General features: G+C 35.1%; 9 protein-coding genes, 3 long non-coding RNA genes and 2 pseudogenes across 18 annotated transcripts; 6 read left to right on the forward strand and 8 right to left on the reverse strand.

The window, feature by feature from the left end:
• The first annotated feature begins 6,949 nt into the window (after window positions 1–6,949).
• On the forward strand, window positions 6,950–7,449 carry LOC120122708 (peamaclein-like). The gene is made up of 2 exons (XM_039141825.1): window positions 6,950–7,085; window positions 7,254–7,449. Exons 1-2 carry the CDS (start codon window positions 6,950–6,952, stop codon window positions 7,436–7,438), a joined length of 321 nt encoding a protein of 106 aa, XP_038997756.1. The 3' UTR covers window positions 7,439–7,449.
• Window positions 7,450–7,761: 312 nt separating this feature from the next.
• LOC120122457 lies at window positions 7,762–11,753 on the reverse strand. Of its 6 annotated transcripts, none has more exons than XM_039141599.1 (7): window positions 10,817–11,419; window positions 10,234–10,538; window positions 10,094–10,145; window positions 9,527–9,947; window positions 8,805–9,064; window positions 8,428–8,609; window positions 7,762–8,109 (listed from the first exon to the last, which is right to left on the reverse strand). In XM_039141599.1, exons 1-7 carry the CDS (start codon window positions 11,236–11,238, stop codon window positions 8,003–8,005), a joined length of 1,749 nt encoding a protein of 582 aa, XP_038997530.1. In that variant the 5' UTR covers window positions 11,239–11,419; the 3' UTR covers window positions 7,762–8,002. The 6 variants fall into 6 exon arrangements, with proteins under 6 accessions (XP_038997530.1, XP_038997528.1, XP_038997526.1 ...); XM_039141595.1 differs by adding an exon at window positions 11,578–11,753 and having other exon boundaries at window positions 7,767–8,609; window positions 10,817–11,287; XM_039141598.1 differs by having other exon boundaries at window positions 7,767–8,101; window positions 8,261–8,609; window positions 10,817–11,418.
• A 3,808-nt stretch (window positions 11,754–15,561) lies between these two features.
• On the reverse strand, window positions 15,562–17,115 carry LOC120122811. Its single transcript, XR_005516112.1, has 3 exons — window positions 16,902–17,115; window positions 15,838–15,922; window positions 15,562–15,697 (listed from the first exon to the last, which is right to left on the reverse strand). It is a non-coding gene; the product is annotated as an uncharacterized LOC120122811 (long non-coding RNA).
• A 161-nt stretch (window positions 17,116–17,276) lies between these two features.
• LOC120122738 (U-box domain-containing protein 4-like) lies at window positions 17,277–19,501 on the reverse strand. The gene is given in 3 exon segments (XM_039141848.1): window positions 17,277–18,558; window positions 18,561–19,238; window positions 19,480–19,501. Coding segments are annotated over 3 exon segments (1,326 nt in total). The 3' UTR covers window positions 17,277–17,932.
• Window positions 19,502–19,609: 108 nt separating this feature from the next.
• Window positions 19,610–40,660, reverse strand: LOC120122460. Its single transcript, XR_005516083.1, has 3 exons — window positions 40,549–40,660; window positions 20,178–20,461; window positions 19,610–19,717 (listed from the first exon to the last, which is right to left on the reverse strand). It is a non-coding gene; the product is annotated as an uncharacterized LOC120122460 (long non-coding RNA).
• Window positions 40,661–40,696: 36 nt separating this feature from the next.
• On the forward strand, window positions 40,697–43,975 carry LOC120122739 (annotated as a pseudogene).
• Window positions 43,976–46,587: 2,612 nt separating this feature from the next.
• On the reverse strand, window positions 46,588–49,663 carry LOC120122459 (metal transporter Nramp3-like). The gene is made up of 4 exons (XM_039141600.1): window positions 49,013–49,663; window positions 48,627–48,763; window positions 47,855–48,507; window positions 46,588–47,133 (listed from the first exon to the last, which is right to left on the reverse strand). Exons 1-4 carry the CDS (start codon window positions 49,534–49,536, stop codon window positions 46,915–46,917), a joined length of 1,533 nt encoding a protein of 510 aa, XP_038997531.1. The 5' UTR covers window positions 49,537–49,663; the 3' UTR covers window positions 46,588–46,914.
• A 7,555-nt stretch (window positions 49,664–57,218) lies between these two features.
• On the forward strand, window positions 57,219–57,737 carry LOC120122704. The gene is made up of 3 exons (XR_005516105.1): window positions 57,219–57,293; window positions 57,442–57,446; window positions 57,634–57,737. It is a non-coding gene; the product is annotated as an uncharacterized LOC120122704 (long non-coding RNA).
• Window positions 57,738–58,631: 894 nt separating this feature from the next.
• On the reverse strand, window positions 58,632–70,154 carry LOC120122740 (WD40 repeat-containing protein HOS15-like). The gene is made up of 12 exons (XM_039141849.1): window positions 69,904–70,154; window positions 69,586–69,685; window positions 69,442–69,470; window positions 68,651–68,801; window positions 61,677–61,740; window positions 61,193–61,351; window positions 60,983–61,104; window positions 60,177–60,251; window positions 59,890–59,943; window positions 59,715–59,788; window positions 59,084–59,158; window positions 58,632–58,866 (listed from the first exon to the last, which is right to left on the reverse strand). The coding sequence occupies exons 1-12, from the start codon at window positions 70,152–70,154 to the stop codon at window positions 58,647–58,649; spliced, it is 1,374 nt and encodes a 457-aa protein (XP_038997780.1). The 3' UTR covers window positions 58,632–58,646.
• Window positions 62,836–85,425, forward strand: LOC120122652 (microtubule-associated protein RP/EB family member 1C-like). Its single transcript, XM_039141771.1, has 8 exons — window positions 62,836–62,840; window positions 63,076–63,082; window positions 83,200–83,317; window positions 83,416–83,571; window positions 83,652–83,758; window positions 84,415–84,640; window positions 84,725–84,838; window positions 84,942–85,425. Exons 3-8 carry the CDS (start codon window positions 83,210–83,212, stop codon window positions 85,218–85,220), a joined length of 990 nt encoding a protein of 329 aa, XP_038997702.1. The 5' UTR covers window positions 62,836–62,840; window positions 63,076–63,082; window positions 83,200–83,209; the 3' UTR covers window positions 85,221–85,425.
• Window positions 85,426–128,767: 43,342 nt separating this feature from the next.
• LOC120122462 lies at window positions 128,768–130,381 on the reverse strand (annotated as a pseudogene).
• Window positions 130,382–133,048: 2,667 nt separating this feature from the next.
• On the forward strand, window positions 133,049–135,834 carry LOC120122461 (F-box protein SKIP2-like). 2 transcript variants are annotated; one of them, XR_005516084.1, is made up of 4 exons: window positions 133,049–134,618; window positions 135,181–135,251; window positions 135,421–135,551; window positions 135,672–135,834. XR_005516084.1 is itself a non-coding variant. In XM_039141602.1 (2 exons), the coding sequence occupies exons 1-2, from the start codon at window positions 133,151–133,153 to the stop codon at window positions 135,198–135,200; spliced, it is 1,488 nt and encodes a 495-aa protein (XP_038997533.1). In that variant the 5' UTR covers window positions 133,049–133,150; the 3' UTR covers window positions 135,201–135,311. The 2 variants fall into 2 exon arrangements, 1 of the variants encoding a protein (XP_038997533.1); XM_039141602.1 differs by lacking the exons at window positions 135,421–135,551; window positions 135,672–135,834 and having other exon boundaries at window positions 135,181–135,311.
• A 1,629-nt stretch (window positions 135,835–137,463) lies between these two features.
• Window positions 137,464–139,535, forward strand: LOC120122695 (protein RER1A-like). The gene is made up of 4 exons (XM_039141817.1): window positions 137,464–137,889; window positions 138,812–138,992; window positions 139,108–139,173; window positions 139,298–139,535. Exons 1-3 carry the CDS (start codon window positions 137,534–137,536, stop codon window positions 139,162–139,164), a joined length of 594 nt encoding a protein of 197 aa, XP_038997748.1. The 5' UTR covers window positions 137,464–137,533; the 3' UTR covers window positions 139,165–139,173; window positions 139,298–139,535.
• Window positions 139,536–139,624: 89 nt separating this feature from the next.
• LOC120122694 (beta-1,4-xylosyltransferase IRX14-like) lies at window positions 139,625–141,982 on the reverse strand. The gene is made up of 3 exons (XM_039141816.1): window positions 141,146–141,982; window positions 140,510–141,049; window positions 139,625–140,195 (listed from the first exon to the last, which is right to left on the reverse strand). The coding sequence occupies exons 1-3, from the start codon at window positions 141,880–141,882 to the stop codon at window positions 139,979–139,981; spliced, it is 1,494 nt and encodes a 497-aa protein (XP_038997747.1). The 5' UTR covers window positions 141,883–141,982; the 3' UTR covers window positions 139,625–139,978.
• Between the last annotated feature and the right edge of the window lie 2,197 nt (window positions 141,983–144,179).

A 144,179-nucleotide genomic window follows, 5' to 3' on the forward strand; every position in this document is an offset into this window, starting at 1 on the left:
AAATCTTTGTGTTTATTATTTTTTTTATTAAAAAAAGTCTATTTTACCAACTACATTGTAAATTTACCTCTTACTTTAAAATTATTGAATTTCGTAGTTATTGTACATACCCTCTATATGGAATAGCCATTCAGTCCTACACATGATGACAATTATAATGACATTTGGAATAATGCAGACAACGATCTTCATATATCGTAAGTATCAACATGACTCTTACTGTGTATAAGAAACATGTACAACAACCTACTGCTAACTTTTCTCATCTCATACATAATTACATCAACATACAAAAGTATAAATCGTATACAAAATTATAAATGTTATACAAAATTAACTCTACATTTACATCATCGCTTACTTTTGTTATTCTTGTGTCTCATGGCAGCTTTTGTTATCTCATGTCTTCGTTGATTTTGATTGTGGCTTACGAGATTGTTTAATATTCGCGATCGAATTCAATCCACATTATCACATACATGCCGCAATCATATCTATAACAAAATTTTAAAATCACACATGTCAATTATGAAACCTGCATAAATTAAGTTTTTTATTTATGATAACATCTCATACCCATTCAATTGTTCATTCTTCTTATGCTCCACAAATTTGAAATTTTTCAAGGGGAACTTTCCTAGAGATCCACATTCTTCTACCCAATTGATTTTCTTATTATAACTATCTAATATTTTCATCTGCATTAAAAAATATGAAGTTATGATCCAAACAAAATATGCATTATAATTTACATAATGTCCTTTCATACATACCAATCTCTTAGCATCATTCACTCTCTGTTTAGCTGCTTCAGATGTAAACAAACTATCATATAATGTTGCAACACGATATACCATATCCAACACCAAAAGATACCAATGTGAATTATGATAGTTTATTGTGATCATGATCTGCAACAAATTTTACACCCAATTTGACAAAATTCAACATTCTATATCCGAAAACATAATTTGCAATTCGTATGGTGTCTTACCTTCTCACAGTCGGTGAATTTCACATAGTTACCCAAAATGGGACTCCAAAAGGTAGTAATACTCTCAACACTTACTTTGTTGATGGCATCCAACGCCTGTTGCTGCACTTACGCGACAATCATTATTAATATACCGTTTATAACACTACTTTTCAACATTTATTAATTTAACTCACCGCTAAGTGGAATGGAAGGTAGCTAATCCTCCGGAGTGACTTTTTCGAATCATAGCATATTGTCCAGGCGAGCAAATCAATAACCTAACAAAATTAATTACACAATCAGAACATATTCAATAGGTTTTAACATTTTGTACTTTCTACGTACCACACCGCCAACCCATTTCGTAGGCTTCAACGTTGCAACGTCGCATATATTAGCGAATTGATTTCCCATTGAGATTACAAAATATTTGTATGAATCATTAGGATTAACATCTTGTCATGAAATATTTAAATATCACTCACAAAGCAATATATTTCACTTACCCCGATTCTAACCCACTATTCCATAAATAATCACAAATTCCAGCTTCGATGTCATCAATTCCGCTCGGAATATCCGTTTTTTCAACCTACAATTTTGCATACAAATTTTTTTCACAACAACATGATAAAGATCAAATTTAGTTTTCTTTTATTCAATTTACCTTATGCTTCTTCTTCTGTGATGCAGGACATTCCGAATCCAAATTTGCATCTATAACACTCTCCGGTGTATAGATCACATCGACATCATTCCTCCTCATTTCCTCCATCTTTTCTTCTTCCTCCCTCTTTTCTTCTTCATATTTTTTCAGTTCATCGTATTTTTGCTCTACATAGCTCTTCATCTCTTTTATTTCACCCTTCAATTTTTCCCCTTCATCTAAGTATTCATCAACCACCCCCTTCACCCTCGTAAGTTCACTCCTCAATTCTACAACCTCCTTCACCACTCCAACAATTTTTTCACCCCTCACCATCTTAAGTTCACCCCTAAACACCTCAACTTCTTTCACCACTCCATCTATTTTTCCTTCCACTTCCACCTTATGCCTCTCAAGTGTCTGTTCGACTCTCTCAAGTTTCTCTTTGACTCTTGATTGTCTTTACATGATATCAAATTGGATTTTTTTTATATCAGCCAATTCAGACATCAAAATGTTGAATTTACTCCGTTTTCCCTCATCGTCATCCCCCAATACAACCATTTCTTCTTCCTTCTCCTCTGCCTCCACTACATCCTTGCCAATAACCTTCAAAATTAAATTACAATATTAAGACATTAATTATATTATTAATATTATTTAATTACATTTATTACCCTTTCTTGTTTCCTTGGTCTATCCAACTTCAACTTCGCCATCACTCTAACCACCTCTTCCTTCCCCCATGCACGGATGCGTGCCACTCCGGTTCTTTCATAAGCCGACACTGCCTCACAGCCCGACCAAAAATCGAATAGTGCAACTTACATTTATAATAAAATTTATAATTTTATATAATAACTATATTTTCATTTTATATAAAAAACAAAAACATTCTTCAACTCTTTTACCTCTAAGATTGCTATGCACCCTTTGAGGTATCTCTGGCTGCCCTTTTTAAAGGTGATTATTGATTCAATCAATCTCGAATGGACATATTCAGCCTAATTAAATTCACCCTTCAAGCCTTCATCTCAAATGAGCTTCATATAGTCCTTGTTCGTTGACGTATCACCCGTTGGACAAAGAAAGATCCCGACAAGGTACAATAGAACTCGGGCCTTCAGCTCACCCTCCCCCCCCCCGTAAGATCTACTTTTGATTTCCTCTTCAAGTTCAACATATGTCACCTTTTGCTTCAAACCATATTTGGAGGCAAGTGCTTTCCAGTCCTTACTCTTAGAGACTTCTACAACACTTTTGCCTTCATTTCCTACCCCCAAGACGGCTGCAACACAAAGGATCCTGAGAGGAAATGAAAAATCACCATATTTAGCAATACATTATTTGACATCAAATTGTGCCATCAAACCATCAAAGATCGACATAATTCCCTCCGAATAGGTCGATCCCTTACTCCTACCAACGATCTAAACCCTATTTCTCCCAATACATTCAACTGACCCTTCTCCTTAAGGTGTATAATTAATGAATTCACCCTTTTAATGTTGCACCTTGTCGACACTTCCTACATTTTTTAACAATATATAATGTTATAGTTCTTATATATTTTGTATCAACGTATTTACAAGTTTAATGAATACCTTCTTTTCATGTGTTTTCCTCTATTCTTTGTATTCTTCATTATCCATCTTTGACTGTGCGATGTAAGGTTCCTTCTCAGCATCACTCATCGAATTCCATTTCTCCAACACATCATTTCTCACATAATATTAAGCATAAACGTTTTTTAATCAATACATTAACGCTAAATAATACTCAATGTCAATTTCAATTTATATATCGAACCGTTGTGTTCGCCACCTTCCTTCATCCTTTTGCATTCGGTCATACTGTCAACATTTAAAATTTGTCATCAATTTAAAGTTCTTATATACTTTAATCCAATTATCATTTCAACAATAATAACAAAAAGACATTGATACTTACTAGAAGTACATATATCCACCCTTTGGTTGCTTTCGAGTCTCAGCCTCAATTTCAAAGTCATCTGCGCCACCAACAATATTTCCACCCATTGACTCCATTTTTCCTTCATATATCAGTTTACGCAAATCAAATCAAATACTTGTTACATATACTTTATTCAATATACAAATATAGATAACTACTCTTGTGGTAAAACAGTTTTCTTCAAAAGAATTTGAATGTCCACTACAAAATGTGTTGGCACATTTATACAACCTAAAATATCATTTTCTACCTATATTATTATATACAAGTATCCATATTTATTTTCTACCTATAATATTATATAATCGGTCACAAATCCTTCTTGGCTTTAATTCGAAATCCCCAAACCAAATCTAAAAACCTTAATCCCTATTTCCTTCACACGGTTGAGAACACTCAATACTCCAAGTATCGGCACATTTATACAACCTATAATATCATTTTCTATCTATAATATTTAATAAAAGTATCGATATTTATATTTTATCTAGAATATCACTTTCTACCTGTAATCGGTCTCAAATGCTTCTTTACTTTGAAAACCCCAAACAACACATAAAACTCTATTTCCAATTACTGTAATAATAAAAAACTAGAGTTTCTACAACGTACTTTTCGATTCGACTGCAGCAACAAACAAACAAACTTCGGTTTAGAAACGCCTTCTGAAATCCAGCAACAATTACGTTTCGATTTCAAAAACTCGTCCGTTCTATCTATTTTTCAGAGGATATTTAACTATGCCTTTTATATTTTCACCGGATATGTAATTTCTATTTAATCGATACAACTACAAAAGTGTCGATACTTTTATGTCATGTGTCGATACTTTCGAAAAGTATCGACACTTTCGATAGAATAATTACCTATATCTTTGAAAGTATCGATATTTTATTATGCGTACTTATTAAAGTATCGACACTTTCAAAATATCCGGTAGCGCTTTATCGGTTTTGTCACTTATAGACCTGTTTTATCATATTTTTACCTTTTATATCGTTATAGATTGATACATTTTTATAAAGTATCGACACTTTATAGGCGCTAAAACTACTTCTCCTTTAAATTCACAATGTGTCAATACTTATATTAAAATATCGACACTTTCAATATATCCGGTATCTCTTTACCGGTTTTATCTTCTCCTGACCGATTTTGTCATATTTTTACATGTTATATCGTTGTGGATTGATACATATTTATAAAGAATCGACACTTTATAGGCGCTAAAACTGCTTCTCCTTTAAATTCACTATGTGTCGATACTTATATTCAAGTATCGACACTTGCAATATATCCGGTAGCGCTTTACCGGTTTTGTCTTTTCGTGACCGGTTTTGTCATATTTTTTCCTATTATATTGATGTGGATCGATATATTTTTATAAAGTATCGACATAAATCAACAAGCTAAGTTTGTCGTTTGTCAAATTTTTTAATATTTCTTCATGATTTAGACCTACTACATTATTATTACTCAACATTTCCGATAACGCTAAACCAAATTTATTAAATATCTTTTAATGTATCTAGTAACGTCGTATATTAGCTCATCCCCAAGTGTGTTCCGTTGGAAGGAAGCTTATGGATTTATTAAGTTAAGGAAGGTGAAGGTGAAGCTTTGTAACAAAATAAAATCGCTTTTTTTCCTTCTTTCTAATGGGATCTTTCTAGATTTCCCATCAAGCTGTCGACAAGAGAATAGGAAAGAACAAAAAAATGCTAAATTACATGATAGGTCATTATATTATAAATATATTTAAGGTAAACTACACATTTAATACCGTAACTATTATTTTTGTTCAGTTTTGATCACTACCTGTTAGTTCCAATAACCAGACCCATTTCTTGGTTTCTGATTGCGTCAGGATCCATTTAAAATGGCAAGTATAGAGAATACACCACAAAAAATTCATTGGAAATTCATAAATTCTTATTCTTATATAATATAGTAAGAAAGAAAAAGAAGGGAACTTTAGAAAGTCATTAAATAATAAAATACACGATTTTGTTTCTGGAGGACATAATGTTCAATTCCTATATATAAGAATAAGAATAAGAATTTATGAATTTAGAAAGTCATTAAAATAATAAAATACACGATCTTATTAAATCTATTAAAAAATTAAAAAATTTCATCAAATTCCTATATATTTTTAAAAATTTAATTCACTTCTAAATTTAGTATCAAGATCTATCACCATGACAAATGTCATAGAAATTAACGACGAGAGTAGAGAGGAGTAGCTAGGGTTAATATCATTTAGGAAAGAGCTAAATTGATGATTTTAAAAAAAAAAAGAATTTAGGTGTATCACGTCGCCAAGAAAATAAAAATTAATGACTAAATTAATAATATAAATGATTAAAGCATAACTTTTAAAAGTTCAGTGATGACAATTGAACAAAACCAAAACCAAAATGACATTCAATGGTGATTTACTTTTTAGTTTATTAATAATAAAAATTAAATATCTATGTTCTATATAGAAGTAGAAAACAATTCAGTGATGTCAACTTGTATATTATCCTAAATAATACTTAAATGATGTGAAATCTATGGTATTTTTTCTCTCTTTCAGTCATTTAGTAATAGAAAATTTTAAAATATAATTTGTTAATATAAGATTAAAAAATGATAGAAATGAGTTACAATAAAAAAAAAATATTAAGACCAAAACTTTTTAGATTAAACAGAATAATATTTTTTGTTATAATCAAAAATGTTTCATTATTCATAATATTTTCGATTGTAAACCTTAAATCTTTCGCAATGTAACTTTTTAATTATAACTTAAATTGTTATAAATTTGTATAATTTTTAAGTTAAACAATATAAGATTTTAAGTTAAAAATCAGCTTAAACTAATCTTAAATTAAACAATCGTACAACAGAACTACCCTTCACCAATACTATATGTAGAAAACGTTGCTTGCAAGCCTGGCTAAGAATTCAATTAACCTAGATTTTCGGGTTAAACAACTTTCTAAAAATTCTAAAAAGGAAGAACCCACCCTAGATTAACCGAGTTTTGAATATTCTTATTTGAAGAGATCCAAGAATAAAGCTGTACTTGTAACGAGGTCGGTTCATGGATATTTCGAGTCAACAAGGTTAATTTATCTTAAACACACATTAATATAATTTGCAGTGTTAATTTTATCAATTTTTAAATAAAAATCTTTCTAGTTAGCTGTTTATACGTCCTTTTTATTATCTTCAACTTATTTTTTTCCACATGAATCACAGCTATAAATACCTTTGCAAAACCTCACAAAGTCCATCAGAACTCAACAGTCCTACCACAGTCACCTTCACTCTCGACCCTCTGGCCAGTGACCTTTCTCACAAAGATGAAGCTTTTACTTGCAACTTCGTTGTTTGTGCTACTCTTCTTTACATCATCATTTGTCCAACTCTCATTTGCCAAACCCGGAGCACCTGCACCCGCCACCGTCCCTCCGCCATCTCGTTCACCACCTCCTCTTAGTAATGTTTTTTTTTATTATTAATTAAACTACTGATTTTTTTATCATTCATGCATTTGAGATTAACATTGTTATCATTTGTGTGTTATATATAAGCATATGTTTAATATAGGGTATCCTTGATTTGTTTTCATAGGTGTAACGGGATTTTTCTTTTATTTGCTAGTAGATTTCTGTGATAGAAAGTGTGCGGAGAGATGTGCAAAGGCAGGAGTGAAAGACCGGTGCTTGAAGTATTGTGGGATATGCTGCCACGACTGTAAGTGTGTTCCTTCAGGGACCTTCGGGAACAAGTCTGAATGTCCTTGCTATCGAGACAAGTTGAACTCTAAGGGCCACCCTAAATGCCCTTAATATTCCCCTTCCAATTTAGACTTCAGTTTGTTCCTATCTTATCACTCTCTGTCCACTGAGATCCACCCACCAATTATATGTAAAACAATAAGAATGTGTGTGTATGAAATAAAGTGTACTCCGTAAAACAAATTGCATTGCATCTTATTTCCCAACAACTATAATAAAAAGATTCTCCCCTTTTTCTTGTGAAAATTTTTTATTGGTAGATTACTGGATTGTACAGTTATATAAATGATCTTCACTCTTCAAATCTAAACGTGAAATTCCAAATCATAAGCCATAACAACATATTGATTGAGGCTTGGGATGAGTAGATCGCCCATAAAGAAAGTGATATCAACATACAGAAAGTCAAACTTTGAATACGGCACAGCAGCGAAACAGCACGAGTATGTTCCGATCATGATATGTACTGCCCTTGAAATATGAAAGAAGAGGTTAAGAGAATGGACACTTAGCATGTACATAGAGATGAAACTAGGGCTGGAAAGTCTAGCAATGCTCTTCCAGAAGTTTTCTTTGAACATGTACGGATACCATATACCAACTTAGAAGATTTAGCTACCCTGAGGATTTCAGGCTCCACCAACCGGTGCCTGATTTCCGTTTCCCCCTCTTCCTTTTGTAATTAGGGACCTTGGACTTGGATGACGAAGATACATCTGCATCTGGTCGAACAGAAGAGTTTGTCGGGAGGTCATCTCCAGGAGCAAGAACAGTACGCTTTTTGGTAGGCATTGGCAGCTCTTTGGTGTCTGACTTTTGTTTCCCCCACTTCCTTTTGTTATTAGGAACCTTGGACTTGGACGTAGAAGATACCTTCGCATCTGGTTGAGCAGAAGCGTTTGCTGGGAGGTCATCTCCAGGAGCAAGAAGAGTAGGCTTTTCGGTTGGCATCAGTGGCTCCCCGGTGCCTGATTTTCGTCTCCCCATCTTCCTTTTGTTTTTAGGGATCTTGGACTCGGACATCGAAGGTACCTTCACATCTGGTTGAACAGAAGGGTTTGCAGGTAGGTCATCTCCCGGAGCAATAACAGTAGGTTTTTCAGTCGGTATCAGTGGCTCATTGGTGCCTGATTTTCGTTTCCCCATTTTCCTCTTGTTATTAGGGATGTTGGTCTCGGACATCAAAGATACCTTCTCATCTGGTTGAACAGAAGGGTTTGCGGAGAGGTCATCTCCAGGAGCAAGAACAGTAGGCTTTTCAGTTGGCATCTGGGGATCCTCAGTGCCTGATTTTCCTTTCTCCATATCCCTTCTGTTATTACTAATCTCGGACTCAGACGTCAAAGATACCTTCACATCTGGTTGAACAGAAGGGTTGGCAAGGAGGTCATCTCCAGTAGCAAGAACAGTAGGATTTTCGGTTGGCATCGGCGGATCCTCAGTGCCTGATTTCCGTTTCTCCATATTCCTTCTGTTAGTACTGATCTCGGACTCAGACATCAAAGATACCTTCACATCTGGTTGAACTGAAGGGTTGGCAAGGAGGTCATCTGGAGAAAGAACAGTAGGCTTTTCGGTTGGCATCGGCAGCTCCTCTGCCGGTTGAGTTAAACCACTTTGAAAATTATACAACTCTTCCTTGGCAGCCTGGTAATGTATCAAAATATCATCCTCAGTCTGCAAATATAATGAAGAATTGTTGCATTACAAATGAAAACGAGATTGTTGAATATGCATATTTGGAATCTAATACTAGTTAATATTCACATCATCATGTATAAAACAATCAAAACCAAATCCTGATAACAAAAACCGAGGACAATATAATAATGTGAATGTTAACTGAACAAAAAAAAGTAGGAATTACATGAGGCAGGTAAAAGCTAGGAAGATTTTTTTCTAGTTTTGTATTATATGTGCAAATGAAAAACCCTTTTTTCCTAGCCAACGGTATTAGCAGAAGCAAAGAATGAAACCCAAAATTAAATTACAAGTACAATACTTTGTTATCTTCTGCTACAGCCGTAAGCAAAGCAAATGATAAAAATGTAAAAATTAAAGATGTCAATAAATGTTACAGAAAAGATGGAAGAAAAAAACTTAAATGATCAAGAACAATATATAAAAAAAAGAGCTCACATTGTCATAAGAAACTGCAGCAAGATTCTGTTCAGTTCCCTCAATCACATCAGGAAAAGGTGCAACCTCTCCATGACTTGAAACTGCACTACTTCCAGGCACAAATAGATCTCCCATGTTACCACCCTGAGATGTAACTGGGATTCGCTCTCCACTCCCAACTGGAGAAGAGCGACTTCTAGAACCATATAAAGTGTTGCATGGCATAACTGAACTCAATACATTAATGGAAGAGAACTTTTGAGGACTTCCATTAACCACACTGTCAACTCGGGTCTTTAACGTGTGAACTTGTGATTGAATCAGATCAATCTTTCCAAGGATCTTTTCTAACCAAATATCACCGTCTCTGAATTCAAGACCCGACAATCCATCACTAATTCCAATGTCTTCATTGCTATTGACCGTTTTGTTTCCTAAAATAATCAAGAAAATGGACCAAAATACCCATTAGAGAGAGTCAATTTTTGGAAACACAATCACAACAGCTATTTGGTTGACCTTGCTCTATGACACCTATGAGCTACACAGTAACCAAAACCGAGTCAAATGTAATTCTTACCAAACTTACCATTATCACCATCTTGAGCAGAAGTAGCAACAACAAATTTCTTACTGTCTGGGAGCAAAGAGAATGTACTTATCAGATTAGGATTTAAAAAATGCTTAATCCATAAAGAATGATGATGAAATTTATAGTTTCATACCATAATATGAGAAAATGTTATGATTTGACATATAAGATGCTAAATCAGCAGTATCTTCAACTCGCTTTCTTTTCCTCCTCTTCATTACTTTCTTTCTTTGAATTTGAAAAGGTTGTGACTTCACATTAAGTCCCTCAAATGTGAGCTTTTCATATTCAAAGTTCTTTCTCTGATCATATTCTGCAAGTTGTTGATCATACTTCAATGTCTGAGATTTAAATTCCTTAAGTTGCAATTCTAACCATTTACACCGCCACATAATGGGACGAACAAACCTCCTCCAATGATCTGTCAACTTTCTCTTCCTGGAAAATTTAGGAAAAGAAAGAAAACTGAATAATGCAACATGTATTTGGGCATCAAACTGGAATACACATCACAAATGGAAACAGAGTTTTCTTTTTTACAATTGCCAGCCAAAAAAAGTGTAAAGAATAATTCTATCAGCAAGAGTCAATATAATTTTATGTGCATTTATGGTGGTCATTTTTAGAAGCCAGTAAATTAAAATAAAATTTCATTAATTATCAATAAACTAACACAAACAAAATAGTTTGAGGCTTTGAGCTACCAAAAAAAGTACCTTAATAGGAACAACCCATCAAACATTGATCCCAATGGACTCCCACTGCGTAATGCCGAATCAACTTCAACATCACTTATTGCTGAGTCATTCTCAGCCCCAGATATAGTGCCACCAAAAGAACTCGAATTCTCAGTGTCATCCTGACATTCAGCGATAGTCAAGCTATCCATGTCAGAATTTGTACATTCAGTTATGTTAATCTCCATATCCGCAGCTCCTTTGGGTATCGTCCCTTCTCCTACACCATTCAGAGTTTCCTCACCAGAGTTGTGGTCATCACAATTACTCACAGAATGCATAAACTTATCTTTCGAATCTTGAGACAAGCTTCCATTTCCATTACCATTTGAAACCATTTCCATCATTGTATTGGACTCGTCTTTTGGCTCCAATCCAGAGCCTATACTACTAATCATCATAAAGACTTCCAATTCACTAATAAGTCAACTTAATTAAAAAAAACACTCCCTGCAAAATTGAAATCAAATTTAACATTACCATTTCATCTAAGCAAATTGAATTTTCAAAAGAAAGAGACTACAAGTAAATGGCTCATATCTTTATATTCATATACAGATTAATCAAAGCTGCAGAACATAAAAAGCTAAAAAAAAAACCCAAAAGAACGAATTTTCCAACTAACGACAAGTTAGAGCACAAGATTATCATAAAGGGAATAAGGAATTTACGCATCGAAATACACATAAATCGCAAAACCCTAAAACCCTAAAACAGGGAGCAGAGAAGAGGTAAAGAACCTAGCATTCAAGTCTATTAACACCTGGGCTTGGATTGGTGGAGTGTTAACGCCACCGTTGACAATTTTTCGTATGATTTTCTGGAATTTGTTTGATGGCTACAAAGTTGAAATTCTAGAAAAGAAAATAAAAAGAGGAGAATTTGCGAAGGCGTGGTTCAGAAAAAGATCGGTGGAGTGTAGCAGATGTTCGCTGTATAGTTGTGTCGCCAGTAGAAAAGAATAATAAAAGCAGATATTAAAAAAGGTAAATTATAAATTTACTCACTAAATTTTACTCTCCATCTTATTTTATCTCCTATACTTTTAATTGTTTTCAATTTAATCACTAAGCTTTATACATTGATTTTTTAGTCACTCAATTATTAACTTTTCTAACGATGTTATGATATGGAAACCAATATCAAAAGGACGTAGATTTGGATCTCATAGAAAATCAAATTAAAACCAAAACGACGTAGTTTTGGTCAAAATAAAAAAAAAATTCCATTCGTTTTCTGCTCTTTCCTTCTCTCTTCTTCTTGTCCCCCCTCTTCAATTCTCTCCTCAACTTTAGTGAACCCAGATTTCGACTACCACGTCGACCGCTATTCTGACCACTGTTAGACACCTTTATCGGTGACCAATGTCAAAGTACTGGCTTCACCTCAATACCAACCTTCGTAGATGAGTGATGACAAAACCAGAATCAAGAATTCCTTGATATTTTCATGTTTTTTGCGCTGCTTCAATTTACTTCTTCAGTGGCATCCTCTTCCAAACAACTTTCATGGTATCTTGAATAATTAGGTTTTCATTCTTAAGGTTTGACGACTGACTTATCTTTCTTTATTTTTCCAGGTAACTGATTTTCTTGGAATCAATTCATAGTTAATAACTTCAAGATATTGTTATGGTCCATGTCTTCCATTGCAGATGCTGAAATCAAGCTTGAAGTGCACAAATCATGAATTAGTGTCGCGCATTTATAATGAGCCCTATATTGAAACCAGCATTTTGGTTTTTCTTTCCACGTACTATGCCATTGAGCAGCAATGGTACCTTTTGAAGCCATTTAGTTCATCCTTTAAGGTTCACATTTTACATCGTAGTGTTGACATTGAACAGGCTCTCATGACTATGAAAATCTGGAAATCTCATCATAATGTACACCTTTTAACCCTCACTATGACTCCTTGAATATTATTGGTTGAGCATACAAGACATTGATTATGCATATGCATCTTTTAGCCTGCAAAATGTATCATTCAGTTGCTTTTTCATTAAACTGGAAAGGTTGTCCAAAAGATATTATCATTTGCAATCATACGAGAAAGTTAATTTGATGGTTTGATGTTTGTTAATGAAGTTTAGATTTTTGCTTCCATCAATAGCATCTACCTTCGTGACTTTCTTCTTCAAGTTTTATATTTAATTTGTGTTGTGCTTACGAATGTTTCAAAAAATAAATTATTTTCCACAGATAAGGTTTGGGTTTCTAACTTTTTTTAACAATTTGGATGCTTTATTATATTTAGCTCATTCTTTTTACCTAAACGTTTTAGGCTGAGCAACGGAGAGGTAGAATTGGTCGTACTTGTGATGGTCATGTATATTGGTTGGTTATACAATCATTTTCTTTAGCGATCTTGAGGATTTTGAGTGTCCGACTATATTGAAATTGTCATTGAGACAACAAATGCTTCAGATATGTTGTGCTAAATTCAGATACGGTCATTGGTCTCGCACAAATGTGATCGACGTGTTGGCCGGAATCTGACTTCATTGAGATGAGGAGAGAGAAGGGAAAGAAGAAGAAAAGGAAAAAGGAAAAAAATAAAACTATTTTTCTATTTAAACTAAAATTGTGTCGTTTTGGTCTAAATTTGATTTTTTATAAGAACCAAAACTATGTCGTTTACATGTTGATTGTCACATCATAATACCAACAGAAAGTTAATGACTGAGTGACAAAAAAAATAATGTATAAAATTTCGTGATTACATTAAAAAAGTCAAAAATACACCAAGTAATATAAGAGAGAAAATAAAGTTAAATAAATTTATAGTTTACCCTAAAAAATGAAAAAGATTGGTTATTTTGGACCTAGTACCTATATAGTTCATTTTATGTTTATGAGGGCCTTAATTTTATGTTCGTGAGTCCCTATCCTAATTTTTTAGGATAAACTACATATTTAGTATCTAAATTATTACTTTTATTTTATTTTGACACTTAAATTTTATTTTTTTTAAACTTTAACTAACGTTTAGTTTAAATTTCGATTTAGTACTCACTATTAAAAAATTAACAGACCTACTAACATGACATTTTTTTTATTTTTCAATGATGACATGACATTATCATATGGTGACACATTAACGTCACCGTTAAGGTTTTAACGGTGGGTACCAAATTGAAATTTAAATTAAATATTAGGTATGATTTTAAAAAACAATAAAGTTTGAGTACCAAAACGGAATAAAAGTAATAGCTTAAGTACTAAATATGTAGTTTACCTTTTATTTTATACCAAAATAAGAATATATATATATATAAATAAAAATTTTAATATATTAAAAAATTAATTAAACATGCCATGTCATAAACACTTAAACTTTGTCGTTTTGTAGAGCAGCAAATAGATTTTGATAGCTTGAAGAATATATTTCGACATAAATTCCACAACTTCGTTTCTTCTAAACAAAAGATGAGCAAATAGGAATATAGTTGTTGGGTAGTAGAGAGGCGCCGCTTAAGTTAAATTCTCTCTAATTTTTTAGGGTTGCTAGCTTGTTCCACTTTTTCACCTTCATTAGCAAGCCTAATCCAGCCCTCAATCTTCTTTATCTTTTTATATTTTAATTTTCAATAAATCTATTTTTATAGTACGTTTCATTTTTTTATCACTAGTTTGATTGTTATTTTCATTTAACTTTATCAGGATTAAATTTAATATTGTTCCATCGATCGAGTTGACTCGCTTATTTATTATCTTGTTGTTTTTTTTATTTTAGACGTGGTTTGCACTCGATTTCGATTTGTGATTGTTGGTAATCTTTCAATAGTTTCATCCCTTGTGGTTCAATATAATTCGATCTGTTCGTTTCAATCTTTTGTTCAAGTTTTTTGATGGATTGTTAATTTTTTTTCCTTGTATGGTCTTTACGTGATCTAAATACACACATAGCTGATATAAATAAAGTGAATCTTTATAAGCGTCAAAAACATAAGCAATGGAGCAAAAATTATTAGCTGCTTTTATCCCACCTCAAAGTGCATGAAAATCCCTTTCCAACAATCAATTTCACCCCACATATATAAAACTGGACTCTCAATCCAATCCCCTCTATCTCCCCCACAAAAAACGTTATCAAGTAGCAAAACTTCACATGCAATATTTGCAACATCAGATGTACAAGTCGTAGAGACTCGAAACCTTATCAACCATTCCAGCTGCTGGGTCCATTAAATCGACAAGGTATCTTACAGCAGCATCATGCACAATTTGAGCCTTGTTTTCATGAAATATTGATAGATTAAACAAGGTTGTCGCTGCATCTTTCTTCCCCCTTGGAGTACCATTCCCCAGCAAATCAACCAGAGGGCAGAGGCCTGATTGCACCAGACCTTCCGATCTTGACTTTGATATAATCGATGACCAGAAGGCTAAAGAGAGTGGCAGCCGAGTTTTCTTTAGCTTCAGGACTTCCTGTCTCAAGCACATGAATCAGAGGATCAATTGCATTTGCATTAGCAATAGCTGTTTTGTTGTTATCATTGATTAATAAGTTAAGAATTGCCGCAACAGCATTTTCTCGAGTTTTTGTATTAGGTGAAGGAAGTAAATCAAAGAACTTGAGAAAGCTTTCAGCTTATTACTGCAGTTCTTGAAACACTAATATCACCACGATTCTATCGGCACAAAAGCGAATTAAGAAAAGACTAATAAATTCATTTGCAGAGTTTGAAGGTAAATAAAAAGTGAAATAGGAAAGTAAGGACAGAGTACATACCTTTTCCTTGTAAATCCTAAGAGCAAAATTCTCTCTCAAGAGCTGATCCTTGGCAAATCATGTCGTTCCATAAAACTGAAGAAAACCTTTTTCACATCCTTATCATAGCCTATGAAGTTACACCACCTTGATAACAAAAAAACACACTCTTGAAATCTCAATTTTACTAACTAGAAATCCATATACAGAAAAGCAAAACTTTAAATCAAGACTCAATTAACGTAACATATTAAGAAAAACTCTAAACCTTCAATCATAATATTTACCTCCACAACACCCACTGAAGTTACAGTATGCTTCCTTTCAAAGCTTATCATGCTCAGCCTCCATCAAATTGAAATAAAGGTAAACCTAACAATAAAAAACACAACCATCTCTTTAACATTGAGCATAACATGATCCCCACCTACAGTTCAACCCTAAGAAGAGAGACATCTGACTAATAACAAGCCAAATCCTTCTTTAGAAGATTAGAGAAAAATAAATGAAGGCCAACAAATAACTGAAATTAAGAGTTCATTATTTGGATATATTTTCAATTTTTTAGTAATCACTTGCATCCTTACTAAAACAGAAAAAATTTGTCTACCTTTTCGACAAGGAAAAAAGATACAATTGAAACAAAAGCAACCAGATAAGACTACATGGATGTAGAGCCTTTCCATACGAATTACTAGTCCATCAACCTCATTGTTATTTATGGATGTGCAGCAAACCAAAGGATATAGAAAGGCCTCAACAAAAATTACAAAAACAAATATAAAATTTCCCCACAACCACATTCAAATTCCACATGCTACTGGATGAAAACTAGCAAAGATATAAAGAAACCTCTAAATTTACCAAAATCTGTCCGTCTCTACATGATTTATCATGTCACTTATATGGCCAACATGGTTTGATGTAGAAACTTTATCCAAGAAAGCTATTTCTGCTCCTCTTCAAACCAAAGGTGATTAGTGGTGTGCTTTCATTAGAGCAAAGTGTTGTCAAACAAGATTTCATTGTATCTTGGCTATTCGATACACCCCTTCAGCATACTTGGTGTGGAGGAAAAAAAAAAGCTGCTAAAGCTAAGTGAAGTCTAGAGCAGGCCTTGAACACTTTATTTATTTATTTTTTCTAGATATGTTCCCTATCTTTTACCCACACAATTAAAAAATAATTAAAAAATCCACTTATGTCATTCAAAACAATACTATTAAACAACATGGTTAATTAGATCAAATGGGTTGTTTAATTATTTCGAATATGAGCAACATGAAATAAGAAAATATAGCCAAAATTTTCAGGAATGCAAGGAAATGACAGCAAAGGAAATAAGAGGCACCTCAATCAAGATCTTTCAGCAATTTTAACGGGCCAGTGATCTACAAGGAAACCAAAAACAGAGGCTTTGAAACTAAGTCTTTAAACAAGAAACCAAATGCATATATCAAATTTTAAGAGAATAAAACACAGCAGTAAACAGATTCCACAGTAAAAAAAGAATGGAAAAGGTAAACAGAAAGAAACGAAGAGACGGTACCTGAATGCAGCTTTGAATTCTGGGTGTTATTTTTGGTTTCTTAATCTTAGTAAGAAGAAAAATAAACAAAACCCAGATTTCACTATCTTAATGCTTGGTCTTAATAAAAAAATTATTCAAGTAATCTTTTTTATTTGGTGATTTTAGTTAAATCTATTATTTTATGATTTGCTTAGAGTGGGACATTTGGAATCTGTTTATGAATGAATGTTTTAGCTGGAATTTGGGGATTTCTTCAGCGGTAGCCGCCCAAAGGAGCTTGTTTAGCAGAATTGCTTCTAGTTACTCGTGAAGTTAAATATAAACTTCATGTCAAATTGATTACTTATCATGTCAAATTGTGAAGGGTTAATTGTTTTTCACTGAATATCAGTAAGTACATATATTAAGAAAGGATTTTGACAACTGATAAGTAGTTTAAAAAAATGTTAATGGACTTGGTTAAGCAAATGGAACGAAGATTATTCACTCATTCCACCCCCAAGCTCGCTGCAAAGTTCAAACTCCAGATAAAGAGTCACGTGTAGGAAAATCTCTTTCCAACATTCACAATTTCCCCATATTCAAGGAGAGAGAAAAAAAGAGGAGTATTTCACAAGTGGACTCTCAATTAAATCCTCCACAAGTTATCCCTGTAATTTCAAGCAGCAAAACTTCACCTGCATGATTTACAACATCAAATATACATATAACAAACTGTATAGGCCCAAAACCTTGAATGGTAATGACGGTTGTTTTCCGGACTTTCATCCTGTTCCAGCATATCCATGTCTAATGTTTCGAAGGTGGCTAATAAGTGCTTGTGCCTGCAACAAACATCGGCTTTATGATGTTTACTTTTCCGAAGTTGAAGGAAGTGAATTAAAAAAAAATTGTACTTTCTCTTTAGCTCTCGGGGTTCCGCAGTTGGACAATTCCACTAATAATGGAAAAGCTCCTTGCAGAACCAAATTGCAAAACCTAGGACTGCATATGCAGAGATGTAAAAGAGCACCAGCAGCATTTTCTTTTCCTCTGGCTGAACCCATTTCAACAACCTCAACCAGAATGGGAATCCCACAGTGTTTTTCAATTGCAGTCCTCCCTTCAGGAATTGTAGCAAGCTTTGCCAAAACAAATACTGCCTTATCAACCATTCCAGCTGTTGGGAGCATCAAATCCACAAGGTATCTTACAGCACCAGCCTGCACAATTCGGGCCTTATTTTCATGAAATATTGACAGATTAAACAAGGCTGTCACTGCATCTTTCTTTCCCCTCGGAGTACCATTCCCCAGCAAATCAACCAAAGGCCGGATTGCCCCAGACCTTCCAATCTTGACTTTGTTATCCTCGATGGCCGAAAGGCTGAAGAGAGTGGCAGCTGTGTTTTCTTTAGCAACAGGACTTCCAATCTCAAGAACATGAATCAGAGGAAAAATTGCATTTGCATTAGCAATGGCTGTTTTGTTGCTATCAATATTTGAAAGTTAAGAAGTGCTGTAACAGCATTTTCCTGAGTCTTTGTATCTGGTGAATGAAGTAAATCAACTAACAAGCTAATTACCCCAAAGTTCGTTATTATAATCCGATTATCCCTACTCTGCTTGGAAAGAAACCTGAGTTGAGCTGTGGCCTCCCTTTGAGTATCAATTGATGTACTCTTCAAGTCCTCAACCAACTTTTTAACCTCGGATTCACAACGTGTATAGGGCGCATTTAGACTCATGAACTTAATTGGATCAGGCAACTTCACATTGTTTGACTCACACCAGTTTGCAATTAGTGCCTTCACAGTGTAATTAGGTATAAGGTTGGTATGAGTCAACTTCTGTCGTGTCTTGGGGCACATAGTGAGCCCAAGATCAATCCATTTTTTGATGAAAGCGTGCTCATAGGTTTTTCTTGATGCCACAATCACTGGCTCAGTCATTAGCTCTAGCGAAAGGGGGCAGATGAAATTCGAAGGTATGAGAACAGGGCTGCTGGTCTGAGACTGTTTTATTAAGATAATGCGATGATGCATGCGAGTTACAAGAGCAATAAGTTTATCAATATACTCGACTTCTGCAGTTTTATCAGCTTGATCAGCATTCTCCTTCAACTTTTCAAGGGCCACAGCCTCTATCAAAATCTCCTGATTTGAATTCAAGCTCAACTCTCAACAATTATCACTAATATTTCTGCCCTTGGTACAGAGTTATCCAATTGAACCTTTATGGCTTCCTCAATAACGGACGATGTTTGTTCATCTCCCACATGCTTAATTTTCTGCAAGTGGTGTTGTAATCAATCATAACAAGTGTTAGACATCCTGAAATGGGGATACCACTTCAAATTGAATCAAAAGGATATCTATATTTTCTCACAGCTAAAACTTTATAGGTTAGATGTCATTAACCCTCCAAAACATGACTTCTCATCTCAATAAATTCCTTTGGTAGCCATAGAAAGAATATGATAGTTATACTTCAAAAAAAATTACAGGCTTTAATTAACTTCAATGATTTTGGGTAGTAAATTACCTCAAGGTAAGATGAACTCAATTCATAAGGAAGATGTTGATTGGAAGACTTGATATGGAATATGTCCAAGCTAGAATTCCGAATCTTTGATATTAATGACTCAACTTGCAGAACCTAGACATAAAATGGAAGAGAAGGTGGTTACCCAAGCCTCCAAGGTATTGGTTAATAGTTGCTTATAAGAAAACTCAATTCTTCTATGATATTGTTATCTAGAATACACACATCAGAGCAATTCTCACCTGAATATGATCAAACATTCAAGAATCAGGAAATAGGGCACAAACTTATCCCAAAAGCTACAGTTTCTAATAATTACTCTTATGAGAAACATGATGAAATTATGTCTGTCCAAATGAGTAGAACATACGTCTGATTAGTTATTGTACAAACAATAATCAACAAGAAGCATCACGAAAGGAAATACTAATGATGCCGAGAGTAACTGATCAAAGCTTCATCATATTGGGTGCATTCCAATGCCAAAAAGGTTAGTTTAGGTGCTTTTCTTAGCTACAACTACAACAAAATTGCAAAATAAAGTAGCAAACTGAAAATATAATTGGTAACTTACAAAGTAAACTTTACTCAAAAGGGGTTGCTAGCTTTCAAATTGCTCTCACAGTTCTTCTACAGAGAGACATGTTTCTTCAAATGCCTTGGTAAGCACTTCATCAGAAGTAATTTTAGAATCAAAGATTTCTTCAAGAATTATGGGCTTCAACAACTTTAATATCTCTTCTATTCTCTGGTAGTACTTCTGAACTGGTTCTCAGTTAATGTTCTCAAGAGAGGACAAATTGAAAAATAAAGAAATGTTTCTAAGAAGTTTTTCTAACAAAGACATTCCCGTATGATCTGCTTCAAAAAAAATATCAAGGAAGACCACAAGTGAGAAAGAGCAGCAGCGGGTGGAAAACTGAAATAATTATAGGTAACTACCATGCACAACATGAAACATATGAAACTATGATTTATTTGTCCAAAAGATATAATCAATTCATCGGGATTTAGTCACTTGTGAAATATAAAACAAATAAACTAATGTTACTGCTTTGAGGTGACAAGATTTAGGCAAAAATTTCATAAAGTATAAGGTTTTAAAAACTTTTGGAATCATTATGGTTTTCACCAACTCCAGCATGTCAGGAACTTCAAGGTAAAAATACCCTCTTAAAGTTCATGATACTATCCACCGACCATGTTAGCCAAGATTTTATCTAGGTTTATCATTTTATCTTCCCATTCTTGATTTTGTTTCAGAATTGGAGGGCAGGGGAGTCAGTTGTTTCCATGTAAAGGCCACCCTCCTATATGTGATGTGATCATGTCTAGCACCAACTTTCTTCATGACACACTCACATCATTGAAGATTCATCATGCTCAATATAAGGGAGTTATACCTTACTTTATATTATATTTACTCATTTATGCACTATATATTATTATGAGCATACATTTACATCTTAAACTATGCTTGAATAATCATATGTTATCATTCACTTGCAACTATATGATTTTCATGCATAACATATGTTTTCACATTTTTACTTAGCTTTATATTATGTTTACATATGTTTTAGATTCATTTATTATGTTTGCATATCATTTAGATATCATGGCAGCATGTATTCATTCATTCATTCATTAACTCATATCATGTTATTCTAGCTCATGTTATGTTTACATTAGCTCACTAACTTTAAATCCATGATTCTTTAGCTCATTTGCATGCATGCATCTATTTTCTAGCTCATATATGTTTTATTAAAGCTCATGAACGTCCTATGCCTTTTATCTAGCTTATATACATGTTATCTTAGCTTCTAGATGATCATTCATAGCTTATATCACTCAAACACCTCACGACAGCATGCATTTTACCTTAAATGAGCTCACACATTGCTTACTTGGTTTGTTTGTTAATTCCTATAGGTGAAACACAAAGCAAGGCATATTATGGTAGCTTGGTTAGCTAAAAGGATAAACATAGCAGCTCACACTAGCTCTTGAACGTTATGGCAGCTCATTTCATCACTTAAGGAGCTTTAACTTAGCTGGAGGAGCTAGCATGTAGCTGAACCTAGTTGGAGGAGAGCTTTGGACCAAATTGTTGAAAAGTGGACTAAAGGTAGTTGGAAGTAGCTGGGAGAGTAGCTGAGGAGCTGAGAAGACCAAAGCTAACTAGCTTGAGTTCATCAAGCTATAACTCACCTAGTTAGCTACCAAGACACTCACCTAGCTTACCTTGAAGCTAGTTCATCTCTAGGCTGCCCATGGACTTCAAGACATCATCATATGGTTGCAACCTCACCAAAGCCTTGCAAGAAGACCCATGTGCATTCAAGTAGGCTGCCATGTGCATCATTCAAGCACGTGCACTCCATGTGACATCAAATTGGCGCCAAAACACCAAGGGATGCTTCCTATTCGGCCAAAGACTCTTTCCTCTTCATTTTGGCGCCCAAATAACTTCCAAAGGCATTCAAAACATCCTTAGGCCGAACCAACACCTTACCATTCGGCCAAGAGCATGTATCTTCATTAAAATCATGTATTTTCATTTAAAAATCATGTATTTTCAAAGGGGTTTCATCCATAGCCGAACCATCATGTATCTATTCAACCTAAACCCTTTGAAAAACTATAAATATGCTAGTGCATTTCATTTGTAATGATCTCATCTCTTATATAAAATATACTCTTGTGAGTTATTTCTCTTCAAAGTTCTTTGTGAACTTTATCGATTAAGCAAGTATAATTTCTTATACTTGTGGCGTCATTCTTTCCAACTTGATTCCTAAATTCCTAGATTATTATCTAGTGGGTTGAAGACACTATCACCACCCCTCAAACAAGTTTGTGAAGACCGGGATTGTGCTCGTTAGCATTATTTCATCTTTGGCGAGTTTGAGATACAAATCAAAGCCATCTCCATTTCATCATTGCCACCATCAACAACATCCATTAATACCATCAATTCCGCAGCCATCTCTACCCTTTCTTTATTTCATTTCATTCTTATTATTTATTTTCATTACGTATATTACTATCCCCTTTATTAATTCCATTATTAATCATTCTTTTCTTATCTTATTTTACAGCCCAAACTTATAAATTCAAGGACATCAGTACTTGTCAATCCTAGATCGGGACACAATAAGGCTATCTACTCTATTCATCAAAGCGTGTAGATTCGCCTTACATCAAGCGGTAATTAGAGCATAGTTGGATTGACAACAAAAGTGTCATTGGTGTGCAAAGCAAAAAAGAAAAACAGAAGAAAAGGCTCTTACATCAAATTTGGAGTGCAAAAAGGAAAGAAAAAGACAAAAATAAGAATAAAAAAAAAATTCAAAAGAGAAAGCAAGCCAAGGAAAAGTGCTCTACCATTACAAGAACATCAAAGAGGCCATCTACACTATGAGTTCTTGAGAAAGGTTGCAGTAAGTGTTGTTTCTTGAATTGTAAGTCACCTCTTCCTTTTTCTATCCTTTCATTTTCCTTGTCTTCAACCATTTCTTTCTTTTAATACCTTTGAATCCTTTCTTCTACCTTTCCATTTTTTTTTCTACTCTTTGTACCCTAACCTATTTGCAGCCGACTGTCACGAAATTGGGCCTTTTCCCCACACTTTGGGCTATTTTGGCTATGTTGGGCCACATTTGGTCTTGGAGGTTGATAGAATAGTGTAGATTATTCTAGAACACTCAAGACTTGTACATATTCTAGAAGCATTCTAGAGTCTTCCATGTTAGGTAGGAAATAATGGAGAATTCTAGAGAATCTCTCCCTACCGTAGGATCAAATCAATCTCCACTGTCCATTGAGGAGGTGGGATGCTATAAATAGGTGTAGAATCCTCATTTGTAAATCATCCAAGAGTTGTAAGCATTTAAGCATTCAACAAGCTTTCTCTCTAAGTTCTTTCCTTTCTTCTTTGTTTCCTTGCCAATCCTTTCTCTAGCACGAGTTCGAGTGAGGCTGACTTAGCTATCGCGAGGGGCGAAAAGGAGCTAAGGCCGCACGAGGCTTATTGAGCGATTAAGTCCGTGACAGTTGGTATCAGAGCCAGGTTAGGCGTCAATATCGTGCACGTGTATTGTAGGAATGGCCGGAAATTCGAACGAGTCGACTGTTGCTGAGGAACGTGGAAGAGAAGCTGCACCCAACAACAAGAATAAGAAGAGGGACCAAAGTAAGGCTCGCGAGAGCGCTTCCATAGAACCGATGGTGGCAGAGTTTGGCGAGAAGCTGGAGAGGGTCCAGCACGACTTCAAGACGTTGGAGGATCATGTCTTGGAGCAAGTTGACACACTCAAAGGAAATGCCGAAGAGACCAACAACGAGGTGGAAGCTCGGTTCATACAACTAGAGGATATGATCCAAGCCGTCCGTGAAAGCATCGAGGGGATGCGGGAGGACTTGACGCTCTGCAAGAGAGCCGCCGTTAGCGGGGGTGCTAACCATGTCTCCACCCCGAGGGTCGAGTGCCCCAAGCCGCAAGGGTTTAACGGGACAAGGGACGCCAAGGAAGTCGAAAACTACCTATGGCGGCTGGAGCAATACTTTGAGGGAATCGGCCTTAACGACGAGGCCGCCAAGGTAAAGACCGCTGCCTTATATCTTTCCGATACTGCTATGTTATGGTGGCGTAGGAAACATGCCGACATTGAGCGAGGAGCTTGTCGGGTAGATACGTGGGATGAGTTCAAGAAAGAACTCAAGAAGCACTTCTATCCTGAGAATGTGGTCTACGAGGCTCGCAAGAAATTGCGGGAGTTGAAGCAACGGGGTATTATGCGGGACTATGTGAAAGAATTCACAACCCTTATGCTTCAAATTCCCAATATGTCCGAAGAAGATCTCTTGTTCTACTTCATTGACGGACTACAAGGATGGGCCAAGCAAGAGATGCACCGTCGGGACATTAAAACGGTTGATGAGGCCATTGCCATCGCCGAGTCACTCGTCGACTTCCAACCCTGCTCCCACACCAATGCAACGAAAAATAAAGATAAGTATCCAGCCAAAGGTGGGGGAGAACGGCGGGAGAATTACCAAGGCAACCGAGACCGAGATCACCGAAGGCCACAAGCTAAAGAGGGAGATCGTGATCGACGTCCGGGGCGAAGGGACTATGAAGAGAAGAAAAAGGCCTTCGTTCCCAAAGGAGGATGTTTCTTGTGTAAAGGACCGCATCCGATGAGTAGCTGTCCCAAACTTGGTTCATTGTCTGCCATCGTCGATCGTCAAGACACAGAGTCTCAAGCCGAGATGGGGTCACTCCAAGTTCTAAACGCCTTGAAGGCCAAGCCATTGACACCAACATCGAGTAATGGGCTCATGTATGTAGAAGTGGTGATCAACGAGAAGCCGACAAGAGCCATGGTGGACACAGGAGCTACCCACAATTTCGTGTCTAAAGACGAAGCCAACCGTTTGGGCCTAAAGTACACTGGGAGCACAGGATGGCTCAAGACGGTAAACACACAAGCTGTACCACTCCATGGCGTGGCACGAGGGGTCGAGCTACGCTTAGGCACTTGGAAGGGCCAAGTGAACTTTTCTGTCATTCCCATGGATGACTTTAAGGTCGTTTTGGGGTTAGACTTTCTCCGACAGGTAACCGCTATCCCTATGCCCTCCTTTAGTTCTGTTTGCATCTTGGAGAAAGGGTCTCCTTGCATGATCCCCACGGTCGAGGCACCGAAAGAGCAAGGTCGAGATGCCACACAACTCTCGGCCATACAACTTGGTAAAGGCATCAAGAAAGGGGACATTACTTATTTGGCCATGCTAAAGGAAGATGACGAGATCGAGAAAACGGATGACCTACCATTGATCATCCGTGAAGTCTTAGAGGAGAACAAGGACGTGATGCCGCCCGAGTTACCAAATAAACTTCCACCGAGGCGTGAGGTGGATCACAAGATCGAGTTGGAACCCGGTGCCAAGCCGCCTGCCCTGGCACCCTACCGAATGGCCCCACCCGAACTTGAGGAACTTCGAAAGCAACTCAAGGAGCTAGTCGATATGGGAATGATTCGACCTTCGAAGGCACCGTATGGCGCACCGGTACTCTTCCAAAAGAAGCACGATGGGTCATTGCGCATGTGCGTCGATTATCGAGCACTTAACAAGGTAACCATTAAAAATCGCTACCCGATCCCTTTGATTGCCGATTTATTTGACAGACTTGGAGGAGCCAAGGTGTACACAAAGATGGACTTGCAAAAGGGCTACTACCAAGTTCGAATAGCAGAAGGCGACGAGCCAAAGACCGCATGCATCACCCGATACGGATCGTACGAGTGGTTAGTCATGCCCTTTGGTCTAACCAATGCACCGGCGACGTTTTGCACGCTCATGAACAAGCTCTTCCAACCGTACTTGGACCAGTTCATGGTGGTGTACTTGGACGATATCGTGGTATACAGTAACTCCATCAGAGAACATGTAGACCACTTGAGGATTGTGTTCAAGATACTTCGAGAAAACGAGCTGTACGTCAAGAAGGAAAAGTGCACGTTTGCCACCGAGGAGGTACACTTCCTTGGGCATGTAATCGGCCACGGGAAGCTATTAATGGACAGGAACAAAATCAAGGCCATAACCGAGTGGGAACCGCCGACCAAGGTAAGTGAGATGAGGTCCTTCCTTGGTCTAGTAAATTATTATCGCCGGTTTATACAGGGTTACTCGGCGCGAGCATCACCATTAACGGACCTACTCAAGAAGGGGAAGGCATGGGAGTGGTCCGAACAATGTCAAAAGGCCTTTGAGAACCTGAAGGCAGCAGTTAGCCAAGAACCTGTCTTGGCCTTACCCGACTTTACCATGCCGTTCGAGGTGCATACCGATGCATCCGACTTCGCTATCGGGGGAGTATTAATGCAAGAGGGACATCCGATAGCATTTGAGAGCCGCAAGCTGAATGACACCGAGAGGCGGTACACAGTGCAAGAGAAGGAGATGACAGCCATCATCCATTGCTTGCGGGTATGGAGACATTACTTACTCGGTGCGCACTTCACCATCAAGACCGACAACGTGGCGACGAGTTACTTTCAGACCCAGAAGAAGCTATCACCAAAACAAGCTAGGTGGCAAGACTTCCTAGCCGAGTTCGACTACACGTTGGAATATAAGCCGGGCAAAGCCAACGTTGTAGCCGATGCCTTAAGTCGAAAGGCGGAGCTCGCCGCGATCTCTTTAGCCAAGGGAACCGTGTTGGAACGCATCAAGGAGGGCCTTGAGCAAGATCCAATGGCAAGAGAATTAGTAAAGCTGGCTAGCGATGGCAAAACCCAACGGTTTTGGGTAGAGGACGGTCTACTCTACACCAAGGGACGACGAATCTATGTTCCAAAGTGGGATAATTTAAGGCGAGATCTTGTCAAAGAGTGTCACGACACCAAGTGGGCTGGTCATCCGGGTCAAAAGCGCACTATGGCATTGCTAGAGACGGCTTACTTTTGGCCCCATATGAAGGATAGCGTGGAGCTTTACGTGAAGACTTGTCTTGTGTGCCAACAAGACAAAGTGGAGAACCGACAGCCGACGGGATTACTGGAACCTTTACCAGTTCCCCAAAGACCTTGGGATGCGATCACCTTAGATTTCATTAGTGCATTACCCAAGTCCGAGGGATACGGTTCGATCATGGTCGTCGTGGACCGATTTTCTAAGTATGGGACTTTCATACCATGCCCCAAGGATTGCACTGCGGAGGAGGCCGCGCGAGCATTCTTCAAGAATGTCGTAAAGTATTGGGGCCTACCAAGGAGCATCATCAGTGATCGAGACCCTCGATTTACCGGACGCCTTTGGACGGAATTGTTCAAGCTCCTTGGCACCGAGTTAAATTTCTCCACAAGCTTTCACCCTCAAACTGATGGGCAAACCGAACGGGTGAACTCCTTGTTGGAGTGTTATTTGCGGCACTTTGTGAGTGCTAACCAGCGAGATTGGGCTAAATTGCTAGACGTCGCCCAATTCTCTTATAACTTGCAGCGAAGTGAAGCCACAGGCCGGAGTCCGTTCGAGCTTGCGACCGGACAACAACCGCTCACGCCGCACACATTGACAATGCCACTTGACGAGGGTAAGAGTCCCGGGGCCGCCAAGATGGCTAAGTCATGGGAGGAGAACGCCGACATCGCCCGCGCATGTCTAGAGAAAGCACGAAAGAAGATGAAGAAATGGGCGGACGAGAAGAGGCGACATCGAGAGTTCTCCGTTGGAGACCTAGTCTTTGTGAAGCTTTTGCCACAACAATTCAAAGCCCTCCGAAGCGTTCACAAAGGACTAATACGGAGATACGAGGGACCATTCCAAGTACTTGCCAAGGTGGGAAAAGTGTCTTATCGCTTAGACTTGCCAAGTACACTTAAGATTCATCCGGTCTTCCATGTAAGTATGCTCAAGCCATATCATGCCGACAAGGAAGACCCAAGCCGAGGGTATTCGCATCGAGCACCTCCCGTAGTAACCAAGTCTTATGACAAAGAGGTGGAAACGGTGCTCACAAGCAGGACGGTCCGCAAGAGAGGAGTCCCACCGCGTACCGAGTATTTAATCAAGTGGAAAGGGCTACCAGAGTCCGAGGCAACATGGGAGCTAGCTGAAGACTTGTGGCAGTTCGAAGAACATCTCAAAGCGTACGAGGCGACGAGGACGACGCCAGAATAGGTGGGGGAGAATGTCACGAAATTGGGCCTTTTCCCCACACTTTGGGCTATTTTGGCTATGTTGGGCCACATTTGGTCTTGGAGGTTGATAGAATAGTGTAGATTATTCTAGAACACTCAAGACTTGTACATATTCTAGAAGCATTCTAGAGTCTTCCATGTTAGGTAGGAAATAATGGAGAATTCTAGAGAATCTCTCCCTACCGTAGGATCAAATCAATCTCCACTGTCCATTGAGGAGGTGGGATGCTATAAATAGGTGTAGAATCCTCATTTGTAAATCATCCAAGAGTTGTAAGCATTCAAGCATTCAACAAGCTTTCTCTCTAAGTTCTTTCCTTTCTTCTTTGTTTCCTTGCCAATCCTTTCTCTAGCACGAGTTCGAGTGAGGCTGACTTAGCTATCGCGAGGGGCGAAAAGGAGCTAAGGCCGCACGAGGCTTATTGAGCGATTAAGTCCGTGACACGACGCACACAAGGAAAGAATTAACTTGTTATAATCTTGAGTAAGTTCCTCAAAGGACTTAACAAGAGAAATTGAGTGCAAAAAGGCTATTGAGAGAGTGAGATCAGAAGGAGAATTGTTAAAAGACAAACTATATTCCCGAGAGTAAACACGAATGTTTAGTGGAGTGATCTCTTAATTTTCTTTGGAGTGAAGATTGTGAGGCTTTGAGAGCGTGCTGGTTAGGTTTTAATTTTATTCTTTCTTTCTACTAACAATGTCTTATGATCTTTCATCATTCCAAACATTGGAGAATGAACAGCAAAGAACAAACACATTTCACACTCGTTGCCATGTAAATGGTAAAGTGTGTCTTGTATTTATTGACAGAGGAAGTTGTACAAACATTGCAAGTACATACATGGTGAACAAATTGGGGCTTGCAACGATTAAACATTCCAGCCCATATGAATTGCAATGGTTGAACAATGAGGAAGAGATGAAGGTCACTGAACAAGTACTTGTGCCATTTTCAATCGGAAGATACAAAGACGAGATTCTATGTGATGTGGTGCCTATGAGTACGAGTCATTTATTTTGGGGTAGGCCATGGCAATTTGACAAACGGACTGTCCATGATGGATTCACAAATCGGTACTCAATCATCCATAATGAAAGAAAATTCATTTTGACTCCATTATCTCCTAGCCGAGTGAGTGAAGATCAAACTCATTTGAAAATGAGAATTGAAGCAATGAAAAGGCAACTTAAAAATAATGCAACTGAAGGAGAACATTTGGAGGAAGATTCAAATGAAGAAAAGCTTTTTGAAGTTGAACAAAAGAGAATTGATGTAGAAAATGTTGGAGTTGAAAATGAGAATAATGAATTTGGAGAAAAAGAGGAGAGTGAAGAACAACTTTTATCTAACCTTTCTTCTCCTATCATTCCTTTTGTTTTGCAGGACCATTCAAGGGACATATCTTTTCAAGGAGATAAATCAAGAATCATGGCTTTTGGAGGACTAAAAGATGTGACTTTTGGTGATCCACAAAACATGTCTCTTGATATTTCAAAAGAAGTGTCACTTGAAATGCCAAGAGTAACAGCCGTTGACATTCCAAATACACTACACATATTGAAGGGATTTCAACAACCAATGGAGTTCTTCCTCATTAAGCAACCAACTCCCATTAAACATCCACTTGGTTTGATTTTTCCATTCATTTTGTTTATAATTTCTCATATTCTAACTTTGATTTAATTTGCAGGAAATCAATTCATATACATGGGATTATCCTACCCAACATTGATGCATCAAGCATGAAGGATGATTCAAAGGACACAACTTGTCATATGGAGGAACCAAGAGGCATGATCCATGGAAGCTTAAGAGAATTATCTTTTCAAGTGCCAAAAGCTATAACTTTTTATTCAATGGACATGACTTTTGAAGAACCAAACAATATGTCTTTTGGGTACCAAGAGATATGATCATTAAAGATAATATGTCTTCAAAGGACATGACTCTTGACCATCCAACAAACATAGAAAGGGAGTACTTCTTTCACTTATTTATCATTAATCATTCTCTTACTTATGAGATTCCTTTCCTTTTTCAGGTCATGGACATTCAAGGAACTTATTCAAGGGATGTGATTTTTGATAAAGATCAGTTCATAAAGATGACCGATGAATGGGTGAACGATTTGGAGAAGTCACCATTCGATTTGAGGACAAATCGTCCAAAAGAAGGGGAGGATGATGTGATCATGTCTAGCACCAACTTTCTTCATTACACACTCACATCATTGAAGATTCATCATGCTCAATATAAGGGAGTTATACCTTACTTTATATTATATTTACTCATTTATGCACTATATATTATTATGAGCATACATTTACATCTTAAACTATGCTTGAATAATCATATGTTATCATTCACTTTCAACTATATGATTTTCATGCATAACATATGTTTTCACATCTTTACTTAGTTTTATATTATGTTTACATATGTTTTAGATTCATTTATTATGTTTGCATATCATTTAGATATCATGGCAACATGTATTCATTCATTCATTAACTCATGTCATGTTATTCTAGCTCATGTTATGTTTACATTAGCTCACTAACTTTAAATCCATGATTCTTTAGCTCATTTGCATGCATGCATCTATTTTCTAGCTCATATATGTTTTATTAAAGCTCATGAACGTCCTATGCCTTTTATCTAGCTTATATACATGTTATCTTAGCTTCTAGATGATCATTCATAGCTTATATCACTCAAACACCTCACGACAACATGCATTTTACCTTAAATGAGCTCACACATTGCTTACTTGGTTTGTTTGTTAATTCCTATAGGTGAAACACAAAGCAAGGCATATTATGGTAGCTTGGTTAGCTAAAAGGATAAACATAGCAGCTCACACTAGCTCTTGAACGTTATGGCAGCTCATTTCATCACTTAAGGAGCTTTAACTTAGCTGGAGGAGCTAGCATGTAGCTGAACCTAGTTGGAGAGCTTTGGACCAAATTGTTGAAAAGTGGACTAAAGGTAGTTGAAAGTAGCTGGGAGAGTAGCTGAGGAGCTGAGAAGACCAAAGCTAACTAGCTTGAGTTCATCAAGCTATAACTCACCTAGTTAGCTACCAAGACACTCACCTAGCTTACCTTGAAGCTAGTTCATCTCTAGGCTGCCCATGGACTTCAAGACATCATCATATGGTTGCAACCTCACCAAAGCCTTGCAAGAAGACCCGTGTGCATTCAAGTAGGCTGCCATGTGCATCATTCAAGCATGTGAACTCCATGTGACATCAAATTGGCGCCAAAACACCAAGGGATGCTTCATATTCGGCCAAAGACTCTTTCCTCTTCATTTTGGCGCCCAAATAACTTCCAAAGGCATTCAAAACATCCTTAGGCCGAACCAACACCTTACCATTCGGCCAAGAGCATGTATTTTCATTAAAATCATGCATTTTCATTTTAAAATCATGTATTTTCAAAGGGGTTTCATCCATAGCCGAACCATCATGTATCTATTCGACCTAAACCCTTTGAAAAACTATAAATAGGCTAGTGCATTTCATTTGTAATGATCTCATCTCTTATATAAAATATACCCTTGTGAGTTATTTCTCTTCAAAGTTCTTTGTGAACTTTATCGATTAAGCAAGTATAATTTTTTATACTTGTGGCGTCATTCTTTTCAACTTGATTCCTAAATTCCTAGATTATTACCTAGTGGGTTGAAGACACTATTACCACCCCTCAAACAAGTTTGTGAAGATCGGGATTGTGCTCGTTAGCATTATTTCATCTTTGGCGAGTTTGAGATACAAATCAACACCATCTCCATTTCATCATTGCCACCATCAACAACATCCATTAATACCATCAATTCCGCAGCCATCTCTATCCTTTCTTTATTTCATTTCATTCTTATTATTTATTTTCATTACTTATATTATTATCCCCTTTATTAATTCCATTATTAATCATTCTTTTCTTATCTTATTTTGCAGCCCAAACTTATAAATTCAAGGACATCAGTACTTGTCAATCCTAGATCGGGACACAATAAGGCTATCTACTCTATTCATCAAAGCGTGTAGATTCGCCTTACATCAATATGTCTATTCATTTTCAGAAAAGGAGAGGAAAGAAAATGCAAAGAGACATCTCAGTATCATCATTGAGCATATAAGAAAGGAAAGAAAGGGTAGAGAAACAAAAGAAAGAGTGAAAGGAAATGAGACTCAATAAACCTCCAATAAAAATCTGCATATATTTGTTCAAGTATAAATCATGGAATGAAAGAATTGGAGAATGCTTTTAGCCAATTATCACTGATTGACAATGTATTAGGATGGATCCCTCTCAATGAATTGCACTGGATGTGATTAAGCTCTTACCAGATTTACTAGTAGACTGTAATTTGGGAGACATTGGATGGTTGCTTCTCTTTTTTTTTTTTGATAGAATAAGGCCTCATTAAAACCCCCCCTTCTTATCCTCCATGTTACAAACATAACATGAAGGACATTAAAAGGAGGGAAAGAGTGCCTCTAACTTTTATTAATAGGAACAATAATACACCTCCACATCTCTACAACAACAACTTCTTACACAACAAAACAACCATAATTCTGAAAGCATAAAACACCCTAATACACTTTTAATAGTAACAACCAAGACAACACCTTAACAGTTACACAACTAAAATCAGCCTATGCCAGCTTTGGCTAATTCATCAGCTTCCCAATTAGCTGCTCTCGAGATATGCCTTGTGATAATACCCTTCATCTCCACAGTAGAAGCTATATCCGTTACCAAGGATTGAAACAAAGTAGAACTAAGGATCGGATTATTAATCCACTTCAGAGCATTTGAAGAGTCTGATTCCAAAATAAACCTCTGTTTTGAATAGAAATCAGTTTCAACTTCCTCAATAAGAATCAACCCTCTTTTAATAGCCAAAAGCTCCGCGAGCAGAGGAGGACCTCCCCCAACCTTCTCTGAAAAAGACCCAAGCACCAACCCGCTGCCATCCCTAATCAAGCCACCTATACCACCCTTATCCCAATCTTTAACCATTACACCATCAACGTTTACTTTTAAAAACCCTTCCGGAGGAGGACTCCACCTGGAAGAAGGAAGATTCTTCTTATGCGAATTGCCCAGTTGATCTGCAAGTTTTAAATCACCCATCAAAGAATCGAAATGAAAGTGAACATCCTTAACTGATGTTTCAAACCAAGAAACAGTTCTGAAACGTGTAATGAAGAACAACAACACTGGATCAACCTTCCCATTCTGAAAAATCACTTCATTCCTACATTTCCAAACAGACCACAATACTGCTCTTGGAATAAACTTCCATATGTGAGATCGTGGCACTAGATCATCCCAGGCCATAAAGAAATCCATCAACGAACCAGGAACCACAAAGAAAACATTCCATAAATTTAAAAACTTAGCCCACAAGGCCCATACCACTTCGCAGTGAAGAAACAAATGAGCGACCGACTCATTAAACTTCCTGCACATAGGGCAGACAGAGTCTTCAACCCCAGTTACTCCTCTCTTCAGCAGTTCCTCTTTCACCGCTACTCTATGATGAACAAGTTGCCAAACGAAAGATTCCACACGAGGTGGAGCTATTCCTTTCCAAATATATCTTTCCCAATTGCTTTCTAATTCAACATTACCTTTTCTATCAAAATAAGCATTCACACATGATTTTGCTGTAAACAATTCCTCTCCATTTCCCAACCAAATCCAACAATCTTCCTCAATTAGGGACAAAGAAGAGTTGTTCAACAGAGAAATAATTTGCAGCCACTGTTCAACCTCCCAATCTACCAAATTCCTTCTCGTTTGAATATCTCACCCGCATCAGAATGCAATCTGAATTCTGCAACCTTACCCTCTTTATTATTCGAAAGAGCAAATAACCTTGGAAACCTATCTTTAAGAGGAACCGAACCCAACCAAACATCATGCCAAAACTTAACTGTTTCTCCATTTCCTGCTCTAACACACAAATTTCTCCTAAAACAGTCCCCAAATGCATCACATGAGAAGAAATTCTTAACAATTCCTCTCCAAATCCAAGAAGTACGAGCTGTCCAAGAATTCCGAATCATCAAAGAATTAGGATCCAAATTGTAGACACAGCATAAAACAGATTTCCACCAAGAGTTTTTCTCTGCAGCAAATTTCCACACCCATTTCTCCAAAAGAGCCCTGTTTAATAACAACAGATTCGGGATCCCTAAACCCCCCAACTTCTTAGGCTTACACACCAAATCCCACTTAATCCAATGAATGTTCTTTTTCTCTGATGCTCCCCCCCATAAAAACGATGCCATGATAGAGTTTAATTTGTTGAGAACGCTACTAGGGATTCGAAAAATAGAAAGGTAGTATATTGGAAGAGAGCACAAAACAGATTTGACCAAGACAGCCCTTCCAGCCAGAGATAAAGACTTGGCCTTCCAACCAGCCAAACTCTTATAAAATTTTTGAACTACCGATTCCCACATGGAAAAGGAATTCCTCTTGGCCCCCAATAGAAGACCTAAATACTCCGACGGAAAACTCCCTTTACACACCCTATTTCCTTTGCCCATGAAACTAACTCCTCTCCCACGTTAATTCCAAAAATTCTACTCTTGGACAAATTCAACTTCAAACCCACCAGCAGTTCATAAATTAGAAGCACCCTCCTAATATTCACCAAGTCCTAGAAGCCTTACTAAAAATTATTAAGTCATCCGCGAATTACAAATGAGATAGCATGAAAGAACGATAATTAAAGCCTAATTGAAAACCCGAGAAAAGCCCCTTGTTCACTGCTTTCACCAACATTAAATGTAGCAATTCCCCTCCCAAATTAAACAACAAAGGGGATAACGAGCAGCCCTGCCTTAGACCTCTAGTAATGTTGATTTTCTCCGTAGGAGTGCCATTTACCAAGACTGAAATAGAAGCTGTTGAAACACATTTATACATCCAAGAACTCCATCTAGCTCCAAATCCCATTTTACTCATTATTTTCAACAAAATCTTCCAATCAACCGAATCAAAAGCTCTTTTGAAGTCCACCTTAAAGACAACTCCCTTCAATCCTTTTTTCCTCCAGCAATCAATGCCTTCATTTGCTATAAACGCACAATCTAAAATATGTCTCCCCGGAATAAATGCGAATTGTGATGGACTAATAACATCATTAATACACAAGCTTAACCTTCTAGCTAGAACTTTTGAAAGAATTTTGTAGAAACCCCCAACAAGACTAATAGGCCTAAAATCTTCAAGCCCCTCCGAATTGTCCCTCTTTGGAATAAGAGAGAGGAAAGAGTGGTTTGTTTCTATGTCCCATTTCTTACCCTCATAAAATTCCTTAAAAAACAGCAGCAAAACTTCCTTCAGATTTGGCCAAAACTTCTTAAAAAAGCCTAAATTCAGTCAATCAGGACCAGGTGCTTTGTTACTATCCGAATTAGCGATTACACCCCAAATTTCCTCTTCGGAGAAAGGCTTCTCGAGGGCCATACTCTGCTATTCCGAATGCTTTAAAAAATCCAAGTCCAGTTCTTCAACTTCCAATGTATTATCTTGGTTTAACAACCCCTTGAAAAAGTGAACCACCGAATCTTTAATTAGATTTGGATCTGAAATGTCTTCATTATCAACTTTGATGGATTTGATGTTATTTCTCCTCCCTCTACCTCTTGCACACTGATGGAAAAATCTGGTGTTTTTATCCCCATTCAAATTCCACTTCAATCTTGACTTTTGAAACCAAATCAGTTCGTCTTTTTTATACAAGTCCCACAGCTATTTCTTTGCTACCACTAGGTTCTTCATAGACACCAGGGAGAGACCTTGCTGCAAATTAAGTTCCATCACCTGAATTTCTTTTTCCAACCTATTTATTTTCCCAGGAATCTCAAGATAGCCCTTCCCAGACCATTTCTTCACTGCTCCTTGCACTCCTTTTAGTACACTAGAGATTGGTTGCCTATTCTCCACATCACAAAGCTTGACAAGTTCTCCTTCCATCATCTTACAAAACTCATCCTCTTCCAAGACATAATTAAACAATTTGAAAGGTTTAGGGCCCCAATTCCAGCCCCTATTTTCCAGCAAGATGTTGTTATGGTCAGAAACAGACCTTTCAAGGAGTCTTTGAGAGATCATAGGAAACAAAGATAAAAAAATTTGGTCCACTAGGAATCGATCTAGCCGCTCATAAGTTGGGATATCTCTATTGTTGCACCATGTAAATCTGCCTCCAACCATAGGCAAATCCAGAAGATTAGCTTTGCTCACAAAATCTTTGAAAGCAAACATTGTAGCTAAGTTAACTGCACCTCCGATCTTCTCTTCCTGTGACATTACCACATTGAAATCTCCTCCTAGACACATTGGACAGTCTATATTCTCTAAGAATGATAACAGCTCCCCAAAAAATGCCTCCTTTTCTGAATCAACACTAGGACCATACACATTTATGAACCAACATGCTCCTTGTGCCTCATCAATAATACCTTTAACTGCTACATATCTCCTATGGATGACCTCCTCTATAACCTTACACTCTACCTCATTCCACAAAGTAATCAAACCTCCAGCAGAACCTTCAGATGCTGAAATTACCGATGCTGTCAACAAATTACCTCCCATTTTCCTCACAACCGACGGGGTCAACACTTCCTTTTTCGATTCCTGAATGAAAAAAATTAAAGGCTTTATCTTATCAACAATCCTCCTTACAGCTCTAGCCTTTATCCTCCTACCCAAACCTCTAACATTCCAAGTCAATAAATTCCAACTAATCATCTATATCCTATCAAAACCTTGTAAACCATCACCCCTTAATTTCCCCCATATACTCCTATCTCCTTAATCAGTGGAATTGCTCTGTTCATAAAAGCTTTTTTTCCCCCTCTAAATGTGACCCCCAACAATTTACTAACATTCCAGCTCTTTAATGCCTCTGTCCCCTCCTCCTCCTCATTGCTATTTACATAATCCAAACTTGTACCTAAACAGCTCCTAGTTCCCCTTGACCTAGATCTTGAATAAACATGTTTGTATATGCCCCTTCTCAATTTACTCCCATATACAGTCCCCGAATTCCTTTTGGAGGTCAGGGAAACAGATCCCACTTGCACAGAAGTTTGCCCTTGCATAACATTATTTTCTGTTATTTCGAAACAGTCACCCTTGCTTAGACTCTCCTCCTCTTGCTCCAGCCCACTCCTGAAATTTAAAACCGGGCCCCTAATAGGCCCATTTTCGCAGTCAACTATATCATGCTCTCTAAGGACATCTCCCTAACTTTTCTCATTTTCTCTCCCCTCATTAATTTCTTCTGACTTATCCCGCTGTGTAGAGACATCACCTACTTCTGTCACTTCTTTGCACAAGTCAATTGTATTTTCCCTTCCTATGTTTAAATTCAAACCTCCCTCGGTAGTTGTGTTTTTGCCATGTTGAGAACTTCTAACCCCATACTCAATCCTATTTTTGGTTACTGACAACTCCTGAACTGCCTCCTGCTCTTCTTGCCGAATCTGTACGTCTTCATTGTTCCATTCCGAAGAGCTTTCCTCCCATGGATTCTCTGCAGCTTCTTCTATCTCCATATCTGATAATTCTGGGAAAAATTCCTCAGCACCATCAACTTTAATTTTAATCATGAATTTTCTCCCATACGTAGTGATGATGGTTTGATTTGGAATGTCAAAAGGACTCTCAACCCTTAGTAGCAACTGCGCCACTCTGCAATCCACTCTATGCGCAGTTTGATCTTGGATTTTTACAACCTTACCCCATTTGGATGCTAAGCTAGTAAAGAACGGGACCGACCAACAATTTAATGGGACACCAATTATTGAAATCGCACAATAAGCTAATGGGTACCCCCCTCCTCTACCACCGGCTCCAATATATCAAACCAGAACGTTAAAGCTTCCCATTTTTCTTCCATTGCAATTCTTCTCTCATCAACCGACTGAAACACCACCAGACACGCATTCTTCGCACATCCCCACCTTATCACCTTAACTTTGAAGCCCTCATTTCGTAAGGCTTTCTGCACAAATTCTACTTCAAAAATATCTTTGCAAATGCCAGTAAGTGAAGATTTCAACCATAATCTCTCTTCCATCGGAATAAAGACATCCAAAGATTTCTTCTCTTCCTGTGTATTCTTTTGACTGTTTACTTGATGACCTCCTGAAACTTTTTTCACCCCAACCACAATGTCTCTATAAGTTTTTCCATCATTGAACTTGTTCATTCGTTCCATTTTCTCATTCACTTGCGCTGAAGAAGCCATTCGACTGCCCTTCCACTCTCCTTTTTCTACCCTTTTGAAGCCCTCCTCAGTATTCCCTTGACGATTCTTCATCCCAGCTAACTTGTCATATTTAGCTACTGAAACAGAAATTATCTTCCCATCAATCCTGACATTGTTCATTTTCTCCACCGCATTGCACAGATCCTTCTTGCTAGAAAAATGGACAAATGCAAACGTACAATCCTTGTATTTTGGTCTGTTATTAATAAAAGGAATAAACACCCTAATAACTTTTCCATGATAACTAAAAAGTTCCCCTAATGTTCTTCTGCTCACTCTTCTACTAAGATAATCAACGAACGCAGACCAAGTACCCCCTCCATGAACCTCTCCGTCTTTGCCTTCAGAATATCTGCTCTCTCGCTCTCTCCATCGCTTAATATATGGCAATACACTTGGGCACACCAAAGATTTTAGACTAGGTTTCACTAGAATCTAGATATGAACTCAATCCAACTGATCCTAACACGGATGCTATATGACCCGTTCCATGCTTAGAAGGCTTATTGCAAGAGGACTATTGAATTGTAATGTCACTCTCTTTGGATGGTTGCTTCTAGAATTTAGAAAGCTATTTGAATCCTTTGGCAAGCCAGAAGTTGCACGCACAAGAAGTGGATCGGGCTAATTCATACTCGACTTCATCAGATCAGGCAACTTCACATTGTTTGACTCACACCAGTTTGTAATTAGTGCCTTAACAGTGTAATTAGGTATAAGATTGGGATGAGTCAACTTCTGTCGTGTCTTGGAGCACATAGTGAGCCCAAGATCAATCCATTTTTTGATGAAAGCATGCTCATAGGTTTTTCTTGATGCCACAATCACTGGCTCAGTCATTAGCTCTAGCGAAATGGGGCAGATGAAATCAGAAGGTATGAGAACAGGGCTGCTGGTCTGAGACTGTTTTACTAAGACAATGCGATGATGCATGCGAGTTACAAGAGTAATAAGTTTATCAATATACTAAACTTCTGCAGTTTTATCAGCTTGATCAGCATACTCCTTCAACTTTTCAAGGGCCACAGCCTCTATCAGAATCTCCTGATTTGAATTCAAGCTCAATCTCTCAGCAATTATCACTAATATTTCTGCCCTTGGTCCAGAGTTATCCAATCGATCCTTTATGGCTTCCTCAATGATGGACGATGTTTGTTCATCTCCCACTTGCTTAATTTTCTTCAAGTAGTGTTGTGATCAATCATACCAATTGACATCCTGAAATGGGGATACCTCTTCAAATCAAATCAAAATGATATCTATATTTTCTCACAGCCTAAAACTTTATAGGTTAGATGTCATTGACCCTCCAAAACATGACTTCTCATCTCAATAAATTCCTTTGGTTGCCATAGAAAGAATATGATAGTTATACTTCAAAAAACAATTACAGGCTTTCATTAACTTCAATGATTTTGGGTAGTAAATTACCTCAAGGGAAGATGAACTCAATTCATAAGGAAGATGTTGATTGGAAGACTTAAAATGGAATATGTCCAAGCTAGAATTCTGAATCTTTGATATTAATGACTCAACTTGCAGAAACTAGACATAAAATGGAAGAGAATGTGGTTACCCAAGCCTCCAAGGTATTGGCTAATAATTGCTTATAAGAAAATTCAATTCTTCTATGATATTGTTATCTAGGATACACACATCAGAGCAATTCTGTCATGATCATGAGATATTCATTAATCGGAGAAGACGGAGGAGAAGACGGAGGAGAATTAGGGAAATTGGAAATAGGGTTAGGGATTTCAATTAAGGGGAGGGGTGTTGCCAGCAGTGAAGGAAGTCACGCCAACAGCACCAACAACACCTGCAAGGGAATCTAACTGTTTGGACAACTGTATTGCCAGCTGGTAAATGGGTTGTTACAATGTAAATATATAAGCAATGTACTAGGTAAGGCTTACGGTATGATTGGAATGAATGAAAACTCAGTCTTCTTGAAATCCCTTTCTCCTCTCCTTTAATCTCCCTTCCTCTATTTCCTTCGATTGTTCTTCTTCTTTCGTAGGGTCATAACAATTGGTATACAGAGCCACAACTCCTGACAAAGCAATGGCTTCATACTCTATTTTTTCTACGATTCAACAACAGATTGAAGACTTATCAAAGTTAGTGAAGCAAGATCAGTACTTGGAGACAAGGATTGCAATGAATAAGGATTGTTTGGAGCACATTTTACAGTTGTTGACTAGTAAAGAGTGTGAGCAAAAACATGATGATTCTCAGGTGTTCGATAAATTGTCAACATCAAAGATTCAAATTACTGCTTCTTCTCGTGGATCTGGAAAACATTCTCAGCTCATACCATCAACTCCAAGATGGGCTGTTGTAAATGGTTCCGGTGTCATTTTAAGTGTATGTGATGAAGAGGTTGCACACTATGAGACTGCTAGTTTAACGGCTGCTGCAGTCCCTGCTCTTCTAGTTCCTCCTCCAACAACAGCCTTGGATGAGCATCCAGTTGCTGGGTTACCAGCTCTTGAACCATATGCACGTTTGTTTCATCGGTATTATTATATTGCAATTCCACGTGCCACACAAAGACTTCTTCTTGGACTTTTAGAAGCACCACCATGGTGGGCTACGGATGCAATTGATGCTATCGTGCAGTTTCTGGAACTCCTTCAGGCTGCTGAAGATTATACAACTGGTATAAGGCTTCCTCGAAATTGGATGCTTTTGCATTTTTTGCGGGCAATTGGGACTGAAATGTCTATAAGAGCGGGTATTGCTGCTGTTACTGTTGCAGTTTTATTTTTTTGCATACTTTCACAGCCTGCATTGTTTTTTCCTCCAACAAGACAAGTTGACGGAGTAGAAGTTCAACATGATCCTTCTGGTGGTTCTATATCGTGCTTTAGAAAGTAGATTGAGGTTCCTGCGGCTGAAGCAACTATATATACTCTATTAACAGAAGCTTTTACCGTCCCAAAGCTTGTTTTAGCAGGGCAGTTGCCTGCCCAACAAAATGCTACTATTAATCTTGATCCAAGCATGAGGAACATACAAGAGCTGAAGTCATGGCTTGAGTTCCACAATGTTGTTGCTGCCGGTTTAAGACTGGCCCCACTTCAGGGAAAAGTGTCTAGAACATGGATAATATATAACAAGCCCAAGGAACCTAATGCAGTTCATGCTGGACTTCTCCTTGCTCTTGGATTACACGGGTTTCTGCGTGTTTTACGGATTACGGACATATACCAATACTTTTCACAGGAACATGAAAGCACAACTGCAGGTTTAATGTTGGGTCTGGCAACTTCTTATAGAGGGACTATGCAACCTTCAATAGCAAAGTGTCTTTATTTGCATATACCTGCTCACCATCCATCTTCCTATCCAGAGTTAGAGTTACCAACACTGCTGCAGACTGCAGCACTAATGTCACTCGGGCTTCTTTTTGAAGGATCAACACACCCTCAAACAATGCAAAGATTACTGAGTGAAATAGGCCGAAGAAGTGGAGGCGACAATGTCCTTGAAAGGGAGGGTTATGTTGTTTCTGCAGGCTTTTCACTGGGTCTTGTTGCATTAGGCCGAGGAGAAGACACATTGGGATTCATGGATACACTGGTTGATTGGCTATTTCATTATATTGGTGGAAAGGAAATTCGAAATGAAAGGTTTCCCCTGCTTTCTACATCAATGGATGAACATAACCGGGGCACTGGGCAGATGATGGATGGGACCTCTGTCAATGTTGATGTCACTGCACCTGGGGCTATGATAGCTCTTGCTTTAATGTTTTTGAAGAGTGAATCAGAGGTGATTGTCTCTAGGCTCACAATCCCCCAAACACATTTCGATTTGCAATACGTAAGACCTGATTTTATAATGTTTCGTGTCATTGCTCGGAATTTGATCATGTGGGGCAAGATTCATCCCACTAAAGATTGGATTCAGTCCCAGATTCCTGAAATTGTAGAAAATGGTGTCAATAGCCTTGGAGATGATACTATGGATATTGATGAAATGGATGCAGAAACTACTGTACAAGCATATGTCAATATAGTAGCCGGGGCATGTATTTCTCTTGGGTTGAGATTTGCTGGCACAAAGGATGAAAATGCACAGGAGTTGCTTTATGAATATGCTGTCTACTTCCTGAATGAGATCAAGCTTGTTTCCACTACAAATAGGAATACCTTTTCCAAGGGTTTATCTCAGTATGTTGACCGAAGCACATTGGAGATGTGCCTTTATCTTATTGTTCTATCATTGTCTGTGGTTATGGCTGGTTCTGGACATTTACAGACCTTCCGGCTTCTAAGGCTTCTCCGCAACCGAAGCTCTGTAGACGGTTATGCCAACTATGGTATCCAGATGGTGGTGAGCTTAGCAATTGGTTTCTTGTTTCTTGGTGGAGGAACGAGGATATTTTCTACCAGCAACAGTTCCATTGCAGCATTGCTTATCACTCTCTATCCACAGTTGCCTACAGGACCCAATGACAACCGTTGCAACCTTAAGGCATTCTGACATTTGTATGTCCTTGCAATGGATGCTTGTTGGCTTCAAACTATTGATATCGACACTGGCCTCCCCGTTTATGCTCCTCTTGAAGTCACAATCAGGGAAATTGAGTATTATTCTAAAATAAGTTTTTGTGAGATTACTCATTGCATTCTGCCCGAGTGTTCTATTTTGAAGACAATTCGTGTTTGTAGCCCTCGATATTGGCCTCAAGTGATTGAGCTTGTTCCTGAAAATGAGCCTTGGTGGAGTTTGGGTGGCAGGAATGACCCATTTCACTCTGGTATTCTCCATGTCAAACGAAAGGTTGAATCGTGTTCATATGTGGATGATCCCCTAGGGTGTCAATCACTGCTTTCACGAGCAATGCACAAGGTCTTTGATTCGACAAGTCTAAGAGCAGTCAATGATGGACCTACTACTGTTACTGTTGATCAACTTGTCAGCACTTTCTCTTCTGATCCAAGTTTAATTGTTTTTGCACAACTCTTCTGTGACCTTTCCTGGAATAGCAAATCTGATGTTGACTTCCAGGTGTTTTGCTTACAAGTATTATTTGAGTGTATAAGCAAGGATAGACCAGCTCTTCTGCGGGTCTATTTATCCTTGTACACCATTATTGGCACATTGGCAGAGCAAGTCTCCAGCAGTGATATTCTTGTTGGCGACTCATTATCTCTCTCTAGTTTAAAGTTTGCACTGTCCTATAATGAGGTTGTCTTGACTGGAAGGTTGGCCACTTCAAATGGCAGCATTGTTCAGTCTGTGTTTCTAGGATCATTTCAAGGGAAGGGGAATGTCATAACTATAGGGGAAGTCAACAAAGAAAGCAGCAAGAATCAGTTACTTAAACAATAACTTTTGAATCTGAAAATTTTTCAGAAGACTCAAGCAAGGTTGAAATTTTTTGCTAAAATAAAATTGACAGACAGGGGTATAAAGGCAGAGGACAAAATTTACCTGAAGTTTCGATCTTACCATCAAACCTCACTTGCTCTTCGAAAAGGATTAAGGCTAGCAGCAAGGGTCTATGGTACCTATATTGTTTTACAACATGGGGTAAACTATATTGAGCTTAAGGCACAATTATTAGGATTTGATCCTTGGGGACAAGGATCCTTTCATGGAAGGGGTATTGTCATGATCATGAGAGATTCATTAATCGGAGAAGACGGAGGAGAATTAGGGAAATTGGAAATAGGGTTAGGGATTTCAATTAAGGGGAGGGGTGTTGCCAGCAGTGAAGGAAGTCACGCCAACAGCACCAACAACACCTGCAAGGGAATCTAACTGTTTGGACAGCTGTATTGCCAGCTGGTAAATGGGTTGTTACAATGTAAATATATAAGCAATGTACTAGGTAAGGCTTACGGTATGATTGGAATGAATGAAAACTCAGTCTTCTTGAAATCCCTTTCTCCTCTCCTTTAATCTCCCTTCCTCTATTTCCTTCGATTGTTCTTCTTCTTTCGTAGGGTCATAACAAATTCTCACCTGAATATGATCAAACATTAACGAATCAGGAAATAGGGCACAAACTTATCCCGAATGCTACAGTTTTTAATAATTACTATAATGAGAAACATGATGAAATTATGTCTGTCCAAATGGGCAGAACATACGTCTGATTAGTTATTGTACAACAATAATCAATAACAAGCATCACGAAAGGAAATACTAATGCTGCCAAGAGTAACTGATCAAAGCTTCATCATATTGGGAGCATTCCAATGCCAAAAATGTTAGTTTAGGTGTTTTTCTTAGCTACAACTACAATAAAATTGCAAAATAAAGTAGCAAACTAAAAATATAATTGGTACTTACAAAGTAAATTTTACTCAAACGGGGTTGCCAGCTTTCAATTTGCTCTCGCAGTTCTTCTACAGAGAGGCTCAATTCTTCAAATGCCTTGGTAAGCACTTCATCAAAAGTAATTTTAGAATCAAAGATTTCTTCAAGAATTATGGGCTTCAGCAACTTTAGTATCTCTTCTGTTCTCCGGTAGAACTTCTGAACTGGTTCTGAGTTGATGTTCTCAAGAGATGACAAATTGAAAAATAAATAAGTGTTTCTAAGAAGGGTTTCTAACAAAGATATCCCTGTATGATCTGTTTCAAAAAATATATATCAAGGAAGACCACGAGTGAGAAAGAGCAGTAGCGGGAGGAAAACTGAAATAATTATAGGTAACTACCATGCACAACATGAAACATATGAAACTACGATTTATTTGTCCAAAAGATATAATCAATTCATCGGGATTTAGTGCTCTTTCAGCATTAGTCAACACATTCAGAAATTGCAAGTAAATGATAGTGGATGAAATAAGAAACACCTCGATGATGATCTTTCAGCAATTTTTATGGGTCAGTGCTCTTTACAGTGGCAGCTTTGATTCTCTAAGGGGTTAAACAAGAACCAAAATGATATAACAGAATTAAAACTGAAATAAACTCAATAGTAAACAGGCATTCCATAATTTAAAAAAATGAAAAAGTAAACTGAGAGAAAAAGAAAAAACAGTACTTGAATGCAACTTTGTATTCAAGAATTTTGGGTGTTTTCCTTTTTCTTTTTATGTTCTCTTGATCTGAGTAAAAGGAAAACAAAATAAATAAATAAAACCCAGATTTCACCAGTTTGGTCCTGGCTCTTAAGGCTTTCTCCCCAAGTAATCTTCTTTTTCAAAAAGAAAAACTAGTTTTGAGTATTAAATATTGACGAGTTTTAGTCAAATTAATTATTTTAGTGTTTTGCTAAGGAGGTTGCTTAGTCGGAGAGTGGGACATTCTCGGAGTTCAATTAATCTTCTTTTATTTTCGTAAGCATGCGACAACTTTTTTTTTAGAAAAAAAAAAACACCTACAAATTTTAATCCATATGAAAAAAAAATCTCTATTAAATTTAAATTAATTAAAATAAAAAAAAACTACAACAAATTTTGATTAAATCAGAAAATTTTCAAATTAATCAAGCTTTGTTTGATTTAATTAATAATATCAAAAAACATAAATTCAGTAACAATTAAAAAAATTTAGTTAATTCAATTTTAACTAATTTAATTCCATTGAAGATCGGATTAAATGTTTAAACCAACCCTACAAATAAATTCAAGTTATTAAAAGAGCTAAATTCAACCAAATCAATCGGTGACAAGTCAAATCAAACTTTTCTTATTATTTTTCAATTTGAATTCGAAAATCTTAATTCCATCTAGAACATTAATAATCAATCGTGAAATCAAGCAGTGGGGTTCAATTAGCTTAACCGAAGAGAGGTGGAACCAATTTTCTTTCATCTCGAATCAAACTCAAATCAAGTTTGAGCACAACTCGACTCAAGTAACCCCATTATTGTATTGATCACTAAATAAGGGAAAAAGAAGTTGAAAACTCGAGACTAAAAGAAAGTAAAACCAGCATATCAATCGGATTACATGTTTGTTCGAAGTCGGTTCATATATAGCTAGCTTGAACCAAATTTGAGCTGCACTATGGGGGAAATTACATAGTTTTGGATCCTTCAGATGTTTTCAAAATAATGTTATTGCTAAAGTTTATAATCCATACATTCTTTAACCAAAACATGGAACCTACAGGCTACAAGCATGTTGTTTGAAACAGTACTCCAGAAAAAAGTATGCTTACTCAACTGAACTTTGTACTTAAAAGTCCCTATATAATTATGCATACGCAGAAAACATATGCTTTTAATTGGATAAATTCATCTGTGAAAACAGACTTCGATTGCTCCTAAATCAATTGGCTGATCTCATGGCTTGACAAGGGTGAGATAGATCACTCAATTCCTTGAGTCTGTTTTGGTGGTAACAAGCAGCGCCAAGCAGATGACATAAAACCTCGAGCAACAAGGTAGATTATAAAAGCAATATATGTGCCGCTAAACGCAAACAGTACACTTGTGAACATTACACCAGTGACTTCTTCAGAGAAAAAGTCGAGTAGAAGATACCCGTTGATCACTATCACCAGCACAGCCACGAGCCATGCAACTGTCTGCAATGGACACAGACAAAGTTATGTAACTGCATAATCGAAAACAGTGGCATAATATATATGATGGAAGTGAAAGTCGGGCATCAATAGATGAGCTGTAATAAGAATCCATATACCACAAGTTAAAATACCCACTAATCCACATAGCTTCAACATTGGTACCACCATAATTTCACTGAATTTCCTATCACAGTAACCCTCATTCCTCCAGCAAGACAGAAGAGACAGAACAAAAGCTCTTCTAAATCTTAGACATGTACACATGGGAAGCTCGAGAATAGGGACAATGAACCGGCCAATAGACAAAAGAATTATTTTAGACAACAAAAGTTGTATGTATTCCTTTGCCAAAAAAGAGTTTAGGATGTTCTAGCTGCTATCATGTTGCCACACCATTATCAGTGAATTGATCACATTTTTCTCAATTGAAAAGCAATGAGCTGTTCCGGAATAAGGGCTAATTACGACCTCTAGATCAGAAAGAAAAACAGCCTCTTATCAAAATTAACCAATAAAATAGTGATGCAAGTACAAAGACAAAATCACTTAAGGCTGCATTTATACAAATGAATTCAAATCAAACTAGTTCACTGTAAAAAAAAATAGAATGTCATTCTTCATAATTAAGTCTCATCACCGGCTAGTCAAGTACACTAGAACTCCTGTAGGCAAGAAAGTTAATATATCGGCAAGGCACAAAATAAGAGCATTAGCAGCATACCTTGAGCACAGAGCCAATTTTGAAGGAACCCATGATTTGCTCCTTAGATACCAAACAAAGAAGTGGGATAAGAGCAAAGGGGATTTGAATAGATTGAAGCACATTAAGCCATTCATTTAATTCATCTAAAGCTGATTCAGAAGTATCGAAAATAAGAGCAACTATCATAGTAGGAACAATTGCAAAGCTCCTAGTGATCAACGCTCTTAGCCATTTTTTCAACCTCAAGTTCAAGAAACCTCCCATGATGAACTGCCCCGCATAAGTGCCAGTAATAGTGCTACTTTGTCCAGCTGCTAACAGCCCGATAGCCCAGATATATAAAATCGGGAATAACCCACCTCCAAATTTCTCTTGAAGATACTGCCCTGCATTCACGAGTCCAATACTATCGGCTACTTCTGTGCCATAAAATGCCTTGGCAAAAACAGTTGTGACAAACAGATTGATTATAAAGGAAATCAAAAGCGCGGCAGCAGACTCTATCGAGTAATAATTGAGAGCTTCTTGCACTCGGCCTTTCTTGCTGTGATCGATTTCCCGTGATTGCACGAGAGCAGAGTGCAAGAATACATTGTGAGGCATAATAATGCAGCCCACGACTCCCACGGCTTGTTTGATGGTTTTGGAGCTAAGTTTTGGAATCAAAACACCTGCAAAAACCAAACCATTTAATTATCACTCAACTACAATATGGTACGAAAATGAAACTTATCAACCTATGGAGCATCAAAGAAATTGCTACTGCCAACAATGGAAAGGAGTGCCTCACCAAGAAGAAGTTCAGTGCCACTGGGTTTTGTTTGACCAAACATCCAAGCAAATGAGACTGCCATTGTAGCAATGAGGACAGCAAAAAATGCTTCCAGCTTCCTCACTCCATAGTTTTCAAGAAACAAGAAGATAAAACTGGGACAATGCAGAGAAAGGAAAGTGGTTATAATGCACCAAGTTAATGTTGATGTACTAGCCAGCTAATTCGGAAATGTAAGGAAATAAATTATAACATTAAAAAAAAGCCTCACTTTCCTTCTTTGCTTAGACAAGATTGAGTTTTATATTAACTAAAAAAGCTCGAAAATCTTCAAATCCCACAAAAATACTAATAAATTTTTGAAAGAAGAAAACAATTCATCAAAATAAAAAAAAAACACTGACCAATCACAAGCTGTAATAACAACACCAGCCCACAAAGGCAAAGCACCATTACTCAAAATCTTAATAGCAATAGCACTTCCAATAACTTCCTGTATATCAGCTCCAATTAAAGCCAACTCCGCCATTACCCACAAAACCATCCTAGCCCAAGTCGGATACTCTTCTCTACACAGCTCAGCTAAGTGTCTCCCCGTCGCCACACCAAGCCTAGCCGACAACAGCTGAACCAACAACCCAATAGCCGTAGCCCACATCAGCAGCCACAGCAAAGAGTAACCGGCTATAGCTCCGGCTTGAAGATCCCCTTCTAAATTCCCAGGATCCAAAAAAGCAATCGACATCAAAAAACCGGGTCCGGTGAAAAGCCAAAGCTTTTTCCAGGAAAAAGGCGGGACACCCAGTGAGCCTTCATTCCCCGTTTCATCGACTCCGACGATGTGGACTTTTTCGCCTGACTCGTACGCCACATCCTGGTCCGAATCCTGGTCGGATAATAACGGAAGCCGGTTGTCTTCTGGTGGCATATTCCGGTGTGCCGTCCTCCGAGGAGGATTGCTTTTTCGTTGGGATTTAGTTTTAGCTACGTAAAATAAGGAAAGGAAGCTTGGGTTGAAGCAAAAGAAAAGCAATGAAAACTACTCGTATTTCCCACTCTCTTTGCTCAATGTTACTGACTGTTTTTTTTGTTTTTTTTTTCATTTCCATATTTTTCTATTAGTAATTTATAGTAAAAGTTCAATCTCTTCGTCACGTGACGATCTTATTCCATGAGGGATTTATTTTGATTATTATATTTTACGTTTTATTATATAAATTATTAAATTTTAATTAAATTAAAAAATTTAATTAGTTATTCTAGTACACTTTGAAGTTTCAATCATTAGATATAAGATTATTATATAAACTGATATATGGTTTGATAACATTTTGAATCGGTATCTTAATTTTTTTTTTCTCAAATTGGAATCTAACTTGAAAACATTTTTATATTGATATTCTAATTTTAAAAAAAAAATTATATTAATATAAGATAATATGATATTTTAACAATCAGTTAAATTCTAACACATGACATTTGATAATTTATATAGTTAAAATATATTTGAATTTAAACTCATAATAATTTTGGATATGACGTATACACAATAAAACTTAAACTTATAATAAAAATGAATTAAAAAGTCACAAATGTATTTATGTACGAATCAAATTATCTCAATAGTTAAAGAGATAGTTGTTATCACTAATGGTATTAGATTTGAGTACTATAGATTATACGGTTATTTGAATTATCATTGACAAATAATTGATATTTTAGAACATATGCTACCTTGTAATCACTTTAAATTAATAAAATAAATATGATATTTATGTATAATAAAACTCAAAAACCCCCAAAATTTTGCCAAATTTCGCTTTAACGCCTATAAGTTTTTCTAACTTTTATTTTAATCTCTATTTTAATATGATTAAACTCTAATCTTATAACCACATACTTTTTTATTTTTTATTTACTTATCAAAACAAAAGATTTTTAGGATGCACTGATAATGATATGATAACAACACTATTTATTAGTCATTTTCTTCTAATGAAATATCAGTCACTGTGTACTATTTTTATTTGTATTTTTTTTTTCAAAATTAGCCGATTTCAAATATTATTCGAGTCGAATATTATTCTCATCATAAAAAGCGATAATCGGTCAATTCATAAAGTTATTCCAATAATATAATAACCACCAAATTAAACTCCAAAATTATATTATAAGCATAAATATATTAGTAAATGTATAAAATATTATAGTATATATATCAAGAAATACCGATTCATGTTTATCACATTTCCTCTGGAACCCCACTGCTAAGATTTGGGTATCAAATGAGGCGAAACGACGTGGCATTAATAAATTATAAAGGGATGGCGGGTTGCACGGGCGGAGAGAGGAAAGCGCGACGAATGACGAGCGGAGATGTTGCCAAGTATGTGGCGACGACACGCAAGCGTACGTCTGGCCGTGGATTGCTTGTGGTAGCAGGAGTTGTTGTCACCTTCATTGGCACCGTATTTTATTTCCATTTCTCCGCCAACCTTTTTCAATATTATTTTTTAGTTATAAATTATTGAATTAAAAATTATAACTATTTATTTTTACTAAACTATTATGTATTGATATGAGAAGGGATTTAAATTTTGAATCCATAAATGCGTCGACCAAGGTAAATGTCTAATTGACGGTATAAATAAAATGGTAGGTGGTAAGTTTTGGTCCGTTCATCAAGGTCCCATTTGTCACGTCCGATGAGATGGATTGAAAGATATACAGAAGAAACGTTCACTCAAGCACCATTCATTTTGTCGAATTTTAAGACAACACGTTTTTATAACGAATAACATCAATCTTATTTTAAATCTTGAGTTTTTAATATTTTATGAAATTATTTATCTAATTTCAGACCGAACGTGACTACCTTAAACAAGATCATTTGGTGAGAAAAAGATGGTTAGTTACTTGAATTATTGGAAATCCCGAAACAGCACTTGTGGTTGTTGTGAAGTTGTGTTAAGATTCCTATTATGAAAGATCAAAGGGGAGGGTTTTCAAGATATTTTACGGGAAATGTCGACATAGATTTTCGTCGCACATGCAAGTATGTCGACATTTTCCCAAAGATTCCTACAAAAATTAAAAGATAAAAAGATTTGTGTTGTATGACCTTTTAGTAAATTGCTTGCAGGTCCACTGACCAACTACGTAATAAACTAATCATAATATCAATATTTTTAAATTTACTCCAAATAAATTACAAGCAAATTCTTTTTAATAAATATCGCAGGTTAGACATTGGTTTGTCTTGGGTCGCTACTAGTCGGTGGTGTTTCAACTTGAAATTTAATATATAAAATATTTGTTTTAATAATCTTTATTTGGGATCATAAAAATATAAAATATTTAATCAACTATTTATGAACAGCTGATATGTTTATGTTCATTTATAGATTTGTCTACTAATTTATTTATTTAAATTTTATATTTTTATATAAACGTTAATAAAAAATTAATTATGTTTATTTTAGTTATTTATGATATAATTATTATTACTAATGTTTTATTATTTTATATTTAGAAAATTGGAAAAATAAGAATTTGTTTACATTTTATTTATTTAATATTCATGAATAAAAATTATTTATGAATATATTCTTAAATGAACTTAATTAGGGATGTGTATGAGTTGGATTAGATCGGATTTTCGACCAATCCGACCCTACTCCAAAATATACACTTTTCATCTTAAACCTAACTTGGGTTTTGGGAGACTTTATCCGATCCAAAATTTGATCCGTCTTTTGAGGTAAAACTCAAACTTTATCCTACCTTACCTAAAACAAATATATTTATAAAAAAATATTAATTTTATTTGATAAAATAAGGATCTAATTGAAAAAATAATACATAGAAGAGTTTATTATAATTATCATTAAATATATAAGATATAATTATTTTATTTTTGAATCATGTTAGATTAAATATTTTTTACATTAAACTCAAACCCGAATCCAAACTCGACAAAAACTCATCTTCTAAAAAAGCGACTCAAGTTAACCTAAACCTGAATTTTTTTGAAAAGGTCTTATCCAATAAAACTGTATCGGATTAGGATTAGTCAAGTTTAGGTACTGTGTCCATTCTTAAACATAATTGATGACATAGGTTATTATTTTAGGGGTTGAATAGTCATGTCGTAAAAGTAAAGATAATAAATGAACTTAATTAATTAAATTTAAGTTATAATGATTAAATTAGATGTGATTTTACTGGAACTTAATTTATTTTTAGTTTTTCTATGAGACCTTTTATTATCAAGTCTTAATAAAATGAACAGTAATATATTGTGGAGCAGCATTGCTAAATACCGAGGTGTATCGAGGGTAAAAGCATTTCTATGGCTATTGGCTGGTGAGAGACTCCTCACTAATTGTGAACGTGTGAGGCGACATATGAGTAACTACTCAAAATGCGGTGTATGTGACTCAAGCGATGAAACCGCCGATCATCTCTTTCGTCTATGTTCCACAGCAATGGAAACATGGAAGAGATTGATTCGTCCCGACGAGATGTCTGAGTTCTTAACAATGAATATAAGAACATGGTTACTAGTTAATCTCACAAAACCTGGATACTTTGCTATTGAAGATCAAGAATGTGACCTGCTGTTTGGAGCAGTTGTTTAGAACATATGGAACCACAGAAACCAATGTATATTCGACATTGAGAAACTGGGATCTACCTCCATCCTCGAACAAAATAAGAGACTCCAAACCGAGAGTGGCAAAACTATGTCAGCCAGAGCAAATGCAAACAATTATAGGATGTTGAGGAGACCGGGATACTCTAAATGGGAGGCCTATCCAGAAGAATGGCTAAAGATAAACACAGATGGAACACAAAACACCTAAGTTTATGCGACATGTGGGGGAGCAATTCGGAATAGCCGCGGAGAATAGATATCAGGCTTTGCTAGAGCTATCGAAATATGTTTAGTACTTGAAGTGGAATTATAGGGGGTTTTGGGAGGCTTAAAACATGCATGGAATATGGGAACGCATCGCGTCATACTCGAAGTTGATAATAATCAAATCTTCCGGAATTTAAACCAAGTTGTGCCGAAACTAGTTTCACCAACTATTTTACAGCATATCCAGGAGTTGCTAAACAGACAATGACTAGTCTCATTTTCTTTGGTTGATCAAACAAAAAATAGAGTGGTTGATTTTATAACGAAGATAGCCCACATTGATGATTTTGTGGGTCAAAGTTTCTCAACACCCCCGATGACTGTAGAGCCAATACTTAGTAAAAAATGTTTAAGAGTCCATAGCTAGAATGTTTTATGTCCTTATTTCACCAAAAAGTAGTAGGTTAAGTTTTCTTGTTCAAAAAATAAAATATACAACAAATCTTGAGTTAGATACAATTTTACATGATTTAGTTTGACTTATTTCTTACTAAAACTTACCCAATAAGAGTTGTCGTTAGAAAAATATTATATTAAGGGTGCGTTTGGTTTACAGAATGTAAGATTACCAGTGAGAATGTAAGATTACCAGGGAATAGAATTACTGGGAATATTATATTTTGTGTTTGGTTGGCTTAGCAGGAATGTAAGATTATCGTGTTTGGTTAAAGGAATAAAAGATTATTAGAATGTATATTTAACCAAATTGTCCTTATTATATATTTGTATAATATTACAAGTTGGAAAATATTTATATATTTTCTTTAAAAATTTAAATTCATAATATTTATATATATATTTTTACAAAATTAAAAATATAAAAAGGTTTAATGAAATGGTAAAATTTTATTTTAACCCCTGAACTTCATATAAAATTTTAATTATATACTTTTTTGTAAATCTATAATAATTTAAGGATAAATTTGTAATTTAACCTTCGTAAAATTTTTATTATTCAATGACAGAAGAAGGATGTTTTTGAAAAAAAATAAAAATTTAAGGACATTTTAGTCCAAAACACCTGTAATCTAATAATACCTAAGGAAAGGGAGGTAATGACATTCCCGATAATATACTCAAAAAATCCACTATTGGTAATCTAACATTACCGGGAATGAGATTCCCAGGCTAACCAAACGTGGGAATATGGATTCCATTCCCATAGGAATCCAACATTCCCCCATCCAACCACCCCCTAAGGATATCAAAATTCACATATAGAATTAATAGAGTAACAAATGTCTTTCAAAATATAATAAAAAATCTAATTAATAAGACACGTTACAACTTTTAATTTGTTAGTGCATAAAAAAATAATAATTATTTTTTGTATACTGGTTAGGACTGTTAATTAGTCCGACTCAATAACAAATTATTTTTTAATATTTTTAAGACGTTGATTGCCTTACTTTAAGATTGGTTACGTGTTGTTAAGATTTTTTTTAATTATTATAATTTTTTAATATAGTGTATTAGTAAATTATTACTTTAGTTGTAATATGTTAGTTTTGTGTATTTGTTGATTGTTGTTTTGATTGTAATATGTTAGTTTAGTGCATTCGTAGATTATTACTTTGGTTGTAACATGTTAGTTTGATATATTTGTGAATTGTTACCATGGATGAAGCTATGATTAAATATTGATAAGGACTGAAATATTGGATTTTTTTAAAAAATAGAACCATTTATTAGATATTTATACTCAAAATTCAAATGACAATGATTAATTTATCTAATATTTAAACTTACAATGACCTAGATTGTTATTAAATCAAAAAATTTGAGAACATTGTATTCTTCTTCTTTAGTTCAACCCCTACTTAATTAAATATTTAATAAACTCTTCTATTTTTTAATTTGAATATTTAATTTTATAACAATCAAAATAATATTAAACCAAAATTTATCGAATATATAAACTTTTTATAGGGGTCGGGGTCCGTATGGACCCTAATAGAGCTTTGTCTTTGATTGTTACGTTGGTTATAATATGTTAATTTAATGTACTTTGGACTATTATTTAGAATTTAAATTTTAGAATTGTTTCATATACTATTTTGATTAAGTTTATTAAAATTTATGAATTTATGTTTTTATTAATTTCTATATAATATTATTAGAATTTATATATATATTAAAAAATATAATAAGTATAATATATAACTAATTGAATTGAACAACAATTTTTTTAAAGAGCACGTAAAATAAAATCTTACCGAGATCATAAAAAAATTACTTTTGTTGAATGGAGAAAAATCTATTGCTTGTGCGAAATATTTATCCTAATTCCAAAAGGTTCAATAGCTATTTTTGGTCTCTCCATTACGATTAAATTCACTTTCTCAAATAAATCTTCTTTGTGATCGAGTTAGTATATTTAACTGGGTGATCAAATTGCTTATTTTTGTTCTTTTTATTTTTATAGATTTATCAAAAACACTTTTCTTCATTCTCCTGAAGTCTCCCTTTCCTTCCTTCTATATAAGACTAAAATTAAATTTAGAATTTATAAAAAAAAAAGGTATTTTTGATCTATTAAAAAATTTTTACTCCAACTAATTAATAGTTGTCACGCAATAGTAAGTATATTATTTTTTTCCAATTAAGTACGTATTTTATTAAATAAAATTAATAATTTTATATTATTTAAAGTTAGAGTCGGGTTTTATTCAAAAATTGAATCAGGTTACGATTAAGATAAAATTATCTTAAACTCGAATCAAATCAGATTTTGAGTAGAATATAAAATTTTCAAGTCAAAAACCTGAGCCAACCAACCCATGGCATTCCTAAATCCACCCAATTAATATGTATAATATTAAGCGTAAAGATGATCAAACTTGTCTTTTTCAGAATGATTCCAAGAATTTTATATAGAGCTTTATTATGTGGTGCCGTTCTGTATAATGAAAACGACAATTATCCGTATCTCATTCTTTGGTGCCATTTCTTTCCCATTATCTTTTAACAAAAAAAAAATCCATTGATTTTTACAAGTAAATGCAATTGCTTTTAATCTTCATAAACGTCGTTTAAGCATCTATGTTATTGAATTTCACCCTAGATTCAGTGGTGAAGAGAAAATTTTGATATATGGGATGGGAGGATATTAAGCTGACATTTCTACAGTTGAGTTCTTGAAGCATTACTTTACAAAATTTTAAACTCCATTCGCTTTCATCAAAATATTTTTTTCTTCCTCATGTAAATAAATTCTTTGAAATGGAAACAGTTATGAAGCAAAAAGTTTTCTTACTTTGCCAATAATTCTTCTGCACACCTTATTTTCCTCGTCATAAATCCTGCAAAATAAAAACATAATTAGATTTCTGAAGCTATCGTTTACTACCGAGAAAGAGGGTAAAAAATCACTTTGTTTTAACAATTACCTTTGAGCACAATCATAGCAGGTAGCACAATGACTGCTGCAACTTCCTGTTTCTACATCATCTTCACATGTTTCACACGTTATAGGTATCACCTTCTCGGGTCGTAAAGGCTCAGTGTCGGACTCCGTTGCTGCCCTCGCATCCTCCCGCTCACCGCTCTCGTCACCCAACTCCGTCAAGTACTTAAGAATCAAAAAAATTACCACCACCATCACGGCTGCAATAAGCCATTCAAGAATTTCGGTTTACATTTTAGTCCATGAAAAAGTAGAGATTTTTCAATCCTTACTAAATACTCGCCTAGAATTGCAACGTAAGTCACTAAACGTGCAAAGAAACCAAGGGCGTAACACCATTCAACTTGATCATCCTGTATCAGATCATACATTGTTTTAGTTGTGAGTTGAAGATTGAATAACCGATGCAAAACCAGCAACCGGAAATCACCTCGCTTGATAAAGTCATGGATCGAGGGTCGTCATGGTGGAGTTTTGGTATATTCATTGCATTTAGAAGAGAGCACGTGTTTATGGATTTTTTTTCTTCCTGTTACCTACTCGTCCTTCTTCCTACTAGTATATGCAGAAATATGCATGCTGCTGATTTGCACAATGATGAATCATTAAGGGAAAAAAAAGCGACAGATACAAAATCAAGTGCTCGAAATGGTACAAAAAGCATTGGTTCATTTACAGAGAAGATGTACAACAAGGATTGTTGCTGTATTACCTCAAAAACACCATGAAACAGAGCTCAAGTGCAGATTCTTTGAGAAAGAAAAGCTGCACTTTCCATTAAACATGAGCTGATCACTTGAAATAAGTGGAAAAAGCGTCGTGTTTCAGCGTATCTCTTCGAAGGGGTTTGAGAATTATAAAGCTGGATATTGTATTAAAATCATGGAAGAAAAACAGGACAGACATATTCATAATTGATATTTAGACGGTGAAATTTAATGAAGAGAAAGATTGGTAGTTGTTCAAATCCAGCATGGTGCAGACAACTAACACAGACTAGCCATAACAGGTGACAGCACTGCCAAGCCTTCGTGCTTTGACTAGTAGGTTATATACCTCATAAACAACGTTAATTTTAGGCACATATATTGAACGTTAGATTGAACTTTGAGTGGTAATTAAATTAAATTAAATCCAGGTGTAGTTGATGAATTTGAAAAATTCTTTCTGATATCGTAGGAGTAAACTGGCCGGTAATAATTGGCAATAAAGGTAGTTTTTCCCCTGCCTATTGAAAGGCAATGGAATGGGAAGCTCGTATTTATTGTATCTAACAAAGTACGATAGATTTTAGTAATAAGACTATACAAAGCTCAACTGTTATGATTGTGACTTGATTAGAGACATGGCTATACTAATAAATCCATTGAAAAGACAATGGAGTTTTCTTTAAATTATTTTGGTACAGAAGTGTCATAATTTGGACACATATACCATACACGTATCATAAACGAATCAGTATCATAATTGGATCCACAGTTGAAACCAATTCAATTACAAGATGACAAAAAATATATATATCATTGATCATTTCAGTGGTTACTTATAGCTCACAAAGCAGAGATCCGTCGTTCACAATTACAAATAACCAACTACCAAATTCAGCTAGGAACGCCTAATCCACGAAATACAAGACCTACGCTATTGTTACAGTTTCCCCCCTTTTTCACTACAATCCATTAAATAGAGAGGGAAGTTTCTAGGTATGTTACATTCTAAAGTCTAAGATGCATAGCGTATTGTTTGCGAAACAAGCAGCAATCTTGCCACCTTCCTTGTTCCAACAGACTTCAAATATTTCGCCATTGCCGGTATATGTGTTCACAATCTTCCCTTCCTTCAAGGACCAGATGTGCATGGACTTATCAAGAGATCCACTGGCTAGATACTCTCCATTTGGGCTAAATGCAACCGAGTATACAGGGTCCCTTGAGTGTTAAATCAATAAACTCGGTTAAAAAAAAAGGTGCAATGCATTTACTGTTGCATTCTTCATTTTTGCCTAAATCATGCTTGACTAATTGCTCATTTCAGCATCAACAAGGTTAGTTATGATCTTATGATGTATATAATTATAAAAGTATTTGAGTTCTGCCATCGTGTAAATACAAGAAACGAATAAATAACATATTTGAGGGATGATACCTGTGTCCATTCAAGCTGTAGAGAAGTTTCCCTAGTTCCACATCCCACAGCTTTACAGTAGAGTCAAATGACGCACTACATAAAAATAAACAAAAAGATGAAGAGAATGTTAACTTAAACCGGGACACATAGCAGTTAAGGCAATGCAGTCTACACATGTAAGAATTTCCTTTATAATTAAAGGGGTGTTCATCTCCAAACTAAAAAGGGGTTTAATTTCACAGCACATAGCATAATAGTGAACATAGAATGTATCAGGCACGTCTAATCCTTAAAACACTGCATCCTAAATTGGGATCGACAGCCAGTACAGGCTTAGAAACAATGCCTGTGTGACTGTGTCACAACCCACTCTTGCATCACATGAAATATCAATTAAAATTTTAAAAAATTTCATCATAAAATATGTACTGGAAAGAGAGAAAAAGAATAGAAGTATAATGGAGATAAAACATTGAGAGGAAGAGACAAATAAATAACTACACATCTTTATCAATAAGTTCAATCAAGTCCAAATTTGAAAAGATTATATGTAAAGGATAGTACTTTGCTATTTGAGACAACTAAGTCATACGGGTCAATCAACTGGCTTCAAATGTTAGACCTAATAAGAAGCATAACTTAGTTTTACCTTGCAAGAACTAGCTGCTGGTTAGGATTGTTTGTCCCTGGCCCAGTAGGACTCCATCTGATGGCATATATCTCCTGCAGAACAATTATTCAAAATTTCCACTAAAATTACAAATAAATGCACCCATACATGCACAGACAAATTATATAAAAGAAAATTCGAAGCCCAAAAGTACCTTTGAATGCTCCCTCAGATCATGAACATACTTGTCCTGCTTCATGCACCATATCTGCATAAACACTTTTTATTAGTTGAAACTTGAAACATATAAGATGAACAAAAACCAATATACATAAAGCTATAATAATCAAAAAAGGTAGCATGCTATTTTAAAATTATATAAATGTATATGTATATATTTTTCCAAAAGGGAAGTGAATCAGACGAGGTACAACAAAACCAAAATTTATATTGTCATGAAGGATGTCTGCTAAGTAACGAAGAAAAGATAGCATCTATAACCTTTGCAGTAATATCATCAGAACAAGAGGCCAACAGTGAACCTGTAGGATCCCATTTGATACAATTTACTTCACCCTGAAAAGCAAAAAGTTTGATATATGAAAAGAAGATTAGAGATCAAATTTTATTCAAAAGTTTTACTTATCAAAAATCCAAAATAAAACATTGTTTTTGGTTACAAATTAAAGTCCATTGCTGGGAAGTTATTGAAGCCATAAGGCTAGTTCATTGTTGTAAAAGTTCCCTAGCAAATTGTTTCGCAGAAAAACAAGACATTAGTAAATGAAATATTTAGCTCTTGAAACTCTCCTATGAAGGAGAAAAAGATTTTAGAATTTAGAGAGACACAACCAAGATGTATAAACATTCATTTCACACAAACAAAAGCTATAAGATGAATTAAGGATTGCCATAATCATTTCAAGCATGCAAGAGGGAAGACGGGGTTTGGAATTTCCATCTCAGACTGAACCTTGATCTCGCACCTAAGTGTCATTAAGTCTTCTTTATCAGATGCAGGTAACAAAAATTTTATCTAGAAATAGAAGGAAAAGAAAAAAAATGTGATTTGGGAAAGAGAGAGGAATTTATGGGGAACATTACAAGCAGTTAGAGACACATTATATACAACCTACAAGTTGCATCAAGATTAGTATTGGTTAAAATCTAGAAGAATCAGGGTTAGGCCTTTCTTGGTCAGTTTGAATCTTGTTTGGATCTAACAGTTAGCTCACTCTTTTGATCAAAACTAACAAACCAACCAAGAAAGTTGTGAGATTGTTAAACCATTAAAACCAGAAACAAACCTGATGACCCGCAAAGGTTTTAATAGGGCGTGTTTCTTCAATCTTGCAAACACATATCATATTGTCAGTGGAGCTTGTTGCAAATGAAACATTGTTCCGCCAATCAACATCAAGGGTTGGACCTAAAAGGTAAAAATGATGAAACTTAGGGAAATGAATATGGGTTATGCAACCAAAAGCCAAAGATTAAAGTTTAGTCCAATGGTCCATCTGTGTGAAATTCAAAGGGCTGTTTCCATTCCTCTGCTTTGACATCGCACACAATTGCCGTTTTATCACAGCTTCCCGTAAGAAGATAATCACCCTTCTTGTTCCATTTCAGAGAAAATATAGGTCCTTTGTGTTTACTCAACGTAGTTCTTAGTTCACCTAAACCAAGAAAGAATTGGGTGACAGAGAGAGAAAAGGTGTCAAGGAAGATGAAGTGTAGAATTCTCACAATCAGTCCAAAATAGCAATGTAATTATAAATGGTTAAATATATAACAAGTTCAGTTAAAAATACAAATAAACCTCTTATTTTGGTCAGGTAACAAGCTATTGATTTAATAAAAGAGAATGTAATGAGCACCAAAAAATACATGGAAAAACCGAGTTGGAATATCTGAACAGTCTCAAAGGTTGGTCTAACAAAATAGATTTGTGGCCTTTAATTTCAAGATATAGAATGGCACAAATAAAGTAACCCGACTAACCATTTGTAGTCCAAATCCTTGCTTGGCCATCATATGAACCTGTTGCAAGCAACGTCCCCTCACCCTGAATACAAGTAGGAAAAAGGAATCATACTCATTCTATATTGAAAAAAATGGCAATCAGATAAGCAAGTACCTAAAGTGCAATTTGTGGTTTTATTAATGTTTATAGTCCTTCAGTGGAAGAAGAGAAAGCAGGCTTTTTTGACGAACTTTGCTTGTTTCTAAATGGTTTCACTACTCCTTTTTTGTGTGGGAGGGGATTTTAATGCCTATATATCAGAAGAAGAGAAGGAAGGTAAAGCTCAAAATAGAAATTCTATGGAGATCTTTAGGCATTTTATTCAACAAACTGGCCTAATTGATTTACCTTTAATTGGGGGAAGATTTACTTGGGGAAATAACCGGGAAGAACCTACTGTTGTCAGATTGGACATGTTTTTGCTGAACATTAATTTTTCTTCTTCTTTTTCGGATATCACCCGACATTTACTTCCAAAGTCTATTTCTGATCATAATGCAATTTTACTTGAGAGTGGGGGAGCTAATTGGGGCAAGAAACCTTTCAGGTTGTTCAATTGTTTAATGAATGAGTATGGGTTTGATGAGCAGGTTGTAGAGGCTATTAAAGAATGCAAGAAAGTTCAGAGAAGATCGGTTATTCTGAGTATCATCAGAAGCTCCAAATCAGCTATAAAAAAATGGTCTGGTAGGAGAGATCAGTTTCCAGGTGCTGTTATTTCAGATTTAGAACAGAAGATTCATCTTTTAGAAAGTGATTTACAGAAACAGCAGGCTGTGAGGGGCACTGGCGTTGTAGCAGATTTGTGGTCCTTGAAAAATGAATTGTGGAGGTTATACGGGATTGAGGAACAAGTTTGGTGTCAAAAATCAAGAGTGAAATGGATCAAAGACGGAGATCGAAATACAAAATTTTTTCATACTTGTGCCACTATAAGGAGGAGGTTGAATTATTTAAATGCTCTTAAGGTCAAAGATGAAATATTGTATGATCCGCTTCTCATCAAGGCAAGGGTCCGAGATCATTTTTTTGAAACTTATAATGTTTGGTCAACTTTGGAAGTGGATGATATCAAGCTGAATTTTTCAAGAATATCCTTGGAATAGAGCCTTAGCTTAGAAAAGATGTTTACAGAAGAAGAAGTTTGGGAGGCTCTAAACTCATGTGATAGTAACAAAGCTCCAGGCCCTCATAGGTTGAACATGGGGTTTTTTAAAAGGTTTTGGCCCTCTTTGAAAGATGATATTCTAAAATTTTTTCATAACTTTTATTTGGGAAAAGATTGAGAGCATGGTATTAATCATACATTCATCACTCTTATCCCAAAGGGTTCTAACAGTGGTGGATTAGATGATTTTAGACCAATCAGTTTAGTAGGAGGGATGTATAAGATCCTTTCGAAGTGTCTTTCGAGAAGACTGAGAAGTTGTATGAATGATGTAATTAGTGCTTCGCAATTTGCTTTTATTCCTGGTCGACAAACTATGGATTGCTCTTTTATTGACTTTTGGAGGAAGAAAGGATTAAAGGTTGTGTGTTTAAGGTTGATTTCAAGAAGGCTTATGATACTGTGGATTGAGATATTCTCTTTAAAGTTATGATCAAAATGGGTTTTGGAACTAAATGGTGCAGATGGATTAGAAAATGTGTTACTTCAGCCTCGGTGTCAGTTTTGGTTAATGGTGTGCCAACAATTTACGAATGATTTAATTATTTTTTGTGGAGCTTCAATTACTCAGATTAAGAATGTTAGAAGAGTGTTGAGGATTTTTAGCCTAATGACGGGGCTTTATCTCAATTTAGCTAAAAGTAAACTTTATGGTATTAATGTGGAGAACGACATCCTTGAAGATTGGGAGAGAAATATTGGTTGTTCTATTGGTTCATTTCCTACGGTATATTTAGGCCTTCCATTAGAGGCAAAAAAGAATTCGGAGAAGTTGTGGGAGGTCATCAATAATTTTAATAGAAAATTGGCGGGGTGGAAAGCTTCATCTTTATCCATGGCTGGTAGATTGGTGCTTATAAAGTCGGTTCTTTCATCCTTACCTATCTTCTACCTATCTATTTTCAAGATGCCTTATATTATTTGTCAATGGTTAAATTCTTTGATGTTGAATTTTTTATGGGGAGGAGTTGAGAAGAAGAGAATGAATTGGGTTAGTTAGAAAAAGATATGTAAGCCGTTGACTGGTGGAGGCTTGGGAGTTGCTGATTTGAATCTTACCAATAGGGCGTTGTTGGGGAAGTGGGTTTGGAAGTTTGGAAATGAAAAAGAGACGATATGGAAGAAATTATTTTGCAACAAACACAATGTGAGTTGTCATTCCTTAGATATCACTAAGGTTCTCTCTCAAAAAGACTCTTGGATTTGGAGGGGAACTGTCAATAACTTTACAAAGAATGATTTCATTGGAGGTTGCCTTAGATCTCACGCAAAAATACAAATAGGGAATGGAAAATCTCTCTCTTTTTGGAATGATACTTGGCTTGGGGATTTCCCATTGAAAGTCCTTTTCCCTAGGATTTTTGCCCTTTCTTCTAATAAAGAGGGCAATGTGGTTGATTTTGGAAGCTTTGATTTGAATGGATGGGAGTGGAATATTAAGACTAGTAGGAATTTATGTGATTGGGAAGTGCTGCAGTTGGTTGAGTTATTGGACAGACTTAAAGAAATTAAACTAACTGAGTCATTGGAGGACTGTTTGCTGTGGGGTGGAATGGGGGAGGAGTTGTTTTTCTGTTAAAGTTTGCAGGAAAGCTCTTTCGTCTATTTCTGAGGATACATTTCAGTGGAACAAATGTGTATGGCTGGGTTTAGTTCCACCTAGAGTGGAGACTTTCCTTTGACAGCTATCTCATCAACAAATTGTTGTTAGAGTGGAATTGATGAAAATGGTGGTTCCTATAGGGGAGAATATCAACTTGCCCCTATTAAGGTGGATTTTTTAATGAGAAAATAACTTCAGTGACCGAAAATGTCTTATAATATACAATTTTAACTAACTTTTTTTGAATTTGGGAAAATAACCAATAAATTCGCAACGCGATCTTAAATTCGCAACACGAACTCCAATTTTGCAACTCAGTTTTGAAATTCGCAACACAAAAGTCAAATTCACAAAGCGCGTTTACTTTCGCAACGCGAATTTTATTTTTGAATTCGAAACCCGAATATTAATTTTGTAACACAAATGTAAACAGTATATCCCATAAATCACAACTCATAACCTAAAACCCTAAATCACAACTCAATCTCATCTCCATCTCTCACTCTCTCCGACGACATCCGTCCCCCATCTCCGGCGACATCCTTCCCCATATCCGGCGACCCCCCTCCATCTCCATCTCTCAGAGCCACCCTCTCACAACCATTCACGGCACAAATGAAAAATCAACCACCGAGAGTTAGTTTTTTAATTATTTTTGTTTTAAAATTTTTATATTATTATTAGATTTTTCATATTTAAATTGATGATAAATTTACTCGTAATTTCAATATATAGATTAATCATTTCACTTAGATTACTTAATAAATTCATTCGGTTGTTGTCAATAATGCTAAACTGTTTAATCTTTAACCCTGTGAAGTTAGTATTTGTCTTTTGGTTGAAGTAATGCAATTCATTCAAATTTCAATTTGCAGAAGAATAGTAGTTTTTGAAATTTAAATTCGCAACACGAAAATGAAATTCACAATGCGATTTTAGTTTTCGCGTTGTGAATTTCGTGTAGCGAATTTCATTTTCAAGTTACGATTTTCATGTTACGAATTTAAGTTTCAAGAATAAATTACCCTTCTTCTTCAAATTGAAACTTGAATGAATTGCATTACTTCAACCAAAAAACAAAGACAAATACTAACTTCACAGTGTTGTGAATTTAAGTTTCAAGAATAAACAACTACTCTTCTAGAATGTTGTCCTTGAACCTGCACTAAACCTATATGTTGTCCTTTTAACATTGTTTATACTTACTTCTGGAATGTTATCTGATGCATTTTGTGAACTATGATATAATGACTTGGGTGAATACCGGGCTAGTTTGAAACATATTTGGCTATATTTTCGCTGTTTAATATCATGTCTGTTTATTGTGTAGTTTTTGGTATATTATTAGTATACCTAACTTGGTATGTTTCTTGTTTTTGTTAAGAATTTTTTCGGCTGCATTGACTTTAAGGAATAAATTAAGCCTAGTTACTTCTAGAAATTTGTTGGAATACTTGTTTTAGATGAAATATTTATCAAAAATAGTTTGAAAATGTTTGGTTAAGTACCTAGAATTCAATAATTTCATCTCATATTTGTTGGTTTTAGATGTGTAAAAAATCTCATGGCCATAACGTTTCTGCAGGTTAATCATTCCAGATGTTATAACATAATGCAGATTGGAATTAAACAACAAATCAATTAAAGAAAAAAAAATTTACACTTTACAGCACATTGATACATCAGTTTTCCCCAGACAGTACATCCAAATGCTTCTAACAATAGGGAGCTTACAGACATTAGTCAGAAATTATAACATCTGGAAGGATTAACCTGCAGAAACGTTATGGCCATAAGATTTTCTATACATCCAAAACCAACAAATATGAGCTGAAATTATTGAATTCTAGGTACTTAACCAAACATTTTCAAACTATTTTTGATAAATATTTCATCTAAAATAAAGAATAACAAGTTAACAACCATTACTCAAACTTACCAATAACAAATGATTGTTTATGCACACTTTCAGCATCGGGATGTAGGTAGGCAACGTCTCGCATATATCTCTCTAGCCATATAATGTCGAAACCACAACCCTACTGCACCTCTATCTCTATCTGTCGGAGGTAGAAACTATTTACCTCCTCTCGTCATACGTTCCAAGCACATGCATACAAGAGGACAACAATCCCTTCTGACTCTCTACGTTTGTTGTAGCGCTGTCTCGTCTCTCATCATTGTAACTTTTAACTTATTTGGTTTCTTGTTTCCTGAATTAGTCCAATAAGCAATCACATCCAAGTATTTAGCTAAAAGATCGCCCTATCTCCTACAAATAATATCTTTCAAATCAGACAATGGTATGTAATTCAACATGCTGTCAATGCAGACAAGTATTCTCAAACAAATTTCTTTGGACATGTGTAAGTGTCGACGCAATTGTAGTAACTAGGCTTAATTTATTCCTTAAAGTCAATGTAGGCAAAAAAATTCCTAACAAAAACAAATTTCATTTTCATGTTGCGAATTTAAGTTTAAAAAACTACTCTTCTTCTGAAAATTGAAAAATACTAACTTCACAGAGTTAAAGACTAAACAGTTTAACAGTATTTGCAGCAACCGAATGAATTTACTAAGCAATCTAAGTGAAATGATTAATCTATATATTGAAATTACGAGTAAATTCATTGTGTGTTCTTTGTGCAGGAAGTGTAATGAGTCGGTCTCACATTTGTTTCTGCACTGTGATGTGGTGTGGGACCTTTGGGTTAAGTTCTTAAAGTCCTGGAATGTTTGCTTTGTGGTTCCGGCTAAGTTGATGGAATTCTTAATTGCGTGGGATGAGTTAGTTCCAAGATCTTTCATATGGAAGTTTATCCCTAGGGCTGTGTTGTGGTCGGTTTGGAAATGTAGGAATGAGGTGATTTTCCAGCAAGGGAATGTTGATTCTGCGTTGTTGTTCTTCATTACAAGGTTCAGAATTGTTTCGTGGTTTGGAACTTCATTTAAGGATGTCCATATTCCTTTCGATTCCTTGATAGGAGACTTAAAATTAGCAGACTGTAATGGTAATTTTAATAAGAGGACTCCTCCTCCTTCTAGTTGGAGTTCTCCTCCGGAAGGTTTTTTAAAAGTAAATGTTGATGGTGCAATGGTCAAAGGTTGGGATAAGGGGGGAATTGGTGGATTGATTAGGGATGGGAGTGGTTCGGTGCTTGGGTCGTTTTCAGAGAAGGTAGGGGGAGGTCCTCCTTTACTTGCAGAGCTTTTGACGATCAAAAGAGGGTTGATTCTTACTGAGGAAGTTGGTTACAGTCCAAGCCAGAGGATTATTTTGGAATCAGATTCGACTAATGCTCTAAAGTGGATTAAAAATCCGGACCTTAGTACTCTTTTGTTTAAATCCTTGGTGACGGATATAGCTACTCGTGTGGAAATGAAGGGTATTATTACAAGGCATATTCCGAGAGCTGCAAATTGGGAAGCGGATGAATTAGCAAAAGCTGGTATAGGTTGATTTTTGGGTTTAGAGGTGTTATATCTTGACTGTTTTTTAAGGGAGTTACTAGGGTGCGTTATGTATCCACAGTTGTGGCTTAAAGGTTATGTTGTTAGTAGTTAGTCATGTAGGTGTGGAGGTGTATTATGGTTCTCATTAATAAAAGCTAGAGGCACTCTTTTCCTTCTTCCTATGCCCTTCATGTTATGTTTATTATAACATGTAGGGTATGAAGAGGGTTTTTAATGAGGCTTTTTTTATCAAAAAAAATTACGAGTAAATTTATTATCAATTTAAATATGAAAAATCTAATAAGAGTGTGTGATGTCTTATGTTGTTTGCAAAAGTGTATTTAAGTCTTATATAATTTGGCTATCATTAATAAATTGAGGTACTCTTTTCCTCCTTCCGCTAGTTGGTTCTTACCTTAGGACAAAGAACCACTAAGAGGGAGGTTTTTAATGAGACCTTCTATTCCTATAAAAAAAAAGTGTATCCTAATTCCTAAAAAAAGTTACCTACAACTATTCTTGTTGCTTCTTTTTGATAGCTCTAGCAATTCTTTTATTACATTAAATCTTATTAGTTCTCTTGCATAGTGTCAGCTCTATACCAAAGCATGTCAAATAAAGTGGCAATCCATAACATCAAATAAAGTGAATGAGATAAAGTGTTGGATCTGTTCTGTACTAAAAGGAACAAAAAATTAGTCAACAACATAAGCCTCCAACATACTCACATTCCAATCAAGCGTTGTCACATCTTTGCTTTTCTCATTTGTTCTTCCTTTTACATGCTTCAGAACTAGAACATTTAAAGGACTGTTTTGTGTACCAGATCTGAAAAGGCCATCAGATATTGTCCAAATACAAGTTGTAGAATCTCCAGATCTAGAAAATCATACAATGAAAGTTCAGTGAAGGTGATATAAACAAAGAAACTTTGTGAATGCACAAACTGATTAAAGACACTCCATTATTCAGCAACAGATATTAAAACCCATGCTAGACACTTAATAATTGCTCAGATGACATGTAGAAACAACAAGAGACATAGTCATATATAGTGAAACTCTTGGCATAGAGCAGCATGATCTCAGTTTGATTTTCTGAAAGACCTCAATCAGTATCAATAACAATGTAAATAGGTATCTCTGCAGAACATGAAGAACTTCAACTGTCCAACCCTAGAACACATTATAAACGACAATACACTTGACTACAGGTCCTATAGTCACATAACTGGAGAGTGCACATATTGCATTTCCGTTTACAAACCACTTATCCAATGATAAGGACTATTAAAATGGTTTTGCTACCAACAAGGCTTAAGTTGTATCATTTTAGAACTTCTAAACTTGCTCATTGATCTAACACAAGGTACATCTCATGTAGCAACAAAGATCAACAACTTTAAACAGGAAAATGAGAGAGGAAAATGACTGGAAACACATAGAGAAGTAAAGAAAATACATATGTAAAAGACCAAAATATCGATATAAGAAAAGTTTTATTATAGTAAAATACTCACCCTGATGCAAGAAGTGAACCGGTTGGGCTCTATGCACACGCACAAACCTGCAGTAATAAATGCTCATAGAGAGAAGAGAGTGGGAATAAATGTGCATATGTGCAAGTCCATCTTGGTATGAAAAAAGTTTAAAAAGGCTCAAACCTCATAAGTATGCCCTTCCAAAATGGTAACCTCGGAGCTAGGAATTTCACGAGCATCATGAGATGTTGGGGTTGGCATAGTAGCAATATAGGTTCTGGTCCTACATAATGAGAAGCAATAGTGAATGGACATGAAAATGAATGATCCGGCAGACTGGTTAAGAGAGCTATCTTGCATATATATATATATAATTTCAGGTGAATCATCAATATTCATTTACACGAAAGGTCAAAGCTTATAGAAATATAATGGTATCAAACAAGGAATAAATATAACAAAGGAGTTAACTAACCTACAAATGTTCCATTTTCTTCATGCCTAACGACATCCTTGTCTTTTTGATCCAAAACCATCTCTCTATAAGCAAGTTCTTCAAGTTGTTTTTCTCTCTCCTTATTTCTTTCAGCCCTCTTCCTTTCCTTTTCACGTTCCTTCTCCTTTTCGTGTCTTTCTTTCTCTCGCACTCGTCCACGCTCTCTTTCATGCTCCCTCTCAACCTCTTTATCTTTATCTTTGTCCCTAGCTTTGTTTATATCCTTTTGGATATTCTTCCTTTTCTCTTTTATCATTTGCCACAATTAATTTACATCCTTTGTTATTATATCCAAAGGTTTCAAGAATGAGAAATCTTCATCCATTTCTGCAACAGGTTTTAGTTTCGCAGCTCGTTTGTTTAGTAAATTAATTTACAATAATGAAATCATCTAATATTGATCATGTTTGGATAGATTTGTGTTTTGGAAGGTCATGGGAGAATGTTCATGGTGTTTTACAATATATGCCTTTACCCATGAATCTTCAACTAAAACTGTCATTAAAAAAGTTAACTTATGAAACTCTAATGTTATGTGTTGCAAATAAATTGAATTTAGAGCCCCTAAGTGGATTTAGGCTATTTTATCAGAGAAATGGTAAAGTTTATTTGTTAACCGACAATGAAGATGTTGAACGATTCATTACATTAGTGTTTCAAGTGATGATGTTACATTGTATGTTGTTGAACCTAGAAGTAGTGAAGTTGGGTCAGTAGCGGGTAGTAATCAACTAAGTTTTTCAACCCCAGTTTATGGTGCTCAAAATTTAATGGTTCCACCACAATTTCATCACCAAGCAAATATTGTTTCACCACATTTCCAATACCAAACACAATCTCAAAACCCACAACATTTCCCTAATCCAAATCCCAATCAACTTTCAGCACCAAATTCCGGTTTTCGTATTGACCAGTTAGACGATGATGAGCCAACAGAAAAAATTGTGAGTACTAGTCAATATTCAAAATTTGATCTTGGTCAATACCCGGACTTTGATCTTGGTCAATACTCGGATTTTGATGATTTTTCAGAAGAAGAAACAGACCCTGCGTGTAATGATTTTGATATTGGTCAATACCCGAATTTTGATGATGAAACAACCATTGTCGAGGAAGATATTGTTGATGATAATGAGGAGGAAGTTACGACTGTAAATGAACATGTTGAACATCAATTTTGTAATTCATATAACACTGAAGAAGAAAAAGAAGAAGAAGAAATCCCCAAAGAAAAGTCCCCGAAGAAAATGCCACGAGAGTATAACTGGAATATGCCAGAATTACTTCAGATACCAGAAGAAGAGTTGGTAAAGATAGCAGTTGATTGTTACACAAAAATTATTCGTATCAAGAAAGATGATTGTTTTGATACAAAGGAAGACTTGAAGATAGCTTTGTATACGAAATGTGTGGAAGATGGCTATCAACTAAAAGTTAACAAATCAAGCAAAACAAGGTGTATGATTGACAAAAACTGTATGTGGCGTATAATTGCAAAAAGGATAAAAGATTTCGAAATGTTTCAAGTTAGGACTTTTATTGATAAACATACATGTTCAAGAACCCAAGTTTTTCCTCACCATAGACAGGCAAACAAAAAGGTGTTGGGTGGTTTTCTAGCTGAGTTAATATTTTTGAATGACATGGTATATCGGGGACATGAAATTACGACTGACATGAATGCTCGGTTCAAGATTAGTATCTCATATTCTCAAGCTTGGAGAGCCAAATGTTATGCCTTGGAATTGTTGAGGGGGTCGCCAGAAGCATCGTTTGCCCAACTGCCGGCTTATTGTCACAATTTAAAGCTGAAAAATCATGGGTCGGTAACTCATATCAAAACAGATAGAGATGGAAGCTTTGAGTTGTTGTTTATCGCCATTGGTGCTGCGGTTAGTAAATCAATATAATTTTGTTGACTCATTTTTGTTAGTTACATGCATTTCACATTTAAATGATTATATTTCTTGTGTATATGATTTTGTAGATTCATTCGTTTATTAATTGCATGCGCCCAGTTATTATAGTTGACGGAGCACATTTAAAAGGTCGATACCTTAGAGTAAACTTATTAGCAGTAGCCATGGATGCTAACAATGTGATACTGCCAATAGCTTACGGGGTTGGCAAATCTGGAACCTTTGATTCATGGACATGGTTTATGGGGCATCTTAGGGATTACATAGGTCCTATTAGCAATCTGACAATCATATCCGATAAGGCAAACTCAATTGACAACGCTGTTAGAAGGTGTTTCCCAGATGCTTTTCATGGACTTTGTGGTGTTCATTTGTATAGAAATCTAAAATCAAGGTCTGTTGGTATAAAATATCACAAATGGACATACTGGAAGGCTGTAAAAGCTTATCGGGAAGTGGATTTTAATAAGCATATAAACTGTTTAAGACGTGTTTTGCCTCAGTGTGCTCAAACACTAGAAGATGTCGGGTTTGAAAGATGGTCAAGAGTACATCAACTTGGAGCAAGATATGGTTTCATGACGTCTAATAGTGCAGAATCAATCAACGCTCTAAGTCGTCATTCCCGAAAATTACCCATTACTATGTTAATGGAGTTTTTTTGAGCCTCTATTCAACAGTGGTACTATAAGAAAAGAAACCATGCAGGTATTATTTCTTTAAATTCGTAACTTATCATATATTTTACTAAGTATTATTTATTTAAATTTACAGGAACATTGGAACATCGTGTTACGCCATGGACAGAAAAAAAGATAACGAAACGTGTTGTGAAGTCAACGTCATGGAGAGTTGAACCATGTTCAAACACTTTGTTTGAAGTACTGGATAATAACTTAAATGGTCTTGTCGATCTAAATGCAAAGACGTGTTGTATGAAATGACAAACATCTGGTTATCCGTGTGGCCATGTTATAAAAGTTTCTCTTCATCTAAACCAAGATGATTCAAGCGCATATGCTATGGATTGCTACACTACAGAAGTATATCGACAGACTTATGGTGAGATTGTCTACCCTATTCCACATCCTTCTGAGTGGGATATTCCAGATGACTTACAAACAGTTTTGCCACCAGCCATGGACAGAAGGCTACCTGGGTGACAAAAAAGTCACGATCGTATACCGTCTAAGGGTGAAGAGAAGAATAGATCGACATGTAGTCGGTGCAAGGAAAGTGGTCATACAAGGTTGACATGTGGATCACCAGTGCCATTACAATCATCTTTTCCTCTACCAAAATATGGATCCTCATCAAAATCCCAATCACAACCGTCTTCAACTTTTGGGACTGTTAACTTAGGTGATTTTTAAATGCAAACGTTGTATTATGTGTATATTATGTGTGAACTTTTAATATTTTCAGTTAGGCATGTATTAGTAACTTGAGTTTGAACATTGCTATGATATGTTCAGTTGTTATCACTTATTAGACATTCATTTGACTATCGCAACGCAGAAATCGCAACGCGAATATGACTATCGCAACACGGAAATGACTATCGCAATGCGGAATTGACTATCGCAACGCGGAAATGACTATCGCAACAAGAGAATCGCAATGCAAAATGAAAATCCCAATGCGAAATAAAAATCGCAACGAGAGAATCGCAATGCGAAATGAAAATCGCAACGAGAGAATCGCAATGCGAAATGAAAATCGCAACGAGTGAATCGCAATGCGAAAATGAAAATCGCAACGCGAAATCGTTGCGATAGTCATTTCCTCATTGCGATAGTCTGTTTCAACATAATGCAGATTGAAATCAACAAATCAACAATTACATTTCAATCAATTAAACAAGCACAAATATTATGTGCACATCAATTAAACAAATCAACATTTACAAATCATCTTTTACAAATCAATTAAACAATCAAAAAATAATAATGAAATCAACTTTTGCACCCATACATCCATTTCACGCAGCTCACTTCAAGATTAACCTGCAAAAACCAAACATTGAATCAACAACACTTTCTACACATCTAAAACCTACAAACAGCAAATTATTGAATTCTAGCTACTTAACCAAACATTTTCAAACCAAAAAGAGTAAATATGTTTAACAACACTTGCATTTGACTTACAAATTGTTTATGGACACTTTCATAATGCGGATGCAGGTAGGCAGCGCCTCGCATACTCTAGCCATAAAATGCCGAAACCACAAGCCTACTGCACCTCTATCTCTATCGGTGGGAGGTAGAAATTGTGTCATTCCTGTCGTCAAACGCTCCAAGCACATGCATACAAGAGGACCACAATCCCCTCTGGCTTCCTTCGTTTGTTGTGGCGCGGTCTCGTCTCTGATAACTGTAACATTGAACTTCTTTGGCTTCTTGTTTCCAGACTTATTCCAATAATCAATTGCATCCAAGAATTTAGCCAAATGAGAGCTCCATCCCTTAATCATATCTCTCAAATCAGATAATGATATGTAATTTATCATGCTGTCATATACTATTGTATTTAGGGATGGGAGCTGAAGCAGGACGAGAAGCCAATGAGTAAGGTCAAAAAATAGGGATAAACACCTGCATCGAAATGTAATAATTCAAATTGCGCACTTATTTATGAACACCCTAAAAATATTTAAACAAATATACTAACCTTATCGACCTCCCACCATGCAGGATAAAGTTTAGCTTGTCCATTAGCCAACACATATGATTCTTGTCGTTGATTCTTCAAGTGAACTACGTGAAAAGACGTCGGCATAATTGTATATCGCATTTTTTTAATATTTTTCTTCAATTTCCTTACAATTAGAAGACGTGTCACCCATGCATCAATATGCTGTTTTACAAAAAAAGACATATATTAGTGAATTACATAAATTTAAAAAAAATTTAATCAAACTGAAATATAAGAAATATAAGACTTACCCCCCCATCGAAATAGCCGTTGTCTTCAACCCCTAATAATACACCCCACCAAGACCGTTCAATCAACAAATGCATATCATCATTGAGTTTGTATATGTCAGCGTAACACCCTTGGATCCGCTCATGTAGATAAAAATCAACTGCGATCTTAGCCCAAAGGGTATTATCCAGAATTGTTTCCGGTAGTTGTTTCCTCTCCACTTCATCTGCCGGAATGGTACTGGCCGATAACTTATACGAAAGCCAACAGTCATCCATCATGTTCGGTACGTGAGGGGGCTTCTCAATAATTCGATATATTACGCTGTGTGAATCGGGCTCTAGAATGTTGGGATGGACCTCTTCAACGATGACAGTGGCCTCTTGAACGGTGGAAGGGGACTCTTGAGGGATGATAGGGGCCTCTTGAACGATAGGGGAGACCTCTTGAACGATGACAGGTGAGTCGGGCTTTTTCTTACGAATTCTTCGCACTATTGGGGTGAACAGAGACGTAATGGCACGTGCACCCCGTCTGATGCGTGAACTCCGTCTTGCAAGAGAAACCCGACGTAGAGCATCCACCTTAAAGGGCCGCTAAAAATAAATTAATACATAAATCAGTAAATAAACAGACATGATATTAAACAGTGAGAACAAAAACAAATATATTTCAAACTTGCATAGTATTCACCCAAGTCATTATTATATCATTGTTCACAAAATGCATCAGATAACATTTCAGAAGTAAGCACTTATATAAACATTTAAAAGGACAACATATAGGTTTAGTGCAGGTTCAATGACAACATAAAGAGTAGTAGTTTATTCTTGAAACTTAAATTTTCAACACTGTGAAGTTAGTATTTGTCTTTTGGTTGAAGTAATGCAATTCATTCAAGTTTCAATTTGCAGAAGAAGAATAGAATCTGAAACTTAAAATCGCAACGCGAAAATGACTATCGCAATGCGAAAATGACTATCGCAATGCAAAAATGACTATCGCAATGCGAATTTGACTATCGCAACGAGAGAATTGCAATGCGAAATGAAAATCGCAAAGCAATTATAGTTTCGCGTTGCGATTTTGGTTTTGCGTTGCGATTTTCATTTCGCGTTGCGATTCTCTAGTTGCGATTTTCATTTCTCGTTGCGATTCTCTCGTTGCGATTCATTTCGCGTTACGATAGTCATTTTTCACGTTGCAATTTTAAGTTTCGTGTTGCAAAAGTAAACTATTTCTTCTTCTGCAAATTGAAACTTGAATGGATTGCATTACTTCAACCAAAAGACAAATACTAACTTCAGAGTATTAAAGAATACACAGTTTAGCAGAATTGGCAGCAACCGAACAAATTTACTTTCAACCAAAAGACAAAACAAAGACAAATACTAACTTCACAGTGTTAAAGAATACACAGTTTAGTAGAATTGGCAGCAACCGAACAAATTTACTTTAAACCAAAAGATAAAACAAAGACAAATACTAACTTCACAGTGTTAAAGAATACACATTTTAGCAGAATTGGCAGCAACCGAATAAATTTACTTCAACCAAAAGACAAAACAAAAGACAAATACTAACTTCACAGTGTTAAAGAATAAATGGTTTAGCAGTATTGGCAGCAACCGAATAAATTTACTAAGCAATCTAAGTGAAATGGTTAATCTAAGTGAAATTACGAGTAAATTTATCATCAAGTTAAATATGGAAAATCTTAAACTTACCTCGTTGAGTAGAGTATGAACCTCATTCTGCAATGATACTACCATCTCACGTAGAGCGGTAACCTCACCACGTAAAGTAGACACCTCCACACGCCATGCACCATCGTTATCGCGTAGAGTACCGATCTCCTCACGCAAGGCATTGACCTCATCACGTAACTCCCTTGACTCATCCCGTGGAGGTGGAGGTGGAGAACAGGGAGATAGAAGTCGTGGCATCTTTGTCGGTCGCCTATCATGAGGTGATGGTGGAGAAGAGGCTCGATGATGTGACGGGATAGGTGATGGCTCTCGTTGTAGAGGTGTATAGTCGGGTCGATCAGGTGATGGCTCTGGGTGAGGTGATGGCTCTCGAAGTGGAGGAAGTGGAGGCTGCTCATCATTCGTTCCATCAAAAAAATGCTGACTAGCTTGCCACCAATCAGTGGCAAGCTCAGCCTCCGTGGGTGTCAGTCTCATTAATGGAATGTTGGCCTCCTAAAAATATAAAAACTCAAACAAAGTTAAACGTCTACTATTAATAACTTGTTTATAGTATTTGTGTTAACTTACATTATTTATTGTCGCATATGGTATTAAGTCTTCCCAATCCAACAGACGTTTCCTCTTCCAGGAAATAGCCCTGGGAATATCATTTGAAGTTTTTATTGCATATGTCTTCATGGCGGGAAAGGCCTCGGATATCCAAATCTACAAACAATATAATAACAAACATTAGTAATTGTTAAATAATTAATTATAATTTTGAAAACATTATATAGAAATTCTTACCTTAAAGGCCCAAACAAAGCCTGACAAAGTGTATTTCGACCCATCGCCCCGCAAACTTTTGCGGTCATCAAAGGCAGACGACAACTTATTCCAGGTAGCTTTCCATATATACGAACCCCACGGAAACAGATTCCATGCATTTATGTCCTCTACCAATAATATTAGCTCCTGAGGAATAGGTTGTCTGGCCTCTCTGCCTAAAAAGCCGGCATACAAAAGTAGTAGAAGGCATACTCGGACAACATCGACGTCATTCATCCGAGTAAAATCATCTTTCTTATTAAACAATTTCTTCATGTCGTCGATGTGTAAGTTCGGCTTCTCTATTGACTCATCAGGAAAAACCCGGGATAACCATGATGGGCGGGTGATATGACGAGTGTACCGGCCTACATCATCGTGTCCGAATCGTAGACCAGTGATTAAGCAGAACTCCTTCCGCCCAAAACAAGTATACGCCGGTGGAAAATAAAACCATACCTCTTCCTCACCACGTTGTATACTGTCGGGTAGACCGCTAGTCATGATCTGAAGCCACAAATGGGTCAAATTAGCATCTCCACCCGGATGCTGTACTCTCAGCCATGGCCCGAAGCAAGTTTCCTCAAACAATTTTCTTTGTGCAGGTGAAAGCTTCGAAGCAATTGTAGTGGCTAGGCTAACTTTATTCCTTAATGTCAATAAAGCCAAAAAAAATTTCTACAAAAACAATAAACATACCAAGTTAGATATACCAAAAACTACACTGTGAAGATATACCAAAAACAATAAACATAAAGAGTAGTAGTTTATTCTTGAAACTAAAATTTGCAACACTGTTTTGTCTTTTGGTTGAAATGAAAATCGCAACGCGAAATTAAAATCGCAACGCGAAATGAAAATCGCAATGCGATTTTGGTTTCGCGTTGCGATTATCTCGTTACGATTTTCATTTCGCGTTGCGATTCTCTCGTTGCGATTTTCATTTCTCTCGTTGCGATTTGCATTTCTCTCGTTGCAATAGTCATTTTCGTGTTGCGATTTTCATTTTCATGTTGCGATTTTAAGTTTAGAAACTATTCTTCTTCTACAAATTGAAACTTTAATGGATTGCATTACTTCAACCAAAAGACAAAACAAAGACAAATACTAACTTCACAGGGTTAAAGACTAAACAGTTTAGCAGTATTGGTAGCAATCGAATGAATTTAATAAGAAATCTAAGTGAAATGGTTAATCTATTATTGAAATTACCAGTAAACTTATCATCAATTTCAATATGAAAAACCTAAAATAATGCAAAAATTTCAAAATAAAAATAATTAAAAAAACTAACCCTCGGAGGTTGATTTTCCATTTCTAAATGATTGTGAGGGATTTCTGACCGTGAATGGTTGTGAGGGATTTCGCCGGAGATGGGGACGGAAATCTTCGGAGATGGGGACGGATTTCGCCGTAGAGAGTGAGAGATGGAGATGGGACTGAGTTGTGATTTTAGGTTTTAGGTTATGAGTTGCGATTACGGGATATACTGTGGACGGTTCAGTGTTCCGACAATTAATATTCGTGTTTGGAATTTGAAAATAAAATACGCGTAGCGATTCTAATGGCGCTTTAAAAACCGCGTTGCGATTTACGGATACGCGTTGCGATTTTACGTATTGTCGTTGCGATTTACGGATACGCATTGCGATTTACGTATTCTCGTTGCGATTTACAGATACGCGTTGCGATTTACGTATTCTCGTTGCGATTTACGGATACGCGTTGCGATTTTACGTATTGTCGTTGTGATTTACGGATACGCGTTGCGATTTTACGGATACTCGTTGCGATAGTCAGAATCGCGTTGCGATTTATATGTTCGCGTTGCAATTTTCATATTCGCGTTGCGATTCTTGAAAATCGCAATGCGAATTTGTACTATCGCATTGCGATTCTGGGAACTGATTTGCGATTCTGGAGATCACGTTGCGATTTTTATTTCGCATTGCGATTTTGTTGGTCATTTTGGCAAATCCAAAAAAAGTTGATTAAAATCGTATATTATAAAGCATTTTTGGTCACTGAGGCGATTTTCTCTACTTTTTTTCATAAGAAAAAAAAACTGCTTTATTGAAAGCTTTATTTTATTGGGCTGGCCCTGCTCCACTATTTAAATTATGCGTCTCGGATCTGGATGATCAACGTACATCTACTTAGGCCCGATATAATTAGGTTCAGTTTATTTCCCACAAGGCTCGTTCAACTTAATGAGTTGATAGGGTAAGATAAATTTAAATTGGGTAAATTTACGAATAGCCGCTATTTTTGGTCTAATTAATTTTGGTCATTGATTCAAAAATTAAGTGTGTTTGATCTCTTGCGTTTTCGATTTTAATCCCGCATCTGTTAACTTTTGTTAGTCATTTAACGAAGTATTATGTGGCAGTTAAACATTTTGAAGAAAAAAAATCCATATGATAACTTGGGATGTTGATTCCTACAATAAATTTAGGGTAATAAATTTGAAGGATAAGGTTTGAAATTTGATTTAGGATTTTGAGAGCTTTTAGATTGTAATTTAGGGACTTGGATTGACTGAAAAATAGTTTAGGCACCTAAATAAAAAAATGTATAATTTAGACACTTATTTTTATATTAAACCTTAAATTTAATTATAATTATTTTTAATAAACAATACTTTTATTATGATATGCCACATCATCACTTTTTTCACATATGAACATGACATATCAACATTGCAGTGCAATTGTATTTGTTAAGTCATCACCAATTGTTAATAATTTATTAACTAATAAATTTTAGGGTAAAGTATAGTAATGGTCACTGAATTTTTCTAAAGCTTTCATTTAGATCTCCAACTTTTAAAACTTACAATTCAGTCCCCCAACATTTAGTTCGTTTGTAATATGGTCCCCAACAGTTACGTCAGGGACCATATTGCAAACTGACTAAATGTTGAGGGACCATATTATAAATGGGCTAAATGTTGGGGGGTTATATTGCAAGTTTTAAAAGTTGGGGGACCTAAATGAAAGATTTAGAAAAGTTTAGTGATCATTACAATACTTTACTCTAAAATCTGTACATTTTATTGAATTAATTTTAATTTATTAAATTAAAATGGTGTGCAACGTGGCAATTGACATTAGAAAAATATAGAAAAGGGTCACCTCGCTTGCTTGGTAGAGAGTACATATCTTTCAACTTGTTTTTATTTTATTTTTCTAAATATTCAGTCTCTTCGACCTCAAGACTAAAACCCGTGCTTTGCTTAACAAGTGGGTTTAGAGATTCGGCAAGGATCAAAACTGTTTTTGGAGAAAAATCATTGGCAAAAAATATGGTTATAATGAATCTGCTTTGCTGCCTTCCGATCCAATTGGTAGGAAAAACTCTTGGGTCTGGAAAAACATAACACGTTCATTATTCTGTCCAGACAATCGTTTTGGTAAAAACATCAGACTAGTCCTCGGCGATGGTAAGTCCATAGACTTCTGGAACGACTATTGGACAGAAGTTGCCTCTTTTAAAAAATCGTTCCCTAGGATTTACGGCTTGGCCATTAAAAAATGGGGTTGTGTGAATGAGTTTGGTTCTAAATCCAATGGTGAATGGCATTGGAACATTGAGATTCGAAGGGCACTGTTCGTATGGGAATCGGATGTTTGGGACAGTTTCTTATCAGTGCTCAACAGAGCTGCTGCTTCCTCTATCTCCTCGGACGCTGCTGTTTGGTTGGGGTCCCCGGATCCTAAGCATTTTTGTGAGCTGGTTTCGTCGAATGGCTCTACCGAGGACCTTTGTTGGAGGCTAGTATGGTCCAACATCGCTCCACCAAAAGTGGAGGCTAGTATGGTCCAACATCCTTCCACCAAAAGTGGAGGCATTCATGTGGAAAGTAATACATGGCAGAATCCCAATGTTGGTTGAACTCTCTAAACGTGGTGCCTGCTCTGGGGAAAATACTAAATATGTATTTTGTAGTAGGGAGGAAGAAACAATCCCCCATCTCCTTCTTCACTGTGATATTTCTTGGCTTGTATGGTCAAATGGTTCAGGCTATGGGAGGTATCGTGTAATTCCTTTGGATCCTAGATCTTTTATATCGTTTTGGGACTGTTATCTGGGTAGTCGGGCATCCAAACCAGTGTGGCAACTAGCTTTTTTCGGACTTATATGGTCACTATGACTCTGCAGAAATGAAGTCATTTTTAAGGGTAAGAGCTTTTCTGCAGATCAAATATTCGATATTGCTCTGCTGCGAATCGGATTCTGGCCAGAAGTAAGTGGCCACTATCGGTACCTTCAGCCTTGGAGTTCACCCGCAACCCTCGTGCATTTAGCGTCTCTAAAGGCTCGAGGTAATCCCTGGTTTGGTCGATTTTCAGTGCGAACATATGGTTCGTTTATGGTCAGTTCTGCTGCTGTGTTGTTCACATTTTTTATTGCTGCTAATCGGGTATTTGGTAAAGCTTTGTTTGAATTTATTTCCCTGTATATGACTGTAGTTCCATTTATGCTTTTATAGCAGGGATTGGGGAAATAGGGTATGGTCATGTATTGTGTTTTGGCTGCACAGGTTATTCATATTGGTTGTAGTACAAACTCGATGTAATTGTGATTCTCCTATTAATATCATCCGGGTACTCTTTTCCCCTAATAGGCTTTAGAGTAGATTTTTAACGAGACCCATTTCCTTTCAAAAAAATATCTTTAAATAATTTAGTTAATTTAATTAATAATCGATTTCGAATAGAATTAACAATTAGACAAATTTTGAATTTTTTAACTATTAACAATTCAATATCTAATTATCTTATTGATTAACTGAACTAAATTTTAATCCGATCGGATAACTTAGATAAATCAAATCACAAACATCCTTAACGGATCAATTCATAATTCTATTGATATATATTAAGAGTTATAGGTTCAAATTCACTTTAAGCGTAATTATTTTAAAAGAATTAACTAATAAGAAGTATAAAGTACTCTCTTTATTTTTCTCTCATTGGTATTTAGTTGATATATATTTTTAAGTATAATCACTAATATACAATATATTATTTCATTAATTGTATCAGATATTATATATTATGAAGTGATTCTATTAATTTAATTTTAGAGTAAAGTATAGTAATGGTCACTGAACTTTTTTAAAGCTTTCATTTAGGTCTCCCAACTTTTAAAACTTGCAATATAGTCTCCCAACATTTAGTCCGTTTGCAATATGGTCCCCCAACAGTTACGTCGGGGATCATATTGCAAATGGACTAAATGTTGAGGGACCATATTGCAAATGGACTAAATGTTGGGGGATTATATTATAAGTTTTAAAAGTTGGGGGACCTAAATGAAAACTTTAGAAAAGTTTAGTGACCATTAGTATACTTTACCCTAATTTTTATCCACTAAAAGATCCTTATGCTCAAAATGAAATGTTAAATGTTAAAGTGCTAAAAAGATAATGGAAATCAAATCAGGTCAAATATTAGTAATATTTGTTGGCATTATACCAGTTTTAAATATTATGCACGTATTTTACAGATAGTTTGGATTAGATATATACACATATTTAAAATTTGATTCAAATATTATAATTTGCTATATATTATATATAAATTAATATTTTAAGACTTAAATATATCATTAAACTTATAAAAGATATAATTAAAATGATATTAATAATTCAAAATTTGGATTAAAATATTTTAAAAATTGGGACCAATTAAAACATGCATATAAATTGTGAATGTTTGGTGCAATTATTTGCAAAGAAATTAAGAGATTTAATTTTGGGGCTGTCTTTCCCTTTTTAACCCTTATTTTTGAATTGGAGGAGATCCCGCTCATTCTCTAATTTTTAAAACTCTTTCAAACGTCTCTTTCCATTACAACAGCCGCGTCCGGAAGAAAATACAAAATAAAAGGAAAGAAGGAAAAGAAATCCGAAACAGCAAAGCTGAAGTAGAAAGAAAGCAATGGCGACCAACATCGGTATGATGGATGGGGCTTACTTCGTCGGCAGATCTGAGATTCTTTCTTGGATCAACACCACTCTCCATCTCAGTCTCTCCAAAGTCGAAGAGGTTTCTTTCTTCTCCTTTTTGTGTCGTTATTCTTGCCGCTTTTTTATTATATAAATCAAGAAACTTTTTGATTTTATTGAAATGATTTGTGTTTTCAGGCATGTTCTGGCGCCGTTCATTGCCAGATGATGGATGCGGTTCATCCAGGGATGGTACCGATGCACAAAGTCAATTTTGATGCCAAGAACGAATACGAGATGATCCAAAACTACAAAGTCCTCCAAGATATCTTTAACAAACTCAAAATTACCAAGGTCTTTAAGTTTATTTTATTTTTTCAAGGATTTCTTCTGGTTTTGATTTTTTTAATAAATTCCTTTTTCATTGTTTTTAGCATATTGAGGTGAGCAAGTTGGTGAAAGGAAGGCCGCTTGATAATCTGGAGTTCATGCAATGGATGAAAAGATACTGTGATTCGGTTAATGGAGGCGGGATAAATAAGTAAATTTCTTTTAAACCTTAATTTTATTTGTAATTAGTTTGGTTCTCTTTTTATTATTTGAAAGGTTAATTAGTTTGATTCTAGTCTGATGATTATTCTCTCTAAGCCAAGTCACAGATGGTTTCTTTTCCCTATTTAATTCAGGTTAACTAAAGTATCAAATTTTAAGAATTTTGGCTAACATTAATTGTTTTATATGAATTTAAAACCAATTTCTTTATTAGAATCTGGCATTGTTTTTTTTATTAATCTTTCTTCCATCACTATTATCTCATGTTGCAATAGTTTGTTATATTTGAGAGTTTCAATCTGCTTCTAGTAAAGGTTTTGCCAGCATTTGATACTGACAATCCCGAGTCGTGGCATGTTCATTATTCATAGTTGAAAATTTGAAAGTCATGAAACTGGTTGTTTTATTGATGAGTGGTTTATCGCATTTGATACTGAAATTAATTTGGCCTGAGCTTAGTATATTCGTAATTAATTTTCATGAAACAGGTTGTTTTAATGGTTTGGCGCATTTGATACTGACATTTAGGCCTGAGCATTAGCATCTATACTAATAATTCATAATTGAATTTCATCAAACTAGTTACTTTATGAATTAAAAGAAATGAAAAGATCCATGAGTGGTTTTTGCCGTTGTCATATGTAGTTACAATCCACTAGAAAGGAGAGAGGCTTCTAAAGGAGGAAGAGAATCAGGCAAGAAATCAGCACCTCAACAATCCTCAACCAAGGGTTCAAATGCTGCTCCTAGACCTTCATCTTCCCATGCTCGAAGGAACAGCAATGATGTTACATCATCTGCACACCCTTCTAATCAATCAGCAAAGGCATCATCTAAACCATCTACGTCGATGGCAGCTTATGATGAACAGGTACTTCATATTCGTGGAGCAAATTGATAGTTCTATTTGTTTAAGAAATAAGAAAAATCTGATGTATTCTCCTGCACAATGTAGATCACTGAGTTGAAGCTATCTGTCGATAGTCTTGAGAAAGAGAGGGATTTTTACTTTGCAAAGTTGAGAGATATTGAGATTCTCTGCCAGACTCCTGAAATTGAAGATTCCCCGGTACTCTCTTTCAACATTCAGATTCATATTAGGAAAATTTTATTGGTGGTAAGAACAGTTGTTGAAGTTGAATGTTTAAATGTTTTACTCTATGTTATTGCAGATTGTTGCAGCTATCCACAAGATTTTATATGCTACAGACGGTGATGCATCAGTGGTGACTGAAGCTCAAGCCATGTTGGCACTTCAGTCCAAGGAAGCGGAGGCTTTGAGTCCAATTGCTGAGGCATCAGAAGAGAAATCCAGTTGTGAAATTCAGAAGAGGAAAAACATTTTAAACTCTGATGTAGATGCAGCTGGAATCATAACATTGTCTCCAAGGCAAAGGCTTTCCGATGCTTCTGATGTTCACTGCAGTGGGTCACCTCTTATGACTTATTGATCTACTTGACAATACAGTTTTGTCAAATTTCTTAGCCATATAATTACAGTTCTATCTGTTGTTTCTATAGTCCAACTAGGGACGTCATCCGACTTGTTAGCAAAGTGTGTTTGGATCATGTTGTGTATTTGGAAGGTGTAAGAATACCGTGCTATTATATTCATATCCATTCTGCTTCAGTAGCTAAGGTTCTGTAGCAAAAGAAAGAAAGAAAATCTGGAATGATTATCTACGCGCCTTGATTCAGCTTCTAAATGGTCACTTTGGTACATATTTTTTTTGAAGTATTTGTCTCCAATGTTTCAATTTTTGTTCAAAAAAATTCATGTAAGATAAAAATCGTTAGTTGAGTAACAGTCAACACGTGTTGTTAAGGTGATATTTTTACATGTACTTAATTGATGACATGTCATATATCATTTCATCACTTCGAGTGAAAAACACATATCACATCATCATTTAGATAGAACTATAATAACAGCTTTTACCACTCTATCTATGAAAATGGTGTGTGGTTTTCTTTTTCTTTCTAGTTTGTAGGTAAAATGAGCTGATTTTGGGTATGTTAGGTGAATCTATGTTAAAAGCAGCGAGTTATTTAACATTATAGTTTAATTGATAGAAGAACGTCAAGAGTAGAGAAATGATGCTACTGGCTACTGCCACCTCCGGGAATGGGTTTTTATGAAGGCCTTGATTGGCACTGATAAACTGGTAATTACTATAACCTAAAAAGTAAGAGTCCTAGCGGGGTTTTCTGTCATTTTTGGGTCAGTGATAGTAACATTTTTGCATATGAAAGAATCCAAATCCTGGAAAAGCGGCTCCTGATGTACTATGAGATAAGGTTGTAGGTAATCGGACAGGTTTCAGTTGTATCTTGACAGGTCGAGTAAAATCATGTACAGGTCAACTCAGGTTGATTTGATACCAGATCCAGATCGGGTTTAGGTCAGGTCAAATCAGTTCGGATTATTTTCAGGTTGATTTGACACCAGATCGGGTTCAGGTCATATCATTTTCATTTCGGATCGATGTCAGTTCAGGTCCGAAGCATATAAAGACCAGGTTAATTCAGCTTCGGGTGGACTTCAGTCAGATATCGTTCAGATCGGGTCACATCATTGACAGATAAAATTCAGGTATGATGTTTACCGGATACGGATTGAGTTCATGTCGGGTCGGTTTTATTTTTGGATTAATTATTTTGTCATCTTTCGTGATTGTTGAATTGCAAGTTGTAATTGTATATGATTTCGAGTAAATTAAGAGAAAAATAAATATACATGGATCAATTTTGTAAAAAAATATAAATTTAAGGACAAAATTAAAGAAATATAAAATTACAAATAAAATTTTAAAATATAAATTAAACAACACACATATGTAAGGGACTAAATTGAAATAATTTTAAAATGTGAGGTTCAAATTAATATAAAAAAGGACTAAATTAAACACATTTAAAAAGTTATGGCCAGTTACAAAAATATAAATAACAACTAACAATGGGTCAAATGAAGATGCAAATATAAATTTAAGGACTAAATTGAATACATATAAAAGTGAAAGATTTAAAATTGAAATAAATTAAAAAAATAAAAAGGATTAAATCGAAATAAATGTAAAATGTGAAGAAATAATGAAAAATATAATAAATTGCATTCATTAAAAAAATTAAAAAATAATAATATATATATATATATATATATATATAAATTATGTTTATATGAACTATATAATTAAGTTATATATATATATATATATATATTATTCAAAGTGAGTGGTGGGAGAAAACTTTTTAAAATAAAGATATTTTTGTGTAAAATCTTTTTTTTATTTGGGAATTTAGAGAGAAATTGAGAAATTTTGAGAATATAGATAAATTGAGAATTTAGAGAGAAATTGAGAAATTTAGAGGGAATAGAAAATTTTGGAGGGAAATTGAGAATTGAGATTTTATTTGGAAAGATATTTTGGGTTAATTAGGCTCATGCTCCTCCAACAATCATCATTTTTCCACTTGTATTTGATTTTTGATTTCTTTCATTTTAGTCATGGTTTAATTGTAAATATCTTCTTGAATTTTCAATTCGATGGAATTTAATCCTGTATACATTCTAATTGCATTTAATTTTATCATATGTATATAAACTATATATGTATAATATATATAAAATATATAGTTTATAATTATAATTTATATTAATATAGTATATATATGTATGTATAACTAATATAAGTTGTAACCCCCTCAGACCGATGCGGATAGCCCGATCCGATCTGATCCGGGAAGCCACATTAGGGCCACCGGAGCGACCCACCGTAAAAATAGCGGAAATTTTAAAACTTTTCTTAAAACATGTCAAATCATAAAATGATTTATTATTATTCAGAAATAAAACAAGTTTTCAAACTCAGATATACAACAAAATACAATCTAAATGCCCCCTAATCACATGTACCATACTCTGCAAGATACGCCGGAAAAACTCCCTTACTGATGTTGATAGTGATACTGGTACAATTCTTTTAACCTGCAATGGTGAGTAATAGAGTGAGCTTCGGAAAGCTCAGTAATACAGAACTACCAGATGATGCTACATGACATGCAGATAAATGGAAAGCCATATAATTTCCTTATTGAATCAGACGTATACCAGTTGCGAAAATAATCTGGGGTTCCATCAGTAGTTCATCAAGTTGAAGCCAAGAAGATCAAAGTTCATAGGAAGCATTCAAAGTATGACATTTTCAGGAGATCGAATAGGATGTTTAGTGTGTTCCAATCAAAACCAGTGAAAAGATATAAATATTTTAAAACCATAGTTGAACCCCTAACCAAACTCCATTATGCAGTTCCCGAGAACTGCATCCATAGGGCTTGCCCTCAGCACACAACAAAAATGGGAGCCACTCTAAGGATATACCTTGGATCTACCCAATGACATCCTTAGATCCGTAGGGTTACCTTAAGCACACAGCTAAGGGAACCAACCTAAGGATATACCTTGGGCCTACCCAAGATATCCTTAGGTCCGTAGGGTTACCTTATGCACACAGCAAAGGGAACCAACCTAAGGATATACCTTGGGACTTACCCAAGATATCCTTAGGTCCGTAGGGTTACCTTATGCACACAGCAAAAGGAACCAACCTAAGGATATACATTGGGACCTACCCAAGATATCCTTAGGTCTGTAGGGTTACCTTATGCACACAACAAATGGTACCAACCTAAGGATATACCTTGGGACCTACCCAAGAAATCCTTAGGTCCGTAGGGTTACCTTATGCACACAGCAAATGGAACCAACCTAAGGATATGCCTTGGGGCCTACCCAAGATATCCTTAGGTCCATAAGAACTTACAGTCGGATCAGGTTTGTGCCTCCATACTCCAGATTCCTATCCTTATAAAAAATCCAGTAGAAATCAGTTTTATCCGTAAATCGTAATACCTGGATCGTGATCCAGTAATATGTCATATTCATGATCATGAAATAAATCGTATATCAAATTTCCACCTGTACACCATAGTAGTCAAATGATTAACCCAAGGGAGTACCTTGGGCCTGAAAGCCTACCCAAAGATCCCCTTAGGTCCGTAAGAAATTTCCAGCTTGATCAGAGCTGTACCTCCAGTCTACCCATATAATATCCCAGTAAAATAGTTTGAGTATAACCAGTGAAACATAAAACCATAATTCATAAACCAGTAGTTTCCGTGATTCCATAAATCAAAAACAATTTATATTTTCGATAAAACCATAATCATAAATCACTTACCATGTTACCATGGTTCATAAACCAGTAAATCAATACTTGTACTAAACTCATTTTAAAACATATAAAATCATCATGTAATTCATTTGGAACACACTAGAGTATCAATGTATATTTTTCAGAGGCATTTATCGTTATCAGTAATGACAACATGAAACTCGAACAATTTGATCGGATTCCAGGAACAAGGTTCTATTGAGGAGAATCGATTACTAACCGATCTAGCCAGACATTTAAGGTTGATACTTTAGAATCCCACTATATTTTCGGGTGTATCAGGAAAGTGTTTCAGAATGCCTAGAGTGATTTGAGCTAATAAAGGAGAAACGAAGCTTCAAGACATTTACAATTCATGTTAATCGATCGGTTTTATTGAACAATTCGAACTGAACAATCTCTCATAACTAATGCATGTCGACCCGTCAATTTACTGCCTTTTCAGAGTATTTACTCTTTAATACCAACAATTCTTGTCCATTTATCATCTTCGTAATCATCGCTAAATAGATCTTCCAGTAGTCTTTATTTCATTTCCATATTTCAACGATATCAGGAAATACATCCGTACTTGATTCATGTTTTATGACCCTTAAGGATAATTCAACATGTAAGTTCAACGGTGTTTCCAAACTCATCCAATCACATATTTAATCCTCAGTCATTGAGGTTACTTAGTTCGTTTAGTAAGCAAGTCTATCCCGATTATTTTAGAGTTTTCCAGAATAATTCAGACGTTTCTGAATTTCAAATACATGTTGTACTTCCTTTCAGTTTAATTTATTCATATAATAAAGTTATTCTGGTATTCGTGGTTGATTTAACTCATAAATACCCACTTTTTAGTACTGTATGCGATCTAGAGTTGAGCTGAGCCAAGTACTTCCAGAATTATCATCGATCCAAATTTGAGAAGATGAACAAACATTCAAGTGGTACCTATATCATTCAGGTAATGATATAGCACTAGCATTGGTTGATCACTTAAGCTGTGTTCCATAACTTTTACAAGTAGCACAACATCCATGTTTATTTGTATTTCTTAATTAATCAAAGACACTTACTTATTCTAGGTCATACAGATATTTTGGTCATTTTGGTGCTCAACGTTTTTTCTATTCATTTCAAAGCTTGAGTATATTCATTCATTCCTGAGCTTGGTGACATTCTTAAGTCATTTCCATTCCAGGGTATTTTGGTCATTTTACATATCCAATGTATTTCCATAATTTTCTTACGTCCAATCTTATTATTTAATTTAACCTTATCGTTTACTTCAGTCTTTTCAAACAATTTTGACCAAAGAGCACATTCGATAACTCATTCTTCAGGTATTTACTCAATTCGGTAATTTCCAGGTTAATTGTTTTTTCAAATGTTACTAACGAATTTTCAAAAATTTTCCATACAAAGGTAGGATCCCAACAATCAAATCAGTAATTTATCAATTTAAAAAAACAAATTCTCAGGTTACTCTCTCATTCAAAGTAAACTTGGACTATTTTAAACTCTCAAGGGTATTTTCGTAATTTTGCACACAGATACTTTTGGTATTAACTCTTAACGAAAATAAATATAGTTCAGAGATTTTATGCTTAATTGCTTACCCGAACATTCTCGGATCTTGAAATGATTGATTAACAGACTTCTAGTATCTTGCATAAACCCTATTGGGTTAAAAACCGGTTATCCAAAATTTCTAAGCAAACTAGCATTTCTTATGCACATCTATAGTTTTATCAGATCAATATATCATTTCAGAGTTATTAATCAACTTCCAGGGACAATTCTTGTCATCTTACAACATAAGGGTATTTCTGTAAATTTACCCTACCAGAATATTCTCATAATTTCCCATCCAAGTACCTTTCTCATCCAAGTTGATTCATTTATCACTATATATAGAACTTGTAATTTTAATTCTAACAATCCATCAATTTCTTATAAAAGTCATCTAAACCATAATCAGTTATCGAATTTTTATCGTATTCGGATCGAGTGTAGAAATTAATTAACTATACATATGAGACCAATATTATCTTATTCATGCATTTACCAATATTCACATGTTCCATAAAGAATAAAGAGGTATTAAGTATTACCTCAATTTCCTTGACATACTGATCGACCATAAAAATTCCATTTAAATGCCCTCGATCTTGAAATCATCTTCCAATATTTCCTCATATGCATATCAACAGAAATTACATAAAAAATTGAACTTAATTTCGAAAAACAGATCGAATCAGGTGATAAATCAATCAAAAACAGCTTACCAGGTTCGAATTTAGCGAAACAGACTTCGGATTCGGATTCAGGACGTCGAAAGCATAAAATATAACTTTTCAAAAATTTGGAATTTTCGGTTAAAATCAAAGTCAACGGGTTTGACTGGAAATTTTAAGGTCTTCGGGTCCGAATTTTGAAAAATAGACTGCGAAATCGGTTTTGGAACGTCGAAAAACGTCAGGATAGGTATACTCGGTCAAAGTCAGAGGTCGTTTAATGCCTGGTCAACGTCGGTCAAAGTTATGGTCAACTGTGGTCAACGTCGGTCAACAGTCAACGGTCAACAGTCGACCATTTTACACAAATATCACCCTAACATAAATTAATTACAAAATTAGCCACCTTCTGTAAGTATTTACGAAACTAGCACCTGAATTTTACACAAATAGCACCCCAAACATATATTAATTACAAAATTAACACCCTGCGACCATCGTCACTCTCGAGGGTGGTGCGTGAACAGTGATACGGTGTCGGAAAATTCCCGGAAAAATTCTTAAAAATTATTTTAAGACATTTTGAGACACTTACCAAGCTTGGTTCACAATTTTGAACGACAGAGAGCTCGATTCCGAAACATCAGAAACTTTGACGATCTCACCCCTCCACGCGCCGGCGACGACGGAGAAAACCAGTGGACTCTAAACGATGCAAGGAACACGATGGTGCGGGATGTGTCGAAAACGGATTGTCGGATCGTCGTGAATCGACGAAAAACCAACTGAAATCAAGTTATTACCGACGATACTTCCGACTTAAATTAACGACGAACGGCGACGATTCACTACGAAAGGTTTGAGGGGTTTTGTTCATCGGTCAACAATGAACTCGATAGTGGTTTCGGCTCGTCGATTGGAGGTCGGACGGTGAATAGATCGGAGTTGAAAGGAGGGTTGTTAGAGAGGGAAAACTGGAAATTTTTTTCTGCTGAACCTGCGCACGATGAGTCTTATAATTCATCATATAAAAAAATGATTAAATCATGGGTTTAGTCATTGAATTTCTTGCACTTCTTAAAATGGTATGCGAACTTTGAAATTTTATAATTTAATCCACCGTTTCTTTCAAAATACCAATTAAATCCACCACTTTATAATTTCTTAATTTTAGCCCCTAAATTGGGGTGTTACAGTTCTCCCCTCCTTAAAAGAATTTCGTCCTCGAAATTCTTTCATGTCACATAAATGTAGAAATGAAACTTTCATCAACTCTCCCATATCTTCAAGTAGCTTTTATAGAAATACGGATCCTCCACTAATCCTTAACTAGTTGAGTATACATTTTTATCAGAACTTTTCCTTATTCCAATAAAAGAATCCGAACGAAAATGTCATTGAGTAATCAATTCAGTCTTGGTCATGAGAATAGGCTCATAGAGCAGTAGCATATCCCAATTTCATTTCCGGAGTCGAGTTAGAATTTTTCAGATAAATAACTCTCACATGGCATGGCTCGTGAGCTGCTTCACAGTGCTTAGACAGATGTTACTAGTATTCCTTTTTGTACAAGTATAGTCTTAACGGATAGAAATTTTTGTTTGCTCGTTACAGATAGGGACTCAACCCTGGAGTTCCAGCTCAGAGAGGTACGATTGTAGTCTAGGGGCATGTACTAATCAGACATCGTTTTAAAATCCGACTTACCGATCTATCTTGAAAATTTTAACTCAAACCATAGCTCTGATACCACTAAATGTAACCCCCTCAGACCGATGCGGATAGACCGATCTGATCCAGGAAGTCACATTAGGGCCACCGGAGTGACCCACCGTAAAAATAGTGGAAATTTTAAAAATTTTCTTAAAACATGTCAAATCATAAAATGATTTATTATTATTCAGAAATAAAATAGGTTTTTCAAACTCAGATATAAAACAAAATACAATCTACATGCCCCCTAATCACATGTACCATACTCTGCAAGCAACGCCTGAGAAACTCCCTTACTGATATTGATAGTGATACTGGTACAATTCTTTTAACCTGTAATGGTGAGCAATAGAGTGAGCTTCCGAAAGCTTAGTAATACAGAACTACCAGATGATGCTACATGACATGTAGATAAATGGAAAGCCATATAATTTCCTTATTGAATCAGACGTATACCCATTGCGAAAATAATCTGTTCCATCAGTAGTTCATCAAGTTGAAGCCAAGAAGATCACAGTTCATAGGAAGCATTCAAAGTATGACATTTTCAGGAGATCGAATAGGATGTTTAGTGTGTTCCAATCAAAACCAGTGAAAAGATATAAATCTTTTAAAAATATAGTTGAACCCTTAACCAAACTCCATTATGCAGTTCCCGAGAACTGCATCCATAGGGCTTGCCCTCAGCACACAACAAAAAGGATAGCCAACCTAAGGATATACCTTGGATCTACCCAAGGACATCCTTAGATCCGTAGGGTTACCTTAAGCACACAGCTAAGGGAACTAACCTAAGGATATACCTTGGGCCTACCCAAGATATCCTTAGGCCCGTAGGGTTACCTTATGCACACAACAAAGGGAACCAACCTAAGGATATACCTTGGGACCTACCCAAGATATCCTTAGGTCCGTAGGGTTACCTTATGCACACAACAAAAGGAACTAACCTAAGGATATACCTTGGGACCTACCCAAGATATCCTTAGGTCTGTAGGGTTACCTTATGCACACAACAAATGGTACCAACATAAGGATATACCTTGGGACCTACCCAAGAAATCCTTAGGTCCGTAGGGTTACCTTATGTACACAGCAAATGGAACCAACCTAAGGATATGCCTTGGGGCCTACCCAAGATATCCTTAGGTCCGTAAGAACTTATAGCCGGATCAGGGTTGTGCCTCCATACTTCAGATTCCTATCCTTATAAAAAATCCAGTAGAAATCATATTTATCCGTAAATCGTAATACCTGGATCGTGATCCAGTAATATGTCATATTCGTGATCATGAAATAAATCGTATATCAAATTTCCACCTGTACACCATAAGTAGTCAAATGATTAACCCAATGGAGTACCTTGGGCCTGAAAGCCTACCCAAAGATCTCCTTAGGTCCGTAAGAAATTTCCAGCTTGATCAGAGCTGTACCTCCAGTCTACCCATATAATATCCCAGTAAAATAGTTTGAGTATAACCAGTGAAACATAAAACCATAATTCATAAACCAGTAGTTTCCGTGATTCCATAAATCAAAAACAATTTATATTTTCGATAAAACCATAATCATAAATAACTTACCATGTTACCATGGTTCATAAACCAGTAAATCAATACTTGTACTAAACTCATTTTAAAACATATAAAACCGTCATGTAATTCATTTGGAACACACTAGAGTATCAATGTATATTTTTCAGAGGCATTTATCGTTATCAGTAATGACAACATGAAACTCGAGCAATTTGATCGGATTCCAGGAACAAGGTTCTATTGAGGAGAATCAATTACTAACCGACCTAGCCAGACATTTAAGGTTGATACTTTAGAATCCCACTATATTTTCGGGTGCATCAGGAAAGTGTTCTAGAATGCCTAGAGTGATTTTAGCTAATAAAGGAGAAACGAAGCTTCAAGACATTTACAATTCATGTTAATCGATCAGTTTATTGAACAATTCGAACTGAACAATCTCTCATAACTAATGCATCTCGACCCGTCAATTTACTACCTTTTCAGAGTATTTACTCTTTAATACCAACAATTTTTGTCCATATATTATCTTCGTAATCATCGCTGAATAGATCTTCCAGTAGTCTTTATTTCATTTCCATATTTCAACGATATCAGGAAATATATACGTACTTGATTCATGTTTTATGACCCATAAAGATAATTCAACATGTAATTTCAACAGTGTTTCCAAACTCATCCAATCACCTATTTAATCCTTAGTCATTGAGGTTACTTAGTTCGTTTAGTAAGCAAGTCTATCCCGTTTATTTTAGAGTTTTCCAGAATAATTCAGACGTTTCTGAATTTCAAATACATGTTGTACTTCCTTTCAATTCAATTTATTCATATAATAAAGTTATTCTGGTATTCGTGGTTGATTTGACTCACGAATACCAACTTATTAGTACTGTATGCGCTCTAGAGTTGAGCTGAGCCAAGTACTTCCAGAATTATCATTGATCCAAATTTGAGAAGATGAACAAACATTCAAGTGGTACCTATATCATTCAGGTAATGATATAGCACTAGCATTGGTTGATCACTTAAGCTGCGTTCCATAACTTTTACTAGTAGCACAAAATCCATGTTTATTTGTATTTCTTAATTAATCAAAGACACTTACTTATTCTAGGTCATACGGACATTTTGGTCATTTTGGTGCTCAACGTTTTTCTATTCATTTCAAAGCTTGAGTATATCCATTCATTCCTGAGCTTGGTGACATTCTTGAGTCATTTCCTTTCCAGGTTATTTTGGTCATTTTACAGATCTAATGTATTTCCATAATTTCCTTACGTCCAATCTTATTATTTAATTTAATCTTATCACTTACTTCAGTCTTTTCAAACAATTATGACCAAATAGCACCTTCGATAACTTATTCTTCAGGTATTTACTCAATTCGGTAATTTCCAGGTTAATTGTCTTTTCAAATATTACTAACGAATTTTCAGAAATTTTCCATACAAAGGTAGGATCCCAACAATCAAATCAGTAATTTATCGATTTAAAAAAAACAAATTCTCAGGTTACTCTCTCATTCAGAGTCAACTTGGACTATTTTCAACACTCAATGGTATTTTCGTATTTTTGTGCACAGATGCTTTTGGTATTAACTCTTAACGAAAATAAGTATAGTTCAGAGATTCTATGCTTAATTGCTTACCCGAACATTCTCGGATCTTGAAATGATTGATTAACAGACTTCTAGTATCTTGTATAAACCCTATTGGGTTAAAAACCGGTTATTCAAAATTTCTAAGCAAACTAGCATTTCGTATGCACATCTATAGTTTTATCAGATCAATATATCCTTTCAGAGTTATTAATCAACTTCCAGGGACAATTCTTGTCATCTTACAATATAAGGGTATTTCCGTAATTTTACCATACCATAATATTCTCATAATTTCTCATCCAAATACCTTTGATGAAATAAATTATATGATACGGATCCAAGTTGATTCCTTTATCACTATACGTAGAACTTGTAATTTTAATTCTAACAATCCATCAATTTCTTATAAAAGTCATCTGAACCATAATCAGTTACCGAATTTTTATCGTATTCGGATCGAGTGTAGAAATTAATTAACTACACATATGAGACCAATATTATCTTATTCATGCATTTACCAATATTCACATGTTCCATAAAGCATAAAGAGGTAGTAAAGTATTACCTCGATTTCCTTGACATACTGATCGACCATAAAAATCCATTCGAACGCCCTCGATCTTGAAATCATCTGCCAATATTTCCTCAGATTCATATCAACGGAAATTACATCAAAAACTGAGCTTAATTTCGAAAAACAGATCGAATCAGGTGTTAAATCAGTCAAAAATAGCATACCGGGTTCGAATTTGGCGAAACGGACTTCGGATTCGAATTCAGGACGTCGAAAGCATAAAATATGACTTTTCAAAAATTTTAAATTTTCGGTCAAAATCAAAGTCAACAGGTTTGACTTGAAATTTTGAAGTCTTCGGGTTCGGATTTTGAAAAATGGACTGCGGAATCGGATTTAGAACGTCGAAAAATGTCAGGATATGTATACTTGGTCAAAGTCAGAGGTCGTTTAATGCTCGGTCAACGCCGGTCAAAGTTTTGGTCACCTGTGGTCAACGCCGGTCAACAGTCAACCGTCGACCATTTTACACAAATATCACCCTAACATAAATTAATTACAAAATTATCCACCTTTTGCAAATATTTATGAAACTAACACCCGAATTTTACACAAATAATACCCAAACATATATTAATTACAAAATTAACACCCTGCATCCATCGTCACTCTCAGGGTTGGCGAGTGTGGCGTGTGAATAGTGATACGGTGTCGGAAAATTCCTGAAAAAATTCCTAAAAATTATTTTAAGACATTTCGAGACACTTACCAAGCTCGGTTCACAATTTTGAACGGCGGAGAGCTCGATTATGAAACATTGGAAACTTTGACGATCTCACCCCTCCACGCACCGACGACGACAGAGAAACAGAGAACACCAGTGGACTCGGAACGACGCAAGGAACACGATGTTTCAGGAGGTGTCAAAAATGGATTATCGGATCGTCGTGAATCGACGAAAAACCAACTGAAATCAAGTTATTACCGACGATACTTCTGACTGAAATTAACGACGAACGACGACGATTCACTACGAAAGGTTTGAGGGGTTTTGTTCCTCGGTCGACAACGAACACGATGGTGGTTTCAGCTCATCGATCAGAGGTCGGACGGCGAATAGATCAGAGTTGAAAGGAGGGTTGTTGGAGAGGGAAAACTGGAAAAAATTTTCTGTTGAACCTGCGCACGGGGAGTCTTATAATTCATAAAAAAAGTTAAATCATAGGTTTAGTGACTGAATTTCCTGCACTTCTTAAAACGGTCTACCAACTTTGAAATTTTATAATTTAATCCACCGTTTTTTTCAAAATACCAATTAAATCAACCACTTTATAATTTCTTAATTTTTAGCCCCTAAATTGGGGTGTTACATAAGTAATCTATAGATTATATATATATATATATATATATATATATAAACACTATGCATAAACTATATAAAGTAATAAAGTATATAGTTTATAAAAACCCTAAACCCTAAACTTTCACACCTTAACCCTAAACCCTGACCCTAAACTATATATATAACTTATAGTACATGTATGTATAAACCATGTATAGTATATATAAACTATATATATATATATAACCTATATATATATATATATATAACCTATATATATATAAAACTATGTAAAGTAAATTAATTATATAATTTATAGAAATACTATGCATAAACTATATAAAGTAATAAAATATATAGTTTTATAAAAACCCTAAACCCTAAACAAAAAATCTTAAACCCTAAACTTTAAACCCTAAAATACTAAACCCTAATCCATAAACCCTAATATAAATACACTTCCACTAATGCATATATATTTGTAATAAAATAGTGGGCTTATGTATTGGGCCTATGCAAACTAATGTAAATGGACTAACACTAATACAAATGGACTTATTTTTGGGTTTTATTATTACTTATTCATAACAATAAAATAAATGGGCTATTAATGTGAATTAACCTAACATACAACTAAAATACTAATTATGTAAATGAAATTAATATGACATGTACTACTATTTATGAATCATATAATATGCAATGTGACATACTAATTATTTAACACCTAATTAATCATGTTTTATATAATTTATATTTAAATAATTTTATATAATATGTATGTATGAACCATGTATAATATATATAAACTATATATATATATATAAATAAATAAATAAATAAATATATATATATATATAAACTATATAAAGTAAAGTATTTATGTAGTTTATAGAAATACTATGCATAAACTATATAAAGTAATAAAGTATATAGTTTATAGAAACTCTAAACCCTAAATAGAAAATACTAAACCATAAACTTTAAACCATAAACACTAAACCATAAACCATAATGTAAATAGACTAGTACTAATGCATATATATTTTTAATAAAAGAGTGAGCTTATGTATTGGGCTTATGTAAACTAATGTAAATGGACTAGTACTATTGCAAATGGACTTATTTTTTGGTTTTATTATTATTTATTCATAATAACAAAATAAATGGGCTATTAATGTGAATTAACCTAACATGCAACTAAAATACTAATTATGCAAATGAAATTAATATGGCATGTACAACTATTTATGAACCATATAATATGCAATGTGACATACTAATTATTTAACACCTAATTAATCATGTTTTATATAATTTACATTTAAATAATTTTATTAAATAATTTTATATAATATGTATGTATAAACCATGTACATATAACCTATATATATATATAAATTATATAAAGTAAATTATTTATATCGTTTATAGAAATACTATGCATAAATTATATAAAGTAATAAAGTATATAGTTTATAGAAACCCTAAATCATAAACCCTAAACTTTAAACCATAAATACTAAACCCTAATCTAAATGAACTTTCACTAATGCATATATATTTGTAATAAAGTAGTGGATTTATGTATTGGGCCTATACAAACTAATGTAAATGGACTAGCACTATTCCAAATGGACTTATTTTTGGTTTTATTATTACTTATTCAAAACAATAAAATAAATGGGCTATTATTGTGAATTAACCTAACATGCAACTAAAATACTAATTATGCAAATGAAATTAATATGCCATATGCAATGTGACATACTGATTATTTAACACCTAATTAATCATGTTTTATATAATTTACATTTAAATAATTTTATATAATATGTATGTATAAACCATGTATAGTATATATAAACTATATATATATATATATATATATATATATATATATATAACTATATAAAGTAAATTACTTATATAGTTTATAGAAACACTATGCATAAACTATATAAAGTAATAAAGTATATAGTTTATAGAAACCTTAAACACTAAATCATAAACATTAAACCCTAAAATTTAAACTCTAAACATTAAACTCTAAATCATAAACCCTAATATAATTGGACTAGCACTAATGCATATATATTTGTAATAAAAGAGTGGGCATATGTATTGGGCCTATGAAAACTAATGTAAATGGACTAACACTATTGCAGATGGACTTATTTTTTGGTTTTATTATTACTTATTCATAACAACAAAATAAATGGGCTATTAATATAATTAACCTAACATGCAACTAAAATACTAATTATGCAAATGAAATTAATATGACATATACTACTATTTATGAACCATATATTAAGCAATGTGACATACTAATTATTTAACACCTAATTAATCATGTTTTATATAATTTACTTTTAAATAATTTTATATAATATGTATGTATAAACCATGTATAGTATATATAAACTATATAAAGTAAATTAATTATATAGTTTATAGAAACACTATGCATAAACTATATAAAGTAATAAAGTATATAGTTTATAAAAACCCTAAACACTAAATCAAAAACCCTAAACTTTAAACCCTAAACATTAAACACTAAACCATAAACCCTAATATAAATGAACTAGTACTAATGCATATATATTTGTAATAACTTATATATTGGGCCTATGTAAACTAATGTATTGCCAAAATTATTTATATTAATAATGTAAAACGTTAATATATATTACATAATAAATACTTTCATTATTAATATTTTTTTCTTTATATAAATTAAACTATATAATTTATATAAATTAAACTATATTAATTTTCCTTTTAATTATTAATCATGTTTTATCTAATTTTCATTTAAATAATTTTATTATTTTATTAAATAATTTTATATAATAGGTTTATTTATTAATTTAATTATCATAATAAATATTTTATTATAACATTTAAAAAGTAATCATATAATTTTCTCATAATTTTATTAAAATCTTATAATTTCGTCCATGGTAATATATAAGTCAAGTAAATATTAGATCAGATCATTAACAAGTCGGATTATTTACAGGTCATGTTAAAAACAGGTCAGGTTGAAAACAGGTCAGGTAATACCAGTTATTTACCAGGCCAATCTCGAGTTCGGGTTCATATCAGTCGGATGCAGTTCGAGTTCGAGTATCATATTTTTGGTTTAATTCGGGTTTAGGTCATTCTCAGGTCGGATGCAGGTTGGTTCAAATCCACAATTTTCAGGTCCAACTCGGGTTCAGGTCAACTCCAATTCCGACTCGAGTCATTTTCGAATCGCAACAGCGCAAATCAAAAACAGTTTTAACTCGAGTCGGTTTTAGTCAGTTTTGCAGGTCGGGTCAACTTTTTACACCCTTACTATGAGAGTCATTATAGCAATCACAAAGGTCAAAAAGCCTATATACGACTGTTTCATATGATCTTATTAAAGAAAAAAAAAGCCCTGATTTAATGTGATCCAATAATTTTGTGGTCAGAGATGGATCGAGAAATATAAATAGATTAATTTATGTATTTTTTATAGGTAATTAGTTTTTAATCCTTAAAAAATGTTTAAATTCATTCTCTGATATAAAATTATGTATCGATTCTGGGCATTTTTCTCGAAAAATCACCGGTAACCGGTATATTTACCGATCTAACACCGATCAGAATATATTTCCCGATCTAACACCCTTAGCAGTAAAGCGCCCCCTGCACCGCGCTATATGTTGATTTGGCGCTACGTGGGGTAAGGCGCGCCCCCTGAAGGTTGCCTTATGTTGACATGGATACACGTGTATAAAGCGCGGGGTAGGTGTGTAATTACACATAAGGCGCGGGGCAGGGGTCGCGCCTTACCTGTGAACCTGACACGCGTCAGGAAGGCGAGCCCCCTGCCCCGCGCTATACCTATAATTACCCCCATACCCCGATGCTTCACACCCCAATCCTCCCTATAAATACCCCCATCCTCAATCACTTTCATCACACCAAATTCTCTCAATTTCTCTCAACTTCTCTCAAATACTCTTATAATCTATTCTAAGGTATATTTTATTATATTTTTAATATTTTGTATTTAATTTATTTAAGTATTTAATTTATTTAATATTTTACTTATATAATTTTTTTTCAGATATAAAATGGCAGACGGTCTACTTCGCTTGGATGCAAATCATATATCTAGACACTTTGCTGATACGGTAACATTTTAACATTTTAACATTTTAATTTAATTTAAATTATTAGTAATAATTTGTTGATTTATTTAATGCATGATTATTAGATTAAGAATTAATTTTTGTAATTATTTAATTTTAGGAGAATGATCGTGTATTAGATCCTTTTATTAGGAATATTAAGTTAGTGATATCTAGTTGTGTCTTGCCGTATTTAGTAGATGCTGGATGCAGTTATATAGGTAGATATCAGGGTCACTGTAAGATAGAGTCAGACCTGATTTCTGCCTTAGTAGATCGGTGGAGGCCGGGGACCCACACATTTCATCTTCTGTGCGGAGAGTGCACGATTACACTTGAGGATGTTTCTATGCACTTGGGGCTTTCGGTGGATGGAGATGTGATATCATGGATCGCGTAGGGTTCCTAGACTGCTTTGTGTCGGGATAATCTAGGACGTGTCCCAGAAAATTTTAACGGTGCTCGAATACCGTTAAATTGGTTAGATGCCAATTTTCGTGATTTGAGCGAGGACGCGTCTGAGGATGAAGTTAAAATATATGCACGAGCATGCATACTGCAGCTAATAGGATGGTTGTTGATGCCGGACAAATCACGCAACCAAGTTCACTGCATGTGGTTGCGACACCTTGGCGACTTTTATCTGGCCGGATCACTCAGTTGGGGCTCGACAGTTTTGGCTTTCCTGTACAGATAGATATATCGAGCTTTTAACTATAGGTGTAATGCTATTGGCTGATGTCTCCTGCTGCTGCAGTCTTGCCATGGTATTGATTCCCCTTTTTATGTCCCGTTGTCAAGAACCTATTCGTATTTCCACTACTATTGAGGTAATTGTAAAACTGATTTCGTATATTAATCATTTTATACAACGTATAATAATTTTTTTCCTCGAATAGGTGGTCTACTGATAGGAAAAATCATCAGGAGCTACATGATGATTTAGAAAAAAATTAGGGTGTTCATCGATTAGAAGGCTGGCACACAAGTATGAATTTTAATGTAAATCGATTTTTAGATTATAGTTATATAATTAGATTATTATTTTGATAAAAATTATATATATTTGTTTTAGTTTGAATGAGTGTCATATTCTACTGATGATGTGAGGGTGGTGATCCCACCTGATTTGAGGCGACCATCAGATGTTTGGATGGCGATGATCCCCTTGATCTGTAATGCGACCGTCGAGTGGCACTCCAATGGTCGCGTGCTCTGGAAATTTGGTTATTTTCAACCAATTCCGGAAGCACCTTGCAATATGGACGAGTTGCATAGCACAGATAGACGCTGTAAGACAGATACAGATTGACTGATGAGGCATTATGAGTGGGTCGTGTTGTGGTAGGATCGACATCGAAGCCTTCCCCATAGAGAGCCCATTTTACTTGACCTCTTGATGGTTGTTGACGGTTATTATGAGTGGTTCAACAGTAACGAGAAACCGTTTCTGATTCCCAAGAATGCACGAGGAAAGACCTTTCCGCGATGTCGACAGAGACGTTCATCGACACAGCACCATCGTCCCCCGACTCATAGACGGGGAGCAGGTGCTTCGGGTTCATCCTCTGCTGCACCAGCAAGACCTTCACTGCAGCTACCGTAGCCATATATGATGTCGCCACCTTCTTTCTATTACCAGATGTCGTCGCCTTCACCTGGTTTTATGACCCCGCCGCCGCCACCGTCACAGATGACCCCTTCTGGAGGCTATTATGGGTCTATGTTTGTAGATTCGACTTGGGGTTCATATACTGGATATTTGGCAGGTTCAACCTCATCACCCATGGCCGCAACACAGACACCTCCTGTACAGTTTTCACACTCAGCGATGTCTGAGTTTTATGAGTTTTCCTAGTTTTCGCAGGCCGATGGGATAGTCAGTCATATACCTCCAGAGTCCTTATTCTATGGAGGTGCTTTATCATCATCAGCTCCTCATCAACCTAATGTACCTAATCAGGACGTCGAAGACGACGATGATGATGATGGTGATGGTGATGACAGTGAGGAGTCACAACCAGTGATACGAAGAAATCCTCCTCGAGACCGACAGTCACCGCCCTGCGGAACACATTCGCGTCGCAGACATCGATAGATTTTGTTTTTTTATTATATTTGTATTTAGTTTATTGGACTTTTTAATTGTAATTTTTTATTATTTCTCATTTAATACTTACTTTATTTTGTTAAATTTGTTGGACTTTTTTTTAATGTATTTCAGTTAATTTTATTTATTATCATTTAATATCAGTTATTGTAATTTGGTTATCATTTACCATTTAATACTTATTGTAAGTTTATTGTATTTAAAATTATTTTGTAATACCAAATTGTTATCAGTTTGATAAAATTTAATGATTGTGTTCGATAACTTTCTTAAGTTTGTCACTTATTATCTCTTTTATTATAATCACATATAACGCAAACGTCCAATATCGTATTATTGTATCATTTTCTTAATCTTCGTCAGCGATTATCGAATGACATTAACTTGAAGTAAATGCAAATTAAAGTATAAGAATTATTATTTTATAAACAAATACATCATTTCCTCATCAATTGTTACTTGATGGCAACAGAAGTGGACAAGTTTTTCTAGTGTGTCCTAGGTTTTTACAATGCCCACATCTTCTGTCTTGTCTAGATCTTTCTCGAATATCCATATCGCAATGAATTCTATTAGATTTTGGACGACCACGCTCCCTCAATAAACTCGGATTTGGTACAAGCAGAAGCTAATCTTAAACCTCATCAGGGTCTTTGTCATTACCTATGGGAGGAAACTCAAATTAGTATACCTTAAAAACTTCAGATAGTAGGTATACGGGATCCACAAAATGATTATAGTCTTAACGTGTATGCGAGCAAGCTGCTATCACATGGGAGCATAGATACTTTAGAGCTTGAAAAAACTCGTAGTCGCACGTTCTGTCACTTAGGTTTACTCTTAACGACTAAGCTTCAATCCCTTGAAGAGGTCACGACAACTCTGTGACATGAAACATTTCATGTCTTCTAGAGAAGCTTGTTACAGATATTCTATTTGATGAAGAAATTTTTCTGTAGATTTGTAACTAATTTAGGGTGATAGACATGTTTGAGCTTCACCCCCGAGCTTCGCAAAAAGCACCCCCAAACAAAAATATATAGTCTTTACTAAAGCCGCTTCTGGTAACTGACATGCACCCTTTAAGGTTGAATTGATTGCCTCTGCCAAGTTGGTCATCATGTGTCCATATCGATATCCACCATCATATGCGTTCGTACATATTTATTTATCGATAAGGCTGATGTAATCGTATCATTCCTCGTTCTTCGCCCGTAAATCTTGAAGTGTTAGGAATTTCGGAAGCTCGAATCGATAACCGGAATGGTTTGCAAAGAGGGGTCGGAATGATTTTGTGTTTAGGGAGTAAGGATATTGAAAGATAGAGAATTACACAGCGATTTATTGTGGTTCGACTTTCTCAACCAAAGTCTACATCCACTACCTTAGCTCCTCACCAAGGATTTTCCAACAAATTCACTAATTTTTTCTTTCTTTTAAGGATAAAGAGTAACCTTACAAACTCCCTAGTTTTTCCGAGCTAAACTAGAACCTTTCCCTAGCTTTTACACGGGATAAGCTAGAACCTTTCCCCTTTAAAAAAGGATAAAATAAGTAAACAAGAAAACCTCTCAAGATTGAGCTCACAAGAACAAAATATTTACAAGAGAAAGATGAAATAAGATTGAAAAACTCTTCTCTTGTGTTTGATTGCTTGGATAGTTGTTCTCTTGCTTATTCAAGTGTCCTTAGCTTGTATTTATAGCTTGGAATGTGTTTGAAGTCGTATATAGCCGTTGGGGATGTTTTGGAGCCGTTTGGAGACGAGAATCCATTAATAAAACAGCTTGGAGCGTGGGGGGAATCGGTACCCCCCTCATAGGAAATCAGTTCCCTAAGTACAATCTGATTTCGACCGTTAAACAAGGGGAATCGGTACCCCCTGGGGGGAATCGGTACCCCCTGGATATTCTGTTTTCTCGGAGCCAAAAACCTGCAGGGGGAATTTGTACCCCCTGGACAATCTGATTTTTCTTGGCTTTGAAACGGTTCGAAATACTTTGTAAAATTGTTTTAAAAATAGTTTAAGTATAAAACACAATTTTACACTTTAGTAAGGATTAAAATGAACTTTGAAAGACTTGGAGTAATATTTTGATATTCAAATAATTACTTCAAATATACTTAGAAAATCTTTTGTAAAATCTTAAAATTCATTTAACTTAATTTGTTATATCGAAACATCAAAATGTTTTCAACAATCTCCCCCTTTTTGATATAACAAAACATTTGAGTAATTTTAAGATTTTGAAATCAAGTTTGAAATTACTCCCCTTTTCTTTAACACTTCTCCCCTTTAACACCTTAACACTTCTCCCCCTTTTTGTTAAATAAAAAAGACTCTAATCTTTGAAGTTCAAAATAACTTTTAAGAGTAAGTAATAAATTTGAGATTTTAAAAATCATTTGAAAAAAATCAAAGCTCCCCCTCAATAAATGCATTCCAAATAAAATTATGCTTTTAGGATCTTGACACTTAAACAAAATTGAATTTCAAAAAAGAATAACAAACATGTTAATAGCACATGAAATTCAATACATCTAAGTCTAAAATACTTTATGCAATATCAATTATTGAAATTAAGTGCATATGCATAAAGTTTTCCAAAAATGATATGATTTTGAAATTTTTTGTAACATCCTAAAATAGGTCTAGTGACTAAAACGTGAATTTTGAAAGTTTTATATTTAATTTTGAAATAAGTTAAAAGTTTAGGGACTTTATTGGAAACATTTTGTGATGGATGGTTTAGTAAAGAATGAAAGAAAGAAGGGTAAAATGGTCATTTGACAAGAAAGATTTTATCTTTCTCTTTGTAGGCTATATAAACGTGGGACATGAGGGCAAGTTTCCAGAGAACTCTCCATTCTTCTTCTTCTTTGTCTTCACCGTGAGAGCCAAAGTAAAGGTAAGTTTATTTCATCTTGTTAATTCCTTTAATTTATAGGTTGAGTTGGAATAATTGGGTGTTATATAAGCTTAAGGAAAGCTTATATAAACTTAAAACAATAAGATGAGTGAATTATGATGGGATTTGTAAAATGAGTTTTAAAGATGAATTTTGATATGGTTTGGTTTTAAGGGTTTTGATGAGATTTTTGACTTGACATAAGAAGAATTAAGAAGTCTAAAGCATTAGAATTGAATTTGGATCATGTTGATATTTTGGTATGATTCTTAGCTTTAAGAATTTGGATGAAATATGAGAGATTATAAGGTGTTGGAATGCTAGAAATTAGTTATAATGGTTATAGATGAGTTTGATAACATAATAAAGGGTTTATACATGAAAATTTGGGTAAATATTGAGGAATTTTGGGTGAAAATAACCTATTCTGGGCAGGTGCAACGGTACACTATGAATATGCACCGATGCACTAAGACCAATTTTGAAGGTGCATCGATACATTAAGGGGTGCATCGATGCATGGATATTTCGAACCTAATTTGTGTACCGATGCATCCATAGTGCATCGGTATACCCCTAAAGGAAAAAGTGAATATTGATCTATTAAATTCATTTAAGTTATTAGCATCAAATTACAAGGTGTAAATATCTGATAATTACCTTAAAATGTATATTTATGTAGATATCGAGCACGAACAAGTACCAGAACGATCATCAAATTAAGATTAGATTGAAAGAAAGGAAATCATAAAAGTGGATTAGAACTTAGTGAGGCCAATGTGAGTGCATATTAGTTAGTTTATGGTGTTAAATGGAAACAAGACTTGTGACAAGTCTATTTCCTATGTTAGAATGCATGAATATATGATTATGCATATATGAATGACATGAATTGTATGTATGCATGATTATATGTGTTAACATGCTTTTAAATGTAATAATATGAAAAGTATGTGATATGTGATGTATATATATGAACATATGTGAAACTGAACTATATGACTGCATGAGAAAGATATGAGCCATATGACATGATATATGTGAACATGAGAAAACAAAGTATAAGATATGAGCTATGTGATCCTATGAGAATATGAAAAGAAGCTATGTGACTATATGTATATGTGAAAGAAGCTATGAGCTTATATGACATGTGATGTGAAAGTGTACATGTGAAATGATAAAGTGAAAATGCCCATGTTATATGATACGAGAGCTATAGGTATAGTTGGCATGCCAAGAGTCGAGGGTCTACGCGGTCCTTCGGGACATACAAAGATCCTTCAAGATATTTTATAGTGGTCCTTCAGGACAAATCTCATAGCCCCTAATAGGACCCCTTACGAGCTATGGTGATAGCGTAGTGCACAACCTCAATAGACTCACATATCTACAGTTCTCACAGGTGTACATGGGCTAATAATAGATAATATTGAATACAATGTATGTGATATATATATGTGTTTTATGATATGAATTATATGATAAGATATATGTGTGTTAATGATTATTGTATATGTTATAAGATATATGATATGAACATAATAGATCATATAAACAAGAGAATAGAAATATGAATAGTAATAATATGATAATGATAGATAAGAACATAATTAAATGCATGTGTGGATTTGATATATGAATGGATATATTTTTGGGTATGATGTGATAGTTGTAATTGTTCATGCATGATTACAAGTTATAGTTTACATTATATGTTTATTACCTCACTAAGTCATAGACTTAGCGTGTAAGTGATTTACACGTAGGTTTCAAGAAGAGTAAAGAGCAATGTGGAACAAGACATGTCAGTTCTCCTTACTGAAGGTCAGATCAGAAAAGAGGTGAATAATATGTATTTTAATATATAAAGTTCTAGTTGGCATGTATTCAAAAGAATATATTGTATAAGCTCTGAATAGTTTTGTAAACATTTTAAATAAGTTTTCTATGTTATAAAAGTTTTAAATTACTCACTATTTTATACAAGTAAATGTTTTGAAAAGTCAATGTGACACCTCAAACTCGTATTTGAGTTGGGGTGTTACATTTAATAGTATCAGAGCTACGGTTTAGCCGATTCTAGGCTTAAAACGAAGTCAAAAGTGTTTTAAAAAGTATACATGCCAACACAAAGTGGGAAAAAAAATTCTGATCTGATAGTGTAAGGAGTGTACTGTCTTGTTAATAGAGTTAAATTGTTATATTATACTAGATGTTTGATCATGAGAATTTCCAAAGTGAAACAGAAGGCGATACACCTGAAGGTAATAACAATTCACTTGCCCTGGTCAGGCGGGGAGAAGAGAAAACACCTTAGGGAATGCCGATATAAGATTAGAGAATGATTCATGATGTTGAATGAATGTATCGAAATAGTTAAAAGAGTTATGAGCACCCGAGCTCAAGGGTAAATTTGATGAAGGTTTTGTTGTTACATACATTTAGATAAATGATATGAAGATAATGCTAGAAGGTATTCATTTTTCCAAAGTGGAGAAATTAAATTGAGAAGTTTGTTATTACGTGGATAAGATAGAATATGGTGAACAAATGTCACCATAAGAACGTTAAAAGATCAAATGGTGTGGTTAGAATTGTAGAAGAGTTCAACAATAAGTGCATCAGTGATACATTTATAAGATGAATGAAATCAGAGTTATAAATTTGAAACAAAGGGATAGTACCGTGTATAAGCAAGAGTGTGGATATGATAAGGGTTTGTGCTATAGAAAGAAATAATTAGCGCTGACTAACAAGATTTGGTGATGAGAATGTATTGGATAATGTATTGGATACAGTTGTATATTTTGATCATAGTAATGTGATATAGTGAAGGAAATGAAGATTTGTATGGTTAAGTAAAGCTGAGGATTGATAAGAAGAGTTTAAGAATGAGTATATCGATGATCAGTTTATAAGATAGAGAAAGTTGGAATGTTGAGTTGAGCAAAGGAAATTGCATAGTGCATAAGGAAAGAAGTGAATTTGATAAGTTAAGTAAATTATTGATGTGTTATTTCTGAATGGAAAGGATCAAGGTTAATGGTTGTTGTTTATATGATAAGAGACAGTAAATAAAGGTATAAAGGAAAAAGGTAGTTGAAGAAATAAAGGAAGGAAAGATTAAGTAAGGGAGGTAACATGAGAACATTAGAATATATGTTCTTATTGATATGTTCAGTGAAAATTCGAGGACAAATTTTCTTAAAATGAGGGGAGATTTGTAACATCCTAAAACAGGGCTAGTAACTAAAACGTGAATTTTGAAAGTTTTGTGTTTAATTTTGAAATAAGTTAAAAGTTCAGAGACTTTATTGGATATATTTTGTGATGGATGGTTTAGTAAAGAATGAAAGAAAGAAGGGTAAAATGATTATTTGACAAGAAAGATTTTTATCTTTCTCTTTGTAGGCTATATAAACGTGGGACATGAGGGCAAGTTTCCAGAGAACTCTCCATTCTTCTTCTTCTTTGTCTTCACCGTGAGAGCCAAAGTAAAGGTAAGTTTATTTCATCTTGTTAATTCCTTTAATTTATAGGTTGAGTTGGAATAATTGGGTGTTATATAAGCTTAAGGAAAGCTTATATAAACTTAAAACAATAAGATGAGTGAATTATGATGGGATTTGTAAAATGAGTTTTAAAGATGAATTTTGATATGGTTTGGTTTTTAGGGTTTTGATGAGATTTTTGACTTGACATAAGAAAAATTAAGAAGTCTAAAGCATTAGAATTGAATTTGGATCATGTTGATATTTTGGTATGATTCTTAGCTTTAAGAATTTGGATGAAATATGAGAGATTATAAGGTGTTGAAATGCTAGAAATTAGTTATAATGGTTATAGATGAGTTTGATAGTATAATAAAGGGTTTATACATGAAAATTTGGGTAAGTATTGAGGAATTTCGGGTGAAAATAGCCTATTTTGGGCAGGTGCATCGGTACACTATGAATATGCACTGATGCACTAAGACCAATTTTGAAGGTGCATCGATACATTAAGGGGTGCATCGATGCATGGGTATTTCGAACCTATTTTGTGTACCGATGCATCTATAGTGCATCGGTACACCCCTAAAGGAAAAAGTGAATATTGATATATTAAATTCGTTTAAGTTATTAACATCAAATTACAAGGTGCAGATATCTGATAATTACCTTAAAATGTATATTTATGTAGATATCGAGCGCGAACAAGTTCCGGAATGATCATCAAATTAAGATTCGATCGAAAGAAAGGAAATCATAAAAGTGGATTGGAACTTATTGAGGCAAAGGTGAGTGCATATCAGTTAGTTTATGGTGCTAAATGGAAACAAAACTTGTGACAAGTCTATTTCCTATGTTAGAATGCATGAATATATGATTATGCGTATATGAATGACATGAATTGTATGTATGCATGATTATATATGTTAATATGCTTTTGAATGTAATGATATGAGAAGCATGTGATATGTGATGTATATATATGAACATATGTGAAACTGAACTATATGACTGCATGAGAAAGATATGAGCCATATGACATGATATATGTGAACATGAGAAAACAAAGTATAAGATATGAGCTATGTGATCCTATGAGAATATGAAAAGAAGCTATGTGACTACATGTATATGTGAAAGAAGCTATGAGCTTATATGACATGTGATATGAAAGTGTACATGTTAAATGATAAAGTGAAAATGCCCATGTTATATGATACGAGAGCTATAGGTATAGTTGGCATGCCAAGAGTCGACGGTCTACGCGATCCTTCGGGACATACAGAGATCCTTCGGGATATTTCATAGTGGTCCTTCAGGATAAATCTCATAGCCCCTAGTGGGACCCCTTACGAGCTATGGTGATAGCGTAGTGCACAACCTCAATAGACTCACATATCTACAGTTCTCACAGGTGTACATGGGCTAATAATAGATAACATTGAATACAATGTATGTGATATATATATGTGTTTTGTGATATGAATTATATGATAAGATATATGTGTGTTAATGATTATTGTATATGTTATAAGATATATGATATGAACATAATAGATAATATAAACAAGAGAATATAAATATGAATGGTAAAAATATGATAATGATAGATTAGAAGATAATTATATGCATGCGTGGATTTGATATATGAATGGATATATGTTTGGGTATGATGTGATAGCAGTAATTGTTCATGCATGATTACAAGTTATAGTTTACATTATATGTTTATTACCTCATTAAGTCATAGACTTAGCGTGTAAGTGATTTACACGTAGGTTTCAAGAAGAGTAAAGAGCAATGTGGAATAAGACAGGTCAGTTCTCCTTACTGAAGGTCAGATCAAAAAAGAGGTGAATAATATGTATTTTAATAAATAAAGTTCTAGTTGGCATGTATTCAAAAGAATATATTGTATAAGCTCTGAATAGTTTTGTAAACGTTTTGAATAAATTTTTTATGTTATAAAAGTTTTAAATTACTCACTATTTTATACAAGTAAATGTTTTGAAAAGTCAATGTGACACCTCAGACTCGTATTCGGGTCGAATACGGGTTGGGGTGTTACAATTTTGATATCAATTGTTAGAGAGATATCATTTTCATTTAAACCGCATGCATAAACATTTAAATTTAGGTCAAAAATTTTAAAATTTATAAAATCAAAACATTTGAAAAGTTGATATCAATTGTTAGAGAAATATCATTTGCATTAAAACCAATTTTGACCAAAATTCCTTATGATGAACTAAAAATTCTAAAAACTCATTAAAACTTTAAAATGTTCATTATAAAACCTTTTTAACATACATGAGATTAAAAAAATAATTTATAATTATTTAAAAACAAAACTCATGCATGCTTAAAATCAAATGAGCAACCAAATAACTAAAATTAAAAACATTAAGCTTAGAGGTTACCCATTCCTTTTTATGTGTGTCTAGAGCATCTTGAATATCATCATTTTCATCACAATTGCTTCTACACACCTACAAGAGACATTTAAGTAGATTTTGGTATCTAAATTACTTTGGATCCTTGAACGTTAGTTACAATGCCCCTTGTTCCTTTCGGAACCCATACTTGCCTAATTTTAAAACGTTTTCCTTTCTTCAAAGGACAAGTATGCTCCAAATGACCATGATAATGGCAATGTGAGCATTTTGCCATTTTTAAACATAATAGGTTGTTTTTATGAATTTATTCTTTTTCTTTTGTTAAGCTTTCAAGCTTAACTTCTAACTCATCTTTTCTAAATCATTTATTTTGATTTTTGAAAGCTCTAAATCATTTTTCAAAATTTCATTTTGATTATCAAAATCAACTCTAGCTTTCAAAATCGATTTATTTTCAATTTTGAGTTTTGAAATTAATTTTATATATTTGGAATTCATGGTCTCAAATCCCAAATACAACCTATTATAAGCATCTTGTAACTCATCAAAAGTAAATGAATTAAATTCATTTGAGTTAGAAGATACCTAGAATTCTTCTTGAGTGGCCATGAGGCATAGGTTGACTACTTCATCTTCATCATTGGAATCATCTTCATCTCTCCAAAATGCAACAAATGCCTTCTTCCCCTTTTTCTTTAGAAGATGACATTCATACTTGACATGCCCCTTTCTTTGACAATCGAAACATACTGGGGGACTTTTTTTCTTGGTTGATTCATGTTTCACTTCCTTGGAAATCATGAATCTCTTGAGTTCCTTCAAGAGCTTGACCATCTCTTCTTCTTGTTCATCATCGTCTTCATCCACCTCATCACTTGAATCTTGATAGCTTTCATTGGTGGATTCGAAGGCAATGCCTACCTCCTCCTCCTTCTTCTTGTTTTTCTTCTCTTCCCTTTCTTCATCTTCCTTCACCATCATCTCATGAGTGAGAAAGGAAGCAATTAGCTCATCGAGAGTGAGAGACTTTAGGTTTCTTACTTCGAATATGGTTGTCTTCTTTGATTGCCACTCCTTTGGAAGAGAGTAGATCAGCTTCCTCACAATCTTCTCATTTGGGATTACTTCTCCATATCCCTTGAGACCGTTGACAATCACGGAAAATCTATCCGTCATAGCTTTGATGTCTTCATCGGGTTTTATCTTGAAGTTCTCATAGTTATGGTTGAGAAGAGTTTTCTTTGATTCCCTCACTTCGTCGGTTCCTTCATGAGTGACTTGGAGCTTATCCCAAATCTCTTTGGCACTGGAACAAGATGAGATTCTTCCATATTCATTTGGGCCTAAAGCACATAATTGAATATGTATAGCCTTAGAATTAAGCAGGAAATATTTTTGCTCTTCTTTACTCTAGTCGTTGTACTTGCTGGATGGAGAGGAGTAACCGTCCATGATTGAGTTCCAAGCTCCTAGATTGTAGGATTGAATAAAGTACATCATCTTATTCTTCCAATGTGTATATTTTTCTCCATTGAAGAAAGGTGGCTTGTTGACCGGTTGTGAATCCATAATATGATATTCTTTAAGATAATAAGCACCTGAGGAAAAAGTCATTTCTTTGTCGGTTGCGTCGGGAATTGGTAGAGCTTCTTCGAGGACCGTCTCAAGGTGGTTAAACCTTTTTAACGAGTTAGGCTCTGATGCCAATTGTTGGGATTTTTGGAAGCTCGAATCAATAACTGGAACAGTTTGCAAAGAGGGATCGGAATGGTTTTGTGTTTAGGGAGTAAGGAGATTGAAAGATAGAGAATTGCACAGCGATTTATAGTGGTTCAACTTTATCAACCAAAGTCTACGTCCACTACCTTAGCTCCTCACCAAGGATTTTCCAACAAATTCACTAATTTGTTCTTTCTTTTGAGGATAAAGAGTAACCTTACAAACTCCCTAGTTTTTCTGGGCTAAACTAGAACCTTTCCCTAGCTTTTACACGGGATAAGCTAGAACATTTCCCCTTTATAAAAGGATAAAATAAGTAAACAAGAAAACTCTCAAAGGTAGGTGTTTACAAGATTGAGCTCACAAAAACAAAATATTTACAAGAGAAAGATGAAATAAGATTGAAAACAATCTTCTCTTGTGTTTGATTGCTTGTATAGTTGTTCTCTTGCTTCTTCAAGTGTCCTTAGCTTGTATTTATAGCTTGGAATATGTTTGAAGTCGTATATAGCCGTTGGGGATGTTTTGAAGCCGTTTGGAGATGAGAATCCATTAATAAAACAGCTTGGAGCGTGGGGGAATCGGTACCCCCTCATAGGGAATCGGTTCCCTAAGTACAATATGATTTCGACCGTTAAACAGGTGGAATCGGTACCCCCTGGGGGAGAATCTATACCCCCGGAACATTCTGTTTTCTTAGAGCCAAAAACCTGCAGGGGGAATCTGTACCCCCTGGACAATCTGTTTTTTCTTGGCTTTGAAACAGTTCAAAATACTTTGTAAAATTGTTTTAAAAATATTTTAAGTATAAAACACAATTTTACACTTTAGTAAGGATTAAAATGAACTTTGAAAGACTTGGAGCAATATTTTTGATATTCGAATAATTACATCAAATATACTTAGAAAATCTTTTGTAAAATCTTAAAATTCATTTAACTTAATTTTTTATATCGAAACATCAAAATGTTTTCAACATGAATCATTGATTCAAACGTTTGAGGAAGTAGTTCGTAATCTGATCAAAAAATGTATAACTTACTAAATTGCTTTCTTTGCAAAATTAAAACGATTGAAAGAAAACAAACTACATCAGTTTCACTTACCCATGCGCATAATTAATTGACGCTCATCATTCTTCTTGTACCTTCCATGGTAGTTCGCAGCAATGTCGGAGACAATACCTATGTTAGACAAAGGGTGGTTGCCACATTGGACCCAAAGACTCCATTGTTGCTTTGATCCCAGCTCCGCGATCTGAAATGACACAGATGTTTTCCCTCGTGATAACATGTGCACGTAAATTTCAGAGGAAAAAAGCCCAAGAATCTGTATCTTCTCCTTCGACAAGAGCAAAAGCAACTGGAAGAATGTTGTGATTGCCATCTTGGACAACTGCCAATAATAAAACTTGCTTGTATTTTCCATACAAGAAAGTCCCGTCGATCTGGACCATAGGTTTGCAGTATTTGACAACATTAACGTACTGTGGGTAACTCCAAAAAACCCGGTAGAATTGGCATCGATCGCGAAGAACTCGATCATTATGGTATGCATAGGAGGTTTCGAAGTCCACAATTGTCCCAGGATTCAACATCCACACCAGCCTAAACCAACTTGGAAGTTCATTGTAAGATACATCCCATTCGCCATGAAGTTTGACAATGGCATTTTGTTTTGCCAACCAAGCTTTTTTATAGGAGACAGTGTACACATACTGTGATTTTATAGCTGAAATTAACATTGCAACAACTATATGAGAGCTTGTTTTTTACCATGGGCATGATGGCTTGGCATATCATTTCAGAGTCCAAGTTGGGATGATCTTGGTTGACCCCTCCAGCACAACATGTGTGAGGACCGTTGTATACTGTTAGTTCCCATATGTTGTTTTTCCTCTTCATTTTTGATACACGAACCATCCATTTGCATCCGTTTTCGCGTTGGGCACAGTAGTATACATATTTTTCGGTCGTGGATCGGTTGACTCTAGACTGAACAGAATTAAGGATATTGTAATTTTTTATAGCTATCACCGCTTCTTCATTGCTTGAAAACTTCATGCCTAAAGATAACTCACCATTATTTATTGATGAGTAATATCCATAGTCACCGAGATGAGGCATATCCGCAAATTCTATCCCGTACATTGCACCATAATCAGCTTCATACATGTGTGCAGGAGGGTCAGTTTGTGCCATATTTCCTGGAACTTCATCATCATCCGAGTTGAATTGCGGTGATTCTGGGTGAATGAATAGTCCAGTCTCAGCACCATCCGCACCAGGCTCACGAAGCAGTTCTTCTGGTAGAGATGATGGTTCCTCCATGCGCTCCACATTTAGGTCGAAGAACCTACTACTTGCACGCCTTCCCCTTGAACTAGAAGACATATCGACATTGAGATCGAAAAAGCTCGTAGTCGAATGCTTCCCCTGGAGCTTGAAGCCATCGTGTCAAATGGAAATTGCACAGATGGTTGCATCGATGGCATCTCCATATGGTCAAAGAAATTTGCAGATGAATGCCTTCCCCCTGAACTGGATGCGGTGTTGTCATACGGATTGTTCGTGGACCCACTTCGGTACATATCGTAAGGAGTTGCGGATGAATGTCTCCCCATTATAGCATTAAAATCATTACACATTACTGTAGTCGGGCTGTCAACTTGATCAACTTGTTCAGCCAACCCATAGTGGGAGCTTAATGATTGACCCCGAACAATACGCACTTGAACAAAATGTGCATACATCTCAATATCGGCGTCTAAATAATTACTTTGAGCTTCAACCATCATTTCAACATCATCATTGTTTGAAAGTTCGAACGATGTATAAGTTAATGGCAACAATGATGTTGGAAATCTGTACGGCAACAATAACATTCTTCTACTACTTCCAACATGAATCTTCCTCGAAATCTTCGTTATTAGCTCCTCAAGAGTTATGTTTCTCTTGAATGATATTTTAACACGTCATTTGATACGAAAACAATGTCGGTTTCATCTTCTCGAATTTCACCATCATAATAAACAATAGCTGAAAGTCGCGTCATTCTTTGAGTTTAAAAGTGCGACAATATTATATCTGCAAAAAAAATAACTAAAACAAACATAATTAAATAAATAATATATGAACAAAATATAACACAATAAATTTTTTACACATTAACATAAATAATTTAAATAATATAATTTTATATTATTACCTGCACCGCAAAACTATTTCGACGTATGCTTCCGCTTTTCAATTTTACAAACACAAAAATTAATTAAAAATAATTAGTATAATATTTTTTTTCAAATAATCATAATAAACAATAAGTATAATAAAAAAATTTATAACAAAATTACCTTATAACGAAAAATCACACGTACTTCTAAATCAAATATGAGAAGATTGTCAAAATTATTGACTCGTTGACGGAATTATTGTATTAATTTATAAGTTGAGAGGAGAGATATGAGGAGATGTGAGGAACTTAACGGGGGAGAGGGGTATTTATAGCCGAAGTCGCTATACAAGGCGTGGTACCTGCACCGCGCCTTATATAATTATATAAAGGTATGGCGCGACCCCTGCCCCGTGCTATATATAATTCAAAATTAAAGGTAATGAGCGGTCCCTGCCCCTCGCTATACCTACGTGTATTCATATTAGCATAAGGCGCGCTTCAGGGGGCGCGCCTTACCCCACGTGACGCCAAATCAACATATAGCGCGGTGCAGGAGGCACGCTTTACTACTAAAAGTGTTACATCATGAAATATAATCTAAACAGTATTAGATCGATAAATATACCGATCACCGATAATTTTTCAGATCAATAATTTTTCGGGAAAAATACCTCGATTCCGACATTGACCCTAAAATAATCTGTAAAATATTATAAAGTTGCATTCAATCATTATTGTTGTGGTGAAAAGACGGGGAATAGTTAGATTTGTTTTGATATGGCGACAAATCTCTTTGGTTTTCTTATGGCGTAGAGAGGTTAGAGCACTGTTTGGATGGCTACCAACCTGAAGGAAAACACACAGAATTCAGTCTTCATACATGTTTCCCTGGAATGAATCCAATTGGGCAAAATTAACACCGATTATACTGTTTTTGGCGTTAGGTAGATGTGGGGGAAATCTGTGTTGATGACTTGCTGCAAGTCTGGAAGTCATAGTGCCATCAATTCCATTGTTTTTTGCCGGTAGGTGTATACAATCACTGTTGACAAAAAAAATCATATGAGAAAACGATACAGAGCTCTGCAATGTCACTTCTGAGCCAAACACGCCCTTCTCTGAAAATATAATATTATAACCATAACAAAAACCACGAAGAATGAGAGCTCTGGATCTTCTCATGGTGGTCGGTATTGAAAAAATAAAATAAAATTTAGAAACCTATTAAATTAGAACCTAAACATGTTTCATCACAGTAAATGCGACCAATTATTGACTCCACATCAACACCCCATGAATTCCTACCAAACTATACCACTATACAAGATATATGTATTGTTTACAATTCACTAAGAAAAATCGAATTATTTGAGTTAAGTTTGAAGGGTCAAATTGTGCTGGAAGTGAAACCTCTAGTGTTAGTGGGTAAAAGATGGGGTCATATCTAGGGATGGCAATGGGTCGGGTCGGGTTTTTGGGCCACCCGACCCGACCCGAGAAGAAAGGGTTTTTCACCCGTGACCCGACTCGATCCGACGAAATTAAGGTTCATCCGACCCGACCCGACCCGAATATATGACTTAGAAACCCGACCCGACCCGACCCGAAATAATAATAAAAAAAAATTTATTCAATGAAAACAGTGACTTAATTGAAAAAAATTATATATGGATGGAGGGACATTATTGTAATTATCCCTAAATATATAGGATAAAATTATATATTTTTCGGGTCGAGTCAGGTCGGATTTTTTTCACCCTAAACCCGACCCGACCCGACCCGAACAGTACATTTAAAAAAACCCGACCCGAACCCAAATTTTTTTTAAAAAAATCCGACCCGATTAGGTCGGGTCGGGTCGGATTCGGGTTGAGTTGCCATCCCTATCATATCAACCAATTGCTAGTCTACAAGATTTAATTTTCAACAGGTTTTGTTGACTTTTATTTGGACTTATTCAAACCCTTCATAACATTTTTTTGTTGTGTCACATAATTTTAATTTAAATACGTTTTATAAAAGTTTTAATTTTATTAAAAAAGAGAAAATATTTAAAATTATAATGAAGATTTCTAATTATAATTATAAATTAAACATATAATTAAGATTTTTTTATATAATCGTTGACACAAAAAAATTAGTCACTTTTATATCATATAATGACCATACAAGAGAAATATTAACAGATATAAAAAAAACTCAAACAAAAAATAAATACTAATATAATTGTTGCATTGACAAAAGAATTACAAAAAGAGATCAAACTCTTGAAAGATTACTGAAAAATCGTAAATCAGAGTCGAGCGACGTGAGAAAGCTATTAACGAACGTAAATCGCGTATTAAAATTTAATCAAAGTGTCCAAAACAGAAAAAATCAATAAGATAACAAATAAACAATACCTTAATAATCGATATAATATTGAATTCGACATAAAAAAAAGTAAACAAATTATAACTTTTTCCTTTTCAGATTTTACCCACAAATGCTCACACTTTTACCCTTTTTTTCTAAAAAAATTACAAAAGTTTTCTTAATAGGTGAATGAAATTTATCAGTATCATTAAGTGGTACGATAGGTATAAATATCATTAAATTATATTAAAATGATTTTTTAGGCTAAACTTATTTGTTGCACTCAAATCTGAGTAAATTGGAAATACCAATGTCTTTGCCTGTAAATATAACCATGATATGATTCATGCATGAAATAGTGCATACTCGGTCCTTGAAAATCCATAGGGTGTCAAAACGGCCAGAATTGTACATCCTCGACCGCAGTTATTGGCAATATTTATACTATACATTAATGTTCAATTTATTCACATACATAACTTTTTTACAAGTCTAGCGCCTAAACTTGAATATTACTGTCGGAATCGTCTTTCGGTTGGGCTCCGAATTAGACTTCGACTTGGATTAAATGAATTTGAGCCGCCACCGACCATTTAAAACGAATTTAAGTGGGTCGGACACCATCTTACCTGATCTGCGTTGTACCAGAAACGTGTCGGGTTCGGGAGTCGGTTACGGTCAAGGAAGGATTAGCACCCTTGAACCGCCCTTTTATGTACCAATTAATTTTCCGGTTGTCTTTATTTGCGAAAATTTAAATTTAAATTGAAATTCAAAAATTCAATCCGAATTAATTACCTTTGATCGATTGAAAGTATCCGTAAAAAGTCAAAAGTGTTGGATTGTAAAAATGAAAATAAACATGAGAAAAGAATAATAAAAAATATTAATAAATATATATATATATATATATATAATGTAAAAAGAAATAAAAATATTAAAATTATGAGAAAATGAAAAATATATATAAAGTAAATAAATAAAAAATGAAATAAAAAGAATAAGACGAAAGTTGTTACATCTCCCATGTTTTGCGTGTAGAGAAACTAGATTTGCAATGAAAATGCTATGCCACTCCTCGTGCTTTTAGATACTGGCTTTGGTTCCTCCACACTTATTTTTGTCATTTTCTTCCCTCGGTTTTTCCAAATCGTTGCCCATTCCTCTGATTTTGATTTCACGTTTTTCCCTGTCTTTTCCTCTTGATGCTTAAGTCTATTTATAGTCTAAAGAAACCTATTTTTAGCTCAGATTTAGAGTCCTACTTGGACTCAAATGCTTCAGTTTTAGTGTTTCAATAGGACTCAAATACGTTGGTTTTAGTGTTTCAATAGTACTCAAATACGTTGATTTATTTTTTGAATCTTACTAAATCAGGGTTGTTGAGTGTGGGGCCTGCAAAAATAAAATAATAATAATAATAATAATAATAAATATAATATAATAAAATGTTTTTGTAGACCCGGACAAAAACGAGTGTCTACAGCTGTCCCTCTTTGCACATTTTTGTGTTAACAAGAATAGGGCAAATATGAAAAAGACAACCAGTTTTTGTCCGGTTCTCTTTTATTTGAGATTTGATAGTGTTTGTTGTGACACTAAGTCGATTCATTGGGCACGATATCCTTCTTCTTGAAGTTAAAATTGTGGGTAAATCGAAAAGTGACTTTTTGTTGCCAATCTTGGTCGATAACCCTTATTGCCTTGAGCTATGCTGCAAATGATGGTGCCTTTAAGCTGAGTGGAGTCGAACTCGGAGGTCCTTGTTGACAGATAACCCTTCTAGCCTTGATTTATGTTGTAAATGATGTGCCTTGGAGCTAAGCGTAGTCGAACTATAAGGTCTTTATTGGCAGATAACCCTTCTAGCCTTGAGTTATGTTGTAAATTATGTGCCTTGAAGCTGAGCGTAGTCGAACTCGAAGGTTTGATGTTTCAAGAGAAACATTTTCAAAGGTTTTTTTTTCAAGAGAAATAATTTCGAGGGTTTTTTTGTGTTTCAAGAGAAACTATCTCAAGAGGGACAAAATTTGTTTCAAAAGAAATTGTCTCAAGAAAAACTTAGTTCTAAAAGAAGCTGTCTCAAGGGAGACGAAATTTGTTTCAAGGAAAAGATATTCAAGGATTTTGTTTCAAGGGAAACTGTCTCAAGAGAGACAAAATTTGTTTCAAGGGAAACTGTCTCAAGAGAGACAAGATTTTGTTTCAAGGGAAACTGTCTCAAGAGAGACAAAACTTGGAAACTGTCTCAAGATAGACAATGGTGAGCACGATTCCCTTCGTCGTGAATTTGAAACCGTGGATAACCCCTTCATTGTGAAGTTGAGCCTTGGAATTGGATATCCTTCGTTGTGCAGTTGAAATCCAGTATGATATTTCGATGCCAATATCCTTCGTTGTGAAGTTGAAATTGACTTCGAAACTGGAAAGTTTGTTGACAGACACTCCTTCTCTGAGTTGGATATCCTCTACCGTGAAGTTGAAATCCAATATGGAGATGGATGCTGCTTGTCTGTACGATTCCCTTCACCTTGAAGTTGAAACCATGGGTGGCCCCTTCGTCGTGAAGTTGAGTCAGGAATTGGATATTCTTCGTTGTGAAGTTGAAATCCAAGTAAGTTGTATTGTTCTGAGTCCAATATCCTCCACCGTGAAATTGAAATTGGCTCTGGAATTGGGAAATTGTTTGTTGACAACCAGTCGTCCCTTCGCTGTGAAGTTGAACTTGTGTTGTCTCGAGTCCAATATCTTTCGCTGTGAAGTTGAAATTGACTCTGAAACTGGGAAGCCCCTTCGTCGTGAAGTTGAGCCTCAAAATGGCACGATATCCTCCATCGTGGAGTTAAAATTGTGGATGTGTGGGTACGATATCCTCCATCGTGGAGTTGAAATCGTGGATGGCCCCTTCGTCGTGAAGTTAAGCCTTGACTTGAATATCTTTCGTCGTGAAGTTGAAATCCAAGTATTGTATGTTGCGGGTGGACACGATTCCCTTCGCCATGAAGTTGAAATCGTGGATGACCCCTTTATTGTGAAGTTTGACTTCGAGCTAGATATCCTTCGTCGTGAAGTTAAAATCTACTATCGAGCAAATTGTGTCGCTTTGAGTCTAATATCCTTCGCTGTGAAGTTGAAATTGACTCTGAATGAAATTGGAAAGTTATTTGTCGACAGACAGTTGCCCCTTCGATGTGAAGTTGAGCAACCACCATCAATTTCTGAATGTGCTTTGAATCGAGTATCTTTCGTCTTGAAGTTGAAACTTGACTCTAAAGCTACAAAAATTATATATGTGAAAAATGATAAATGTGATGCTCTTAAGTATGTCTAAGATGCATGCAACATGAATTAATTCTGTATTCTCTAGGATGGAGCCTCAGTTTTGTTTGACGGTCTTGTCCTTGGATTAACCATGCCCCATTTTCTTCTCGGGTTATTGGTAATGTCACAAGTTTTATCTGATCTCTCGGACTGATTGTCTTGTGAAATGCTCGCTCTTTCTTCATTAGAGGCAAAATAAGCCTTAGCACCTTCCAGGACCTTTCACATTTGAGACTGTCCTGTTTGAAAATGTTTTTTCTTTCTCTTATTCAGAAGGGAAAAAAGGATATGAAAATAGAGCAATTCTGCAAAACATTGCCTCTTAATTCAAGCTCGTAATCGAATTAAATTATAAATATGCGTTCAAAGAATATCAAAGGAATCAATAGCTCTTTATCGCTTTCAAAGTTATAGCTCTTTGACAAATGTTCAAAATTGATGAGTTGATTTTAGGTTCGCTTCCTATTTTCTAAGGTTTCGGTAACCCAAAATGTCATTTTTTGAAATATCGCAACATGCTTTGGCATTTTAATTGGATGCAGGCAAAATGACGCAACTAGCATTATCGATTACTAGACCTTCTATTTCGGTTCTCTAAAATCTTTCATTTGTTCAAGTTTTGTAAGTTCTTCTAACAAAGGTAGTGTAGAAATATCGGTCTAAAAACGAAATCCTTGAGTGCTCGTGTGAATTTGACTATAACAGGTGTTCCTTAACTCCCTTAGTCCATCATTACCAAAAATTTATTGTTTAGATAAATTTGATTTAATTTGCCATTATCTGGCTAGACAAATCCATAAAGCCAGGGAGTTTAACCAATTGCTTTAGAGGGAAAGCTTAATATTATAATCACTTTTATCAGGTTAACTGAAGGGTTTCATCTCATCACAAAGTCTTCAGCCTGACAACAGCAGTGGAGCAAATACCGAGTTGCCAAGTGTCCAAGTAATGTCATGGTTTGAACGCAATCTATTCATAAAGCTAGGGCTTTCGAGTTTCCTCTATAACCAATTGCCTTAGCGGAATAGCTCAGTTTTTACGGATTTAATTTCTTAAGATTGTCAAGAACAAGCTATTATAGCCTAAGTGTTGTTAAAAGTCAAGGAATCTCATCTTTAGAGTTCAATTTTCAAGCAACTAGGCTAAACTAGATTTGCTTACTCGACTATTTCATCTGTGAAGATTATTATCATCACTGAACGTCTTAAACGAAAAGTATAGTAATTGTCATATGCAAATGATGCCCCATGTTGTCCGCACCTTATGAAAGGAAAAAGGTTACATTAGTTAATTGCAAGAGAAGGGTACAATGTTTGAGTGTATATTCTGGGTAAGGTCAAAGTCCTTGTTTTAAATGAAGTTATTTCGTCAAAGATCTGTAACTTTGAACCATTTAAAGAGTTTCTTAATTCAGATGGCATTCAAAGAATTGCAAGTTTGCAAATTTGATTCATTGCTCGGCATCTTTAAAGTAACATAAATTTATTTAAAAGTCCTTACAAAAACTTGAGAAAAGATAAAAAACAAACTCAAACAGAATGCCTCAAATGATGAAATGATCTTCCTCACTTGGCTGCCCCCAAGTTATTGAAGTCGATCCAGATATGGTTACGCATCTTCTGCACGACTCTCTTGAATGCGTAACGATTCTCAATTGTGTGCCTTGGGATACCGCCGTGATATTCACAATGAGCATTCTCGTTATACCACTTGGGGTATGGGGGCTTCATGGATTCCACCGGATATGGTGACATTACTTAGGTGTTAAGAAGTTGCAGGTAAAGTTTTTTGTAGGTCATGAGAATAGGGTCGAAATGTTCCTTTTCTCTCTTTGGTTCTCTGGAATCTATTTTCTTCTTTTTCAGGCGGGTGTTATGTGGATGGGGTGTGTCCAACTCTTGTTAGTTAATGTGAATAAAAATAAAAAATGCAAAATATGCAAGAATGCACGATGCATGAAATATTTGAGACATTGATCCAAAAAATGTGTGTTATTAGAAATAATCCTTATTGGGTACAAAAGTGTTTTACCTTTTAAGAGACAAAAATATCTTGACAGCTTCTGACATGTTGACTAGTCTTATGCCTTCGTCTGTCACTAGTTGAATAACATGTCGAACCACTCTGGCTTCTCTTGGATGAACCGTGCAAATGTTGAGTTACTTTTTTGTACTGGACCAAGAAGTCTTGAATGACTGTATCTCTGGCATTTATCTTTTGTTGAACCTGTTCCCAAACGTCATTGGAGCCCTCAATTGATAGGAACTATATGAAGTTCATTTGTATATTTCTTGAATTCGTCAGTAATGGTCTTCAATTTCAGCTATCGTTTTGCCATTGTTGTCTTTGAAGGGACTCCCAAGGTCAGTAACCTTCATCTTTCCCCTGCAACCTCTGCCATTCAGTTCTTCAAAGATAGACTTTCATTGTGCTTGATGTAGACCCGATTCATTCCGAGTCCTTTATAATGCAGCAGAGTGATACACTCTTCAATTGTGTGCACCACGTCTTCTGGATTGAATGCGACATATAGTCGCCTTGTAGACTGTCCTTTGTATTTTCATATCTTGTATTACAACCCTTTTGTCCATTAATGCAGATTATTCATGTTTAACAAACACATTTTTTGTGGATTAACACCTCTTTTAAATGATGCAAGTGATGAAAATAAAAGAAAATAAAATAAAAATGAAAAGAGTTAGTGAGGTGAAAATAATAAAAAATAATCATGAAAAATAAAAGTCCTACCCCACATAATGTTTACCCTACATGCTTTAATTCCTACCCGGACATGATCTCTATCCCGTATGCTAATTTCAAACAAATCCTAACCACATATTTGTCTAGCTCACATGTTTTGAACAGAAAGTAAGGCAGGAAACAAAGCAACCTAGGGTTTGGAATGAGGTTTTGGGATGGGCTCTAATTCCCTGTACTCTCCCGGATTAGGTCTAAAAAAGGTACTCGAGTTCTCCTTGCTGGTGCCCCCTTGGGCTTACCAGACCCTTAGTTCTAAGCCTATCACAAGCTTATGTGAATTAAGTTAAACTCGAGAGGATACATTCTCTTATGCCCATACGGAGAATAAATTCACACGAAGACATAAGATATATGAATCCCGAAGGTTACTTGCTAGGTCCATACGGAAAATAAATTCCCACGAAGGCATCGCTTTTGCCCCCACTTAAAAGGGTTCGAAGCTCGGCTATAGAGCTAGAGATGACAATTTTAAAAATATGAAATCATTAAAAACGTTAGTACAACTATTTATTTGAAAAAAATAATCAAAGATAAATAATAAGAATCGAATAAATAAATTAAAATTTAAACTTGTAATTTTCGCTAAAAAAAACAATCGGAAATTAATTTCGGTTTGACTCACTTACCTATCCCCAGCGAAGTCACCAAACTGTCGGAACCGTCTTTCGGTTGGGCCCCAAATTGAGCTTCGACTTAGATTAAATGAATTGGAGTTGCCACCGACCATTTAAAACGAATTTAGGTGGGTCGGACACCATCTTACCTGATCTGCGTTGTACCAGAAACGTGTCGGGTTCGGGAGTCAGTTACGGTCAAGGAAGGATTAGCACCCTTGAACCGCCCTTTCGGTACCAATTAATTTTCCGATTATCTTTATTTGCGAAAATTAAAATTTAAATTGAAATTCGAAAATTCAATCCGAATTAATTACCTTTGATCGATTGAAAGTATCCGTAAAAAGTCAAAAGTGTTGGATTGTAAAAATGAAAATAAACATGAGAGAAGAATAATAAAAAATATTAATATAAAAATATTAATATAATAATATTAATAAATATATATATATAACAATGTAAAAAGAAATAAAAATATTAAAATTAGGAGAAAATGAAAAATTTATATAAAGTAAATAAATAAAAAATGAAATAAAAAGAATAAGGCGAAAGTTGTTACATCTCTCATGTTTTGCGTGTAGAGAAATTGGATTTGCAATGAAAATGCTCTGTCACTCTTCTTGCTTTTAGATACTGGCTTTGGTTCCTCCACGCTTATTTTTGTCTTTTTCTTCCCTCGGTTTTTCCAAATCGTTGTCCCTTCCTCTGATTTCGATTCTACGTTTTTCTATGTATTTTCCTCTTAATGCTTGAGTCTATTTATAGTCTAAAGAAACCTATTTTTAGCTCAGATTTAGAGTCCTACTTGGACTCAAATGCTTTAGTTTTAGTGTTTCAATAAAACTCAAATACGTTGGTTTTAGTGTTTCAATAGGACTCAAATACGTTGATTTATTTTTTGAATCTTATTAAATCAGGGTTGTTGAGTGTGGGGCCTACAAAAATAATAATAATAATAATAATAATAATAATAATAATAATAAAAAATATATATATATATATAATATAATGAAATGTTTTGTAGACCCGAATAAAAACGAGTGTCTACAATTACACACACCCTCTAACCCCTTTTACCTTGAGGCTTAAGGTTCAAACTAAAAACTTCTGATCCAAGTGCTATGTTAAAGCAAATACTACGATGTCCCCAAAGATATACATCAGCAGTTGGAGTTGAAGACTTCGTTCGAATGATATCGAGTTCAAATTTTGTGATATACAGGAGATGTTACGAAACAGAAGAAGATTACCTCGGATCATGTAGCAAATGAAGTAGTTTTCAAAGTGATTATAACATATTACAAAGTTTTACCAACTGGACAAGGAATATATGACCAGAAATTGAAGGCAATGATAAATGCAGGAATGTGAAAAACTAGAACAAGTTTTTGGCCAAGTATATGTACTATTTCATGGATTCGGATCCCTGCCATTGAAAGTACTCTCTCATTTTTACATAGTAAAACAAGGGGGATCCGAATCCCTGATTGATTATTATTTCTTTCTATCTAACGACAAACGAGCGCAAGCATTCATCCGTCTGCAAGAAGCACGAAGCCGAAACTTGGTTCTACTTTCACCTAAATTCTAATACGAATGACAAAAAATGATAGAGATACATGCAGACGCAGAGATGTCATGGATATATGCTTGTTCACAATCATACATTAGAAGAATCAGACAAACATCCATATCTTCTCATTGGCAAACAGAAAAACTGACTACCCAAGTCCAATCAAGGGGAAATTTAGCAGATGTCGATCCTCCTCCGATCCATGTTAGCCAATTTTAGCCTCAAAGGCAATAACAAGTTATGAAACATATACTGATTTTACATTAAGAACATTCGACAATACTCGAAAGAGGAATTGTACAATAATATGTTTGATAGTACTAGTTATCATTACAAGAAAAGATTAACGGGGACTACTAAGCACATCAACGACAAACATACGATTCATTGAAGGTAGCCTCATTTGCTGGTCCGGTGCTCTACTCCTTTTGAACCATGGATGTGGAAATGATGAGACCGAAGACGTCACAGCCCATAAATCAACCAAGTTATCACAGCTGTAAGATGCATCAATGACACCATTAGGACTACCTGGAATAGATCTATGCTTGTGTTTATGGCCTCGGTTTCCTTTGCTATGGCTTTCCAATAACTCTAAGATGAGCTTGTAGCAAGCATTTACTTTATCCTGTTGGAAAAGAAACTACAATCAAGATCCAATGTAAGGATTCAAAAATCGGCCCCCAACCCCAGGTAATGGTGCATACAAACCTCACATGTCTTGAGTACACCAATAAGCTGTTTCTGATATTCTAGGTAATGACATGGTTCGATCTCTTTAATAACATGAAGCATTGTTGCAGAAGCTAAGATCGAAGGTATATAAAGCATGAACCTTGAATCTGGGTCAAAATTGAATTGGAAAAACTCAAGGTATATATGATAAAGCATTCTTTGTACAATTAGGATGAAAACAAAAGCTATTTTTGACTGATTACCAGCAATGAGAAACAGAAGCAAACGCTCACATCTTCGAATGAACTCCAAATGCAAATGGATCTTCAATCCAAGCCTACTTGTAATGTGATTGAAGAAGGAAATTGGTGTCACAGGGTTCATCCTCCATTGCAGAATTGACAACACCAAAAGCTCCATTCTTTGTATGGTATTTGAATCAAACACACTTTGATTCCTCCACCTAAAAGAAAGGGGAAAAAGAATATCAAAATCCCATCTTTAATAACCCAAGAACAAATTTAAGAAAGCAACAAACAATATTGGACACATACTTGAAGGTCTAAAAGGAGTGACACTTGGGTTTCCTCGACCTTGGCAGCTAAAGAAACACAAGCCACAGCAGCTAATTGTCTCATCCATGGCTTGTCTTTTTGAAACTTTAAGCTTGAAATGAACCTATCAAAGTAATTCACAGCAAGAACCATGGTCAAAGCATTGAACCCATAGTGTTCCTTGACCTTGAAAATCCACTCCAAAGCTTCTTTGCGAGCCACAACTAATGACTCATCCGAGTTAACATCAATATATCCATTGTGAGTTTCTTTCTCCTTAGACATTAAAGAGACATTAAAGAGAGCAACTCATCATCTTCCCAGAACAAGTCGTGGTCAATAAAAAACAAAAGTGAAAAGGTCTCTTTTTTCACTGTTCTCTTTAAATTTTCACTTGCGTTGTCTTCAAAACTACACTCTCCTAAATATTCATCTTCTTCGCAATACAACCCATCAATGATCAATGGTGGGTTTTGAATCTACCGAGTCTCTTCCTCTTGCAGAGCCATAGCTTTCAAAGATGAAAAATAAATTCTTCTCTCATTATAATACCATAAGAAACAAAGCGAACCTCAAGCTCATTTTTCACTCTTTCTTCAATTCCTCAATCTGGGTACATATGGTATTACAATAGGAACAGAACAGGAAATAAATAATATATATAAAGAGAAACAGAAGCAATAATTTACGGTCTAATATTAAATTTTCATAATAAATGTTATTTAACAAAATATGCAAAAATATACGTATAAGTAGATATCATTCATTTTTCTCCTTACTGTTCTTTACTATTTCAATTTTTCAAAATCTAATCCTCTCATTCCTCGCAAGTTATTGAGGTATTATTTATCTTTAATTAGTTTTATTAGCCGGTTCTAACGTTATTGTCTATATGCAGAGATTTTTTCGCAGAGTTTTATTTGCAGTGATTACTTCCCATTAAAGACGCGCATAGAATATTAATGACTACATATGAATATTGTTCAACTATGTATTTATGTATTTATTTATACATGCATTGCATTTTTATCTATATTTTTGATTTTCTGACTGTCAGAGGTCTTTCACGGAAGTTACTCTCTACCTGACGTTGGGGACAGCTTACTACCCTACCTCCTCCTTACCCTATTGTATATGTGAATTAAATTTTATTGTTGTTGTTGTACACCTATGATCACTAAACTTTTGTAGTCATCGATGTTAATGGAAAATTTTATTTCAATCATCCGATCATGAAATCCTAACGACGTCTTAGTCAACACATCCACATGTAATTTCCTTTTTTCCCTTGCTTATAGGGTAAAGTACAACCACAATCCAGGATGGCGAAAAAAATCTGAAACTGACATGTGCTAATCTGATCCTACCTTATAAAGTCAAATTTTTGTGAAATTTGGATCCAAAATAAGTTAGGATGAGTTCTTTTGAAGAAGAGATTGAAGTTGTAACTAGAGATGGGCATGAGACCGAACTCGACGGGTTTTAATTTGATTTGACTCGATCGGGTTTTTAAAAAAAATCGATTTTGGTTTCAGGTTGGGTCGATTTTTTTAGTATGATGTTCGGGTCGGGGTCGGATTTAGGGTGAAAAATACCCGACCCAACCCGAAAAAATATATAATTTTACCTTATATATTTAAGAATAATTATAATAATATCTCTCTATATATTATTTTTTTCCAATTAAGTCATTATTTTTATTAAATAATAATAATATTTTTTTATTATTTTAGGTCCGGATCAGATTTTTAAATTATATATCGGGTCGGGTTCGGGTCAGGTAGAATCTTATTTTAGTTGGGTCAGATCAAATTTCGAATGAAGGATTCATTCTTCTCGAATCGAGTCAAGTGGACAAAAAATATGAGCTAACCCTATCTATGCACTTCCCTAGTTATAAAGAAATTGAATTTAGGGTGTATAGGTACAAGCTAAACTCAATATAATTACCATAATATCCCTATATGTATTTAGGATTTTTATATATAATTTTATTTTCATCCAATCAATCGCACATTTATTTGTTCTTCTTCTTCAATTCTTCTCTTTTTTTTTCATTTCTCCCCCACCCCTTTTCAGCAATGTAAATTATGTGTTTTTCTTTTTTTTTTCCTTTTCAATTCTTCATTTACTTATTAATATATTATAGCTGATATATTTTTCAAAAAAAAAATCAGGATATTGCGTTATTTTACGGTTATAAAACTCTGAAATTTAAGAAATATAACTTAAATTAAAAATTAAAGAGTTGTTGAAAATGTTTGAGTAAAGTTTGTGATGATTCATGATGATTTGATCCATGTCGAATGAGGTTTAAGTAAGAGGATCTTTTATATGATTTAACTATATGTACCATTGTGTTTTTCTAGCAGTACATAGAGCATTCATTAAGTTTCTGAACTCATACTTATTTTTAAATCATATTTTTTAAATAATAACTCACGAAAGGAGTGAAAGTAGAGCTTGTGGTTCGATTCTCGATAAGACATTGTTTTAAGATGTACTTTGTGTTTGGAGATAAACTATAGTAATGTGGGACTCTTTCACTTTAAAGATTAGATTTTATTTTTAACACATTTGAGCTTTAGAACTTATATTTCTTGATGAATTTTAGGTTAATTGTTTGATGGCATGATGTTGAATGTTGCATGATGTTTGCTAATATGTTCTTTGTTGCAAACATGCTAATTAGGTAATGTTATATTTTGAGATTATACCTTGCCATGTTTCCCTCTATTATGAGGACGGAAACTGCTCGGTGAGACATAGAGGACATAAATAACAACTCTTGAAATAGTTCTATGTCGTTTTGTGGCCAAACATACACACTTTGTTATTCACTCACATATTTATTGAAGTTATAACAGCTCTACGACAGTTTAATAAACTAATCACATATATTATCATGTTATTTTTAAACATATTATGTGGATAAAACTATTATCTTCCTAGCGTCACATTTTAATCTAATTAAGTTGACTTCATAAAATTAATATTTCTTTATTATTGAAAAATTAAAATTATACTTTTATGAACTTTAAACTTATAAGAGTCAAAATAAAACAATAGTAAAGTGCAAGAATGTATGTAATAATTTCACCTTTGTTTTTGTTTCCAAGGGATGGAAGTAGTTGGTTAATTCATGTCCAAGAAAGAAATTAGGTTAAAAAAGAAAACGCAGGTTTCCCCCTTTTTGAGGGGTCCAGTCCAAAATTAGTTTATCTAAATTTCAACCTCTTCTTTACGCCTTATAATGTCAATGCCCAACGACGGGACCTTTCCCTCATACCTGATTGAACCTTGCAGATAACCGAACACAATCCCACAAAAAAAAAAACAGAGAGGCTATTCTCAGTTACTTTCCTCCGGTCGCGCGTACTTTCCACCCGTCGCAAATGGGCCAATCCCCTTCCGCCGCTTTTCACCGCGAAGCCTCCCTCACCCTCTTATCTTCTTCTGTTTTCCTTTCGGGCGAGGAATTTCTCGGTGAAATCGTGGCGAACCGGGATTACACCGCTGAGATTCCTGACGAGTGTTTGGCTTATATTTTCCAGTTCATCGGCCCTGGCGATCGGAACCGGTGTTCCCTTGTCTGCAAGCGGTGGTTTCGCGTCGACGGTTGGAGCCGCCACCGTTTGTCTCTCAACGCCCAATCCGAGATTGTTTCTTCTTTACCTTCTATATTAACGCGCTTCAACTCCGTGACCAGACTCGCCCTACGGTGTAGCCGTAAATCAATCAGCATAACAGACGATAATTTGCTTACGGTCTCAACCTATTGCAAAAATCTCACACGGCTGAAGCTCCGTGGTTGCCGCGAAATCACTGACGAAGGAATGTCCGCATTTGCTCAGAATTCTAAGAATTTAAGAAAACTTTCTTGTGGTTCTTGCATGTTCGGCGCTAAAGCTTTAAACGCCGTGCTCGATCATTGCAATAATTTAGAAGAGTTATCGGTGAAAAGGCTCAGAGGAATCCATGACGGAGCTGAGCCGATCAGGCCAGGAGCCGCGGCTTCTTCACTGAAGACGATTGGCTTGAAAGAACTTGTTAATGGTCAGTCTTTTGCACCACTTGTGGTTGGATCAAAAAACCTTAAAGCTTTGAGAATTATTCATTGTTTGGGTGATTGGGATAGTGTCCTTCAGTTAATTGGGAATCGAAATAGAAACAGTAATCCTTTGATGGAAATTCACCTTGAGAGGCTTCAAGTGAGTGATATAGGCCTATTTGCGATTGCAAACTGTGCCAAAATTGAGAATTTGCATATTGTGAAAACCCCAGAGTGTTCGAATTATGGGCTTGTTTGTGTGGCTGAGAATTGTAAGTTGCTGAGGAAGCTTCATATTGATGGATGGAGGACTAATAGGATTGGAGATGAGGGTTTGATTGCTGTTGCTAAACATTGTCCCAATTTACAAGAACTTGTTTTGATTGGTGTTAATGCTACCCATTTGAGCTTGTCAGCCATCGCATGTAATTGTTCAAAACTTGAAAGATTAGCTCTTTGTGGAAGTAGCACTATTGGTGATACGGAGATTGCATGCATTGCTGCAAAATGTATGGCATTGAAGAAACTTTGCATCAAGGGATGCCCGATCTCAGATATCGCCATTGAAGCACTTGGTTCCGGTTGTCCCAATTTGATCAAAATTAAGGTGAGGAAATGTAGAGGAGTGAGTAGTGACGCTGGTGAATGGTTGCGAGAACAAAGGGGATTGATTCTGGTTAATGTGGATGCTTTTGACATAGATTGTGGTTTTGAGGCTAGTGTAAGTGATGGTGGAGCTCATGAAATTGGTGTGGAGTTACCGCAGGCTGTTGGCCAAGTAACTGGCACAGATGCTTCCACGAGCAGCAATGGTAGGTTAGCATTGTTGAGAACAAAGTTGGGGCTTTTTTTCTGGTAGGAATTTAGTTGCACGCACATTAAGATGGTGGCAAAATAGTGACGATAGTTTCAGTAGCAACTTGTGAATGATCTTTACAGGAGTTGGAAAATTACTCTTGCTCTGATCTCATTGCAGCCTTGCAAGTTTATATGTCGAGTCATTTCTTTAACGCATACTTGTATTGATTGATTTAGATTTTTCTTTTGGAAACTTGTAAACCTTGAAGGACCGGCAATGGGAAATGAGAATGCCCTAGGATTTTCTCATTATTGCTCGTAGGCATCTTCTTCAGCTCCCCCCCCCCCTTCCCTTTAATGTGCTGAATATGCAGTTTATTTCGGTTATGTGCATATGTTTTCTTCATATATCGTTTTGATGATTGTGTATATGTGTTGCATAATATGGTAAGTTATCGTTTCCTGGAGCAATTCAGATTTTTATTTTCTTTTAATATTCTTGGTTTCAACTGGCATATATCCGCTTGGATCTTTGAATCCTGGCCCACTCTTAGCAGTTTTTCTTTCTTTTCCTAGGTGAGTCAGAGCTGCATTAAACCAAACTTCAGAGAAAGTTGGTGGATTACTTAACTTGGCTGCTGGTACTGGTAAGCTTCAGTTCTGAAGTCGATACTATTGTATCGAATTCATCAGTTCCCTTTCTGGAAAAAAAAAAGCAAAAGCGATTCTACTTGTATCTTCTGTGAATGAATGATCCATATTTTGCATCAGGCGTTTCCTTGCTTTTATTTATATACTATTGAACTCTTAATACAGATATAGTTCACTCTTTCGCAATCTTCTTCATCTCCGAAACTGAAGACCCAGGCATCAGCACTCAGCAGCAACAGTTATGATATCTCTTGTTCACATCGAGCTTCTTCTGGTGATCTCAAATCCGAAGGAAGGTTTGCTAACGCCATTAATAATGATAATGTCTTTGATAGCATTGTCTGACGAAGGCTCTTGATTTTTTATAGACCATCGATAGTTCCATGCTTTTGACATCCCTATTTGCTTGGCTGCAGGGTTAGATTGATAACTGCAAATCATAATCGGTTTCCAGCTTCAGTCTGCTGACTACTTTTCCGACCCCTTGAATCAACTTCGGTGCATTCAGAGAAGACAGCATCTTTGTATTCGTTTCCAGAAGCTCTAGGTTTGGTTTGAATTGGCGTTGACTTCATAGTTGGCAGAATTTGTAGTAATAATTTACCAGTTGGATCTTGAATCCAAAGATACCTCACCCAAAAAAAAAAAAAGTAAACAGTTGAATTACTTTCAAAGTTTTTTTTTTTAATTTCACACTGCATTTTGAATTGAAAATGGAAAAAGAAAGCATTACGACATTCGGATCCTTAACCGTAAAATTCCTCGTCGTTGAAGCACATGCTTATGTCGGAAAAAAATCCGCAAATTTAGTTCTTTTTACTCTAATAATCTGTGTATTAGTCGATTAACGATTATTAACCACCAAAATTTGTTAAAAGTTTTTTTTATAACTATTGAATCAAAAACCGGCTTAACAATAATGATAAATTACTTTAAAGATTTTATGTATATTCATCTAATATCAACTCTCTCCAATCCAATTACATTAAAACAAAGGAGGTTAAACTTGTTCATTATGATCAAGTCTCAATAACCATTCGAGCAAGCCTCACCTACTCGAGATTAAGTCTCGATAATCCTTGGATCAATTCTTAAATAAATATTATGATATCAATGATTAACTCAAATTCTAGTTAATTTGAATTCTGTTATAATTCTACCAACTAGAGATTACTTGATCGTCATATTTAATTTATTTAATATAGTAAGATATTAATTTATAGGTAGTAAATCTTAGTTATCAAGATTTCTTAATGATTACGAATTTTTGGTATAAAGTAATTAGTTTTATAAATAGATAATGAACGTTAGCCTTGAGAATTAAAAAGTGGAGAAACGATGTACGGGTTTCGATATGAGATGATTTGTATCTTTATCAGTTCAAAAGTTATAGATTGTTGTGAGATAATTTTGTTTCTTCTTGAAATTAAGAAGTTTGTGAACTGATGTTTTATCATTTTAGGATTACGAAGGTAGGTTAAAGGGATTAAACCACATTAAATATTTTTAATGGGTGTTTTACTCTTTTTTATCTTGACTTGATTATATTTTTACCTATACATTTTCAATAGTGAGTATAAAAGCAATGATTTAAGACTTAATGTGTTGTAACTATGTGTTATTGTTCGATTTCAGGGGAATTTTTCGCTGCAAATTAAGCTGATATACAAGAAAAGATATGCTGTGACAAAATGTTAGTTGTTGATAGAGAATTTCAATTAAATTAATGCTCATTCAATTTTTTTTTATTTAATCCACCGAATATGACAAAAATGCTTATTGTTTGTAAGTTTACTTGAAATTTGTTTACACATAATGATGTCAAATTCTTTTTTAATTCAATTATATACTTTTTAAAAAATAAATGTATATTTTTTAGGTTCATATTTTTTTTGATTAAATTATATTAGATGAATATAATTATATATGTATATATATAATATGTGAATATAGAATGATATTATATTATTGATAATATCAATAATTTATAAAAACGTAAATAAGAATTTATATATTACACTATACACTTGACCAAAATTAATTTACATATTTAAGACGTATCCCAATTAAATTATAAATGTGGATCCGGTTTAAAAGAACCGGAATATGACGAAGACCCAACCAAAAAAACGAGTCTCGAAGAAGCTTTGTATTAGTTTGTTATTATGAAGAATACAAATACTAAATATTATTTGAGGAAAGGGAGAAAATAAATAAATAAAACAGAGACGAAAAGGAAGGAACAAAAAAGAACTTTTTTTTCAGAAGACGGTCCCCGATGGAGACCGGACCAATAGGCGGTGACGATCTATCGTCGTTTCCCGCGGCAGCCGTATCGCGGTGGACTTTCGAGGTGTCGCGGCGGTACCAGCATCTCCTGGACAAGACGGTTCCTCACGTTCTCTACCGTTGGATCGGATGTCTGATGGTGGTTTTGATCTACGCCGTACGCGTATACTTCGTGCAGGGATTCTACATCATCACCTACGGCCTCGGCATCTACTTGCTGAATCTGTTGATGGGATTCCTTTCTCCTCAGGTGGACCCCGAGATGCAGGATGGCCCCTCGCTCCCCACCCGCGGATCCGATGAGTTTCGCCCTTTCGTTCGCCGACTACCCGAATTCAAATTCTGGTCTGTTTTAATGACTTTGATTTCGTAAAATGATTCTTATTAATGCTAAATTACATTGATTTGAATAATTAGAGATGCTTTTTGTGATTAAAACTTGCTAGATGAAAGATTGTCTCCTTTTCTCGCAGTATTCCAAATTTATTCTGATTTGAAATCGGCAAAGGGTTTTAGAAAGATCAATAAAGAAGCCTCTATTGCATGATGATAAATGAAGAGATCATGAATTCTTATCATAAAATTAAAAATATAGAGATTCAGAATCAAGTGTTTCCAATTATAAGCCACATTCTGAAATCTAAGCTGACCGAATTAGTAATTTTTTTTCTTGCTCCTGAATTATGGTACCCAACTACATATGCGTAGTATTTAGAGGATTGCACTTTACTTCCTATGTCAAACATAAGCGTCCGAATGATATAGCTCGTGAACGTCCAATGCTTATATATTCAATGTACATGAGAATGATTAGAAATTTCAATCTTTTCCAATATAAATGTCAATTGGAGCTTGTTATTGTCATATAGGCTTTATCACACATTCACACTTGTCTGCTCGATGGTGTCTGTGTGTAGAAGCTTGTGTTGTAAAGTGTTCACTTTCAAGGGAAGCCATGTTATAGAACTAACAAAAAAAAATCAGGTTAATGATTCCAATTTGATTCTTTGACTCTGAGTTTTCCTAATACAATAGAGCGCTATGCTCTTGATGAATCCTTTTTGAACTTGATGTGAAACAAAGATCAGGAGAAACAAGCAGCTTCCTTTTCTGGCATCTTTTTTTCTTCTCGATTCTCTTGTTCTTTGTCTATAGCTTTTTTCGTAATTTAAGGTGCAGGGTGCCATGAAACTTTGTTCTTTATTTTCCGAAATGTTTTGCTGAATGCTAAGATTTTTGTCTATTATGTGGCCCTTTCTGTGTGAAGGTACTCGATTACAAAGGCCTTCTGCATTGCTTTTGTGATGACATTCTTCAGTGTGTTTGATGTGCCTGTCTTTTGGCCAATACTCCTTTTCTATTGGTTAATGTTATTCATCCTAACCATGAGGAGACAGATACTACACATGATCAAATACAAATATGTTCCTTTCTCATTCGGGAAACAGGTATTTCTGAATCCATCTTCCTTTGCTACTGAGAGGCAGGGTATTCAGTGTCCTATTTTTCCTTTGTATATTCAATTGCATGATAGATTGTATTGTTATTTGTTTCTTTTGTTAGCGATACGATGGCAAGAAGGTGTCTTCAACAGAAAGCACAAACCTTCCCAGGGATTAAATTCCTCAGGTGTGTATGTGTCTATATTTATCTCTGTAGAATTTGCTTGTAATACAAGTCCGCTTTTAGGAGCATAGTTGCAGATTGAATGTTTTTTAATTTTCACCTACTTTTTACTGGATTTAACTTTCAGGTGTAGTGGTGAAGTTTAGCATTAGATAAACCAAAGTTATCGACAAAGAAAACTTTGTGTGGAAGGGACTTGCAACATTTACCGACGCCTGTAACTTCATCTGATGACATGTATTTTTAATATTGATAATTACCCAGTCAAGCAGTGCAGTTGGTTTATATGAAATTCAAGTTTTGATTTGTACTTTCACGTTTATTTAGATTAAAGGATTTGTGAGATCGGTGATGGTTGTGGTGTATTTGTTGTTGTTTAATACCCTGTTTCTTAATTTATTTAGCTGTTTACTTGGAATGAAAGACAACCCAACCTTGCAACTTGCAAACTGACTTTCCCAACAGCGTGTACTTGATACTCCCTAGTTCAAGATTTATGTATAAATGTGTAAAATCAAAGAAAGAAAGAAAACCAACGACTCAGCTTACATACTTCCTCAATGAAGCAGATAATCAAGCACCCCAAGAAACTATAGATAGAAAGAGAAAAAGGAAAAAGGTAGTCGAAATTCAAGAGGAACATAAGATAGATGTATGTATAAAATCGCCTGTAGTGAGAGGTGCTTATCCATATGTACCCAACACCCCGAAAGACCATCTGCATTCTCCCCTTGTTACTCTAATTTCTCGGTGCAGCAGTTCCAACTTGGGCATAGTATAGATTCCCAGCTGATGATTTTAGTTTTGTTCAAAACGCCTCTGTGCGTCTGTCCGCTCTTGCTTCATCATCCTTTCTTTTACTTAGACGTTTTGATCTGAATGTTTGTATCTTTGTAGTATGCTTGACGGTTGGCTCTTGGAGGCTTGTCACTGGCTTTCCATTAGAAGGGAGTTCGGGGAGAGTATCTGGCCATGGAGTGCGTTTCGACGGAACTGTTATCTCCAAGGGTGGGTCTATTATCCATCTGCATGGCATACAAAATAATGAGCGGATGGGATGGAGAGGAGACCAAGCCAGAGGAACCGATTTGAATCATCAAAGTTGAGAACAAAAAAAAAAAAAAAAACCATAACCCATGAATCGTGTCGTGAGTGAATACAAGTAAAAAGTACAGAGACTGCTATTGATGAACCAACATATCAGATAAGTGTTCAACAGTATGATAAAAGTATGAAATATTGATCATTCTGAATGTTTTGTGTAGGTATGATAATTGACTACCACAAAAACCATTAGCGGCACAATACTAATATAAGGAGAAGAGTACGAGGTATTCACCTAGAAGGGAACTTGCTATCAGCACGAGCTTCAACTCGAAGCCACCAGAGCAAAACTTGACGTCCACAGCTTCCAAGTGGTTCCACCACCGAAGGGTCTTTAACCAAACCTAATGGATTCTCAATATCAGCATCCAATGGATCGATGCCATTAATCCAGTCCAGCTTATCTCCATCTTTCCAAAGCAATCTAGAATTCAACACAAACCCCGACCACTCCAACATCCTCGGCAGCATGGTTGCTCCGCCGTCAATATAAACTGAACTTTTTGCAGCGAATGGTGACGCATTAAACGTATGCCACCCTGCCAACATATTGGACGTGTTACAAGCCGGACCCTGAACCAGCATTGGAGGATTCTCCTCTTCCTCTTTCTTCTGATCAGCCATCTCATCGGAATTAGCCGAGTTTGCAAGTATTCCAACCGAAACTGCCCCGATCCATTTCACATTTTGGATCTCATCAAAAAGTTCCATACTGTGCATGTTACTATCATCCGCAAACATAACAATTCCATCCAATTTCTTCTCTCTTACAATCCTGTCCCCAAATTAAACACAACAAAATTGAATAAACCCTGAATTTCTTACAAATTAATTCCAAAAACGAATAAAAAATTAAATAGATTATGGTTACCTTAAAGCACGAAGACGCATTTTGGACTCCAGTTTATGTCGTTCGTCCCAGGAATTTGGCATCCGTTGATTGAACCCAATGTGAATGGTTTTCAAACCGGATTTGGCAATAAGCGACGCCGTTTCGTTGCTGATGCCAGCAGCTTCCACAACGATCCAAACTAGATCGTAAGGGACCAGCATTAGCGCGTGCATGACACTGGTCATATACAGCGCTTGGAAAGTCCGTACATACGTCGGTGTGACCACGATGATTTTCCTGGGATCCTTCATACCGAATTGCAACCTCTGCTCCTTTTGAACTCTTTCTATAATCCGGTGCGCCTTCATGACCTCGACCGGGTTCGGGTGCGGCCACGGCCGAATCCGGATCCCGTGCCGCCCGACAACCACATGCGAATTAGTTGCCGTATTGTTAAGCGGAGGTAAGGGGAAGTTACCGACGGGGTTGGTGAGCAGAACGGAGTGAAAATCTAGCGTTTTGGCGAGCTCGGAAGAGGATTGAAATGGCGACGTGTAGAAGTTGGTGGAGGAAGTGGAGAACAAAAGGAAGACCAAGCGAGAGAAACGGAAGCCGAGGACCAAGCTAATTAAGCAAGAGAGACCATGAAGGACGAGCCAGAAAATACCGGCGGGTGATTTTATGGCGCAGTCGGAAGAAAAATTCAACGGCATTGATGATCTGAAGCTGTTGCTTCGACGGTTGAGATAGTTGTGTTGTAAAGCCGAGAGCTTCATTTTTTATCTCGACCCCGAAGCTCCGGCGACAGAGAGGAGGAGGATGAAATGAAAAACTAATGAAATTATTTGTTGGAATTTGTGTGGGTTGAGTTTGGTGTGAAGGGTGGGATTAACCAGTTGATAAAAGAAAGGTTTTTTTCTTCTTATGATTACTTTGAAATTACGGGATGAATTGATTTTGGGGTTGCTTTCAGCTTCCTGCTTTCGGTTTGGTGTTTATGTATCTTTATTCTCTGTGTCTATTAAGCATTTATTTATTAGGGTAAAGCACACAAATGGTATCTAGACTATAAATACTACTTGGTTAAGTCTATTGAGTATTAAAAGTTATAAAATAATCTTTCAATTATAAGATATTACAAGTATTCGCTTATTAAAAGTTATAAAATAATCACATGAGTATTCATATATTTCAAACTCATCATTTTCTATTAAAAATTAGCGATTGTCTGAGTTGTACGTTAATTTTTTAACTGGGATATGATAAAAATATGATCCCAAAATTATTTGAATTGTATTTTGTAGATCATATTTATTTTATATTATGTCGTTGAGTCAGTGCTCGGATTTCTTTAGGTTATAAATTTTTAGACCAACATTTTCCTTCCTTTCTTTAGTATTTCCCCTTTTCCGCCTAATTAGGTAGAATTTAGGATTTGTCAAAAAAAAAAGTTATCAGTATATTTTTCCTTCTAGATATAATGAAAAAATTGAAAAAATATTTTTTTTATAATTTTAATAATTTCTCAAATGATATTCGACGTGATTCTACTCTTTATGGAGGAAAAAGTCACTGGTAGTGTGTAAAATAACAAGTTTGTTAATTATAATTAATTAATCATTGTATACAAATAATACATTATAATAGTTACAGAAGTATTTTGCGAATTATATACTTCTATGTTTTACTAGAATATGTCCCTTATTACATTAAAAGAAATAAAATTAATTCTGAATGACATTTATGTTGATATAAGTCCCCTTATTAATCTTATTCTTAAAATTTTATTTTAAACTTTTTTTTAAAGAAATGAACCCGGTTAAAATCCATACTCGGACAAAGAAATATATATTCAAATATTAAAAAGATAAATTATAATATAAAATAAATAGTAAATTGAGATATTGTATAAATATAACATGAGAAAATACTTAATACATGACATAATATAAATGTCAATGAGTAAATGAATTTACAAATATATATATATACACACACGAAAATTATTGAAGTATTAATTTTATATAAATTCATAACTCTGAAAGAATATTATAAAGAGAAAAGTGTAGGTTTTTTAAAATAAATGATTATATCTTATTATGTAAAATATCTAATGAATCACACACAAAATTTTCTCTAAATTAAAATGCAATTATAAACTAAGTCAAATACAAAAGAAATTAATACATTATATAAATACAACATAAATTAATCAAAACAAAACATGAAAAATAACACCATAATACCAATACATGCATGAAAAATATACAAATGGAATATTTATGTATAAAAAAGTTATTAAAACATTTACTAAATGAAAAAAATATGTAAGCGAAAACACAAATTTTATCTTGTAGCTAAATATCCAAACTAACTTTAAATATATTGAAATTCATTTATTATAATTTTATTCCATAATTACCGTTGAAATTAGTTTTACTGGAATTGATTATGTGTCTTCAATAGCAAACTCTTCCCTCTTAAATTAAGCAATCCAATTTGCAATTGCTTTTATATTAGTTATAATTAAATAAGTTTTATCAGTGTTATACCAAAAATAATCTACTTATTATTTATAGTAATTTAATAAATTTACATAAATATCCTTGAAACTCATTAAAGAAATTATGAGGATCTTTAGGGTTTTTTTAATTATCAAACCGTGTACCAAATTTGGCATTTTCACATTATTTTATCTTCCTCGTTCCAAACAAAAATAAAGTAACAATGGCACTCAACTTGAAAAAGGAAGACATTGTATTTTATTTATTTATTTATTTATTTATTTATTTATTTATTGTTGTTGAACTCCATTAAACTTAAAAAAAAAACTATAAACCACAAGCATATGATATAATCATTGTGCCGTTAAAACAACCGCTTAATTTTATTATAATTAATCAAAGCACTCCAATTATTGTATTTATTTTGACATTAAACAAACTTGTTTAGTATATGTCATTAGGTGAATACTAAATTATTCGTTTTATTTTTGTTAAATCATCAGAAAATCTTAAATTTATTTATTTTTAAAAATAAGGGATTATTGGGTGGTTGATTAGAAAAGGTGGGT

Source organism: Hibiscus syriacus, unplaced genomic scaffold, assembly GCF_006381635.1.
Source record: "Hibiscus syriacus cultivar Baekdansim isolate YM2019G1 unplaced genomic scaffold, ASM638163v2 tig00110387_pilon, whole genome shotgun sequence".
Taxonomy (NCBI): domain Eukaryota; kingdom Viridiplantae; phylum Streptophyta; class Magnoliopsida; order Malvales; family Malvaceae; genus Hibiscus; species Hibiscus syriacus.

Coding starts and splice junctions, on each gene's coding strand:
- LOC120122708 (XM_039141825.1), top strand. CDS start 6,950: ATGAAGCTTTTACTTGCAACTTCGTTGTTTGTGCTACTCTTCTTTACA. Junction 7,086..7,253: donor TCGTTCACCACCTCCTCTTA/GTAATGTTTTTT, acceptor ATTTGCTAGTAG/ATTTCTGTGATAGAAAGTGT.
- LOC120122457 (XM_039141595.1), bottom strand. CDS start 11,238: ATGATGATTAGTAGTATAGGCTCTGGATTGGAGCCAAAAGACGAGTCC. Junction 10,539..10,816: donor GATGGGTTGTTCCTATTAAG/GTACTTTTTTTG, acceptor TAAATTTTCCAG/GAAGAGAAAGTTGACAGATC. Junction 8,610..8,804: donor GATCCGCCGATGCCAACCGA/AAATCCTACTGT, acceptor AGATGACCTCTC/CGCAAACCCTTCTGTTCAAC.
- LOC120122459 (XM_039141600.1), bottom strand. CDS start 49,536: ATGCCACCAGAAGACAACCGGCTTCCGTTATTATCCGACCAGGATTCG. Junction 48,764..49,012: donor GTTATTACAGCTTGTGATTG/GTCAGTGTTTTT, acceptor GCATTGTCCCAG/TTTTATCTTCTTGTTTCTTG. Junction 48,508..48,626: donor TGGCACTGAACTTCTTCTTG/GTGAGGCACTCC, acceptor TGGTTTTTGCAG/GTGTTTTGATTCCAAAACTT.
- LOC120122740 (XM_039141849.1), bottom strand. CDS start 70,154: ATGATAAAAGAGAAAAGGAAGAATATCCAAAAGGATATAAACAAAGCT. Junction 61,352..61,676: donor AAGGATTTGGACTACAAATG/GTTAGTCGGGTT, acceptor TTCTTGGTTTAG/GTGAACTAAGAACTACGTTG. Junction 60,252..60,982: donor AAACCTTTGCGGGTCATCAG/GTTTGTTTCTGG, acceptor TTTGCTTTTCAG/GGTGAAGTAAATTGTATCAA.
- LOC120122652 (XM_039141771.1), top strand. CDS start 83,210: ATGGCGACCAACATCGGTATGATGGATGGGGCTTACTTCGTCGGCAGA. Junction 83,318..83,415: donor GTCTCTCCAAAGTCGAAGAG/GTTTCTTTCTTC, acceptor TTGTGTTTTCAG/GCATGTTCTGGCGCCGTTCA. Junction 84,641..84,724: donor TGGCAGCTTATGATGAACAG/GTACTTCATATT, acceptor TGCACAATGTAG/ATCACTGAGTTGAAGCTATC.
- LOC120122461 (XM_039141602.1), top strand. CDS start 133,151: ATGGGCCAATCCCCTTCCGCCGCTTTTCACCGCGAAGCCTCCCTCACC. Junction 134,619..135,180: donor TGCTTCCACGAGCAGCAATG/GTAGGTTAGCAT, acceptor TTCTTTTCCTAG/GTGAGTCAGAGCTGCATTAA.
- LOC120122695 (XM_039141817.1), top strand. CDS start 137,534: ATGGAGACCGGACCAATAGGCGGTGACGATCTATCGTCGTTTCCCGCG. Junction 137,890..138,811: donor CTACCCGAATTCAAATTCTG/GTCTGTTTTAAT, acceptor TTCTGTGTGAAG/GTACTCGATTACAAAGGCCT. Junction 138,993..139,107: donor CTTTCTCATTCGGGAAACAG/GTATTTCTGAAT, acceptor TTCTTTTGTTAG/CGATACGATGGCAAGAAGGT.
- LOC120122694 (XM_039141816.1), bottom strand. CDS start 141,882: ATGAAGCTCTCGGCTTTACAACACAACTATCTCAACCGTCGAAGCAAC. Junction 141,050..141,145: donor ATGCGTCTTCGTGCTTTAAG/GTAACCATAATC, acceptor ATTTGGGGACAG/GATTGTAAGAGAGAAGAAAT. Junction 140,196..140,509: donor GATAGCAAGTTCCCTTCTAG/GTGAATACCTCG, acceptor TATGCCATGCAG/ATGGATAATAGACCCACCCT.